Source organism: Pan paniscus, chromosome 23, assembly GCF_029289425.2.
Source record: "Pan paniscus chromosome 23, NHGRI_mPanPan1-v2.0_pri, whole genome shotgun sequence".
Classification (NCBI taxonomy): domain Eukaryota; kingdom Metazoa; phylum Chordata; class Mammalia; order Primates; family Hominidae; genus Pan; species Pan paniscus.
Genome location: NC_085927.1, coordinates 46,139,213 through 46,279,560, shown reverse-complemented (window position 1 = coordinate 46,279,560; position 140,348 = coordinate 46,139,213). Strand labels below are relative to the sequence as shown.

The 140,348-nt window shown below is 51.5% G+C and overlaps 2 protein-coding genes across 3 annotated transcripts in view; both read left to right on the top strand.

Annotated features, from left to right (window-relative positions):
- The window catches only part of LOC129395065 (small ribosomal subunit protein uS8-like), a 12,130-nt gene extending 9,996 nt beyond the window's left edge, over positions 1-2,134 (top strand). Inside the window, exon 3 of the mRNA XM_055105639.2 lies at positions 1,566-2,134. Within this exon, the coding sequence (XP_054961614.1) occupies positions 1,566-2,002 (437 nt within the window). The 3' untranslated portion in view covers positions 2,003-2,134. The remainder of the gene's footprint in view (positions 1-1,565) is intronic.
- A 32,496-nt stretch (positions 2,135-34,630) lies between these two features.
- On the top strand, positions 34,631-139,874 carry MYH9 (myosin heavy chain 9). 2 transcript variants are annotated; one of them, XM_034948846.3, is made up of 42 exons: positions 34,652-34,924; positions 73,414-73,765; positions 81,060-81,216; positions 95,102-95,129; positions 95,931-96,024; positions 100,071-100,163; positions 100,770-100,833; positions 101,695-101,793; positions 102,229-102,372; positions 102,958-103,053; positions 104,260-104,378; positions 105,914-106,066; positions 108,262-108,435; positions 110,348-110,521; positions 113,314-113,428; positions 113,840-113,902; positions 116,102-116,295; positions 116,657-116,778; positions 117,605-117,674; positions 118,552-118,712; positions 120,050-120,158; positions 121,062-121,193; positions 121,670-121,876; positions 122,463-122,600; positions 123,674-123,797; positions 125,701-125,872; positions 126,998-127,210; positions 127,647-127,791; positions 128,425-128,631; positions 128,860-128,964; positions 129,242-129,394; positions 130,492-130,740; positions 131,858-132,070; positions 132,216-132,428; positions 132,755-132,916; positions 134,320-134,448; positions 135,217-135,305; positions 135,389-135,512; positions 135,841-136,049; positions 136,659-136,767; positions 136,905-137,077; positions 138,371-139,874. In XM_034948846.3, exons 2-42 carry the CDS (start codon positions 73,433-73,435, stop codon positions 138,486-138,488), a joined length of 5,946 nt encoding a protein of 1,981 aa, XP_034804737.1. In that variant the 5' UTR covers positions 34,652-34,924; positions 73,414-73,432; the 3' UTR covers positions 138,489-139,874. The 2 variants fall into 2 exon arrangements, with proteins under 2 accessions (XP_034804739.1, XP_034804737.1); XM_034948848.3 differs by lacking the exon at positions 113,840-113,902 and having other exon boundaries at positions 34,631-34,924.
- Positions 139,875-140,348: the final 474 nt, after the last annotated feature.

Here is a 140,348-nt window from a genome sequence, read left to right as displayed (position 1 = left end):
TACAAAATTAGCTGGGTGTGCTGGCACATGCCTGTAATCCCACCTACTTGGGAGACTGAGGCAGGAGAATTGCCTGACTCCGGGAGGTGGAGGTTGCAGTGAGCCAAGATCGCAGCATTGCACTTCAGCCTGGGCAACAAGAGCAAAACTCCATCTCAATAAATAAATAAATAAATAAATAAATAAAAATAAACAAATAAATAATAAAGTAATCTATTGCTCAAGGCCCATGTGCAGGCCCACCTCTGGGGAAGGCCCCTGCACAGCTCAGCCCTCACTGACCCGCCTTGCACAGCTCAGCCCTCACTGACCCGCCTGCCTCCTGGGACCATAGCTGGTACTTGTTTTGCATTTGGGAATCCTAACTTGGTTTGAAGCAGAAGCAGATCAGAGACAAAAATTTGAGTACATGTGGTTGATTTGGACTGTGATCCCAAGCAACTTAGGTAAGGGAGTGGGAGAGTGAGACAGAGAAGGGAAGCAGGAGCTATCTACCAAGTGAACAGGACCTTCCAGTTATTTGCCCAAGCGTTGAGGGAGCACAGGCGAAGTTGAGAGCTGCTCCCAAAGGGCATTACGTCCTCAGCACTTGCAGCCTCCTGAGCTCGAGTCGAGCCCTTCAGCAAAGTGTCACAGGTGCTGGCAGATGTAAGTCCCACCGGGGTTCAAAATATTGGAGTCCTAACAGTGCTGGCTTCTAGCGTAAGATTTTTTTTTTGCACAAAGGGTTTCACTGTGAAACATACATGTTTGAAAACCTATGTTGTAAGGCAACAACACCCATTTCGCAGATGTGCTGGTAGAATCCTAGAGGTGACAAGGGATTTGCCTCAGGCTTGCCAGCAAGTTAAGAAAAGCATCAAGAGTAGAAGCCAGAAACTAGGTCTGCAGTCTGGGTGTCCAGCACTTTTTTATTTTTTATTATTTATTTATCTATTTATTTTTTGAGACAGAGTTTTGCTCTTGTTGCCCAGGCTGGAGTGCAGTGGCACGATCTCGGCTCGCTGCAACCTCCGCCTCCCAGATTCAAGCGATTCTCCTACCTCAGCCTCTCAAGTAGCTGGGATTACAGGCATGAGCCACCACGCCTGGCTAATTTTGTATTTTTAGAAGAGAAGGGGTTTCTGCATGTTGGTCAGGCTGGTCTTGAACTCCCAGCCTCAGGTGATCCGCCCACCTTGGCCTCCCAAAGTGCTGGGATTACAGGCGTGAGCCACTGCGCCCGGCCTATTTTTATTTTATTTTTATTTTTTTCAGCCTTGCTGAGGTTCTCTGCAAAGTGCTTTTTGGAGGAAAAAAAATTATTATTATTATTATTATTATTATTTTTTTTTTTTTTTTTTTTTAGATGGAATCTCGCTCTGTCGCCCAGGCTGGAGTGCAGTGGCACGATCTCAGCTCACTGCAAACTCCGCCTCCTGGGTTCACACCATTCTCCTGCCTCAGCCTCCCGAGTAGCTGGGACTACAGGCACCTGCCACCACGCCCAGCTAATTTTTTGTATTTTTAGTAGAGACGCGGTTTCATTGTGTTAGCCAGGATGGTCGCGATCTCCTGACCTTGTGATCCGCCTGCCTTGGCCTCCCAAAGTGCTGGGATTACAGGCGTGAGCCACTGCGCCTGGCCCCTGGCTGATGCCCTCAAGAGCATCAACAATGCCAAAAAGAGAGGCAAACGCCAGGTGCTTATTAGGCCATGCTCCAAAGTCATCGTCCGATTTCTCACTGTGATGATAAAGCATGATTACACTGGCGAATTTGAAATCATTGATGGTCACAGAGCTGGGAAAATTGTTGTGACTGTCACAGGCAGGCTAAACAAGTGTGGAGTGATCAGCCCCAGATTTGATGTGCAACTCAAAGATCTAGAAAAATGGCAGAATAATCTGCTTCCATCCCGCCAGTTTGGTTTCATTGTTCTGACAACCTCAGCTGGCATCATGGACCATGAAGAAGCAAGACAAAACCACACAGGAGGGAAAATCCTGCGATTCTTTTTCTAGGGATGTAATACACATATTTACAAATAAAATGCCTCATGGAAAAAAAATCTGTAGAGATAGGGTCTCATTATGTTTCTCAGGCTGGTCTCAAAATCCTGGTCTCAAGCAATCCTCCCACCTTGGCCTCCCAAAGCCCTGGCATTAGAGGCATGAGCCACCATGCCCAGCACTAAGCATTTCTCACAAACAACTTAAAGTCCTAGGAGGCAGGCACTATTATTTTCCCCACTTTACACATGAGGAAACTGAGGCTTCCAGCAGAAAATCGTCTTTCAGACACTTGACAGTTAGTGGTTCTGTGTAAGTCCCAACAGGAGATTTTGGTTAGAAGAATTCAAAGGTACATGGCTTCTGTTTTATCTCAAATTAAAAAATAATAACAGGCTGGGTGTGGTGGCTCATGCCTATAATTCCAGCACTTTGGGAGGCCGAGGCGGGTGGATCCCTTGAGGCCAGGAGCTTGAGACCTGCCTGGCCAACATGCTGAAACCCCGTCTCTGCTAAAAATACAAAAATTAGCCAGGTATGGTAGCTCACTCCTGTAATCCCAGCTACTCAGGAAGCTGAGGCAGGAGAATAGCTTGAACTCAGGAGGTGGAAGTTGCAGTGAACCAAGTTCTCACCACTGCACTATAGCCTGGGCAACAGAGCAAGACTCTCTCCAAATAAATAAATAAAAATAAAAATAATAACAACACGTGAGAAAGGTCTGTTCAGTCCAAACGCCCAGCAACAGCTGTTCTGTTCTCCTTTGTACTCATTCTAGTCTGTCTGGAGGATTCTGCCTGGTGGCTCCTGTCAGAGTCTTCCCTGATCTCAGCAGAGCCCATGTTTTCTAGAAGAACACAGACACCAGTCTCTGTAACCAAACGACTTTTCTTTGGCTTCTGGGAATGTCCACCCCTTCATGTTTCCTCAGCTGCTCCTGGGAGTCCCTAGAGAAATTCCTCCGGCCAGAGGCTTTGTGAGACTTTAGTGGAACAGCTATTCCTATGTTTGCTCAGTCACAGTGGCATCCCATCTTCCAGAAGTCAAACTCCAGCTCGAGAGGGCTGCTCACAAGAGTAACTCACTCATGGCTTTTTTTTTTTTTTGAGACGGAGTATCGCTCTGTTGCCCAGGCTGGAGTGCAATGGCGCTATCTCAGCTCACTGCAACCTCTGCCTCCCGGGTTCAAGCAATTCTCCTGCCCCAGACTCTCGAGTAGCTGGGATTATAGGCACCCACCACCACACCAGGCTAATTTCTTTTTTTTTTTTGAGGCGGAGTCTCATTCTATCTCCCTGGCTGGAGTGCAGTGGTGCGATCTCAGCTCAGCCTCCCGACTGGCTGGGACTACAGGCACCCGCCACCACGCCCAGCTAATTTTTTGTATTTTTAGTAGAGATGGGGTTTCACCATCTTGGCCAGGCTAGTCTCAAACTCCTGACCTCAGGTGATCCACCTGCCTCAGCCTCCCAAAGTGCTGGGATTATAGGCGTGAGCCACCGCACCTGGCCTGCTGGTCTCTGTTTAAAAAGTGAAAGAAAATAAAAGAAAGAAATTAGGCTGGGCACGGTGGCTCACGTGGCTGGGTGGGCTGCTCAGGCTGTCTGAGGTCCGGTTTGAGAGATCACAGACCCTAGGAGGTGACAGAGCCAGGGCACCAGAGGGGGCTCCCACGGAGCAGAGTCCTGGTCCTGCCTGCTGCCTTTTCTTGCCATTGCAGTTTGTGACATTCCAGAACACCCCCAGACATGTGGGTTTTGTATACAAGTCCTTGCGGTTAGCGTTTAGCAATGCACTTTCATCTCAGAGTAAACACATTTTCAGTTTTATTTTTGCTCCCACCTTATCTCCCTGACCCCCAGCTGAGGCCCTGAAAGGAGGGCAAAGGCTCTTCCCCAAACATTGGCCTTTTGTTAATGACTTCCATCCTGGTCACGTGGACTGAAGCAGCAGTCCTCCAGACATTTCTCTGGTCCTTTGGAAACAAGCAAGAGCCTGGGAAGGGAGGAGTACACACACCCAGCCCCAGTCCCTGGCTCCGGTTTAACAGAGGAAGAGAGGAATGGGTATGTGTGGGGTGCCCTTTCTCTTCTGTTCTTCCTTTTCTTTTTCTTTTTCTTTTCTTTTCTTTTTTTTTTTTTTTTTTTTGAGAGAGAGTCTCGCTCTGTCGCCCAGGCTGAAGTGCAGTGGTATGATCTTGGCTCACTGCAACCTCTGCCTCCCGAGTTCAAGCTATTCTCCTGCCTCAGCCTCCTGAGAGGCTGGGACTACAGGCACCCGCCACCATGCCTGGCTAATTTTTAAATTTTCAGTAGAGATGATGGTTCACCAGGTTGGCCAGGCTGGTCTCGAACTCCTGACCTCATGATCCACCCGCCTCAGCCTCCCAAAGTGCTGGGATTACAGGCTTGAGCCACAGCGCCCAGCCTAGCTAGTCCTTGATTTGGTTCAATGTGTGAGCCCCACCTCCAGAGTCGAGTCCCACCTCCTACATCAATCCCAGCGCTTTGGGAGACCGAGGAGTTTGAGACCAATGTAGGCAACATAGTGACACCCAGTCGCTATTTTTTTTTTTTTTTGAGATGGAGTCTCACTCTGTTGCCCAGGCTGGTGTGCAGTGGCGCGATCTCCGCCTCCCGGTTCACGCCATTCTCCTGCCTCAGCCTCCCGAATAGCTGGGACTACAGGTGCCTGCCACCACGCCCGGCTAATTTTTTTTGTATTTTTAGTAGAGACGGGGTTTCACCGTGTTGGCCAGGATGGTCTCCATCTCCTGACCTCATGATCCGCCTGCCTCAGCCTCCCAAAGTGCTGGGATTACAGGCGTGAGGCACCGCGCCCGGCCCCCCGTCGCTATTAAAAAATAAAAGTACCAGGCCGGGCGCGGTGGCTCACGCCTGTAATCCCAGCACTTTGGGAGGCTGAGGCGGGTGGATCACAAGGTCAAGAGATCGAGACCAGCCTGGCCAACACGGTGAAACCCCGTCTCTACTAAAAATACAAAAATTAGCCAGGCGTGGTGGCAGGCGCCTGTAGTACCAGCTAATCGGGAGGCTGAGGCAGGAGAATCGCTTGAACCCGGGAGGCAGAGGTTGCAGTGAGCCGAGATCGCGCCACTGCACTCCAGCCTGGTGACAGAGAGAGACTCCTTCTCAAAAATAAATAAATAAATAAAATAAAATAAAAGTACCAGCCTGGGCAACGTGGCAAAACCCCGTCTCTACAAGAAATACAAAAATTAGTGGGCATGGTGGTGCACACCCATGGTCCCAGCTACTCGGGAGGCTGAGGTGGGAGGATCACCTGAGCCTGGGAGGCCAAGGCTGCAGTGAGTCTTGATCATGACACTGTACTCCAGCCTGAGTGACAGAGTGAGACACTGTCTCAAAAAAAAATTAATTAATTAAAATTAGAAAATAAAACAGGTAAAGTGGCCAGGTGCGGTGGTTCATGCCTGAAATCCCAGCACTTTGGGAGGCTGAAGCGGGCAGATCACCTGAGGTCAGGAGTTTGAGACCAGCCTGGCCAACATGGTGAAACCCTGCCTCTACTAAAAATACAAAAATGAGTCGGGCGTGGTGGTGGGTGCCTGTAATTCCAGTTACTGGGGAGGCTGAGACAGCAGAACTGCTTGAATCCAGGAGGCAGAGGTAGCAGTGTGCCGAGATCGTGCCATTGTACTCCAGCCTGGGCAACAGAGTGAGACTCTGTCTCAAACAAAGAAAAAAACATGTAAAGTGCTTACGTGGTTCCCAGCACATGGCAAGCACTCAGCAGATATTGGCTGTGATTCCAGGCAGAACCCAGCCCCATGGGGAGTGGCCAAAGGAACACCAAGCGCCCTGGCTGAGACTTGAAAACACCTGGGCTAAACCTCAGCTCTGCCACTTCCTGTGTGGCCTTGGGCAAGTGACCTCATCTCTCTGAGCCATGGATTCCTCATCATTCCGAGATGATTATGCTTCCTCTGCTTATTTTTTGGGGAGGAGATCAAATGAGAGCCTGGATGTCTACGATGCTGCTCTAGAACACTGTCCTAGGCACCCCTTGCTGCCTGTGTCCCTGGCTTGTGAAAGGCAGAATCAGCATTTTGCACTCAACTTTTCCCCGCAGCCCCTCAATGGACACTTGGTGTCTGACGGTGCTGCTCTGAATCCTGGCACTCTGTCCCCAGCTGTTTGATGTTGCAAGGGCAGAACCCCAACATGGGGGAACTGAAAGGGAATTTATTGGTTGGCAATAAATAATAATAATAAATAAAAGTCCAGGTGGAGCTGGGTGCAGGAGTCCAGATGATACTGTCAGGACTCTGTCCCTCAGCCCTGCTCTCCTCTGTGCAGGATTTATTTTCAGGCAGTTTCTCCCAACATGATGGCAAAGACCACCAGCTGCTCCATCCAGGTTCACATCAGGCCAATTAGTAACCTTAGGGGAAAGAGAGCATCTGGCCAGGCGAGGTGGCTCACTCCTGTAATCCCAGTACTTTGGGAAGCCGAGGCGGGTGGATCACCTGTTCAAGACCAGGTGAGGAGTTCAAGACCAGCCTGGCCAACATGGTGAAACCCCATCTCTACAAAAATACAAAAATTAGCCGGGCATGATGGTGGGTGCCTGTAATCCCAGCTACTCCGTGCCAGGCTGAGATCGTGCCATTGCACTCCAGCCTGGGTGATAGAGCAAGGCTCCATCTCAAAAGAAAAAAAAGAAATCTTGGCCAGGCACAGTGGCTCACATCTGTAATCCCAGCACTTTGGGAGGCCGAGGTTAGCAAATCACGAGGTCAGGAGTTCAAGACCAGCCTGGCCAACATAGTGAAACCACATCTCTACTAAAAATACAAAAAATTAACTGGGTGTGGTGTTGGGCACCTGTAATCCCAGCTACTCCGGAGGCTGAGGCAGGAGAATCGCTTGAACCTGGGAGGCACAGGTTGCAGTGAGCCAAGATCGCGCCACTGCACTCCAGCCCAGGCAACAGTGTGAGACTGTATCAAAAAAAAAAAAAAAGAAAGAAAAGAAAAGAAAAAAAAAAGAAAAAAGACCGGGTGTGGTGGTTCACACCTATAGTCCTAGCACTTTGGGAGGCCGAGGAGGATGGATCACCTAAGGTCAGGAGCTTGAGACCAGCCTGACCAACATGGAGAAACCCTGTCTCTACTAAAAATACAAAATTAGCCAGGCGTGGTGGCGCATGCCTGTAAACCCGGTTACTCAGGAAGCTGAGGCAAGAGAATCGCTTGAACCCGGGAGGCGGAGGTTGCAGTGAGCAGAGATCGCACCATTGCACTCCAGCCTGGGCAACAAGAGTGAAACTCTGTCTCAAAAAAAAAAAAAAAAGAAAGAAAGAAAAAAAAAGAAAAGAAAAAAAGAAAGAAAGAGAGCTTCTTTCTCTAACTTGTTCCAGCAAGCAGCCTGGGGCTACTTCCATCTCTGGACTTGATCTCAAGACCATCCTGGAACATACTCCCGGGATCCTGATTGGTTAGGCCGAAGTCATGTGCCCACTCCAGACTTGAGAAAAAGGATGGGCCCAGCTTGACTCACGGGAGTTGAGTATGGGAGGCTGATGACTCCCTAAAGGGAAAGGGGACATGCTGTTGTCAGGAGACGGGTATGACACTGGGTGGGCAGAGGCAACAGGTGACAGCTACAGGTGTTATGAGCCCTGGCCAGGAAGCTGGGATTGTGATCCAAGCTCTATCATTTACTCTCTTCGTGGCCTTGAGGAAGTCACTGACCCTTTCTGAGCTTTGGTTTTCTCATCTGTAAAAGAGGGTTTGACTCTATCACTGGGTCCCAAACCAAGCTGTTGCTAAAATTGCCTGGTGAGCTTTTTAAAAATGTAAATTCGGCCAGGTGTGGTGGCTCACATCTGTAATCCTAGCACTCTGGGAGGCCCATGCAGGAGGATCCCTCAAGCCTAGGAGTTCAAGACCAGCCTCAGCAACATAGTGAGACCTCTCCTCTACGAAAAAAAAAAAAAAAAAAAAGTAAATTCTCTGGTCCCATCCTAGACATTTTGATTCAGCTGGGGTAGGACCAAGGACTCTGCATTTTTGACAACAACCCCAGAGGATTCTGATTGTTTGTTGTTGTGTTTTTCTTCTTTTCTTTTTTTTTTTTAAGATGACCACTCCGTCGCCCAAGCTGGAGTGCAGTGGTGCGATCTCGGCTCACTGCAACCTCCGCTTCCTGGACTCAAGCGATTATCCTGCCTCAGCCTCCCAAGTAGCTGGGATTACAGGCGCCTGCCACCATGCCTGGCTAATTTTTTGTATTTTTAGTAGAGACGGGGTTTCACCATGTTGGCCAGGGCTGGTCTCGAACTCCTGACCTCAGGTGATCTGCCCACCTCGGCCTCCCAAAGTGCTGGCATTACAGGCATAAGCCACAGTGCCCAGCCTGATGTGATTTTAATTTTGGAGTTCACTGGCTGAGATGGTTCCCAAGGTCCTTCCCACTCTAATGGCCTCTAATTCTGGAGTCAATTAATGTTGGCTGAAAGGCTGAGCAGAAAGATCCCGACTGTTGGCCGGGTGCGGTGGCCTGTAATCCCAGCACTTTGGGAGGCCGAGGCGGGTGGATCACTTGAGGTCACAAGTTTGAGACCAACTATGGCTATCATGGCAAAACCCTGTCTCTACTAAAAATAAAAAAATTCACCGGGCTTGATGGTACTTCCCTGTAATCCCAGCTACTTAGGAGGCTGAGACAAGAGGATCACTTAACTAAGGAGGTGGAGGTTGCAGTGAGCTGAGATCGAATCACTGCACTCCAGCCTGGGCGACAGAGTGAGATTCCATCTCGGAAAAAAAAAAAAGATCTCAACTGAGACAAGTAGACAACAGTGCTCACGAAATGCCCAGCCCTGCCCTGTATCCTTTCTTTTTTTTCTTTTTTTGAGGAGGAGTCTCGCTCTGTCCCCCACGCTGGAGTGCAGTGGCGCGATCTTGGTTCACTGCAAGCTCCGCCTCCCGGGTTCACGCCATTCTCCTGCCTCAGCCTCTCCAGTAGTAGCTGGGACTACAGGCGTCCGCCACCATACCCGGCTAATTTTTTGTATTTTTAGTAGAGATGGGGTTTCACTGTGTTAGCCAGGATAGTCTCGAACTCCTGACCTCGTGATCCGCCCGCCTCGGCCTCCCAAAGTGCTGGGATTACAGGCGTGAGCCACTGCGCCCAGCTTTTTTTTTTTTTGAGACAGAGTCTCACTCTGTCACCAGGCTGGAGTGGAATGGCATGATCTCCACTCACTGCAACCTCCCCTTCCCGGGTTCAAGCGATTCTCCTGCCTCAAACACCCAAGTAGCTGGGACTACAGGTGCCTGCAACCACCCCGGCTGATTTTTGTATATTTAGTAGAGATGGTTTTTTGCCATGTTGGCCAGGCTGGTTTTGAACTCCCGACCTCAGGTGATCCGCCAGCCTCTGCCTCCAAGAGTGCTGGCATTACAGGCATGAGGCACTGTGCCTGGCCCCTGTAGATCCTTTCATGGGTGGGCCTGTGGCTAGGTCTGGCTAATGATATGGCAGTGAAAGTGACATATGTCACTTCCAGGATGAGGTAGTTAAAAGCCTATACCCCAGATGTCAGTCTCTCTCTCACCTGCCTTGATGAATGATTTGTACAGCAGGCCCTGTACTGCAGGGGCACTTGCCACACACAGTGAAGACGTGACGGTGGGCACAGCAGAGAAAGTGGGCTTGGGCCTTGGCATTCTCCTACCCCTCCTTTCTCCAGCTGGATGAGAATCTGCAGTGAAGAATGGTGGGGGTCAGGATCAGACTGTGGGCCCCAGAGGAGGAAGAACAGGAAGGCTGTCCAAGGCCAGAGGCATCCTAGGACAGCTGGAGAAGTCTCACAGTGGATTGGCAGGATGGCCCGGGGCTACTCCATCCCCATGTAAGGCATTAAGGTGAGGGGAGAGCTATTGCTCCTTAATGAGGTGTTCGTCCTCATCAAGGTTGAAGGGCAAGTCCACTGGCGAGGAGTGACTCACCCAGCGTCCCTGGATACCTCTGATGCTGAGGGAACTCCAGCCCGAGGGCTTCCAAACCGAGGTCATTTCCCTCCATAGACCATGACTTCAGAGCGGCTTTGAGAATGCTGACAGCAATGAGTGGCCACTCCATTCAGAGGTGACCCTTGTTAGGGTTTGGACATTTTCCCCATTGATCTTAGGAAAAACCATGACTCTGGTTTTCCATGGTAAATTCTAGCATGTAGACAACAGGGTAAACTTCGCATTTGGGCTTCTCCTTACCCCAGGGGAGGAGGCCTCGACCTATGAAGTTGAAAAATAATTTCAGATTATATATTTTTATTACTTTTTTTTTTTGAGATGGAGTCTTCCTCTGTCGCCAGGCTGGAGTGTGGTGGCACGATCTCAGCTCACTGCAACCTCTGCCTTCTGGGTTCAAGCGATTCCCCTGCCTCATCCTCCCACGTAGTTGGGACTACAGGTGCACACCACCATGCCCGGCTAATTTTTGTATTTTTAGTAGAGATGGGGTTTCACCCTGTTGGCCAAGATGGTCTCGATCTCCTGACCGTGTGATCCGCCCACCTCGGCCTCCCAAAGTGCTGGGATTACAGGTATCAGCCACTGTGCCCAGCCTTTTTATTACTCATTATGTTTTAAATAATGTATTATATTTAAATTTAAATTTTATCTCTCTAAAAAGAATATATATGTACATATGTATGTATGTATGTGATGTGTGTGTGCATGTGTGTATATATATATGTATTTTGAGACAAGGTCTTACTCTCACTCAGACTGGTGTGCAGCCTGAGTGCACACTGCAGCCTCCAACTCCCAGGCTCAAGCGATCCTCCCACCTCAGCCTCCCAAGAAGCTGGGACTACAGGTGCATGCCACCATGCCCAGCTAATTTTTAAAAATTTTTTTGGTAGAGACAAGGTCTTGCTTTGTTGCCCAGGCTAGGTAAAAAAGAATATATTCTCATAATACCAATTCAGCAGGTGAAATCATCCGTCCAAGGTCACACAGTAAATAAAAGGCCCAGCCAGGGCCAAGGTCATGCTTTTTCCAGTGTGCTGGCTGCCTCACCATACCACTAACTAACATTGGTGTAATGTTTTTCTGTTTATAAACGTGTCATAAGTCATTTACAACTCATGACAATCCTATGTGGCAGGCAGGGCAAACAATATCGTATCCAGAAGACAGCTGATGAGATAAAACCAGGTTCCAGGAGGTGCCATGGTTCTGCTACCACACGTGGCCTGGCTTTGTGCCAAGTGCTTTGAAAACCTTAACTCAGGCTGGGCACAGTGGCTCACACTTGTAATCCCAGTACTTTGTGGGGCTCAGGTGGGAGGATTGCTCCAACCCAGGAGTTCAAGACCAGCCTGGGCAACACAGTAAGAACCCAATTTCTCTTTGTTTTTTGTTTTGTTTTGTTTTGTTTTGTTTTGTTTTGTTTTGAGATGGAGTCTTGCTCTGTCTCCCAGGCTGGAGTGCAGTGGTGCGATCTTGGCTCACTGCAAGCTCCGCCTCCCGGGTTCACGCCTTTCTCCTGCCTCAGCCTCCCCAGTAGCTGGGACTACAGGTGCCCACCACCACACCTGGCTAATTTTTTTTTTCTTTTTTTTGTATTTTTAGTAGAGACGGGGTTTCACTGTGTTAGCCAGGATAGTCTCAATCTCCTGACCTCGTGATCTGCCCGCCTCGGCCTCCCAAAGTGCTGGGAATTATAGGCGTGAGCCACTGCACCCAGCTAGTAAGACTCAATTTCTACAAAAATAAGAAAAAAATTAGCCAGGTGTGGTGGTGCATGCCTGTAGTTCCAGCTACTTGGGAGGCTGAGGCAGGAGGATCGCTTGAGCTTGGGAGGTTGAGGCTGCAGTGAGCTGTGTTTGTGCCACTGCACTCCAGCTTGGGTGACAGAGATCCTGTCTCAGTCAATAAACCTTAACTCATTTAATCCTAACAACAGCCCATGGAATTCTTTACAGTTGAAGAAAGTGAGAATCAGAGGATAAAGTAAGTGATTTGCTTAAGGTTGGAACACAAGTAACTGGGAAAAGCAGGATTTGAATTCAAATCTGTCTAACCCAAGTGATACTCTTAACCACCAAGCACAATGGTTTGCAAAGACCCTCGTGTTTTCCATTTGACTAGTCATTGGTCCTCTTATCGTAGCTGGGAGGGCAGTGTTATTATTCCTATTTTCCAGATGAGGAAAATGAGGCTTAGAAAGGTGACGCGGATTGCCCAAAGTCGCATAGCTAACAAGTGGTGGAGGCAGAACTTGAACTTGCCTCTTGTTCTCTGAGAGGCTCTGACCCCCAACAGCGAGGCCTTGGCTCTCCTGCGGACGCTGAGTCCTTAACTCAGAGAAGCGTGGCTACATCTGCAGTGATTTCTCTGCGTTCACCGAGACTACGTGGGCACTGGGCACCTGGAGCTTGGCAGGAATTACGCAGAGGGAGGGAAGGGGTCAGCCTGGGGATCAGGCGACATGGCCTCCAGCTTCCGTGAAGCCTGAGCTTGTGTGATTACAGGGCCGTAGGCCTCGCTTCAGCAGTCTTGATGGCGGCTTGTTTCTCCGGCTTCTGGAATTTCAGTTCTTCCTGCCACAGCAGAAACGTGGCAGAGCTCCCAGAGCATCCTGAGAACGGGCCTGGGCGACCTGCGGCGCCTCCGCAACCATTGGTTGTCGTGAGGCGCGGGGACGTGTGTCAATTTGCATAACGTATTCCATAGGCTAATGAAACGGAAGTGGGCGTGCCCTGGCGAACCCACCTGTCCTTGGGTGGAGCGCGCAGAACTTCCGGGCAGGAAGGGTGGAGGGGCTACCTGGCTGCGGCGAGTGGGGCTGAGCAGGGGCCTGAAACTTCTTCGCCGCCGCGCTCTCCGCTGCACCGCCCGTGTAACCTGAAACGGCGGGTGTGAGGGACTCGCTGTAAACATGAATCGGCTGGAGCAGGACACAAAACATAACTACGTTGGTTACTTCTCCGGGTGGGCAAATTTCCCTGGCGGGGGCCGTGAGAATACAAATGGAAAGGAGATTTTCATTGTAAAATCTTTTATGCCCCAACTGAATCGTGGGAGCCTATTAAAAGGCTATTATACATTAAAAGGCCGGGCGCGGTGGCCCACGCCTGTAATCCCAGCACTCTGGGAGGCCGAGGCTGGCGGATCACTTGAGGCCAGGAGTTCGAGACCAGCCTGGCCAACATGGCGAACCCCTGTCTCTACTAAAAAAAATTAGCCGGACATGGTGGTGCGCGCCTCTAATCCCAGCTGCTTGGGCGGCTGAGGCAAGAGAATCGCTTGAACCTGGGAGGCGGAGGTTGCAGTGAGCTGAGATTGCACCACTGCACTCCAGCCTGGGCAATAGAGTGATACCCTGTCTCAAATAAATAAACACACGTGTGTTTTTATTATGTGTATATGGATAGATATAGATATTGATGATATATAGATACAGATTGCTCTTCTTAGGACACTATCAGAGAGTTGTAAACTCCAAACAGCCTGGCATTCAAAGCCCTCTGCAACCTGCCCTAGCCTCCTCCTCACCTGCTTGTCAACCCTAAACCCAAAGCCACATGGATTGGTCTCCCTAACCCGGTTTTCTGCCCCTGGAAACAGCTTTGCCCTTGACTGCCCTTGCCATTCCTTCCACGTGAGATTCTCTCTCTCATTATAGTGCCACCTTTGAAGTTTCACCCAGCCTAAAGGGATCGCTCAGAGGCCTCCTCGTCCCTGCCCGGAGGTCAGAACTGATCTCTGCCTTCCCTGTACTTCCAGGACAATTAGTTTGTACTTGTGTAAGAGTACTTCTTAGAATGTCACCAAGACAGTCCCCTACAGTCCCAGATGGTTCATCAGCACAGCTTCACAGCCTTGGCTCAGTGTCATTTATTGATTCAATAAACATTTTTTGTTTTTAATTTTTAAATTATTATTTTTGTAATTTTTAGTAGAGACGGGGTTTCACTGTGTTAGCCAGGATGGTCTCGATCTCCTGACCTCGTGATCTGCCTGCCTGGGCTTCCCAAAGTGCTGGGATTACAGGCGTGAGCCACCGTGCCTGGCCCATCAACAAACATTTATTAAATGCAGGGCTGTTGTAGGCACTGGAGATAGGGCAGGGGACTAACCCTAAAAGTTCCTGCCCTCCTGGAGTTATGTTTTAGTGAAGACAAAGAGTAAATGGATAAAGCAACACAGTGTGCAATTTGTCAGGCCGTGGCAAGGACATGAAGAAAACTAAAGCAAGGGAAGGGGCTGGGTGCATTGGCTCACACATGTAATCCCAGCACTTTGGGACATGGAGGAGGCAGATCACCTGAGGTCAGGAGTTTGAGACCAGCCTGGCCAACATGGTGAAACCTTGTTTTTACTAAAATACAAAAATTAGCCAAACCTGGTGGCAGGCGCCTGTAATCCCAGCTACTCAGGAGGCTGAGCCAGGAGAATCGCCTGGACCCGGGAGGCAGAGGTTGCAGTGAGCCGAGATCTCGCCACTGCACTCTAGCCTGGGCAACAAGCGTGAGACTCCAACTGAAACAAAACAAAACAAAAACAACAACAACAACAACAAAAACAGGGAAAGAGGTCAGCTCTAGAGAGTGACGTTGGTTTTCATTTGGAGTAGGGCTTTAGCGATGGTGTCTTTGTGGAGGTGACATTTTAAGAGTGTCCTCAGTGAAATAAGGGAGGGTGCCATGTAGTATCTGGGGCAACTGCTCCTGCTTGAGGGAGAGCAGGAGGAATAGCCATGTGCCTACTCAGTGCCCAGAAAATGGACATGAAATTAAATTGGACAGTGGAGGAGGGGAGAGGAAGATGGTCACTGGTCCAGATGTCTTAGATTCTCTAGGAGCTGCCAGCCTGGCCTCTACCCAGGTGACTGAGCTGTAACCAGTTAGCAAAGGGTTTAGAAGCTACATCCAGTGAGCTAGAGTTCTCTAGGGAGGCAGCGGGGGATTTCAGGAAAGAGAACCTGGCTGTGGGTTCTGGTCCCGGTTTTGGTCCCTGTCATTGTAACTTTAGGAGCCACTTCATCTCCCTGAATCTCAGTTTCTACCCTTTTAGTAGGGTTATAAAGCCCAGCTTGCTGGTGTATTGTAGGGACAATGATATTAAGAGCCACCATTTCTTTCTTTCTTTCTTTCTTTTTTTTTTTTTTTTTGAGACAGAGTTTCACTCTTGTTGCCCATGCTGGAGTGCAGTGGTGCGATCTCAGCTCACTGTAACCTCCACCTCCCAGGTTCAAGCAATTCTCCTGCGTCAGCCTCTCAAGTAGCTGGGATTACAGGCATGCGCCACTATGCCCAGCTAATTTTTGTATTTTTAGTAGAGACGGGGTTTCACCATGTTTGTCAGGCTGGTCTCGAACTCCTGACCTCAGATGATCTGCCTGCCTCGGCCTCCCAAAGTGCTGGAATTATAGGCATGAGCCACTATGCCCAGCCTATTATTATTATTATTATTATTATTATTATTATTATTACTATTATTTGAGGCAGAGTCTCACTCTGTCACCCAGGCTGGAGTGCAGTGGCATGATCTCGGCTCACTGCAGCCTCTGCCTCCTCTAGGTTCAAGTGATTCTTGTGCCTCAACCTCCTGAGTAGCTGGAATTACAGGCACAGACTACCATGCCCAGCTAATTTTTGTATTTTTAGTAGAGACAGGGTTTCACCATGTTGGCCAGGCTGGTCTCAAACTCCTGACCTCAGGTGATCTGACTGCCTCAGCCTCTCAAATTGTTGGGATTACAGGTGTGTACCACCACGCCCGGCTAATTTTTGTATTTTTAGTAGAGATAGGGTTTTACCACATCTGCCAGGCTGGTCTCGAATTCCTGACCTCAAGTGATCTGCCAGCCTCAGCCTCCTAAAGTGCTGGGATTACAGGCTTGAGCCACCATGCCTGGCCAAAATGCTGTTTTTGATGCTGCTATGGGTAAAGTACCCACTACAGAGTCTGGCACGAGTGGTTTGCCCTGAGGGTTGCTATTGGAATGTAACTAATTAGGCCACACACATGGAATCGCTGGGTGGCCCTGAGCCCTCAGACCTCCAGTGCCCATGCTGGACTGACGCCATCAACAAGGACAGTTGGATTAGTAGTTCTTATGACTATTACTATTATTATTATTATTAAGATCCTAAAAACCACACCTATCCCTAATCCCTTTGCTACTTGGCTCTCAGGCCAGGCTCTGACCAGTCATCCCCATCTCAAGGCTAAAAAGCAGAGGAGTTGCCAAGAAAGTGGGTCCTGGGGGCTGGGTGCGGTGGCTCAGGCCTGTAATCCCAGCACTTTGGGAGGCCAAGGTGGGTGGATTACCTGTGGTCAGGAGTTCGGGACCAGCCTGGCCAACATAGTGAAACCTCATCTCTACTAAAAATACAAAAATTAGCCAGGTGTGGCGGTGGGCGCTTGTACTCTCAGCTACTTGGGAGGCTGAGGTGGGAGAATCATTTGAGCGCAGGAGGTGGAGGTTGCAGTGAGCGGAGATCGTGCACTTTAGCCTGGGCAACAGAGTGAGATTCCATTTCAAAAAAAAAAAAAAAGTGGGTCCTAGAGGCAGATGGCCTTGGCTTGAAGCCTAGCTCTGCCACTTACAAGCTCTGTGATCTTGTGCAAGTCACTCAGCCTCTCTGTGTGTCAGTGACCTCATTTGTAACATAGAGAATCTAAGTCCTACTTCATAGGGTTGTTGCAAGGATTACAGGAGTGAATAGATGGAAGTGTTTTCAGAAAGTGCCTGGGACATCCTATGTGCTATATAAATGTTAGCTGCTATTGTCCTTCTTGAAGACCATGGGAAGCCACTGAAGGGGGAAGGGACTGCAAGCACAGGAGGAACCCCTAGCCCCCTGGGAGCCACCTTAAACCTGGGCATCAGCAATGACAGTAGGGCTACCTCTATCCCCTGCATTTTGCCTCCAGCAGCATGACCCCTTTGCAGCCTGTTTACCAGGAGGCACTCAGCTGTGAGCCTCTTGCCCCACTTGCTGGCACCTCCCTGTCTTGCCCAACGGTGCTTTGTGGTTTTGTCTCCATTTCCTTTGGTTGAATGACTTCGAGGTGGAGGGGTTTCTCTTGGGCAAGAGCAGTGCTTCCTCAATCACTCTGACTGCTGGGGTCTTTGCCCCTCTGTTGGGAGCCTCAGCATTGCTCAGAGCCTTCTCTCATCTCCAGAATCTTGCAAGTCACTCTCTTTCCACGTTACCCAACATAACCGTGTAAGCCTCTCGAGTTTCTCTAGTGTTTTCCCCACACATTTTGCCAGATAAGCCTCATCAAACCAACCTTGTCAGTTAGATGGGGCCTATCACATTATTGTCTTTTGACAGACGAGGAAACAGGCCCAGAGTTGAGAAATGACTAGTTTAAGATCACACAGCAAGGAAACAGCAAAGCTGACACCCCAGTCCAGCCCTCTTTTCTACCCAACAATAAAACACCATCTAGCCTGAGCAACACAGGGAGACCCTGTCACTACAATGATAAAGTAAGCTGGGCGTGGTGACATGCACCTGTAGTCCCAGCTACTCAGGAAGCTGAGGTGGGAAGATTGCTTGAGCCCAGGAGGTTGAGGCTGCAATGAGCTGTGATCACACCACTTCACTCCAGCCTGGGCGACAGAGTGAGACCCCATTGCAAAACCAAAACACCAACCGAACAACCGCCCCCCCCCCCGCCCCAATAATATCCGTATGTACGGCACTGATTTTGTGCTAGGGTTTTTGTTTTGTTTTGTTTTGTTTTGTTTTTTGAGATGGAGTTTTGCCTTTGTTGCCCAGGGTAGAGTGCAGTGGCGCAATCTTGGCTCACTGCAACCTCCACCTCCCAGGTTCAAGCAATTCTCCTGCCTCAGCCTCCCAAGTAGCTGGGACTACAGGTGCGAGCCACCACACCTGGCTAATTTTTGTATTTTTAGTAGAGACGGGGTTTCATCATGTTGGCCAAGATGTTCTCCATCTCCTGACCTTATGATCCGCCCACCTCGGCCCCCCAAAGTGCTAGGATTACAGGCGTGAGCCACTGTGCCTGGCCACTGTGCTAGGTTTTAAAAGACATAACCTTATTTAATTTTCACTCAGCTAGTAGGTAGTGGAACTGAGATTCAAACCCAGGTGTTTGGGTACCAGACCCAGGATGCATACCCTTCTATCCCAACTGCTTTGCACTGGGGGTCAAATTGCATTTGCTCTAAATTGCTGAAATCCTGTGATGTCACCCTGATTCCATTAGCACCCAGCTGGGCTGGGCTGCTGAAACAGCTTTGGATGTTGGCTTCCCTATCTTGGAATGAATTTAACACCACATGGCCTGACCGCCCAGCAAGGCGTATATTATGACCGTAAAGTCCTTTGCCACACAGAAGTAATATAAGGCCAAATGTTAAAATGCAACCTTGAAGAGAAGAGTTTGAGAGACACTCCCACACCAAGTCAAACATGCCAAGCTTGGCTGCGGGTGCCGTGCTGGGCTACACTGAGATGAGGCTGTGCTCAGGCCGGGCACGGTGGCTCACGCCTGTAATCCCAGTACTTTGGGATGCTGAGGCGGGTGGATCACCTGAAGTCAGGAGTTTGAGACTAGCCTGGCCAACATGGTGAAACCCTGTCTCTACTAAAATTACAAAAATTAGCTGGACATGGTGGTGAGTGCCTGTAATCCCAGCTACTCATAAGGCTGAAGCAAGAGAATCCCTTGGACCCGGGAAGTGGAGGTTGCAGTGAGTTGAGATTGCACCACTGCACTCCAGCCTGGGCGACAGAGGGAGATTCCATCTCAAAAAATGATAATAATAATAATAATTAATTAATAAATAAATTGAATTATACAACACGTGGCCTTTTGTGGCTGACTTCTTCCACTTTTTTTTTTTTTTTGAGACAGTGTCCTACTCTGTTGCCTAGGCTGTAGTGCAGTGGTACGATCTCTGCTCACTGCAATCTCCGCCTCCCTGGTTCAAGCGCTGCTCAGCGCCTCAGCCTCCTGAGTAGCTGGAACTACAGGTGTGCACCACCACGCCTGGCTAATTTTTGTATTTATAGTAGAGACAGGATTTCACTGTGTTGGCCAGGGTGGTCTCGAACTCCTGACCTCAGGTGATCTGCCTGCCTTGGTCTCCCAAAGTGCTGGAATTACAGGCCCGAGCCACTGCACCCAGCCTGACTTCTTCCACTTAGCATGACGCTTTCAAGGTTCATGTGTGTATTACCATGTATAATCACTTCATTCTTTTTTATTATCAAATAATACTCCATTATATGTATATGACACATTTTATCATTTTATCCATTCTTCCGTTCATGGACATTGTTTTCCATGTTTTCACTATTATGAATAACACTGCTATGAACACTCATTCATATACATTTATATACAAGTTTTTTGTAGGCATATGGTTCCATCTCTCTTTGGCAGATTCTTCTACCTAGGAGTAGGAATTTCTAGGTGATAAGGCTGGGTGCGGTGGTTCATGCCTGTAATCCCAGCACTTTGGGAGGGTGAAGAGTTCGAGACCAGCCTGGCCAACATAGAGAAACCTCGTCTCTACAAAAAACGCACAAAAAATTAGCTGGGCGCTGCTGCGTGTGGTGGCTTATGCCTGTAATCCCACCACTTTGGGAGGCTGAGGTGGGAGGATCACAAGGTCAGGAGTTCGAGACCAGCCTGGCCAATATGGGGAAACCCCATCTCTACTAAAAATACAAACATTAGCCGGGCACGGCCAGGTGACGTGGTGGGTGCCTGTAGTCCCAGCTACTCTGGAGGCTGAGGCAGGAGAATGGCGTGAACCCTGGAGGCAGAGGTTGCAGTGAACCAAGATTGTACCACTGCACTCCAGCCTGAGCGACAGAGCCCACTCTGGCTCAAAAAAAAAAAAAAAAAGTCAGCGGGGCACAGTGGCTCATGCCTGTAATCCCAGCCCTTTGAGAGGCCAAGGTGGGTGGATCACCTGAGGTCAGTAGTTCGAGACCAGTCTGGCCAACACAGTGAAACCTTATCTCTACTAAAAATACAAAAAATTAGCTGGGCATAGTGGTGGGCGCTACTCGGGAGGCTGAGGCAGGAGAATCGCTTGAACCCAGGAGGCAGTGGTTGCAGTGAGCCGCACTCCAGCCTGGGCAACAAGAGTGAAACTCCATCTCAAAAAAAAAAAAATTCTAGGTAATAAGGTAACTCTATGTTTAAGGGTTTTTTGTGTGTGTGTTTATTTGTTTGTTTGTTTTTTAGATAGAGTCTTGCTCTGTTGCCCAGGCTGGAGTGTAGCAGCAGGATCTCAGCTCACTGCAACCTCCGTGACCTGGGTTCAGGTGATCCTCCCACCTCAGCCTCTCGAGTAGCTGAGGTTGCACCACCGTGCCTGGCTAATTTTTCTATTTTTAGTACAGACAGGGTTTCACAATGTTGGCCAGGCTAGTCTTGAACTCCTGACCTCAAGTGATCCACCCACCTCGGCCTCCCAAAGTGCTGGGACTATAGGTGTGAGCCACCATGCCCAGCTGGCCTCTATGTTTAATATTTTCAGGAACTGCCACAGTGTTTTCCAAAGTGGCTGCACTTTTTTACAATCCCACCAGCAATATATGAGTGTTCCAATATCTCCACCGTTTTGATTTACCCATTTCCTGTTAAAGCTTCCCAGTGGAAACTGAAACTCCCACTTGAGCAATGCAAGGTGAACAAAATATGCAATGATGGCTGGGTGCGGTGGCTCACGCCTGTAATCCCAGCACTTTGGGAGGCCAAGGCGGGAGGATCACGAGGTCAGGAGGTCGAGACCAGCCTGACCAACATGGTGAAACCCCCATCTCTACTAAAAATATAAAAATTGGCCAGGTGTGGCTGGGCGGGGTGACTCACGCCTGTAATCCCAGCACTTTGGGAGGCCGAGGCAGGCAGATCACCAGGTCAGGAGATCGAGACCATCCTGGTTAACACGGTGAAACCCGTCTCTACTAAAAATACAAAAAATTAGCCAGGTGTGGTGGTGGGAGCCTGTAGTCCCAGCTACTCGGGAGGCTGAGGCAGGAGAATGGCGTGAACCCGGGAGGCGGAGCTTGCAGTGAGCCGAGATGGCACCACTGCCCTCCAGCCTGGGCAACAGAGCGAGACTCCATCTAAAAAAAAAAAAAAAAATTAGCCAGGTGTGGTGGCATGCGCCTGTAATCCCAGCTACTCAGGAGGCTGAGGCAGTGAGGCAGGAGAATTGCTTGAACCCGGGAGGCAGAGGTTGCAGTGAGCCAAGAACACACCATTGCACTCCAGCCTGGGCAACAGAGCAAGACTCCATCTCAAAAAAAAAAAAAATGCAATGATGGTGATGTGTTGAAGCAAGTCTCTCCTTGGACCCTTGGAAACAGAGGCTGGCCCATCCCAAGTGTCCTTGGAAATCACTTAACCTCTCTGAGCCAGTTTTCTCTCGAGACCTAAAGTGAGATCTAATAATAGAGATCACAGGAGAGTAAAGTTTGAAAAGTTTTGGGCTCCTGGCCTCCTTTTCCTTTTTCTTCTTTTTTTCACTTCTAATGGTACTTGGACATTTCCTTTTTTTTGAGACGGAGTCTCACTCTGTTGCCCGGGCTGGAGTGCAGTGGTGTGATCTCAGCTCACTGCAAGCTCCACCTCCTGGGTTCAAGTGATTCTCCTGCCTTAGCCTCCTGAATAGCTGGGATTACAGGTGTGCACCACCATGCCCAGCTAATTTTTGTATTTTTAGTAGAGACGAGGTTTCACCATGTTGGCCAGGCTGGTCTCAAACTCCTGACCTCAGGTGATCCACCCGCCTCAGCCTCCCAACTTTCTGGGATCACAGGTGTGAGCCACAGCACCTGGCTTTATTTATTTATTTTTTTAAGTCATCTACTCCATCTCTTCTTGTCTGAGATGGCTTAGACTTGTAAACTTTGCCTTTCTGTGTCTTCAATTATTCTTCTATAAGAAGGAGATTAGACATCACATCATGGGGTTATTGTCACGATAAGATGGCAAACATGCAATAAATGGTAGATGTTATTATTATTATTATTATTTTGAGACAGAATCTCTCTCTGTTGCCCAGGCTGGAGTGCAGTGGCATGATTTCGGCTCACTGCAACCTCCACCTCCCAGGCTCAAGCAATTCTCTGCCTCAGCGTCCCAAGTAGCTGGGATTACAGGCACCTGCCAGCACGCCTGGCTAATTTTTGTATTTTTAGTAGAGACGGTGTTTCACCATCTTGGCCAGGCTGGTCCTGAACTCCTGACCTCGTAATCCACCTGCCTCGGCCTTACCAAAGTGCTGGGATTACAGGGGTGAGCCACCGCGCCTGGCCGTTACTATTATTATTATTTAATTTATTTATTTATTTTGAGATGGAGTCTCGCTGTGTCACCCAGGCTGGAGTGCAATGGCGTGATGTCGGCTCGCTGCAACCTCCACCTCCTGGGTTCAAGTGATTCTCCTGCCTCAGCCTCCCGAGTAGCTGGGATTACAGGCACCTGCCACCACGCCCAGCTGATTTTTGTATTTTTAGTAGAGACGGGGTTTCACCAGGTTGACCAGGCTGGTCTCGAACTCGTGACCTCAGGTCATCCACCCGCCTCGGCCTCCCAAAGTGCTGGGATTACAGGTGTGAGCCACTGTGCCCAACCGGTAGATGTTATTATTAAAATACAGGAAGATCTGTTCATTCCACCACTACTGACCAAGTTCCTACTAAGTGCCAGTTCCTGTGATACGAAGATGATTAAGACCCTTGAAGTTTGCGGCTCACAGGTTGGTGGAGCAGACATATAAAAAAATCATTGTGCCCCGGTATGGCAAGTGCCATAAAAGAAGTATGTTTAAAGTTCTCTGTGGTTGGAGAGGAAAGGGTGTGGCAAGAAGGGTCAAGCAGAAGGAAGTGGCGATGGCAAGAGCTGGGTGGCGCTGGGGCAGGTGGGAGAGGTCCCTTTTCTGCAGAGTGGATGGTGAGGTCTGATGGATTCCTGAGCTGTGGGGTTCCTCTTGGCTATACCCCACCTACCCACATCTGGGACCCAGAAGTGACCTGCATGCACTCAGGCTGGAAGGCTGAACTTTGGCCTAGAAATCCAGATCAGATAAGGGCTTGACACCCTGCCAGAGCACACCCCAAACCTCTGTGCATCCAAGTCCAGGTGGCCATAGGGCACTGTGGACACCATGAATAGTGGGTGTATGAGGGGAAAAGAGACATGTGCCATGAGTTGGATTGGGGAGGGAGGCAGAATGGCACAGAGAAAAGGGTTTCGAGTTATGACTCTGCTATTTAATAGCCTTGTGATCTCTGGCAAGTCACAACGGCTCACTCTGGCCTCAGTTCACTCATCTGCAAAATGGGGCTAAACACAACCCTCCTCAAACAGTAAACATCAAGATGAAGCGAGGTGGCATGAAAATGCTATTGCAAAAGCCAAATGCTGTACACCTGCGGGAAGGTTCGTTATTATCTGATGAATGAATCAATGAAATGTAGCTTATCCATACAATGAAATGGCGTTCGGCAATAGAAAGGAATGAAATACTGATAGATGCTACGACATGGATGAACCCTGAAATCATCATGCTAGATCAAAGAAGCCAGACACAAAAGACCACATATTGTATGATTCCATTTATACGGAATGTCCACAATAGGCAAATTATCTGTAGTGTCAGAAGGTAGATTAATGGTTGCCTAGTGCTGGGGGAGGAGGCTGAGGGAAAACAGGAAGTGACTGTTCATGGCTATGGAGTTTCTTTAGGGTGATGAAAATGTTCAGGAATTACTGGTCATGATTGCACAGCTCTGTGAATATACTAAAAACAACTGAGTTGTAAGGTGTGTGAATTTTATCCCAATAACGCTGTTTAAAAAAACAGAAGCATGGGCTGGGTGCGGTGGCTCCCACCTGTAATCCTGGCACTTTGGGAGGCCAAGGCAGGCGGATCACGAGGTCAGAGATCGAGACCATCCTGGCTAACACAGTGAAAGCCCGTCTCTACTAAAAAACACAAAAAATTAGCCGGGTGTGGTGGTGGGCACCTGTAGTCCCAGCTACTCGGGATCAAATGATCTGCCTGCCTAGGCCTCCCAAAGTGCTGGGATTGCAGGTGTGAGCCACCATGCCCAGCCCACATAGATTCTTATTTCAATTTAGTAGCTTATTTGTTTATTCATGCCATGGACATTTATTGAGGGTCTTGCAGAGTGCTAGGTTCCGTGCCATGTACTTGGGATATAAGCATAAAGCACTCGTCTGTCTTTAGGAAGCTCATGACCTCCTTGTCCAGAGGTAGACAAGCTGACAGCATGAGAATGCTATGACAGAAGCAACCCTAAGGCCAGGTGGGGTGGCCTTGACTCTAATCCAAGCACTTTTGGAGGCTGAGGCAGGAAGATTGTTTGAGGCTAAGAGTTTGAGATCAGCATGGGCCGTATAGAAAGACCCCATCTCTACGAAAAATAAATTAGCTGACTGTAGTAGCACCTGTCTATAGTCCCAGCTACCTGGGAGGCTGAGGCAGGAGGATCACTTGAACCTGTGAGGTTAAGGCTCCAGTGAGCCAAGATCACGTGACTACACTCCAGTCTGGGCAAGAGAGTGAGAGCGTGTCTCAAAAAAACATAAAACAGAAGCAACCCCAAGTACAATGGGACCACAGAGGAGAACATCCATGCCAGGCTGGAGGATCCAGAGAGGCCTCCAGAAGGAGTTACCACACTCAAAGACTCAAGGGGCAGTGGGGAAGTGTTAATGATATGCAAACCAGGGTGAGCCCTAGATGGACAGTGTTGTGAATCAGGCACGGGAACCATCACATCAGATTCCTGGAATGTTTGTTGAGTGCACGCTAGAGAGGGGGCCCTGAGCGCCGATCCAGGGAAGGAGGAGGTGTGGTCCTTCAGGTGGAGGGCACAGACCTGGTGCTCAGTGATCATTTGCTGAATGAATGGTATGAAATGTGGGTGTTCAGGACTCACCACCTGAGGTACTGGTTTAATTAAAATCTCCCTAGGTGGTTGGGCACGGTGGCTCATGTGTGTAATCCCAGCACTTTAGAGGCTGAGGGAGAGGGACTGCTTGAGCCCAGGAGTTTGAGACCAGACCAGGCAACAAAGCAAGACCCATTCTCTACAAAAATATAAAACAATGAGCTGGGTATGATGGCATGTGCCTGTAGTCTTAGCTTCCTGGGAGGCTGAGGTGGGAGGATTCCTTGAGCCCAGGAATTTAAGGTTGCAGTGCGCTATGACTGCGCCACTGCACTCCAACCTGGGCGACGGAGTGGGACCCTGCCTCTTAAAAAAAAAAAAAAAAAAAAGCCTCCCTAGAGATTCTGATGTCTGATGCATTAAAAACTCCTCAGCACAACCACAAGACACTTTCTGATTAAGCCAGTGCTTTGAACACTTTCATATGATGCCAGCCACCTGGGGGCTTGTTAACATGCAGATTCAGAATCAGTGGGTCTGGGCTGGATCTTCAGACTCTGCATTTGTTTTCTTTCTTTCTTTTTTTTTTTTGAGACTGTGCAGTGGCCTGATCATGGCTCACTGCAGCCTCAATCTCTCAGGCTCAGGTGATCCTTCCACCTCAGCTTTCTGAGTAGCTGGAACTATAGGCATGTGACACCACCATGCCTGGATAATTTTTTTTTTTTTTTTGAGACAGAGTCTCGCTCTGTTACCCAGGCTGGAGTGCACTGGCGCGATCTCGGCTCACTGCAAGCTCCGCCTGCCGGGTTCATTCCATTCTCCTGCCTCAGCCTCCCGAGTAGCTGGGACTACAGGTGCCCACCACCACACCCAGCTAGTTTTTTTGTATTTTTAGTAGAGACAGAGTTTCACCATATTGGCCAGGCTGGTCTCAAACTCCTGACCTCGTGATCTGCCTGCCTCGGCCTCCTAAAGTGCTGGGATTACAGGCATAAGCCACCATACCCAGCTGAGACTGCATTTCTAAAGGCTCCAGGTGAGGTTGCTGCTGTGATGCTGAGGGTCCCAGGACTGCATAGCTGCTGCAGGGCCTTGCCCCTTCCAACTCCTACTGCCTTCTTGACATTCCCTCCCCTTTCACTGAGCTTGTGCACAGACTGTCTTCTCCCCTCTGGGCTACGCACCCAGTTTTTCCTGTCTAGAATGAGTTGCTATTCCCCCTTACCCTACACACCCCATCTCCTCTTTCCCCAACAGCACCCTGTGCTGAAGCCTTCGCAGGATTTACCAGGCTGACCTGTTAGTACCTGCATGGATGTCTTCAGAGCAGAGACTGTGGATTGTCTATCACCAAGTTCCAGCACCTGGTACAGGATCTGGCAAATCACAAGCCCTCAGGAAATATTTGGGGAATGAAAAATGAACCTCTGAGAGGAGATAAGATAGAAAGATGCATAATCATCATGACATCATCATAGCAAATACCACTTGGCACTTACTCTGTGCTGGCCCTGTTGTTGGTGCCTGACATTTAGTTAAGTCATTTAATTCTCACAACAACCCAGTTTTGTAGGGATTATCATCAACCTTATTTTATTTTAATTAATTAATTAATTATTTGAGATGGAGTCTCTCACTCTGTTGCCCAGGCTGAAGTGCAGTGGCATGATCTCGGCTCATTGCAACCTCCGCCTCCTGAGGTCAGGAGTTCAAGATCAGCCTGGCCAACATGGCAAAACCCCGTCTCTACTAAAAATACAAAAGTTAGCCAGGTGTGGTGGCACGTGCTTGTAATCCCAGCTACTAGGTAGGAGAATCCCAGCTGAGGTAGAAGAATCGCTTGAACCCAGGAGGCAGAGGTTGCAGTGAGCTGAGATTGCATCACTGCACTCCAGCCTGGGCCATAGATCAAGACTCTATCTCAAATAATAATAATACTAATACAAATAAAAAAACCTCTGATTGTGGTTAAGAAAATGCCAAAACATTTTAATAACTACCTAGCATTTACATTCTACAGTGTATTAGGGATTATAAGTAATCTAGAGATGATTTAAAGTATATGGAAGGGTGGTTACGTAGGTTATTCAGCAAATACTGTGGTTTTATACAAGGAACTCGAGCATCTGTGAATTTTGGTATCCTCAGTGGAGGGCAGGGGCATCGTGAAACCAACACCCTGTGGATACTGAGGAAGGGTTTTAATAAGATAATGTATACGCCAAACCCTTAGCACCATGCCTGGGATATAAGAACTCCGTGGCCAGGGCCGGTGGCTCACGCCTGTAATCCCAGCACTTTGGGAGGCCGAGGTGGGTGGATCACCTGAGGGCAGGAGTTCGAGACCAGCCTGATCAACATGGAGAAACCCTGTCTCTACTAAAAATACAAAAATTAGCCGGGCGTGCTGGCTCATGCCCGTAATCCCAGCTACTTGGGAGGCTGAGGCAGGAGAATCGCTTGAACCCAGGAGGCAGAGGTTGCAGTGAGCCGAGATCACGCCATTGGACTCCAGCCTGGGTGACAAGAGCGAAACTCGTCTCAAAAAGCAAACAAAGGAACAAACAGAAAAACAACTCTGTAAGTCTGTGCCAAGCTGATGCTTACAGCTGGGCTTCAGAACCATTAACTGAGGATGCAGAAGATACAGGTGGCAGTCGGAAGAGACAGTGGGGGAGGGCCTTGTTGAGAAGCTAAGGTCATGGTGTGGAGGGGAGGAAAGGAGGGCAAGTATCAGAGTGGGACAGGAGTGCTGGGGAGCAGAGGATGGCTGGGTAAGATGGTGGGGAGGAGTGATGGGTCCTGGGAGCCAGGGAAGAGGGAGGAGAAGGACTGCGCATGAGTGTGGTTGACAGAGAGAGGCTGGAAACCTGAATAGAGCAGGAAGTCAGGCATGCAGACAGGTTTGGCAAGAACCAGGATGGTGGGAGCCGGGCTAGACACTGCGTGCTGGACTTAAGGAGAAGGCAGTTAAACAATAGGGAAACACGCCAAGAATCTTGAACTTGAGAGTAGAACTACAGGTAACAAAGGTGTTTTGTTATTCTTTTTTATGTTTTCTAACTTTTAAAATGAGCATGTATGCTTTTATATCTATATTTGAATTTATAGCATAATTTTTCACATTAAAAATGGATTTACTTTAATATGCAATACAGCCGGGCGTGGTGGCTTTACGCCTGTAATCCCCAGCATTTTGGAGGGCCGAGGTGGAAGGATGGCTTAAGCCCAGGAGTTGAAGACCAGCCTGGGCAAAAAAGTGAGACCTCCTCCCAGCTCTACAATCAAATACAAAAATTGGCCAGGTGCTACTCTGGGCACACTGCCTATAGGGTAGCCCTGCTCTGCAAGGCCGGTACTAGGGGGTAAAAAGAAAAAGAAAACAAAGGAACAAACAAAACAAGGAAAAAAAGAAAAAAAAAATGAGTGGGGCATGGTGGTGAGTCCCTGTAGTCTCAGCTACTCGAGATGCTGAGGTGGGAGACTGCTTGAGTCCAGGAGGTTGAGGCTGCAGTAACAGTGAGCCGTGATCAGGCCACTGCAGCTCCAGCCTGGGTGACACAGAGCTCACTGCAGCCTTCACCTCCTGGGCTCAAGTGATCCTTCTACCTCAGCCTCCTGAGTAGCTGGAACTACAGCTGTGCACCACTCCGCCTGGGCAATTTTTGTATTTTTTTGTAGAGACAGGATTTCGCCATGTTTCCTGGGCTGGTCTCCTGGACTCAAGTGATTCCCCCACCCCTGGCCTCCCAAAATGCTGGTATTACAGGCATGAGCCACCGCACCCTGCCCTTTTTTCTTTTTCTTCCTTTTTTTTTTTTTGAGACAGAGTCTCGCTCTGTAGCCCAGGCTGGAGTGTAGTGGCGAGATCTTGGCTCACTGCAACCTCTGCCTCCCGGGTTCAAGCGATTCTTCTGCCTCAGCCTCCCGAGTAGCTGGGATTACAGGCGCCCGCCACCACCCCGGCTAATTTTTTGTATTCTAGTAGAGATGGAGTTTCACCGTATTGCTCAGACTGGTCTCGAGCTCCTGAGCTCAGTCAATCCGCCCACCTCGGCCTCCCAAAGTGCTGGTATTACAGGCGTGAGCCACCACGGCTGGCCCCATTTTTCTTAATGTAGATGTTCTTGGTAACTTCTGGGTACATATTCTTTGTTAGATATATGTATTGTAAATATTTTCTACCAGTCTATGATTTGATTTTTCACTCTTTTAAATGTGTCTTTTGATGAACAGAAGTTATTAATAATAATGAGGTTCAATTTAATAATCATCCATCTCTTATGGCTTATACTTTGTGTGTCTTAAGAAATTTTGGTCTACTTCAAGGTCATGAAGATATTCTCCTATGCTTTTTTTTTTTTTTTTTTGAGACGGAATTTTGCTCTTGTTGCCCAGGCTGGAGTGCAATGGTGCAATCTCGGCTCACTACAACCTCTGCCTCCTGGGTTTAAGCGATTCTCCTGCCTCAGCCTCCCGAGTAGCTAGGATTACAGGCGCATGCCACCATGCCTGGCTAATTTTTGTATATTGGTAGAGACAGGGTTTCATCATATTGGTCAGGCTGGTCTTGAATCCCTGACCTCAGGTGATCCGCCCACCTCGGCCTCTCAAAGTGCTGGGATTACAGGCGTGAGCCACCACGCCCGGCCGATATTCTCCTATGCTTTCTTTTAGATGTTTTATTGTTTTTACATTTAGGTCTCTGATCCATCCTAAACTATGTTAATTTATGGTGTGGTCGGGTCACGATTCATGTTTCCCTATGTGGGTATGTAATTGACCTACTACCATTTATTCAAAAGACCATTCTACCCTGACTTGTTTGCAGTGACACTATTATAATAAGTCAGGTGACCATGTACATGTAGATCTCTCGATTTCATTTTATTTTATTATTTTTTTTTTGAGATGGAGTCTCACTCTGTCACCCAGGCTGGAGTGCAATGGGATGATCTTGGCTCACTGTAATCCCCGCCTCCTGGGTTGAAGTGATTCTCCTGCCTCAGCCTCCTGAGTAGCTGGGATTACTGGTGTGCGTCACCACGCCCGGCTAATTTTTGTATTTTTAGTAGAGACAGGGTTTCACCATGTTGGCCAGGCTGGTCTTGAACTCCTGACATCGTGATCCGCCGGCCTCAGCCTCCCAAAGTGCTGGGATTACAGGTGTGAGCCACTGTGCCCAGCCGTGTAAAGATTTGAAGGAAATAACAAGTTTTTTTTTTTTTTAAAGAGTCTTGCTCTGTTGCCCAGGCTGGAGTGCAGTGGCGTGATCTCGGCTCACTGCAACCTCCGCCTCCCGGGTTCAAGTGATTCTCTGGCCTCAGCCTCCCTAGTAGCTGGGATTACAGGCGCATGTCACCATGCCTGGCTAATTTTTCTATTTTTAGTAGAGAGGGGGTTTCGCCATGTTGGCCAGGCTGGTCTCGAACTCCTGACCTCAAGTGATCTGCCCGCCTCTGCCTCCCAAAGTACTGGGATTGTAGGCGTGAGCCACCGCGCCTGGCATAGGAGGTTTGTTAATAGTAGCTGTGATGGGGTTGTAAGCTTATGGGTGATTTTTCTTTTCTTTTTTTTTTTTTGGTATACTCCACACTGAACGTAGTATTAATACTCAGACAAAATGAAGAAATATTTTTCTTTTTTTTTTTTTGAGACAGAGTCTCGCTCTGTCGCCCAGGCTGGAGTGCGGTGGCGCGATCTCGGCTCACTGCAAGCTCCGCCTCCTGGGTTCACACCATCCTCCTGCCTCAGCCTCCCGAGTAGCTGGGACTACAGGCACCCGCCACCACGCCCGGCTAATTTTTTGTATTTTCTAGTAGAGATGGGGTTTCACCATGTTAGCCAGGATGGTCTCGATCTCCTGACCTTGTGATCCACCCGCCTCAGCCTCCCAAAGTGCTGGGATTACAGGTGTGAGCCACCACGCCCGGCCAGAAATGTTTTTCAAAATCTACAGGAGTAGAAACTATTAAGGGTGCAGGTTCTTAGAGGCTGGAAAAGGGGTTAGGCTTATGCAAGTGAGAGGGCTACCTTAGCTAAAGGACTCATGTAGCCTAGGGGATGGGGAGGAAAGAATTCAGGGCCTGCCTGATGGAGACCTTTTGTCTTATTAGTGACCTTAAGTTTTCCCTGGAGAGGGTGATGCTCAGAGGCCGGGGGCATGAGGAAAATGGAAATAATCATTACCAATAATGCTCTGTTGTATGTGTGCATTGCTTAGTGGTTTATAAAACACTTTCAGGTCCATAGTCTCCTCTGTTCCTCCCAACAGTCCTGTGGGCTGGGCCAGGCCCAGTGATCACATTCATTTTGCAGATAAGGAAACAGGCTCTCTGAGTCCTGCTTAAGCATTTACTAAAGGCCATTTTATGTCAGGCCTTATGGTAGTTCTGGGCCCAGAGAGACAAATAGGGCTCTGTCCCTGACTGTCCACAGGCAGCTTCCAGCCTGGGCGGAAAAAGCAGAAAGTGAATGAACGATTAAAACTCAGTGTGTAAATACAATGAGAGAATAAATACCAGAGAATGGAGTACAGAGGAGGAGTTCCTAACTGGTCTTGAGAGTCAGGAAAGATGTTTTAGAAGTGGTGACATCTGGCTGGGCGCGGTGGCTCACACCTGTAATCCCAGCACTTTGGGAGGTCGAGGCGGGTGGATCACAAGGTCAGGAGTTCGAGACCAGCCTGGCCAATATGGTGAAACCTCGTCTCTACTAAAAATACAAAAAAATTAGCCGGGCATGGTGGCACATGACTGTAATCCCAGCTACTTGGGAGGCTGAGGCAGGAGAATTGCTTGAATCCGGGAGGCAGAGGTTGCAGTGAGCCAAGATCGTGCCACTGCACTCCAGCCTGGGTGACAGAGCGAGATTCCGTCTCAGAAAAAAAGGAAGTGGTGACATCAACATGAGTCTTTTTATTTTTTAATTTTTCTTAGATGAAGTCTCACTCTGTTGCCTAGGCTGGAATACAGAGGTGTGATCTCAGCTCACTGCAACCTCCGCTTCCTGGGTTCAAGCGATTCTCCTGCCTCAGCCTCCTGAGTAGCTGGGATAACTGGTGCATGCCACCACGTCCAGCTAACTTTTGTATTTTTAGTAGAGATGGGGTTTCGCCATGTTGGCCAGGCTGGTCTCGAACTCCTGACCTCAGGTGATCCACCCGTCTCAGCCTCCCAAAGTGCTGGGATAACAGGTGTGAGCCACCACACCTGGAATGAAATGAGTCTTTCAATTTTTGTATTTTTTCTTTCTTCTTCTTTTTTATTTTTATTTTTCCAGAAACAGGGTCTTGCTTTGTTGACCAGGCTGGAGTGCAGTGGCATGCTCACAGCTCATTGCAGCCTCAAACTCCTGGGCTCAAGCAATCCTCCCACCTCAGCCTCCTGAGTAGCTAGGACTGCAGGCAAGTACTACCATGCCCAACTAAGTGTGTATGTATATTATAGGCGTGAGTGACCACACCAGGACAAAATCATGTTGTAACAGCATTCTATAAATTTGCTCTTCCTCACTTAGTAGATTTTCTTTTGCTTTTCTTTTTTGAGGCAAGGTCTTACTCTGTTGCCCAGGCTGGAGTGCAGTGGCACGATCAAGGCTTACTGTAGTCTCAACCTCCCAGGCTCAAGCAATGCTCCCAGCTAAGCCTCCTGGGTAGCTGGGAATACAGATGTGCGCCACCATGGCAGTCTAGTTTTTGTATTTTTTGTAGAGGTGGGATTTTGTGATGTTACCCAGGATGGTCTTGAACTCCTGGGCTCAAGCAATCCTCCCACCTCACCTCCCAAAGTGCTGGGACTACAGGCATGAGCCACTGCGTCTGGCCACTTAGTATATTTTCAATCAGCAAATACAAATCTACATAAAAATTTTAATGACTTTTTTTGTACTTTTTGACATACGACTATATCACAATGTATTCAATCTTGTAATATATTGTACATTTATTTCTAACATTTAGTGACTATAAACAATGTTGCAAAGAACTTTAAAGTTCATATCTGTGTACTTTTCTAATGTCTTTTAAGATGAATTCTCAGATAGAATTGATCAATTTACTTTCTCATCTGTATCTATAAACCTGACCAATATTGAGCATTTTTTTTAATTAGGTGAAAATGGCATTTTATGTTGTTTTGTTTGCATTTCTTATGGCTTTTTAAAAATAATTATTGGCCATTTATAATTCTTCTTTAAAATCACCTGTTCCTGTTTTTGGCCATTTTTATTTTGGAGTCTTTGAGGTTTTTCTTTTTCTTTTTCTTTGTTTTTTTTTTTGAGACGGAGTTATGCTCTTGTTGCCCAGGCTAGAGTGCAGTGGTATGATCTCTGCTCACTGCAACCTCCGCCTCCCGGGTTCAAGCGATTCTCCTGCCTCAGCCTCCTGAATAACTGGGATTACGAGCATGGGCCACCATGCGCGGCTAATTATTTTGTATTTTTAGTAGAGACGGGGTTTCTCCATGTTGGTCAGGCTGGCCTTGAACTCCCAACCTCAGGTGATCCGCCCGCCTCGGCCTCCCAAAATGTTGGGATTACAGGCATGAGCCACGCGCCCGGCCGAGGTTTTTCTTATCAACTGGGAAGAGATCTTTATATATTGCTGTAGTAATTTGTCACAGAGTTGCAAAATCTTTTTTTCCCAGCTTTCTTTTCCCTTTAGAACATAGTTTTTTTCTGAAGTTAATTTGGAAGAATAGTCATGATAGCAAGCACATTCCAGTAAGAAAGAGTAATGATGAGAAATTTGCCCTCATAGATATACAATGTATTATAAAGGTATCTTCATTAAAGCTTGGTGGGATTGGCACAGGTGCACACAGAGAGATCAATGTATACAAGTCAGAAATAGCTTCAAGTATAATAGTTCAATAGGCGATGAAGGTGCCAACTAAAATCAGTGGAGAAAATAGTGTTTGGACAAGTGGCTATTACAAAAATTATCTTAGGTTTCTTCCTTACCCCAAAAATAAATTCCAAATGGATCAAAAGATTTTTCATTTAAAAATGAAAACATTTTTTATCCTCTTGTAGTGGACAGTAACAAAAAAAAGTGCAATTTGTAACAAGTACCTGAAAGGATGTATGCGAGTTAATGGCATGGAGGTGAAGAGAGGCTCGGAAGGGTATTCCAGGTAGAGAGAACGGCCAGAACGAAGGTTTGGAGGCTGAAAGGCAGCAACGTGCGGACCCTAAAGAGGCAGGGTCAGGAATCGAACTTAAGACGCTCACAATGGAATCCAGGGCTGAGTCCATGCCCGCCCCCACAGGGATCATAATTATGTAAAATAGCATTTTTCCCATATATGGTACTTAATATCTGTCCTTCTGGTGGGATGACATGAGACTGAGAGCACAGCTCGCGGGGCGGGGTGTCAGAGTTCCAGACCTTCCCAGTCGGCTCCCGCCGGGCCTCGCCCCGGCCCAGGCAAGGCACCAAAACCCCGGCCCGGGGCTCTCCGCGCCCCGAGTCGCCGCCTCCTGATTGGATTCCCCCTGTGTCAATCCTTGTCCTAGAACCTGGCTGTCCGTTGGACCCGCCCTAGAGGGCGGGGCTCCCGCCTAGGAAGCGCGGGGGAAGGTGGAGCGGGTGGAGGTGGGGCGGAAAGAGGAGGTTGAATCCCCACCCATCTGGCCGCAGAGGCTCCGCCCACCCCCCTTTCCACAGGCCAATACGTCTGCCCATCAAGGCCAGGTGCGGCCTGCAGTGGGTGTAGCAGGAAGGGGGCGGGATTGTGCCCCAGGCTCCGCCCCGGAGCCGGCTCCCGGCTGGGAATGGGCCCGCGGCTCCGAGGGCGGGGCGGGAAGGCGGCGAGGAGCCGAGCTGGGTGCGGTGAGGCGCGCAGATCACCGCGGTTCCTGGGCAGGGCACGGAAGGCTAAGCAAGGCTGACCTGCTGCAGCTCCCGCCTCGTGCGCTCGCCCCACCCGGCCGCCGCCCGAGCGCTCGAGAAAGTCCTCTCGGGAGAAGCAGCGCCTGTTCCCGGGGCAGATCCAGGTTCAGGTGAGCGAGCCCCACCGCGGTCCCGCCCCGGGCAGGCGGCGGCGGGCGGGCGGGGGCGAGACGCGCTGCCGCCAGGCCGACTGGTGGTTCTTGGGCTCAGTGCGGCCCGCCACCCGCGCGGGCGGGCGCGAACGCCCGCGGCTCAGGGCCCGGCACAGCATCCTTCCCAGGGGGACCGGGACCCCCACGCGGGCGCTCGGGGAGGGCGCCGGCGGCAGCGAGGCCTCGGGGTGCAGGGGCGGCCTCGGGACCCGGCGCTCCCCGGCGCCCCCCGTGTCCCCCGGCGCGGTCCCAGGACTGGGCACTGGAGCCGACCTCCCCCAGCCGCTGGGGCACGCGCCCCGCCCTCGCCTCGCCCAGGCCCGACTCGGGCAAACTTTTTAACCCCTTCCGGGAGCCGCGGCCCCTGGGACGCAGCCTCACGGGTTGGGAGCCCGGGGCAGCCGCTCCCGTGGAAGTTTCTGGCGTCTGAGGCACGGAGGTAACGGGCAGCGGGCACCGTTTGGCAGCTGTCAGGGCGTCCTCCTGAGCCAGAGTCGGACCGTCCCGCTGCAGACCTTGCACCCGGCCCGGTTTCCGCCTCCGCGGCCGACTTCCTCATTCGCCCGCTGCCGTCCGACTGGTCGGGGAGGGCCCGGGGGAGGTGCGGCGGCTGCCCGGACAAAGGCGACCCGGCGGGGACCCGGGCGCGAGACAGGAAGGGCCACCCCCAGTCCCTGCTCCAGCCCTCGACCTCCGACTTCTGATCCTCGGGGGAGGGAGGCCCGGAATGCAGCAGCCGTCGGGGCCGCCCAGGCGTGCACCTGATTCCACCGCACCCAGGGGCCATCCCGTCTGGGCGGGGTGCGGGGGCAGCTAGCTCTGCCGTTATGAGCAGACCTGGGCGATTGCATCTTTCCTGTTTGAGCCAGATCGGAGTTTTCTATTCTCCACTCCCCGCACCCGCTTCCCTGTGCTGGGGTCCTCACCCCATCCTGTTCTGGGGCCACGCACAGGAGACAGGACTGCGGCACCCTCATTCTCCAGGGAAGCCCCGCTGTTTCAAACTGAGACTCTGCACCCCCAGCGCTAGCTTGCCGGCTGTCCTGTGGTGGGGGGCAGGGTGAGCGCACGGCCCCACCCAGCCGGTGTGGAGAGAAGACTCCTTGGGAAGTCCCAGGTCGTAGAGGCAGGCGTCTGTCTCCACCGGGCAGTTGAGAGGCCCAGCCACTTCTCGGTTCACTGCGCCCTTTTCTGGGTTTAACAGGATTTCAAAGTGACTGATGAGGAACTGTGGAAAGGGAAGAGAGCCTTAGCTCCTTCTCCGTGCAGCGCAGCACTGTGGCCATTCTAACTCCACTGTCTGGGCCAGTGTTTGGCTCACCTGATGGCTTAGGAGTCCCTTTTTGGTAAGGAGGGAGGCCTTTTGAGACAATCACTCAATTAATAATAGTCAGTTTATATACAAGGCTGCTTTGTGTGGGGGAAGGGGACACAGATGTGTAATTGAGCAAATATTTAACTGCCCTCTCTGTGCCAGGGACTCTGCCAGGTGGTGGGGGGGTGGGAGGTTGAGTAAGACCTGGCCCGTGCCCATGGGCACTTAGGGGAGAACTGAGACAAATCTGTAGATGAGTCTAACGTGAGGTAGAGATGACAGGGACCCCGGAAAGGTACTGTGAGTCATGGGGATTGGGAGAAGGGAGCCAGACTGCCCTGTGAAATCCCTGGGGCCCTGCCTCTGCCCTTGGGGAGTTTACAGTCCTCAAGGGGAAAGTGGCAGAACGAGTGAAATACAAAGGCAGCCTGTGATGTGTGTCCCAAGTATGCCATAGACAAAGGACTCAGGAATTTCAAGGCTGAGAGGGGCCACTTCTCTTGGGCAAGGAGGAGGCTGCTACAAGGGAGAAGCACATTGCAGGTTTGGCAAACTGAGGCAAGCATGCGGTGTTGGAAAGTGAGGAGCCACTTAGTGGGTAATTGGGGGGTAATTACAAACATGGAGAGATTGCTCAGTGTAATTTGAGAGCCACTGCGCTCTGGATGACTGTGGGGTGACACCAAAGAACTTCAGTCTCCACACTCAGCAAACCCTGGCAGCGCAGGTGGGCAGAGCCAGGTGTCTGGAGAGCCGGCATTGGCAGGCTCTGGGGAGCTCCCCAGCCCCGGAGAGAAGGGCAGCATTCGGTGAGGCTGTTCATCTGAAAGGTTCAGGAGGGTAGAGGAGAGGGAGGGCCCTGGCTTTCTTGCTTTTATTTTTAAACTTTTTAACCTAAGGGGTTGGAGATGGGACAACTTCTCTCTTGTAGGATGAAGGACGCATGTTAATCACAGCCTGCCTTTTGCCCGCTCTTGCTCCAGAAAAAACAAAACAAGGATCTGTTAGCTCTTTAAAAGAAGAAAAACACACTAAAAAAATGCAGCATTGTTGTGTAGCCTGGTAGGGTATTGCTAGAAACCAGGCTGGCTGTTCTTCCTTTACTTCCTCTTCTAGCTAATTCTTCAATAAAGTACTTAAGACAGCCCTTACCAGCTTGACATCTTTATTTCAAAAGGAGAGGAGGGGTTGGCTGTTGTTTTCCTCCGAGCCTGGCCCTACCCTTCTCTTGGAGGGGGAGAAAGAGAAACCCAAAGCAAAGGAAAAAGAGAGAGAGAGAAAAAAAAAAAACCCGTGCCTTGACAGCTTCCTCCCAAGCATCATGTTCCAAAAATATTTAGAATAACAAAATCTGTGTGTCGTCTTAATTAAACAAACGTCCTAATTTACTGAGCATAAAACAGCATCTCTGCCTGCTGGGGCAGGAAGTGCATTTCCCTTTGTGCAGCCCCAGAGAGTCACTGCCTCTCAGCCTTAACCCTTGGTGTGCTGAGACCCTGGGCTGGAGTCCTCTGCTGACAAAAGAATGGAGCCCTGGCAGTGCTGCTGCTATGGCTTACTGAATCCCACTCTTAGAGCTGGGAAGAGTGGGGTAGTGGAAAGAACGTGAGCTTTGGAAACAGGCTGAGTTCAAATCCTGACCATGCCACTTACTAGCTTTGTGACCTTAGGCAAGTCACATAGCCTCACAGCTTGGATGTGCTTATGTATAATATGGGAATCAAGATCCTACCCTGTGGGGTTAGATGCATGAACTGAAAGAAATAAGGTATGTACATGGCCTAATATGTAATGGCTGTATATATATATATATATATATATAATTTTTTTTTTTTTTGAGACAGAGTCTTGCTATGTCGCCCAGGCTAGAGTGCAATGGCGTGACCTCGGCTTGCTGCAACCTTTTCCTCCTGGGTTCAAGCAATTCTCCTGCCTCAGCCTCCCGAGTAGCTGGGATTACAGGTGCCCACCACCACACCCCACTAGTTTTTATATTTGTAGTTGAGATGAGGTTTCACCATGTTGGCCAGGCTGGTCTCGAACTCCTGACCTCAGGTGATCTGCCCATCTCAGCCTCCCACAGTGCTGAGATTACAGGTGTGAGCCACCGTGCCCGGCTTGTATATGGTTTTTGTTTGTTTGTTTGTTTGTTTTTGAGACGAGTCTCACTCTCGCCCAGGCTAGAGTGCACTGGCACAATCTCAGCTCACTGCAACCTCTGCCCCCAAGGTTTAAGCGATTCTTCTGCCTCAGTCTCCCGAGTAGCTGGGATTACAGGTGCCTGCCACCATACTTGGCTAATTTTTGTATTTTTAGTAGAGATGGGATTTTGCCATGTTGACCAGGCTGGTCTGGAACTTCTGACCTCAGGCGATCCACTGGCCTCGACCTCCCAGAGTGCTAGGATTACAGGCGTGAGCCACCACACCCAGCACCCCCTCGCCCACTTTTTTTTTTTTTTTTGAGACAGGGTCTCACTCTGTCACCCAGGCTGGAGTGCAGTGGCACTATCTTGTCTCACTGCAACCTCCGCCTCCTGGGTTCAAGCGGTTCTCATGCCTCAACCTCCCGAATAGCTGGGATTATAGGTGCCCGCCACCATGCGTGGCTAATTTTTTTGTATTTTTAGTAGACACAGGGTTTCACTATGTTGGCCAGGCTGGTCTCGAGCTCCTGACTTCAGGTGATCTACCCGCCTCAGCCTCCCAAAGTGTTAGGATTACAGGCGTGAGCCACCGCACCTGGCCCCCACCCCCCCCTTTTTTTTTTTTTTTTTAATATAAATGACCAGTCTTAACTCCCTAGGTTATCAGATTGAGGGGGTGGGGATGAGGCTGGGGGACAGATTGTTTTCCTGGCTTCTAGCTCAGTGTTCTTTCTGCCTCTGTGCACAACAACGTATGCGTGTATTGTGGTTGTGGACTGTGGTTGTGGACTGCCTATTCACAAGTGGCTATGAGGCCCATCTGCTGATGCTTTTGGATGCACTTGGCCATGAACTTGTGCTGAGTAACCTCTTCACAGGGCCCCGGCTGGGACAGAAGGTGTGCAGACTGTGGTTTTAGTTCAAACACATGGTTTCCTGTGGTCTGGGAGATAGCCAAAGGGTGATACAGGAAGAGCACTGGACTTGGGTGACTGGAGACCTTACTTCCAACTCTGGCTCTGGGTGAGGGGAGGTTTGATTTCCTTTTTGTTTTTTGATTTCGTTTTGAAGCAGGGTCTTGCTCTGTTGCCCAGGCTATAGTGCAGTAGCATGATCATAGCTCACTGCAGCCTCAAATTCCTGGGCTCAAGCAGTTCTCTGCCTCAGCCTCCTGAGTAGCCAGGATTACAAGTGCACACTGCTACACCTGGCTAATTTTTGTGTTTTTTTGTAGGGATGGGATCTTGCTGTATTGCCTAGGCTAGTCTCAAACCCCTGGGCTCAAGCAACCCTCCTGCCTCAGCCTCTCAGAGTGCTGGGGTTACAGGTGTGAAATACTGCACCTGGCCAGGTTTGATTTCCGAGGAGGTGCCGTATCTCCCTACAAAGATATCATACCAGTTTATGTGCCCACAAGTTATGTATGGGAGTGCCTGAAAAACTGAAAAATTAAGTAATTTTATTTATTTATTTATTTCTTTATTTGAGATGGGGTCTCCCTCTGTTGCCCAGGCTGGAGTACCGTGGCATGATCTTGGCTCACTGCAGCCTCTGCCTCCTGGGTTCAAGCAATATTCCCACCTCAGCCTACCGAGTAGCCAGGATTACAGGGGTGCACCACCACACCCGGCTAGTTTTTGCATTTTTAGTAGAGATGGGGTTTCACTACGTTGGCCAGGCTGGTCTCGAACTTCCTACCTCAGGCGATCCACCCGCCTTGGCCTCCCAAAGTGCTGGGATTATAGGCATGAGCCACCACACCCAGCAAAATCAAGTAATTTTAATTTCCTGGGCACTCTTTTTTTTGTTTTTTGAGACTGAGTCTCGCTCTGTTGCCCAGGCTGGAGTGCAGTGGTGCGATCTCGGCTCACTGCAACCTCCGCCTCCTGGGTTCAAGCGATTCTCCTGCCTCAGCTTCCCAAGTAGCTGGGATTACAGGCGCCTGCCACCACGCCCAGCTAATTTTTGCATTTTTAATAGAAACGGGGTTTCACCATGTTGGCCAGGCTGGTCTCAAACTGCTGACCTCAGGTGATCTGCCCGCCTTGGCCTCCCAGAGTGCTGGGATTACAGGCGTGAGCCACCGCACCTGGCCAGCACTCTGGTGCCTTATTGATGGGAGTGTATATTGTACAACCCTCTTTTTAGAAGGTCGTTTGGGGCTGGGCATGGTGCCTCACATCTGTAATCCCAGCACTTTGGGAGGCCAATGGGGGAGGATTGCTTGAGCCCAGGAGTTCGAGATCAGCCTGGGCAACACAGGGAGAGTCTGTCTCTGTTACATTAAACAACAACAACAACAAAAGAAAGTTGTTTGGCAGTATCTGTCAAAGCATACTCCTTCCGACTGTATTCTAGGAATTCATCTCACAGATAAACTCAGATGTGCTGAAGGAAATGTCTGAGAATCTTCATTGCGGCATTGACAGAGAAAATGACAGGAAACAAGTTGTGCTATTAAAAAGGTCAACTAAATCATGGTACAGCTGTACAGTGGAAGTCCTTGCATCCCTTTGAAAAATGAGGTCAATCCATATGTACTGATAGGGTGTGCTCTCCAAGCTACGTTGTAAGTGAAAAACACCAGACGCAAAGTAGTGTAAATGGTGCTTCGTTTTGTGTAAAACATGGTATGTAAACTCTGCTCTGTGCATGCAGTATTTCTGGAAAGATACTGAGACCCTGGTAATGGTGGTTGCCTAGGGTCTAGGCAACAGGAGCAGGGAGTGAGCAGTACATTTCACTCAATACTTTTTTTTTTTTTTTTTGAGATGGAGTCTCGCTCTGTTGCCCAGGCTGGAGTGGCATGATCGATCTCGGCTCACTGCAACCTCCACCTCCTGGGTTCATGTGATTCTTCTGCCTCAGCCTCCTGAGTAGCTGGGATTACAGGTGTGCACCACTACGCCCAGCTAATTTTTTTGTATTTTTAGTACAGACGGGGTTTCACCATGTTGCCCAGGTTGGTCCCCATCTCCTGACTTCAAGTGATCCACCTGCTTTTTCTTCCCAAAGTGCTGGGATTACAGGCATGAGCCAGTGTGCCCGGCCATATTGTCCCTAAAGAATCAAAAATTCAGCTATTTCTTATTTTTCTTAACTATAAAAATAAGGGGTCCAGCTGGCTAATCTGTAGGTCTCAACTTTAAAGTGCATTGCTTTAGGTTCCATATTGCATATTGAATGCCTACCTTGTACAAGGTAAGAGGGAAGGGTCTTTGTGCTTGAAACCTTTGGGTCCTGTTTTCTTCCCATGATGTCACATCACTAGAGTAACCCCTTAAACAGAAGTCCTTTCTGATCTACTTCCTCATATTCTGGGAAATGGTAGATGATTGATTTTTCTTTGCTGTATGAGAAGAGAAAGCCTGCATGTGTGTCTGGAAAGCGTTTTGGGATACCCTCTTGCAAGGTTTCCATAATTCGCTTGGCTCCAAATCATAAGCTGTCCTGTCCTGGGGAGCCCACCCCAACCTGAAGCCCAACCCAGGCCCTCACATACCTGGCTTTCTTTCTTTTCTTTTCTTTTCTTTTTTTGGAGACAGAGTCTCACTCTGTTGCCCAGGCTGGAGTGCAGTGGCATGATCTTAGCTCACTGCAACCTCCACCTCCCAGGTTCAAGCGATTCTCCTGCCTCAGCCTCCCGAGTAGCTGGGATTACAGGCACCTGTCACCACACCACGCCTGGCTAATTTTTATATTTTTAGTAGAGGCAGGGTTTCACCATGTTGGCCAGGCTGGTCTCGAACTCCTGACCTCAGGTGATCCACCTGGCTTGGCCTCCCGAAGTGGTGGGATTACAGGCGTGAGCCACCGCACCCGGCCACCTGGCCTTCTTTTTTAACTTGGGGTCATTGCATCCACTATTATGCCCCTTCCCACTCTGTCCCCAGTTTCCCCTAAGACATCTGGCCTGTGGTTTTTATGTATAACAACACTAGAAAAGCCCCAATTCTTGAGAAGATGTGATCAGAGGGGTGTTTTGAATCGGAGGGCCCTACCCCCCTTCTCAAGGATGGCTGTCTTTCGCTTTGGATGGTGTGGGCCCTGGGAGGAGCTGCCGGCGCTGCTGTTGTGCCCGATTGACTCCTTTCCTGAGTGAAGTCTGGAAGACCCCATCAGGGTCCTGAGGTCCTGCAAGGCAGCCTCCGGGCCTCCTGGGGGAATGGTGTGAGTCACACATGAGCACACACTATGAGACTGGCTCTAAAATGGGACCGCCACTGCATGGGCGGGCGGCCTGTATCTGTACCCAGCTCCCTGTCCCTTGTGCTTAGATGGCACCAAATATTTGGGAGGCAGGAGGGGAGCTGCCCACTCTGTCTGATGCGTGTCTCTTTAAAAAGTAACCTAGGTTTCTTTTGGAATTACTCAGGTTCCCATTCCCACGATTAGCTTCTCGAGCCTGAGATGATTCAGCACCCGGGCAGGTGTCCCCAGAGAAGGCCCTTAGCTGGCCTGCCAAGCGCTGGAGCAGCTGGGAGTCCCTCAGTGGCTGTCTGCATCTCTAGCCCGGGACCCTCCTGCTGTGGTTGGAAGGAGCCTTTACAGGGCCTTCCGGAAGGGTGTGGCTTCCTGCCGTGCAGGTTGGGCTAAGGCCTGTATTGGGGTTACAGGTAGCTGATCTTCCCCACCCTCGAGTCACTTCCTTGGTACCTCTCAGAGGCCCTTACCATCCTTATGGTATGTCCCAGAGGAGAAAAGGGGCTTCTCAGGGAGGTCCCTCTCTTGCCTTCTTAGGCCAAGATGATGTCTTTCTGTACAACTTTTTATTTTTCTGAGACGGAGTCTCGCTCTGTCACCCAGGCTGGAGTGCAGTGGCGCGATCTCAGCTCACTGCACGCTCCACCTCCCGGGTTCACGCCATTCTCCTGCCTCAGCCTCCCAAGTAGCTGGGACTACAGGCACCCGCCACCATGCCCGGCTAATTTTTTTTGTATTTTCAGTAGAGACGGGGTTTCACCGTGTTAGCCAGGATGGTCTCCATCTCCTGACCTCATGATCCGCCCGCCTCGGCCTCCCGAAGTGCTGGGATTACAGGCGTGAGCCACCGCACCTGGCCTCTCTGTACAATTTTTAATGTGTTGGGGGAGCTCGAAGCTAATCTCTGAGTAGGTTGCCACTCACCAAAAGGACGTGGGCCTTAGAAAGAAGAGCCTTTCTTCTTGCATTTTAACTCTAATTTGAAATGATCCCCTGCTTAAAAGAAAAATCAGCAACAACAATGAAAACCCTCCCTACTGGATTTAGAATTATAGAATGCCTGGCTGGAAGAGATGTTGGGAATAATTAAAATAACATTTCTTTTTTTTTTTCCTAATTAGAGAAAAAGCGATTTGCTCAAGCTCATTCTGTGAGTCAGTAGAAAACCTTGGCCCCTGGTTTCGCTCATACCCAGTGCCTTTCCAAATCAGGAGGCTTTATTTAAACGTGTTTTCTAAATGGTGACTCTCTTTTTTTTTGATGTTTATGCCCTGTTTAGCCAAGCAACACATACTTAGCTCCTTTAATCTTTCCTTAAGAGTCTATTCTTCTACTCCCTTCGTCTTTTTTGTTGTTTTTTGTTGGGGGGCACTAGGGTTAAGGAATGGGGTGGGAAGTGTTTTGGGTTTCTCTGAACTTCTTCCAGCTGGACGTGGCCACTTGGGCTGAAAGTTCCCACAGCTCGAAAAATCAATATTTCACATGGGGTGGTGCCAGGCAGCAGGGTGGGCCATTCAGAAAGCCACACCGCTGCCCACTGTCCTCAGCCAGCCCTGATTTCTAGTAACTTTAGGTCACTTAATGTCTCGGGTGATAATTTGTTGTATTTTCAACACAAAATGCACGGGAGAAGGAACAAAATAAAGTTTTGGGATCAGGCAGAGCTAGGAGCAGACCCCCCGCCTTTTCTCCTGCTGCTCGCCTTAGTTTTCCCATCTGCACCGTGGAGAAGCCTCTTTCTTAGCATTATAAATGGATGTGAAGTGGTCTGGTCCTCCTCTTCCTCCCCTTCATCTCTCTCCTTTTTTTATGAGACAGCGTCTTGCTCTGTTGCCCATGCTGGAATGTGGTGGCGCGATAGCAACTCACTACAGCCTCGGCCTCCGTCTCAAGCATTCCTCCCACCTCAGCCTCCTAAATAGCTGGGACCACAGGCATGCACCACCAGGCCTGGTTAGTTTTTTTTTTTTTTTTTTTTTTTTTGTAGAGACGGGGTTTTGCCATGTTGCCCAGGCTTGTCTCAAACTCCTGAGCTCAAGCGATCTACCTGCCTTGGCCTCCCAAAGTGCTAGGATTACAGGTGTGAGCCACCTCGCCCAGCTTCTCCTTTTCTTCATAGTAACAATAACATCATCTCTCCTCAGGTGGTAGGAAATACACGTTCAAGTTTTTTTTTGTTTTTTTGAGACGGAGTCTCGCTCTGTCGTCCAGGCTGGACTGCAGTGGCACCATCTCGGCTCATTGCAAGCTCCACCTCTCGGGTTCTTGCCATTCTTCTGCCTCAGCCTCCCGAGTAGCTGAGACTACAAGGTGCCCGCCACCGTGCCTGGCTAATTTTTTTGTATTTTTGGTAGAGACGGGGTTTCACCGCATTAGCCAGGCTGGTCTCCATCTCCTGACCTCATGATCCGCCCGCCTTGGCCTCCCAAAGTGCTGAGATTACAGGCGTGAGCCACCGCACCCGGCCAGGTTCAAGTTTTAGAGATTTCGTATTTATCCAACAAGCCTGTCCCTCGATAACAAGGTGCGGTGATTAAGATGACTGAGGAACCTGCTGGAACTCGCCCCCGGCATTGATGCTGGGGTTTCTGATGCCTGCAACTTTCGCATCCTTTTCCCATACAGTTCAGTTCATCTCATTACACTGATCTGAGCTGGTTTAAGTATTTTTTTTTTGGAAAGGCTGTTACAAAGCGATAGAGGCACCTTTATTTAGAGTTGTCTATGTTCAAAAGCCACTGCGTTTCCTGTGTTTCACATTAAGTCACTGAGCTAGAGAAGGCAGCTTCCTGTCAGATAAACATAAGAACGAGGCATTTGGGACAGTCTGGGTGACTTAATCTAACTGGGCCAGAATCGGGGAGAAGATTGAGAACTCGCTGTCCTGTGTGGATGAGGAGGTCAAAGGCGGGGTCTTCTTTCATTTCTGTTCCTAGGCTGTAATTCCGTGTTTGGGACAGAGTCAGCTCCTAGTCGTTACTGCACAAATGGGGTTCAGGTCTCATTGGTGTCTTCACTTTTTTTTTTTTTTTTTTGAGATAGGGTCTTGCTTTGTCGCCTAGGCTAGAGTGCAGTTGCACGATCTTGGTTCACTGCAACCTCCACCTCCCAGGTTCAAGCGATTCACCTGCCTCATCCTCCCAAGTAGCTGGGATTACAGGTGTGCACCACCACACCCAGCTAATTTTTGTATTTTTAGTAGAGACAGGGTTTCACCATGCTGGCTAGGCTGGTCTCAAACTCTAGACCTCAGGTGATCCCCTGCCTCAGCCTCCCAAAATGCTGGGATTACAGGCATGAGCCACAGCGCCCAGCCAGTGTCTTCAGTTCTAAGCCTGCGACAGGGAGGCCTAGATAGCCAAAAGCTTTTGAATGCCGGTTAGTGACCTCTTCATTTTACAGAACACTGATCGGGGAATCCCTGGGAGGAGAAAGGTGGCGGTAGGGGGCATTTTCAAGTTTTTATTTTTTATATTTAAGAAGCAAGTATTGGGTATAAGGGAGTTGCCCTTTGCCAAGTCAGTCCGCAGAGACTCCCTAAGCTCCAGCTATGTGGTCTGCACTGTGCTGGCTTGGTGGGGCTCAGCAGCGATGGAGGGCTGACAGCCTGTCCCTGTCACCAAGCAGCCTTATCCTCCAACAGGGAGTTGGGATACTGAGGCAAGCCCATGCTACCCTGAGTCAGGAGACATCTGAGCATCTTGAGCTAGGTTCCTGGAGGCTAGGATTGCCTGGGAGGAGGAGGGAGGATGGGAAGGTGGGCATGGAAGGGAGGAAGAGCTGCTCTCTGAGTCACATCACAGCCTTGTTATTAATTATAATTATTAAACTTTATTGGCCGGACGTGGTGGCTCACACCTGTAATCCCAGCATTTTGGGAGGCCCAGGTGGGTGGATCACCTGAGGTCAGGAGTTCGAGACCAGCCTGGCCAACATGGTGAAACCCCGTCTCTATTAAAAATACAAAATTAGCCGGGTGTGGTGGTACATGCCAGTAATCCCTGCTACTCGAGTGGCTGAGGCAGGAGAATTGCTTGAACCTGGGAGGCGGAGGTTGCAGTGAGCTGAGATTTCATCACTGCACTCTAGCCTGGGCAACAGGAGCAAAACTCCATCTCAAAAAAAAGAAATTATTGAGCACTTGTATGTACTAGGTACCATGCTGATGCTTTTTAAAAATTATCATCTTTTATTTAAAAAATTTTAACTTACATTTAAAAAAATGGAAATGGGGTCTCACTGTGTTGTCCAGGTTGGTCTCAAGCTTCTGGCCTCAGGTGATCCTCCCACCTTGGCCTCTCAATGTGCCGGGATTATAGGCGTGAGCCACCACTGCACCTACACCTGGCCATGCTAGGGCTTTTACATGGATTATCTCATTTAATTCTTCCCTTGTTTCCATAAGGTAGGAACTTATCCTCATTTTGCAGATGGGGAGACTGTGCAGGGATTCAAACTTGGGTGCTCCAGCTCCTGACTCTCTGTGGCCTTGGAGACGCCCTGCATTCCAGGACTTGTGTTTTCTCACTTGGCGGTGAGTGGTTGGGCTGGTCCTTGAGGCCTCCACCCTCACCAGTGGCTGAGCATTCATTCAATGGGCAGAGAGAACGTTGGGCTGCAGCAGAATGGGATCTCGCGTACAGCAGTTGGCAACCCACAGCGGGGTTGCCAGGTCAGCAGTGATGCCTTGGCTACTGACTTCACCTTTAACCCCACTGGCCATTTTTCAAATGAATGTGGTTGGTCCTAAGGGAGAGCAGGTGGAAAGACCCTGGCCCCAGCGTGAATCCAGGCACTGCTGTGCCTGTCTGAGTAGTGCCCTCTGGGGAACCAGCTAGCCAGGCAACCTGCCATCATGTTGCCTAGTGAGGTCTTGACATCAGCCAACTTGAAACCGTTGGGTTCCTTTCGTCCTTCATCTGTCCACCCATCAGATTCATAGTCATTCAGTAGTGACTCCTACTAGGAGGAACTGATTCTAGGTATAAGGCACTGGCTGGGTGCTAGGAATATGGAGGGAAAAGAAACATAGGCCCTTGTTTCTGGGAGCTGATGGTCTCACACCAGATACCGATGCTGGAAACCCAGGGAGAAGGCAGGGGGGAGTCTGAGAAGGCTTCCTGGAGGAGGCAGCCTTTGAGATTGTAAAGTAGAGACATGGTGTGGCAAGTCCAGGGAGCAGGGGTGGGACCTCGTTCAGTTGCCCAGACTCAGGCAGAGCTTTGTTCAGGGGTGATTCAGGTTGGTGAAGGCCCTGTGAGTCACCTGGGGCTGGTGAAACGTTTCCTCTCCTCCTTAGGCCACGACCCAGCCTCTGCATAGGCCAAGACGGCCCGTGAAGGCTTGTTTCCTTGCCCCATTTCCCAGGAAATGTGGGAGTGCAGGATTCCACTCCCAGGTCACTCACCTTGGGGGTGGATGCTGGGAACGCGGCCTGCGCCCTCTGGTTGTGTGGCCAGCATGTTTTTCTAGCCAAAGGACTTGGGATGAGATTTTTCATGGAATATTGAGAGAGACGTAATTGTTATTAGAATCAGTTCTTCTGTTTTTATTTATTATTATTATTTGAAACAGAGTCTCACTCTGTCGCCCAGGCTGGAGTGTACTGTCACAATCTTGCCTCACTGCAACCTCCGCCTCCCAGGTTCAAGCAATCCTCCTGCCTCAGCCTCCCGAGTAGCCGGGATTGCAGGCGCGTGCCACCATGCCCGGCTAATTTTTGTATTTTTAGTAGAGATGGGGTTTTGTCATGTTGGCCAGGCTGGTCTCAAAAACTCCTGACCTCAGGTGATCCGCCCACCTTGGCCTCCCAAAGTGCTGGGATTACAGGCTTGAGCTACCATACCTGGCTAATTTTTGTATTTTTAGTAGAGATGGGGTTTTGCCATGTTGGCTGGGCTGGTCTTGAACTCCTGATTTCAGGTGATCCACTTGCCTCGACCTCCCAAAGTGCTAGAATTACAGGTGTGAGCCACTGCGCCCAGCCAGTTCTTCTGTTTTTAAAGTAAAGAAAAAAATAAGGGGGGTGGGTGGTATTTATTGCACAAGCATTATTGCAACAAAGCTGGCAAGAAGCAGATTTGCCCCGCACCTCATCCACCGTTTTGCATTTTTCTGGGTTTTCTGTCCATATACACATGTATTTTACAAAATTGTAAGCAGAACGGAGACTGTGTGTGTTCTGAGTTACTTAGTACTATAATGCAAAGTTCCTATGTTGCATTGGTCGCCAGAATTCATATTTTAATGACCCTCTTATGTCCACTGAGGAGAGGGACCATTTTTCATGTTGCCAGAAAGTTCCATGAGTTTTATTGAGTCTTGGAAATTCATTCAGCAAATGTATCCAGTACATCTATTCTAGATCTAGGCCAGAAACTGCCCGCTGGTCAGGATGCAGATGAACGAGAGGTCCCAGGCCCTGTCCTGGAGGGGGCTCGCAGTGTAGACCTAGGAACATGCCACTTCACTCTGGTGTGGTTGTGATTGAGGGGGCTGAGGAGGTGGTGGCTGCTTGGATGCCCAATTCCAGTCAATTCCAGCCGATGGAAAACAGGTAAAACCGCTTTGTCAGTAGTGGTGAGAAGGCTTAGAAACAAGGGAGCTGGGAGATCTGTCTGGGCTTTTGGAGGAAGCTCTTCAACCTGTTCACCCCGCCTCCGCCGTTGTGTCACTTCCAAGGCCCCTGGCCAGAAAACCCACTGGGAGGAAGTGAGGGAGAGAAAAAGTCTCCAAGGGACCATGACAACAGGGAGGCTTGGGAAATAGCCCCCGGCCCTACTGAGAGAGACCCTACCGAGGGTGGCAGTGGAGCAGGGGCAGCTGAGGGCAGGGGCAGGGGGAGGATAGTGGGGTGGAGTGGTCTTCCAAAGTCGGAAGGCCATTGGCAGGAGACTTGGGCTCTGCTGAGGCCCCTGCCTTTTCCAGGATGGTGTGAGAATGGTAGCAACAAGTTGCAACAGTTTAGTTTTGTTGTAAAGAGGAAGTTTCAGAATCCTAGTGGCTACTTTTGAGCAGACAGATGTTTGTAAAAAGAGAGTATTTGGGGGTGGGCCTAAGGGGAGAGGATGGGTGGTCAAGGGGCTAGAAATTGGAATGCAAGAGCTGCCTTTGCTCCGGTATTTCCTTTCATTCCAGAGAAAGGCTTCCTCTGCCAGGTGTTGTGGCCGCCTCTTTCGGCCTCCAAGGCCCCTGTTCCCCAACCCCGGCTCCCCACTCAAGTCCCGCTGACCTGAATTCTGCTGTCTTCCTAGACAGCAGGAGAGAAGTCGTTTGCTTATGGGAAAGTTTCCAAAGTCTTGTTGCTCCCCACCCCACCGAGGGCACGAACAGGGCTGGGGGCCCAGGTGGTCACGGTGGCCACCGCTGCCCTTGTGTGTTGCAGATTTGCCGAGCTCCTTGCGTCCCCCCCTCCAGCCTGCTCTTGGGACCTGGATCAGCACCAGGCCTCTTGGGTTTGAGGTTTCACTGGGACAGCTCTGTCACAGTCCTTAATACCTCCCATGATTAAATACAAACTCAGCAAAAACACAACCTAAACCTTAACCTAACTTTTTTTTTATTACCTGTCAATTTTTTTTTTTTTTTTTTTTTTTTTTTTTGAGAAACAGGGTCTCACTCTTTCTTTTGCCCAGGCTGGAGTGCAGTGGCACAATCATAGCTTATTGCAGCCTCAACCTCCTGGGCTCAAGTGATCCTCCCACCTCAGCCTCCCAAGTAGCTGGGACTACAGGTGCACACCACCACACCTGGCTGATTTTAAAATTTTTTGGTAGAGATGGGGTCTTGCTATGTTACCCAGGCTGGTCTTGAACATCTGAGTTCAAGTGATCCTCCTGCCTTGACCTTCAAAAGTGCTGGGATTACAGATGTGAGCCACTGCACATGGTCTGAATTTATACTATTTAAAATTATTTAGTAGCTGTTATATTGGAGGAAGGAGAGTTGGATACAAGGAATAGAGAAAGCAACAGGAAGTGGGGTGTGGGGCAGGGAGTGGGTGACTTCAGAAGCAGCTGCTGGGTTTATATTTCATTTTCATTCAATTTATTTGTTCATTAAATACATATCAATTGCTAGAGACTGTTCTAGGTTCTGGGGACGCATCATTGATTAAGGCAACTGAAGTCCCTGCAGTTTACTCTCTAGTGGCGGAAACAGACAATAATCAAACATACTTACTAGGTAGGTCAAGACAGTAAGAGCTGTAGAGAGCCCAAGCAGGTGAGGGGGTATGTTGAGAGGTACTAAATTGCTCAGGCAGCTGGGTGTGGTGGCTCACGCCTGTAATCCCAGCACTTTGGGAGGCCGAGGCGGGCGGATCACCTGAGGTCAGGAGTTCGAGACCAGCCTGGCCAACATGGTGAAACCGTCTCTACTAAAAATACAAAATTAGCCAGGCGTGGTGGTGGGCACCTGCAATCCCAGCTACTTGGGAGGCTGAGGCAGGAAGAATCGCATGAACCTGGGAGGCAGAGGTTGCAGTGAGCCGAGATGGCGCCATTGCACTCCAGCCTGGGCAACAAGAGTGAAACCCTTTCTCAAAATAAAAATACGAATCAAAAAAAATTGCTCAGGCTGCTATGATGAAGTACGAGATTGTGTGGTTAAGCAGCAGACATTTATCCCCTCAGTTCTGGAGGCTGGAAATGCAAGATCAAGGTGTGGACAGGCTTGGTTTCCTTTGAGCCCTCTCTCCTTGGCTTATAGATGGCCGTCCCCCCACTGTGTCCTCACATGGTCTTCGCTCTGTGCACGCACACGCCTGGTGTCTCTTCCTTGTCTTATAAGGACACCAGCCATGGGATTAGGGCCTACCCGAAGGACCTCATTTTAACTTAATTACCTCTTCCAAGGCCCTGTCCTCAAATACCACAGTCACATTCTGCGGTACTGGGAGTTAGGGCTCCAACATAATGGATATTTTTGGGAGGGACACAATTCAATCTGTAACAGGGAAGAAGGGAGTAGGGGAGTGTGTTTGTGTCAGCAGAGGGTTCTCTGATCCAGGGACATTCTGTGGATGCCTTCAGATCCGGGGGAGGAGCCCTCCAGGACGGTGCTCTACCGGTTGTTTAATTGCTTTGAGCTCCAGTTTCTGTGTCTGTAAACTCTAGTTCATGGAACTATCTGTTAGTGTTCTCTGGGTAGCTAAAGTATGAAATGCTCTCAGCAGTGTCTAGTTCATGATGGACTCCCGATAAGTATCAATGCCCCTCCTGCCCTGCTTCCCACCCTCCACTGCCCACCCCTGGTTCACCAGCGCTTTTTCCTTTTGTCCCACTTTGCTCTCTGCTCTGGGCTTCTACTTCTGATCAAAACACTTGAGAACCGGGTGGGGGCTGCCCTGGCTGCTCCCAGCTCCCAGGCTGCCCTGCCTTCTGCCCAGTGCCTGTGAGCCAATTGTTCTTGGAGGTGGCTCCTCCCCTCTGTTAAGTCATAAGCACTTTTGACACCGGTAAGGAGGAACTGTTGTAGAAAGCTGGTGCAGGACTATAACCTAAACTCCCAGTTACTGGCCCGAGTGTTGGATGGCTGCGGTTCGAGCGTGCGTTGCCGAATGCTTTGCTTATGCCACTGTTCCCAGCGGACTGCTTCATGTCTTAGCAATTCTCTGTGCTGGCTTATGTGCTGGTCTCGCTTCCCCTTTTAGAGGCCTTGCCGCCAGGACCCTTGCATGGTGCCTTGCCCATGGTGAGCACTTGATACATGCTTGAGAAACAGGTGAGGATATTCATACTAGAATGTGGGTGGCACAGACCCTGATGTGCCCTGGGTAGATGGCTTTATTTCTTTGGCTTCTGAGCCTCACCAGCATGATGGGCGTGTGTCTGGTGCTTAGGTAAATAGGCAGGCACTCTGGACTCAGACCATCTGCCCTAATCTTGGTTCTCCCACCTGCAGGCCCTTTGACCTTGAGTGAGTCATACAGTCTTTCTGTGTGCCTCAGTTTTCCTTATCTGTGGAATGAGGAAAATAAATGCCACAGAGGGTTTTGATGCTAATAAAGTATAGCTTTATTGTTTATATGTTTTATCTGTCCACAATTTATCCGGCACAGTGCCAGGTGATATATTTTTATCTGTTTAAAAATTTCAGTCTATTTTTTATATCACGTTACAAAGGTTAAAGTCACTTTCAGGTTATTGCAACAAAAGTCTCTCAATCCCATGAAGGTGGCAGTATTAGTGTTCCTATTTTGTAGCTGGGAATGTTGAGAGTCCAAGAAAACCTACGTGACTAGCCCCAGGTAGCAAGTGAATGATCTAAAATCCTCTCCCAGCTCCTCATTTTCAGGCCAGTTATTTTCCATATCAACTTCCATCGCCTCTCCTGCCTTCTCATCCCACTTCAACCATTATGTGGACAATAGTTGTGAAATTGGGTTTTTGTAGACTTCCACGCATAGCCTCACAGTGCTGGTTGCTGGGTCGCGTTACCTAGTTGGCTTTATGGCACCAGCTGTAAATTACAGCCCTCCCTGTTCCATCCTAAGATACCTGTCGGGTAGACAGCAGGTGAAGGCTGGCAGGCTGGTGTGAGGTCTGGTTAGCCTGGTCCTTGTGGGGAACCTGGGTTTTTGCTGTCCTCCCTCTGAAGAATGGATACCGCCCCCTCGTACCTTCCTAGCCCACCAGCATGCTGTTCTCAGCCCGCCTCCTGCCCAGAGCCGGCCTGCCGCCCACTGTTTCCTGCCTTTGCCAGGGCGAGGGGGAGGTGGGTATATAATGCCAAGTGCTCACGAAAAATGCCTCATCATGAGATTAATTACTTGCTGCCGAGCACTGTGGATTTCACGAGTCTCCATCAGCACCTCAACGTCTTCCCCTGAACTCTACCTGGGGTTAGTTCTGTGGACTCTCTGGCTAGAACTTTAAACCTATGTTAGACAGAAAGAAAGAGATAACGGCCACCAGTACGATGCTGAAGATCAGTCTGGCAGAATCCCTCCTGCCATTGGCTAGCTGTGTGTCCTGGAGCCTTGATGTCCTCAAAGGGGGGACGCTAGGCTGAGGGCGCTTCCTGGTTGTGAGGCCCGGGTGTGCCGACCTGTGCAGTATCATACACCTTGGAGGACCAGCATGGTACAGAGGGGCTGCAGAGGGGTGGGACTCTTCCCTTTTAATACAGGTCACAGGCTTTAATGACCCTTAGATTGAAATTAGAGCCCCCCCACCCCCACCCCCTTGCCTTACTTCTGGCTTTTACACAAGAATCTGAAGAATGTGATGCTCTATCACGGACGGGGCAGGCTCTTCCGGGCTTTGCAGGGCAGCCTTTGTTGTGCTGCAGGACCTGGGGCATTCCGAATTGGTTGTGGTTGGGAGTCAGAGACAACTCCAGGCTCATTAAATTCCTGGCTGTTTAGGGTGATCTAGACAGCTGGGAGGGGTAAGGGTGGGGAGATAACACTCCTCCACCTCCCAGCACTGTTATCTTAGAGAAATTGGGTTAAAAGTGAGTCTGCTGGAGGGGATTGGTAGCAGACAGGAGGACAGATACTGGTGCTTTGGCCCTGGGCTACTGGAAAGCTTGCGGGTCCACCTCTGCGCTTCCCCTTCCTGATCACGGAGCAACTGCTGTTGACCAGGTCCTATGTGGAGCCTTGCCAGATGCTCTGTGTGCATTCGCTGTCTCATTGCACCCCTAGGGGCAGTGGAGCAGAGTGGTTAGGGATGGAAGACCTGGAGACCCAAGTGAGACCTGCAGGGTACAGACACCAGCAGCTAGTGCCTGTGTGTCCTTCAGCAAGTAAGCCTTCTGGCCTTGTTTCCCCATCTGCAAAACGGGATACCACTAGAATCTACCTCACAAGAGTGCCGTGTGCTAAAGTGAGATTCCTGGTGAAAAGCACTCAGAATAAAGTGCAAGTGGCCGTTATTTAATTACCAACAGGGTCCTGGGAGGTGGGCCTTTTCATTCCCATTGTACAGATGAAGAAAGGGAGGTTCAGGACATTTAAATAATTTGCCAGATATCCTGAACCAGTGAGGAGAATCCAGTGCTTACCTCCAGGCTGGCCTGACTTCGGCCATATCCCAGCATCCTCTGGGGTGCCTGTATGCAGGCACCTGTGTGTGTGTGTTTGTATATGTGCATGTCTGTTTGCACAGGTCTCTGTGTGCATGTCTCTGCACCTCTGTGTGCACAGATCTTTGCACGTGTCTGTGTGCATGCATATCTGTGTGTGTGCAAGTCTGTATGCACCCATCTTGGAGTGGGGAGGGGAGGAGGGGGCCTGGGGCTCTGTCCAGGGCAGGATGGCATTGGCCCAAATCTGGCAGCTCTCTAGAGCAGGGGCCGCTGCTGCTTCCTTCTTTCATGTGCAGCCACAGCTTTGGCCACTTTCAAACCAGCCTGTGGCCTGGGCAAAGGAGCGCTGCTTGGTGGGTGGTAAAGTAAGCGGTAGTCACGTTTCTGGGGAAGGACGTGGTAAGGTCATCCTGCCGGCCAGGCTGCCTGCTCAAGGACACTGGGGTTGGCCAGCCTTTCAGACAAGGGTGCTGCCGCAACCCAGTCTAGGAGCGGTAAGTTAATTTTTCTGTAAAGTGCAAAATAAGTGGATTTCATCCTCACTTGTATTTGATCATTTCCCCGGGGGAATGCAGGAAGCTCTGAGATGCTTCTCTGGAAAGCTTGGCACTGCCTGCCATACCTTCTGTATGCCCAGGGCTGGCTGTGTGCTTGCTCATTTGAGAACCGGACCAAGGGATGGAAATGTTGGGAGGAGAGACCGTTCACCCTTCAGTTTTGGGCTTCTTGTTCCTGGAGTCCAGGGCACCCTAGAGCAGTGCAGGAGAATCGGCCTCCCTCCCGTGCCACGTGGACTCTTGCTATTGGGTTATTCTGTCCACAGCTTTGCTTCCTCAGTGAGATCCTGCTTAACCCTCCGGAGGGTGACGAAGGAAGAGATCCTGCCTCAAGTCTTTGTTCATGTTGTCTCGGTAGAAAAGGAGGCCACACTAGTGCCCCATTACCTTTGAGCTTGTGACCAGGGGACTCCTAAAAGTCCATGGACCGCACTGCAGAGTCTCTGCGAGCCCCCTAACGTGGTATGCAAGGCGTTCACCACCTCTCACAAGTTCTCAAAGGGGTCCTTGACCACTGACCTAGACAAATAGAAGCTTTGGGTTTTCCATTTGTAGAGTGTGCACACGTGAGTGTCGCATAACGGATGCAGCCTGGGGGCCATTAGGATCAGGATGGGGGTTTGTTCTAGTCTAAGTTGTGCCACCCCAGGGGTGATCACTTTCCTGGGGCTCATCGCTGTAGCTCCAGCACAGTGGCCTTCCCCTCCCTGATGATGCTTCTTGTATTTAAGCCTTTAGAACACCGTCACTTCTGGGTATCTCTCCAGCGTGGGGCTGGGCCTGGAGATGGGAGGGGTGATGTTTCTGATGCCAGACTTGATCTCTCGTTACTTTGGATGCTGAGGAAGGTGGGCTCCTCTTTCGTTCTTGTGCTCTTGCCCCTGCACATCGGCAAGGATGTTGCCGGGAAGCCCTGTACCTAGGCAAGTCACTTAGCCTCCCTGAGCCTCTGAGGCTCTCTCCTTTTTTAGGGGGAGGGGCCGCGTGACCCTTCACTTTGCCAAGGCTGGCGGGATCAGATGATGTAAACACCACGAGATGAATGTGTCAGGTGATCGGGTTGCTACAGCTGAGTGTCACTTGCCTGGAGTGGGACACTCCCCCCGACCCCCCACCCCTCACTGAGTTTCCCTTTGGCTTTGGACTTGAGTTTCTGCTTGGCCTGGCTATGTGATCTTAGGCAGATCGTGCCTCTCCTTCCTAGCGTAGATAAGTCACGGTGGTGTTTTTCAAGAACTTTCAAGTGAGATTCATTGGTGGGTCATCAAGTGAGTGGCAACCAGTTTGTTTGTTTATTTATTTATTTATTTTTCAGATGGAGTCTCGCTCTGTCACCCAGGCTGGAGTGCAGTGGCAGGATCTTGGCTCACTGCAAATTCTGCCTCCCAGGTTCAAGTGATTCTTTTGCCTCAGCCTCCCGAATAGCTGGGATTACAGGTCACGCCTGGCTAATTTTTGTATTTTTAGTAGAAATGGGGTTTTGCCATGTTGGCCAGGCTGTCTTGAACTCCTGACCTCAGGTGATCTGTCCGCCTCAGCCTCCCAAAGCGCTGGGATTATAGGCGTGAGCCACCATGCCTGGCCGGCAACCAGTGTGTTTAGAAATGAAATAAAATAAACTTGAATTGAATGGAAAAGAATCAGAGTGAATAGCATGTGTATGTCACATTGTGACAGTTTTGTTAGACATGTTTGTATTTATGACAAAAAGTTTTTAAATTAAAATTTAAGAAAAGGCAGGGTGTGGTGGCTCATGCCTGTAATCCCAGCACTTTGGAAGGCTGAGGCGGGCAAATCACTTGAGGTCAGGGGTTTGAGACTAGCCTGGTCAACATGGTGAAACTCCGTCTCTGCTAAAAATACAAAAATTAGCTGGGTACGGTGGTGCATGCCTGTAATGCCAGCTACTTGGGAGGCTGAGGCAGGAGAATTGCTTGAACCCAGGAGATTGCAGCGAGCCAAGATTGTGCCACTGCACTCCAGCTTGGGCGACGGTGACACTCTGTCTCAAAAAAATAAAATAAAAAAATAAAAATTACAGCTTAAGATAAATGTTGGGGCCCCAAGGATGAGATGCCCTGGCGCCTCTGGCAGCCCTGACTTAGGGTGGTTCCTGCCTCCAGGCCCGAGCTGAGCTGCATGTTCAGCCAGGGCTGTAAAGGGAGCCCCTTGCCAGATCAGACTCTTTTACTAAAGGGCTTAACAAAATTCTGGGAAATGAGCTACATTCCTGGGGTGGAATAAATCATGTCGAGTTGGGTTAGGCAGGATGTGACTTCAAACCCTCGAAGTGGGCTGTGTGAGGGCAGCGTCTGTGACTGACTCATTATGAGCTCAGTGGCGACACAGGCTGTCTTGAGACGAGGCAAAGATCATGGGGGAGGGGCTGGTGTTCGGGGCTGCCCTGAGCCCAGCTCTGGGAGCTTATTTTGTCCTCACAGTGGCACGGTGAGTTAGACGATACTCCGATCCAATGCAGAAGAAGGGGCTGGTGGGGGTGGGGGTGGGGACTGTCAGCTAGACCCGCTGGGGCTCCTTGTAGCTGTCCATGGGGGTAGCTGGGATCAGTTCCATTTTACAGGTGGAGAAACTGAGGCTTGGGGCCCAAGTCAAGCTGGCAAAGTTTGTTGTTAGTTAAGTGGTGGCTCTGGCATTCCACAGGCAGCCTGTCTACCTCCTGGCTGTGGCTCGTCCTCAGATGTCTTCTGTGAAGGCTGTAAGTGAATAATCACCATGAGCAGGTCCCTCTCCTTTTGAAGCCCATGATCAGAGTCCACTGTAATGACCGCTTGATCAATGCAGGGAGATTGTTGCTGACCCCTGGCCAGTGATGTGCCTCTTGGAAACAAAATAAAAATTAGTGTACGGCAGATATAGTTATCAGTGAGGCAGGGGGTGGGGCGGAGGGTGAGGACCCTGGATGGCCACAGAGAAGCTATGGCCCATTGTGGGTGGCCCTTGCTGTCTGTCCTGCTAAGAGGAGACATGAGCCACACCATAGTCATGTGGACTTATTTGGACAATAAGATAGAAGATGATTGGGCTTAATATCAGGTACTTAAGAATGGGTGACTCAGATTTGACTGGAGTTGGTCCCTGGAGTCTGGACCTTTGGGAAGATGGGAACCTCTCCCATGACTTTAGTTCAGCACCTCCCATATGTGGGGCACTGGGGATGCAGTGGTGACCCAATCTCTGCCTTGGAGCCCTCAGCCCCGCAGGACTAGAGGTGAGATGGCTACTGGGGGAAAGTGGCTTCTCATTCATTCACTTTTTTTGTGTTATTTAAATAATCACTCAGAGGATAACAAGCTGCTGAAGGCTTGAAGGGTTCTAGGCTGAGCAACCTTCAAAAGTGATCTTCTGTTTCTGGTCTCTGGTTGCACTTCTCAGCAGTCATGATGTGGACTCAGAAAGCCCTCATGCTGCACTTTCCCACTGAGACAGTGGCCATATAATTACATCTTCTGAGTATGGTTATTTTTCTGCATTGGGTTTCAGCAAACTGTGCTCACGTGCTTGAGGAAAGAAAAACCATTCTATCAGCAGAAGCTAAGGGAAGGAATAACTTTGCTGCAGGAATCTGAAGGGTTCAAGTTCCCCCTCCTGGGGGTGTGGGAAGCCTCCAGCCAGCTGGGGAGTTACCATCTGCAGGGGGACATGCTTGGTGCGCTTGGTGAACCCAACCAAACCCTTCCCCTGTCAGCCGCTTCCAACCTGGGGGTGAGTCAAAGGGGATCATCTGCCCTTCACTATTTAGGAGGGGACGTCCCCACCATACCTGAAACAATTTGCTTTTCTTTGCAGTTTCTCCTGGGTGACTGAGAGAAAGCTTGTTATTGAGTAGGTAAGGCGCAGGTGTGATGTCACTGTGCAAATATTGAACCAATTAAAAGCAAAGGCAAGGGTCCAGTGTAGATGACTTATCTGCAGATCCAGCCCTAGGTCTGTCTGCCTGGCCTCTTAACATGGGGCAAAAGCTGCTTAACCTATTGTTTCCTCCTCTCCTTCCTTCCTTCCCTCGTTCCTCCCTCCCTCTGTCTCTCCCTCCAGCTACCCTTGGAGTGGTCATTCTCTTGGACTGCCAGGTTCCCAGAAAATACTTGCAAGCATTTTCAACAATTCAGTTATTTTCAACAAGCATTGATGCTCTCTCTGCAGCACCCTGGGCAAGAGCAAGAGGGTTGGGGAGACAGTTCCTGCCTCTAGAGAGTTCTAAGAGACAGCAGAGGACACATGCAATGAAGCCATGGTTCTGTATGAGGCAGATTGCGCTGGGCCTATTGGGGAGGAGGGAGAAGCGTGAGTAATTCATACTAGGGTAATTCATACTATGAGTAATTCATACTAGGAGAGGCTGCCTGGGGGCGATGGCATGTCCACTTGGTTTTGGGGACTCTCAGTCTGCGGAGAATTGGGGAGATGGGCCCTCCAGCTTGTCTCTGGGTGACAGCTGAAGCAAAGGCTGCTCTGGGGAGTGTGCTCTAGTGACTGGAATGGAGGGTTGTAGCAGGGGATAAGAGAGGTGTGGCTGGAAAGATGGTTGAGAGGCAGTGGTGGAAGGCATTGGGGTGGGGTTATAAAGGCTGTGGGGGACACACTTCTATCCATGCTGGGCGGGCTGTCATTCTGGGGTGATGGCAGGGCTGGCCTCAAACTTTTGCTGCTTTCTGCCCTGGCTCATTGGTTGATTGATTTATTCATTAAGAAATGGTTTCAGGCCGGGTGTAGTGGCTCATGCCTGTAATCCCAGCGCTTTGGAAGGCTGAGACAGGTGGATCACTTGAGGTCAGGAGTTCAAGACCATCCTGGCCAACATGGTGAAACCCCATCTCTACTAAAATACAAAAATTAGCCGAGCGTGCTGGCATGCACCTGTAGTCCCAGCTGAGGCGGGAAAATCACTTGAATCCAGGAGGCAGAGGTTGCAGTGAGCCAAGATCGTGCCACTGCACTCCAGCCCGGGCAACAGAGCGACTCAGAAATGGTTTCCGTGCTGAGGACCTAAAGCCATGTCTCTGTGGTCCTGAAGTTGGTATCTTAGTGGAGGACACCCCATTGGACACTTTATTGTGTAGTCTGTGTGACACATGCCACATGAGATCCGTGCCTAAGATGCTCTGGAAACACTGGCCCTGGAGCTCCTGGGATTGCTTGGTCACTTCTCACTGTGGTAGGACGGTGATTCCAGGACTCTTCTCGAGCCAGGCTCTATGGAGTAGGAGATCAGAGGGTAAAGTCTGCACTTGTCCCTCTCGTGTCATTTAATCACTCTCCACCTAGCCTGGTCAGGGAACTGTCTTTTCTTCTCTTAGATTGGAAGCTCCCTCCTTGCAAGTCCCCAGTATTTTCCAACCACTGACTTCTCATTGCCCCCTCCACGCAGGTAAGGGAGGATGATTTCTGTTTTTTTTTATTTTTGAGGCAGAGTCTCGCTCTGTCCCCCAGGCTGGAGTGCAGTGGTGCAATCTTGGCTCACTGCAACCTCTGCCTCCTGGATTCAAGCAGTTCTTGGCCTCAGCCTCCCGGGTAGCTGGGATTACAGGCGCACACCACCACGCCTGGCTAATTTTTGTATTTTTAGTAGAGATGGGGTTTCACCATGTTGGCCAGGCTGGTCTTGAACTCCTGACCTTGTGATCCACCTGCCTTGTCCTCCCAAAGTGTTGGGATTACAGGCGTGAGCCACCGTACACCCCCAGCCAATTACTTTAAAATACAAATCTGATGTCACCTCTGCTCCTCCCCAATTATTCCTAGAATAAAGTCCACATTCCTAAATGGCTGATAAGATCCTGGGTTAGCTGCCCCAGTTTATCTCCTCCAGCCTGTCCCAAGCTATTGCCCCCACCCCTTCCCACACAGGAGGAGGGACTCTATGTACCACATTCTGGTTTCTGGTGTCATTTTTTTTTTAAAGAAATTGTTCATTTAATTTTTAAGTTGACAAAAATTGTTTATATCCATTGTGTACAACATGATTTGAAATACGTACTGGTGTTGTTTTTGATAGCCTGAGTTTCCTTCGGTGCCAGGCAAAGTGAAAGTGACCACAGGCCCTCCCTTGGACAGGCAAATGCCATCATCTTTCATTGTTGCCTGGACTTTCAGCAGTCACCTGAGCCCCCCTCCATGCCCACTTCAAGGAGGCAAAGGCAGAACCTGCAGATGGGGCAGGCTCTGGGGCCCGGGCACTAAGTTCCTCTCTGGTTTTCTTATCTGCTAAGCATCAACACAGGCTTGGGTTGGAATACTGCTAATGGAAACAAGTTCCAGCTTCTTCTGTAAGCAAACAACATTCCTGAGGTGGAAAGGGAAGGGGGGCCCACCCGCAGTCTTCAGCTCCTACCTCCTGGGCACTGGCAGCTGGGAGGAGCCCCCCGCTCCTTGTTAGCCTGGGGAGAGTGAGGGCCTAGGTCGAGGCTGCTGTAGGTTATTAGCCCTGGGTGACAGAGGAGCCACTTTATTGACCCACCCTGTAGATAACTGCTCTGACAGCCCTGGTGTGTATTGCAGAGAGTGGCCTTGTGCATACCTGTGAGCAGATAGGACATTTTGCAGGTGGGAAAGCCGAGGCCTGGGTGGTGCCTGCAGGATTGCACAGCTGGTCAGCACCTCTCTGGACTCAAATCCAGCTCTTCTGCCACAGGCTTTGTGCCCATCTCACCAGACCAGCATTTCCCAGACCAGCATGGAGAGAGGTTTTTCCTGCAGGATATTCCTGGGATGGAGTTAAGCAGATTTCTTTTTTCTTTTTCTTTCTTTTTTTTTTTTTTTGAGATGGAGTCTCACACTGTTGCCCAGGCTAGAGTGCAGTGGTGCGATCTCGGCTCACTGCAAGCTCCCCCTCCCGGGTTCACGCCATTCTCCTGCCTCAGCCTCCAGAGTAGCTGGGACTACAGGCGCCCGCCACCATGCCCGGCTAATTTTTTGTATTTTTAGTAGAGACGGGGTTTCACCGTGTTAGCCAGGATGGTCTCGATCTCCTGACCTCATGATCCGCCCGCCTCGGCCTCTCAAAGTGCTGGGATTACAGGTGTGAGCCACAGTGCCCGGCCTAAGTTAAGCAGATTTCTTTTTGCAGGCTGCTTCCTACAACATTTTGTGCATATTGTGATTGCAAGAGGGCCATAGGGAGACGGCATTCCATCCTTACTCGGCCATGAAACCCTCTTCCCTCTGCAAATTGCTGTCTTTATAGTCACTGTCCCTGAGAACTGTCCTCTATGGATGGATATAACCTGCAGAAAGAGTCACTAGACTCCTGGTAACTGATTTTCAGAGGGCCCAGGTGTCATTCCTAGGAAGAATGGGGATTAAATAGCTCAGAATCACAAGATAGAGGAGTTGGGAGGGAAATTCCTTTCATGCCATTCTCCACTGGGAACTTGAGCTACAACTCTTCTGATGTTAGGTGGTGGTGGTGGTGGTGGTGGTGGTGTTTGTCCTCATTCTAAAGCTAGGAAATTGAGGTGCTAACAGCTTCAAGGTCACAGGAATTGTGAGCAGGGGACCTGGGACTCCAATCCAGGTCTGTCTGGCCCCAGAGCCATAAACTCCATCGTGGTACATTACAAGCAATTTATCTTGGGATTTGCAGAACCAGGACCTCACATGGCTGTGGTTTTTCCACTTCTGTCTGTTAGTTCTGAGTTGATACCAAAGGTTGATGTTGCCAGCACCTACTTGATAGATGAAGGCGTAGCATTCCAGGAGGGCACATGACCTTCTCATGGCATCCTAGCAAGAGCAGAGGCCATGCCAGCCAAGATTCTTTCTGGTATGTCAGACTGGTAGTAGGTGGTAGGTGCCTCTACACTGGTTAATCAGGGGGTGCTAGAAGGTTCTAGAAAACAGAGATGGTTGAATTATATGCAAAACCAGTAAATTATCTTCAGTCCTATTTCTCTTTGTAGATTGAAAGCCCCAGTATGCATTCTTTCCTTTTTTGTTTTGAGGATATAAAAATTAGTCCATAAATGGTTTGGTGTTTGTAACAAATTAGGTGGCTATAACCCTCATGCGTGTGTGGTTTCAACTTGGCTCTCCTGTTAACCTTCAGCTCTCCAGCCCTGTCCCTCTTTGCACAGCCACAGCCCAAGGGGATTTTCCAGCCTCTGGGGACCTTCCCCATTAAGTCTTTCTTCCTCATTTTGGCCTTGTTTCTCATTTATTCATTCAGGACACTTTAACTGAGCACCTGCTCTGGGCCAGGCATTGTGCCAGACATTTGGAATTGATGAATGAGACCCAATTCCTGTCCTCAAATAAAACTACAAATAATGAGTATTTAGCTGTTTGGTTACAGTGGAACAAGTACAGAGCACAGACGGGAGGGACATAGATATGAGACATCTTTTTGCTGCAAAAAGTCTTTAGAGAAGGGAGCGTTTGAGCTTTGATCTCAGAGAGGGTTCCTAATACAAAGGACACTTCTCTGCCTTCTTTGAAGGCCTGGAGGCCTGAGCAGAGTGTAGTGTGAATGGGGAATTGATTATATGCCGCTGGGAATGACTGTGGCAAAAGGAAGGGCAGGGGCAAGATGAATGGGTGGGGTCCTAGAGGGCTTGCTTAGTATGCAGATTTTATTCTGGAGAAGGTGTGGAGCTGTCGAACCATTTTGAACTGATCAAATAATATCAATAAAATAGGAAGTCATATAAATAGGAATTTGAATTTGTGAGTCATCAGAAAGGAGTTCTGTAGAAGTGGCAGGGGAGGCCAGGAGAGAGGCAGTTGGAGCAGTCCAGAAGGGAGGGCCTGTGGGCCTGGACTGGAACAGGGCACGGGCAGTGGTGTTGGTGGAGGGCTGGGGAGGAGTTTACGGTGACTGTCTTGGGTGGCCAGATGGATGGTGTCTCCCAGAGATGGACACCCAGAAGAGGGTATGGGTCTGGGGAGAGAAGGTGGGGGAGTTCAGGTGTGATGGTGCATCCACCAGGTGGAGATGGCTCGTTGGTAGGTGTTTAAATATATTTATTAATATATGAAGGGTGTGGGGGAGAGCTCTGGGCGGGAAATAATCCGGCTGTCCCAGTGGTGGAAGCCATGGATTTCCTGGGTCTAATCCAGATTGATTTGCCAAAACTATTCAATAAATAGCGTTTGGGCCTGGTGCGGTGGCTCACACCTATAATCCCACCACTTTGGGAGGCCGAGGCGGGCGGATTGCCTGAGCTCAGTAGTTCGAGACCAGCCTGGCCAATATGGCGAAACCCCATCTCTACTAAAATACAAAAAATTAGCTGGGTGTGGCGGTGTGCACCTGTAGTCCCAGCTACTCGGGAGGCTGAGGCAGGAGAATTGCTTGAACCCGGGAGGTGGAGGTTGCAGTGAGCCAAGATCACGCCACTGCGCTCCAGCCTGATGGGATTCCCAGGGTGGGGTGAGCTGGCACAGCTGTGTCAACAACTCCCACCCCCAACCTCCAAAATGTGGCTCCCGCTTGTCTTCCGTTAATCATCTGGACCCTTTGATGCTGGTGACTTTGCTTATGAGTCGCAGGCTGAGCTGCCGTGTTGGAGGTTCTGAAGGTGCTTCTTGCCTGCCTGGGGAGGCACATCAGTCTCTTCTGCCTGGTTGATTTGTTTACTTTTAAATTGGGTATTCAGGATCTTTAAAGCACAGTCCAGCAGGAGAATCTAGGTCAGATCTCTTAGAATACAGTATGTTACAAGGGGCTGTCATTCCTTGGTGACAATGCCATCCATAATGGCCATTTTTATGGGGTCCTGGGAATCCTTTTGCCCTGAGGATTTCTGTTTTGTTAAGGAGATTTGGCCCGTGCACTTCAGAGTTGGGGGAGGATGGCGACTGAGAGGTCTGGCTTCATGGTGCTGCGTTTGCTCATACTAACCCCTTCAATCAGGGGGCTCAACTGGGCGTGATTTGTCTTCCCCCGCAACCCCCAATTTCCACCTTTGGTGATGTCTGGAGACATATTTGGTTGTCACAACTGGGGACGGGGTGCGGCTGGCATCTAGTAGGTAGAGGCCAGGGGTGCTGCTTTGCTGCTAAATACCCCACATGGCACAGGACAGCCCCACCACAAAGGATTCTCTGGCCCCAGACAGCCATAGTGCCGTGGCATCGTTTTGTATGTGGTGATTGAGCGATCGTACCTTCTTCCTGTACGTTGGCTCTTGCTTTTCTCCCTCGGCCCGGGATACCTTTCCACCATCTCTTCCCTTCCCTGCCAATATTCTACCCATCTTCCAGGACCCAGTTTAAATGTCATATCCTCCATGACACTCTTCGCTTGAGTGTCCAAGGAAGCGTCCCTTTCTCTTTGTTCCCACGGCAAGTTGCATGTTCCTCTCCTCTTCTTCACTGAGTCTGTGGTGGAGCCGGTTGTTGAAGTGGGTCTTCCTCTCTGCATGAATGTTCCACTATGGTAGGTGTCCTGTCTCATCATTATGTGTATTTAAGGAATACATGCTGCATTAAGCAGCCCTGCGAGGCAGGGAAGGCAGCATAAAATATTATCTGCGTTTACAGTTGAGGCCAGAGAGGTGGCACCGGCCGAAGGCCACACAGCAAGGAGTTTCTGCATTCATCCACATGGCAGATCTGTCTAGCGGGTGCTTACTGCGTTTGGGTGTTGGATTCAGCAGTGAACAGGACAGAAGGAAGCCCAGGAGCTTGCTTTCTGTCTACTCTACCACATTGCCCAGGTGGACACTCCACCTAGTCACCTAGGTGCATGTCCGTCCTGCCGCGCGACCTCATTAGAAACCCCCTGGGATCTTTATGCCTTTGTCATGATTTTTTTGCATGTGGATTCTCTATGTATTAGTTGATTGAATAAGTGAATCAAATGAGCTTGAAAAATTCTACATTATTATAGCAGCTGCTTTCAAAGAATCTTTTTTTTTTTTTTTTTGAGATGGAGTCTCACTCTGTTGCCCAGGCTGGAGTGCAGTGGCACCATCTCAGCTCACTGCAACCTCTGCCTCCTGGGTTCAAGCGATTCTCGTGCCTCAGCCTCCCTAGTAGCTAGGATTACAGGCACGCGCCACCACGCCTGGCTAAGTTTTGTATTTTTAGTAGAGACAGGGTTTCACGGTTTTGGCCAGGCTGGTCTCAAACTCCTGACCTCAGGTGATCCACTTGCCTCAGCCTCCCAAAGTGCAGGGATTACAGGCGTGAGCCACCACGCCTGGCCCAAAGAATCTTTCTTAACAATGGAAGCCAGCTACGTTGATAGTTTTATTTAACTCAAAACCAACGGCTGCAAGTAGAAAGAGAAAGGACATGTTCACCTGTGTTCTCCAGGATGGGGGTGGGGATGGAAAAAAACAAACAGAGGGGCTGCTTGCATACATCAGTGGTGAGGCTGGAATAGGGCTTCCAGTGTCTGGGCTGAGGCCGCTGGGGTGTCTGAACTGAAGCCTTGGCGTGCCCAAGGCCATTGGAGATTGGTTAGGTCAACTCCTGGCAGACTGGGCACAGAGAACTCAAATGGCTCACCCAAGGTCACACTCCCACCTTCTTTCTTACTTTTAGCACCCAGCAATTTAGGTTGGAGGGATGGAGTCCCTTGTGCAAGCCAGCATGGGGAGACGGGGTTTACAGCTTTGAGGTGGCATTATCAATGTCTGCTTAATTAATAAAGGGGGGGTTCTCTGTTTGTTTGCTTCTTGTAGCCCCCTTGACCTCACCAGTAAGGCAGCTAAGGGGGAAACGGAGCAGGGCATTGAAGCCACACAGGGCTGAGTCTGACCCTAGGTTTTGTGCCTTGTCTGAGCCCCATTTCCCCCACCTGTAAAATGAGTATGTATGTGCCTCATGAAATTATTGCAAGGATTGAGTGAGAACATACAGCGCTTCCTAGCAGGCCCTTGGTCTATGCAGCTTTATGGTGAAGGTGATGACTTGGACACTCCCAGCCTAGAACTTGGCCCACGGAAAGGTTTACATCAGCCCTCGTTGTCTGGGAGTGGAAATGCTCTCAACGTTTCAACCAAAGATCTGAGAGTAGAATAAATTCTGTCTTTAAGGTGCTAGCTGTTCATTTTCCAGACAAACCCGCAAGTAAGTAAAAAGAGAAACGGAGGGAGGGAGGGAGAGTATTCTCTGGGAAAACAGGGAGAAATAAAAGATCCATATGGATGTTTGGGGGGAAGGGGAGAAGGCAAATAATTGAGGCATTACATTTTGGGTTGAAAGAAGATGTTTTTGGTCAACCTATTTACTTTCAGTTTCATCATTTCCTGAGAGTCCTAATTTAGCCTCTGGTTGTGTCCCGCTCGATTATGGCCTAAAAAGGCAACTGCTTGGGTTTCTTGGAGTTGGACTGGCACCCGCAGGAAGCCGGCGGGAAGGAAAGCGCTGGGGGACGGCCTCAGCCTGGTCCAATCTCATCTCCAGGGGCGAGAGCTGCTTGCTTCCTTCTGAACCCCTTGCTGGCCTGCCCATTCCCACAGGAGCTCGGGACTTTCTAAGCCACGGAGATCTTTCCTTTGTGTGTGTGTGTGTGTGTGTGTGTGTGTGTGTGTGTTGTTTTTTGTTTTTTTTGTTTTTTTAAGTGGTAGATGATGATGCTGGTTGGTTGCTTTCACATGTACATCCTGCTCAAATGGCAGTGCATGTCGATTCAGCCCTTTTGGAAAACAATTGGATGGGACATCCCAGGACTGTAGAAGTGTTTGTATGTTCTTTTCTCCCATAACACCACTTCCGGGAATGTATCTCAAGGTGGTGGTACACTACGGCCGGGTGTGGTGGCTCACGCCTGTAAGCCCAGCACTTTGGGAAGCCGAGGCAGGCAGATCACCTGAGGTCAGGAGTTTGAGACCAGCCTGGCCAACATGGTGAAACCCCATTTCTACTAAAACTACAAAAATTAGCTGGGCGTGATGGCGGATGCCTGTCATCCCAGCTACTCGGGAGGCTGCAGCGGAGAATCGCTTGGACCTGGGAAGCGGAGGTTGCAGTGAGCTGAGATCACGCCAGTGCACTCCAGCCTGGGTGATAGAGCGGGACTCCGTCTCAAAAAAAAATAAAGATGGTATACTAGATAAGAGGGTAAAAAAACCTTATAAGTGGTCCTTAAAAAAGAAAAAAACACTTGAGAATATTGAGAATATGGTGCAGCCATTAAATGATGGACAGTGAGGCCTTGGCGTCAGGAGTTCTGGGTTCAGGTCCTCATTCCCCAGCTTGTGTGACCGAGTAGAGTTACTTTCTCTCAGGGCCACCACTGCATCATCATCTATAAAATGAGTTGGATAAAATTGATTAACAGGCAAATCTGAGGCTGGGTGTGGTGGCTCACACCTGTAATCCCAGCACTTTGGGAGGCCAAGGCGGGCAGATCACATGAGGTCAGGAGTTTGAGACCAGCGAGGCCAACATGGTGAAACCCCGTCTCTACTAAAAATACAAAAAATTAGCCAGGCGGGGTGGCACACGCCTGTAGTCCCAGATACTCGGGAGGCTGAGGTGGGAGAATCGCTTGAACCCAGGAGGCGGAGGTTGCAGTGAGCCGAGATCGTGCCATTGCACTCTAGCCTGGGTGACAGAGCAAGACTTCATCTCAAAAAACAAAAACCAAGCAAATCCTAGCCCTACAGGAAAATAGTCATAGTAAGTAAGGAAAATACAAAATCTGAAACTCTGTCCTCTGCCTGATAGTTGAAAATCAAGTGTTTCCATGAGCCAGGTCCAGAAAGGACCACGAAAAGAAAGAGAAAACTGATTTTGCAAGGCGGGGAGAGGTGGTGGGGGGAGTTCAGGAATTTAGGGGATTATTTTTCTTTTATTTTCAAAAACTTTTATATTATGGGCAGTTTTAAAAAGTTTCATCCGGGCGCAGTGGCTCATGCCTGTAATCCCAGCACTTTGGGAGTCCAAGGCGGGCGGATCACCTGAGGTCAAGAGTTCAAGACCAGCCTGACCTAAAACCCCATCTCTACTAAAAATACAAAAATTAGCCGGCTGTGGTGGCGGGCGCCTGTAGTCCCAGCTACTCGGAAGCCTGAGACAGGAGAATTGCTTGAATCTGGGAGGTGGAGGTTGCAGCGAGCTGAGATCTTGCCATTGCACTCCAGCCTGGGCAACAGAGTGAGTCTCTGTCTCAAAAAAAAAGTTTCAAAGAGGCTGTTTAACAGCCCCAGGACAGAGTAGGAAGGAGTGGCTGCACGCTGGCTGCTGTGTTTGATAGACTGCCTCCCAGGTATCCTGCTGTCGTGCCCCTTATTGACTTTTTAGCAGCTCTTTACTATCCCCCATTCGTAAATGAGGCATATGGATTATAGATAAGGTGGTTTAACCCACATGCATCCTGGAGAGGTCTGAGTATTAACCTGACTGAACACACTTATACACACACATGAACACACACACACACGCCCCCAGAGGCACAGGATACAGGTGGAAACAGCAGCTCTGCTGCAGCCCTGTGGCCCCCCATCATTGAATGTGGCTAGTCCTGCCCAGGTGGGCGAGGGGGCTTTCATAGAAACTCCACTGTTTATCCTGACCTTTGCGGCTCTCCCTGCTGGTCTAACCCGTGTATTGATATTGGCGCTGCTGCTAACCCACGTCATTCTAGCAGAGTTGCTGAAACCAAATAGCCCTGTCCTTGGCCAGGCTGAGCAGAGCCCAGCCTTGCTTAATGAAAAGTTCTGGGAGGGAGGTGCCCAGGCAAGCGGGGGCTCTGACCTTCGGCTGGAGCCTTGGTCCTTGGAGGCGGGGGGTGTCCCTGGTGGGATGCATTCTCTCTTCCTCTTGCAAGAACTGTGGCTTGGTGGCCAGGCCTCTGCTAGTCTTCAAGTGGACACCACTGGCCTGTGACTGTCCCCTGCCCTCCCACCAAAGCCTGAAAGTCGGACAGGGTGAGGTTCTGAGGGCAGTTGGTTGGGTGGAATTCCTCCCCGCCAGCTGGTGTGATGTTTGTGACCCTCCAGAGCGGATTTCCAGGGCAGTCTGAGTGCCTGGGCCCTGCAGCCTGAGGGTGCCCATGGGCTGCCGAGAAGCCAGGCTACCAGATGGGTTCTTTGCTGTTAGGGTTGGCATTGCTGGGGCGAAGCAGCGTTTGAGGACGGTCAGAGCTCATTCTGCCATTGCTGATGGGCTGCAAGCTTGCGCCGACAGTAGCGGGCCGAGGGAGTAAATCTTGAGTTCTAACGTGCCTGCTTTTTGACGGGCCATGTGGTCCACACTGGGAAGGCTCACTCAGCCTTCCTGCCTACCTGATAACATCCGGCAAATATTTGTTGAACGCTCTGGAATGCATTCCTCTCCACTCCCCACATCACACTCAGCTCGTGGGGACAGTTAGGGCCCAGCTCCAGTGCCGGCCTGGCTTCTGAGGGACACCAGGCACAATTGTTCTGGGAGGAGGCCAGGCACAGGAGCCAGGCGTCCCTGGGTTAGCGTCCCACTCCATGCCTGGGCTGGGCAACTCTGGGCAAGTGACTTGCCCTTTCTGAGTCTGTTTCCTAGTTTATGAATTGGGGATGATGAGACAACTCTTTCCCAGGATGGTTGCCAGTTAGGTGAGGTGGTGAATAAACTGAGCGTGGTGCTGGGAGGTACTTAGTAACCATCCCCTGCCCCTTCTGCTCTCGGTAGGAGTCTCATGAGGGGCACCGATGTCCTCAGATGCCTTCATTGGCGGGGTCAGCAGCACACTTAGGGTTTGGGGGCATGGGGTTCAAGTGAGTCTCTCTGCTATTCATGGAGTTATCCTTTGTGGGTTTGAGGTCTGTGAAAAGGCTGAGAACCCGCAGCCTGAGACCTGTGTTCTGTGATTGCTGCAAGGTCTTGAGCAGGGCAGGGGCGCGATGGGGAGACTTTGGGGAGCCTGGGTGCTGGGACGCTAGGGGTGCCTGTTGACTAGTTAGTGGTTAGACACATGGTAGGGAGAAAGAACACTACCTGGCAGGGAGAAACCTTGGATTTGCTTGAATGGACTGGCCAGGGTGAAGTGCAGACAGCTGAAAATAAGCTGGTGGTGCCCTGGGGGCTGCTCCTGGTATAGACCCTAGACCTCAGACCCGCAGCAAAGACGAGGGGCGGCCAGGCAGTTCACAGCCACCGTTCCTGTCTTGTTTGCTCTGACTCATTCTGAGCCCGGCCTGCTCTCAGGGTGGTCCTTGCAGAGTGGATGTGCCCCCTGGCCCCCACAAGGGTCTGTGGGGTTTGCCTGTGTTGGGAAATGTCAACAGAGCCACCGGCCGGGGAAGCTGGTGACGCTGCCAAGCTCTGTTCCTGGGACTTGTGTCCCTCCTGGCGAAAGGGAGCCAGCAAAAAGGTTTTTTCCTGGAAAACCGCCCCTTCTGGAGTGAGTCCAGGGGAGCCCCTTGGCCTTGACTGAAAACCACTAATGAGCCCAGATGAAAAGTTCTGGTCAGCCTAGATTTTTCCCTTTGTTCTTTCCCTCCCATGCCCCCAGCCTCCTTGGGATCCAAGTCCCTCTTGGAATCTGGAAGCACAAAAGCCCATGGTGTTCCGTGTTTGGATCTGGGCACTTCCTGGATTGCAGGGGCCTGAGGGGAGGGGCTTGATCTCATAGAGGGAAAAAAAACCTTCCTGATCTTCCTTGATTTCCCAGCGGGAGCTGGGCAGTGAGCTTCTGGGCTGCCTCCTCTGGTGGCCACAAGCTGAGTCTGTTTTACACTAGGGTAGTCACCTCAGGTGATCCCAGCCTGCGCCTCTGAGCGGGAATAACGATGGTGTTAGTCATGGAAAGGCCACAGGACTGGATGACTATGGAGAAGCCCCTTACATCCAGGGAGCTTGTTTCCTCATCTGTAAATTGGTGGTAATAATATATACCTTACCTGGTTTACAGAGTTGTTACGACAAAGACCTTTCGAGATAGCGAAATATGTGTGAAAGCATTTCATAAACTATAAAACCATACAGATATATAAGGCATTGAGTGTTATTTTATGTCTTTTTTTTGAGACAGAGTTTTGCTCTTGTTGCCCAGGCTGGAGTGCCATGGCACAATCTCGGCTCACCACAACCCCCGCCTCCTGGGTTCAAGTGATTCTCCTGCCTCAGCCTCCTGAGCAGCTGGGATTACAGGCATGCGCCACCACGCCCTGCTAATTTTGTATTTTTAGTAGAGACGGGGTTTCTCCATGTTGGTCAGGCTGGTCTCAAACTCCCAACCTCAGGTGATCCGCCTGCCTCGGCCTCCCAAAGTGCTAGGATTACAGGCCTGAGCCAGTGTCCCCAGCCTATTTTATATCTTCATCTTGCAAATGAGTTTTGAAAAAAGCAAACACACATGAACTTAAGTTCTCTTGGCTCATGAATTGTGAGGGTCACTTTTGACCTTAGTGTCCCCAAAGGGAAGCACTCTTAGCATTCTCCATGTTTCTTGGAACCTGGCATCTTTTCTCTGTGCTTTTTTTGGGCCGTATTACCAAGATGGAATTAAAATCTGGTGGCAACATGTATTGATGTTTTATTTTCTTCTCTTGTCTTAGTTGACTTCATGAACTAATAACAAGTTTTTTAAACTGGAAACTTCCACTATGTGGGGTTGTAGTCAGTTGTGTTTTTTGGCTGATTAGAAACCTGTTTTTGTTGGAAATCCTCCCAAACTGTGTGGCTACTTTGCTACCTTTGTATCTGTAGCATAGCGACTTGAATTGCATCTGTCTTTGAGACTCTTGTTATGTTCATTTGGCACAATAGTTTTCTTGATTGTGGATTGACCCTAGGGCGATACACCTTACCATTAGTTGCTAACAAAATCCCTGCTATCACCTTGTTTTTCTGTTGCCCAGGCTGGAGTGCAGTGGTGTGAGCTGGCTTACTGCAACCTCCGCCTCCTGGTTTCAAGCGATTCTCCTGCCTCAGCCTCCCGAGTAGCTAGGATGACAGGTGTGCACCACCATGCCTGGTTAATTTTTGTATTTTTAGTAGAGATGGGTTTTCACCAGGTTGGCCAGGCTGGTCTTGAACTCCTGACCTCAGGTAATATGCCTACCTTGGCCTCCCAAAGTGCTGGGATTACAGGCATGAGCCACTGTCCTGGGCCCAACTTGTTTTTTCAGTGATGCACATCTTTATCCCAAAAGTGTGGAGCAAGAAAGTTGTGCAGCCTGGTTATATAGAGTTTTACTGTGTCTTAATCCTATACAGTCTGCAAAGAGAAGAGGTGTGAGCATGAGTGATGTTGTGTGGCTGACGTGGTTGTATGTAATGTGTTGTCTTTCTCCTCCCCCCTTAGGTCCTGGCTATAAGTCACCATGGCACAGCAAGCTGCCGATAAGTATCTCTATGTGGATAAAAACTTCATCAACAACCCACTGGCCCAGGCCGACTGGGCTGCCAAGAAGCTGGTATGGGTGCCTTCCGACAAAAGTGGCTTTGAGCCAGCCAGCCTCAAGGAGGAGGTGGGCGAAGAGGCCATCGTGGAGCTGGTGGAGAATGGGAAGAAGGTGAAGGTGAACAAGGATGACATCCAGAAGATGAACCCGCCCAAGTTCTCCAAGGTGGAGGACATGGCAGAGCTCACGTGCCTCAACGAAGCCTCGGTGCTGCACAACCTCAAGGAGCGTTACTACTCAGGGCTCATCTACGTAAGTGGCTGCCGTGGCACCCCGCAGGGTGGGTCTGAGGGCTCCGAGGTGGGGGCGGGCCGGGTCTTCCCATCACCCTCACGTGAAGGAGTGCTGGGGTGACATCCTTGAACTTTGACATCTGAACATCCTAGTGGGATGTTCTTATAGCATTATTCTTTTCCCTTTGCAGCCAAAAACAAAACAGGAAGCCTGTTTTAGAACATACGTAGGGAGAAGAATATGGCCCTGTCTGAGGGATGCCCACCCACTGGCCTTTGTTCTCAAGTTTTGGTGGAAATATGAAGGTTCAGGTCAATGTTGTAGATTCCTTCTTTTTTAATTTAATTTAATTTTTTTTTTTTTTTTTTGAGACGGAGTCTTGCTCTGTTGCCCACGCTGGAGTGCAATGGTGTGATCTTGGCTCACTGTAACCTCTGTCTCCTGGGTTCAAGCGATTTTCCTTCCTGAGCCTCCTGAGTAGCTGGGATTATAGGCACCTCCATAATGCCTGGCTAATTTTTGTATTTTTAGTAGAGACGGGGTTTCACCATGTTGGCGAGGCTGGTCTTGAATGCCTGACCTCAGGTGATCCACCTGCCTCGGTCTCCCAAAGTGCTGGCATTACAGGCGCAAGCCACCGCACCTGGCCTCTTTTTTTAAATTTTAATTATTTTTGATAATATCTTTAAAAAATCTTCTTTTTTAACATTTTATTTTTTAAATATCTTTAAAAAAATTTTTAATAAAATATCTTAATTATTTAAAATATTTTAAAAAATATCTTTTAAAATAAAATATTTTATTTTATTATATTATTAAAATAATAAAGTATTTTAAAAGATATTTTAAAAAATACCTTTATCTCTTTTGATTTCTTTCCAATAAGCCTTTTGCACTTTAAAAATGCAGTAGATTCCTTCTAAAGTAGGGAGTGCCAGTTCCTGGTTTCCTGCTTTGTTCCTCTTGCATCACTGGATCTCCTCTCCCTTCACCATTTGCCCCAAGCCCATTTTTGGTATCTCTGCCATCTTACTGTTTTTTTTTTTTTTTTTTTTTTGAGACAGAGTCTTTTTTAATTGGCCAGTCTGGTCTTGAACTCCTGACCTCATGATCCGCCCACCTCAGCCTCCCAAAGTAGCTCTGTTGCCCAGACTGGAGTGCAGTGGCATGATCACAGCTGACTGCAGCCTCAAACTCTTAGGCTTAAGCGGTCCTCCCACCTTAGCCTCTCTGGTGGCTGGGACTACAGGCCTGTGCCACCACGCCTGGCTAATTTTTAATATTTTTATTAGAGACAGGGTCTCATTATGTTGCCTAGGGCTGGCCTCGAACTCCTGAGTGCAAGTGATTCTCCTGCTTGGGCCTCCCAAAGTGCTTGGATTACAGGCGTGAGCCACTGTGCCCGGCCCATCTTGTTCTTTACGGATGCTTGTTGGTGTGGGTTACTTCCCTAGGGAGTGTGCTTTGAGCAGAGGTGAGCTACCAAGAGTAAGACTTGCTCTGGGACTCTGTCCAGCACTTTAGTGCTGGTCCGTTGCCAGGCTTGACCAAGGGGAAGTGTATTGAGAGTCCAGAGAGCAGCATGTGCAAAGGGCCAGCACATGGAGCAGATCAGGGGCGTCATTTTCTTTCTTCTGGCAAGAAAGAAAATGCAGAAACACAGCCCATCACCAAATTAGGAGACAGGGAGATGAGCATTTATGCATCCCGGAGGCAACGGGCTCTGGGGTCACAAAGTCCTGTCCAATATCAACCCCAAATTCCTCTGTTCAACTCAAAGATATTTCCTTCTGGTTTTGTCCCCAGTGGGAAAGAAATATCTGCTTGTTATTATTCCTAAAATAGCTCTTTATTTCTTTATGCTTCTCTAGCCACCTTGAACTTTGGGCTGAATAAAACAGTCCTCAAAATGTTTTTGACCTAGTGGAAAAAAGCCATGAAGAGGTTATTATAGGCCGGGCATGGTGGTGCATGCCTGCAATCCCAGGACCTTGGGAGGCCAAGAGGAGAGGATAGCTTGAGCTCAGGAGTTTGAGGCCAATCTGGGCAACATGGTGAAACCCCACCTCTACAAAAAATAAAAAAAATAGCTGGGCATAGTGTGGCGTGCCTGTAGTCCCAGCTCCTTGTTGGAGGCTGAGGTGGGAGGATCACTTGAGCCCCAGGGGGTCAAGGGTGCAGTCAGCCGAGATTGCACCACTGCACTCCAGCCTGGGCGACAGAGTGAGACCCTGTCTCAAATAAAAAAAAGAAAAAAGATTATTATGGCCTTCCCACTTTACAGATGGGAAGACCAATTTCAGACTGAGGGATTTTGCTCATGATCACATATGTAATAAAAGCAGGTGGTGGCAGGCTCATTCTGTTACAGAGACAGCAGCTCTCAAAGGGTCAGCTGTTTAATTTTCTGTATGACTTCAGACAGACTTAAGCACATTTCTACGAGGTAGACTCATGCTTCTGAGTGCCCTGCAATGTGCTAAAGCCTTCAGTGGGAGCCATGGGCCATTGTATTTGCCCGGAACTCCTGACTAGGACTGCATTTCCTTGTTGATTGCTAAATCGGTCTGTGACAATGAGGTCTTTGTTTTCTGCCATCGATGCCCACCCTTTGGGGATGAACCTGGCTCATCAAAGACCTGTCAACAAGTAGATATGTGGAACAGTCTCCTTTACAACCCAGCCTTCTTTTCTTTTTTTTTTTTTTGAGACGGAGTCTCACTTTGTTGCCCAGGTTGGAGTGCAGTGGTGTGGTGCCATCTTGGCTCATTGCAACCTCTGCCTCCCGGGTTCAAGCAATTCTCCTGCCTCAGCCTCCTGAGTAGCTGCGACTACAGGTGCCCACCAGCATGCCCGGCTAATGTTTGTATTTTTAGTAAAGACGGGGTTTCCCCATATTGGCCAGGCTGGTCTCGAACTCCTGACCTCATGATCCGCCCACCTCGTCCTCCCAAAGTGCTGGGATTACAGGCATGAGCCACCGCACCCGGCCCCAGCCCAGCCTTCTAACATGGCAGGTGGGAAGAATTGAGGCCCAGAGATAGCAAGGAACTTAAGCAGGGTCACACAGCCAGGTGTTGGCCAGGCTGAGGCTGGAACTTGGGTTCCTGATTTTCAGACCTATTGTGTCTCATCTGTTACTTGATAAGATTATCATGTGGACCAAATTAAAGGCCCCTGTCCCTAAGGAGTATTAACCACTGAAATTCAGAATTAGTGACTTGCAAATAAATGAATGGCAGACTGTGCTTTAAGGAAGCACAGTGTGTCTGTGGGGGTGACATGGGAGCTGCAGCCTCATTGTCTGGGATTGGGAGGCGCTCCTCTTGGCAGGCTTTATAGCTTATGTCACACCCACTCTGCTGTGCCACTAAGCTGAGATGGCCTCTGCTCAGTAAAGCAGAGCCCTTAAGTGCTATAGGTGGAGCCTCGAGGACCTGGTTCAAATCCCAGCTCTGCCCCTTACTGGCCGTGAGACATGGCTATGTGGAGTCTCACTTCCTCATCTGCGAGGATTCCATGGGAACTTTTTTTTTTTTTTTTGAGACGGAGTCTTGCCCTGTCGCCCAGGCTGGAGTGCAGTGGCATGATCTCGGCTCACTGCAACCTCTGCCTCCCGGGTTCACGCCATTCTCCTGCCTCAGCCTCCCGAGTAGCTGGGACTACAGGCACCCACTACCACACCCGGCTAATTTTTTGTATTTTTAGTGGAGACGGGGTTTCACCGTGTTAGCCAGGATGGCCTCGATCTCCTGACCTTGTGATCCTCCCGCCTTGGCCTCCCAAAGTGCTGGGATTACAGGCGTGAGCTACCACACCCGGCATCCATGGGAACTTTCTAAAGTACCCAGCCAGCACCTGGCTCGGGGCAAGGCCTGGGGGCCTGGACTCAGGCTGCTGATGTGTGTTACAAGTGAAAGTAACTCCTGTTTCTCTGCTTGGCTCTTTATTGGTGCCTTTTTAACTTGAGTCTCTTTTGGGATCTGCTGGATATAAATTGAAACAAGTGGAGCACCTGAGCCTGCCTGAGCTTGCACAGGGCCTCTCCCTCCCACGAAAGGGAACAGTCATTATTCAGATACACTCAGTGTTAGTGGCTGCGTCTTTCCATTGCAAGCCACACGCGGAGGTTTTACTGTGGGTGGGCGTGGTGGGTAGTGCCCACATCTTTTCTCTAGAACTCTTTGGCTGGAGGCATTAACTCTCATTTTTGCTTCCTTGCTGTCACCTCTGGTGTGCAGTTCCTCCTGCCTCTCACCAGCCTTCTTCTAAGCATCATCACTAAGAGGCCCATTGATGGCCTCTGCAGTCATTCTAGTGGAGACCCCAGCAGGTGCAGAGTTATTAGCATGTCAGCGCGCCTGGGCGGGGCCGCCTGGGTGGGGAGGTGCTGCCTCATTCATGGTCTATCTCTCCATCAAGCTTCCAAATCATGACCTCAGGAGCCTTCATGCAGCCTGTTTGCCCAGCATTGTGGGCGGCGTGGCTAATTCTGAGCCACAGCTGCTCTGTCTTTTTCTTCAGGGGGTGAGGCCCTGGGATGGGGGCGGATGGGCACAAAGAGCCTCTGTGGCCTGTGAATGGAGCAGCGCCGTGTTGTGGCCGCGCCGCGTGGGAGCAAAGCCGCTTGCTCGATGTCTTGCCTCCACGAGCATCCAGTGAATCTCCTTCCTCCCACCTGAGCCTCAGTGCTCATTCCGCAGGGCTTAGCTCCGTCATCACTGCTTTGACGGGATTAGCCCAGAGAACTTTGAGCTCCCGTAGACCACTCCATAGGACCATCTGCCCACCCAGCTGTCAGAAAGACTTGTCCTAATGACCCGTGGTCCCCTTCTGCTGTCAGCACCAGCTGTTTCCAAACATCTGGCTCCATGGCACTCCCTTAGTGTGCGACCACGTGTCCTTGGTTTTCCTGGGCTGGATTTCCTAGAGTGTGGGTTTTCTCAAAGTCCAGGAACAAAGCTTGATTGTTTCTGAGCTCCTGGGGTGACCTTGCTGCTCCCTGGCCTTCTCTCTTGTCCCCACTCAACATTCACGCAGAGGAAAAACCAGAACAGGCTCCCGTGTCTCTTCCTCCTGAAATGCCTGGGCCTGCAGGTTGCCAATACCGTGTTTACACTTCTTAAGAGCTTTCCTGGTCTCTTGTGAAAAGAGTAGTTGGAGGGAAAACAAGTGACTAATTATCCCAGGAAGAAAGGAAATCAAGGGCCCTGCATCTCCTTTTCCAAGCAGCCAAACACGCTTGTCCATTTCTAAGCTCAGCTGCTCTTTTTTTTTTTTTTTTTTTTTTAAGAGCAGGGTCTCCCTCTGTCACCCAGGCTGGAGCACAGTGTTGCCATCATGGCTTAGTGCAACCTCGAACTCCTGGCCTCAAGTGATCCTCCTATCTCAGCCTCTTGAGTAGCTGGGACTACAGGTGCATGCCACCACACGCAGCTAATTTTTATTTTAATTTTTTAATTTTTTGTAGTGATGGAAACTTGCTTTTTTGCCCAGGCTGGTCTCGAACTCCTAGCCTCAAGCGATCCTCTCACCCTGGCCTCCCCAAGTGCTGGAATTCCAGTGTGAGCCCCTGTGCGTGGCCTCAGCTGTTTTGAATGCATACCATTGTGTGGTTGTTGGGGCCCTCTGGGTTCTGCCTTTAGTCTAATTGCTGCTTGGAAATTCCCTGTGCCATAGCCTTTGGCCAGTGCCTGAGAAGAGCCTTCTCTTCATGACTGGTTCCTGTGTGGACCCTGTCTTTGGGTTCAGCCACAAGATCCATCCCCAGTTTTGGAGCGACTGGAGAGGGCACAGGTGGAGGGGGCTGGGTTGACTCTGTAGTGCATGCAGTCCCTCAGATGGTGGCTGCTTCATGAACGATGAAGGTGCAGGCCACTTGTGATGTAGAAAACAAAAGGTTGGAAGGAGCTCGGAGAACCGGCCTCCGTGACCAAGGAGGTTGGCATTGGAGACCCGAGTCTGCTCCCAGCTCTGCCCAGTGCCTTGTGACCTTCCATCATCACTTCACAGGGGCAGGGCCGTAGGTGATGTGGTGCGTGGAGCCCCAGCCTCACTTCGCCAGGCCCCTCAGGCCCATTTTCTTAGGAAGAGGGTACTTGGGTCACTCCAGTTGCTTAAAGAGGGTTGCGTTCCCCAACTGAACATCTGCCACCCTGGGTGGTCTTGGGAGTCTTGCGCAGCTTTTAGGAATCTTTTTTTTTTTTTTTGGTAGGGGAAAGGGATCTTGGGAGAAAAAGTAACAGGAAACTTATTAGAAAAAGAATTAGTAGTCACAAGGTAAAGTATATTTCCCTGAAGACACGGAGGTAGTCACAAGGTAAGGTGTATTTACCTGAAGATGAGGAAGGACAGATGTGTGTAAACTGTTGCTGTTGGAAATGGTTCTCCTCGCCTACCTGGAGCTACTCTCCAAGGCTATGCTGCGTGCTGTGCTATGTGCTTCATTTAATCCTCATAACCACCCAATGAGGTCTAGAGCTCTGCCTGTCCCCGTTTTTCACATCGAGAAATGGAGGGGGAGAGAGGTTAAGAACCTTACTCTTGCTGAGATTTGAACTCAGGACATCTGACTCTGGGGGTCTTATTTGAATTTGATCAAGTCACACTTGGAGTATTGGGTATATTTTAGGTACCTCACATTAAGGATGTTGATTAATTGGGTTCCCCTCCAGAGAGGAAGTCTTGGAGAAAGCTCACGGGGGACGTGAAATAGTCTTAAAGTGTTTGAGGGATTTGCATGTGAATGTCTCTAGAAGATTCCAGAGAAAGAGGTGTCTGTCAGGGACCCACTGTCCCACAAAAGATCTAATTGGTTTAGGACACAGTGCGTTTTTCCAGTGCTAGAAAGGTGTAAGCTTCACTATCTCTCAGCGTCCTTCAGTGTGGAATGATTTGTGTTTCTGCAGTTTGCTGCGCTGCAGCTGAGCCCTTTTCTGTTTGTGCCTCTCTCACGATGACAAAGACATCTCTCATTGTCCTCGGATCTGAGTTTTGTAACTGGACTTCTGCTGTCTGCTTGGCCGCGGACCTTGCCTGGTGGATACGCACACTCACTGACCTACGAGGCTGGAGCACTCCTGCAGTGGAGAGGGAGGATCTTCACTTACAGGGCAGAAGGAGGATGCCGGGGCTCCACACCTGCAGCAGGGCTGCGGGAGCTGGGCCACTGGGAGCAAGGGCCATCAGGGAGTGCCTTCACATCAGGCTGACTCAGGGGTCCTTTGAAGCCGCAGATATTTTGCTGCAAAGTTTGTACACTACTGAGAGTCAAACTTCCTAACCTGTTCCTATCTGCCGCTCTTTTCTTTAGACCTATTCAGGCCTGTTCTGTGTGGTCATCAATCCTTACAAGAACCTGCCCATCTACTCTGAAGAGATTGTGGAAATGTACAAGGGCAAGAAGAGGCACGAGATGCCCCCTCACATCTATGCCATCACAGACACCGCCTACAGGAGTATGATGCAAGGTGGGTGACGTAGTGTGTGCCCACCTGGGGCTGAATCTTCACCTGGGGCCTCATCGACACCTTTGCAGGTGCTAAGTCACATTTGGTGCCACATTGATCTAGTGGCTGGTGATGGGCAGTGCATCATGGAGGTCTGTAGACCTCTGTATGAAAGCCAGGGCCAATGGCTATCCAGAGGACATGGTTATATGTTGATAGAATGTTCTAGAAGCTTTAAAATATACATTTCCTAATTTTTCTCTCAATTTCTCATACTTTTCAAGAGCTCTTGTGCCTGTCCCCTCTGCTTTCTTTTAGGCCCCTTCTTCTTCCTGTTCTTCCCTTGCCTTTGTGTTTTTCCCTCTTCCTTTCTTGCTCCTTCCCCACAGTCTAGAAACACGTTCGAGTTCTTCCCATCTCTACACAAACAGATGCAGAGCCTCGGGTGGCTTCTGCCCCCCTGTCACTCTGGCTTCTGTGCCCCTTCTGTTCCATTGCAGTGAAGCTTTGTGGAGGAAGTGTCTGTGCTCACTGCCTCCATCCCCACCTCCTGGTCACTCTCCTCGCCCTGGCTGTCTGTCCCCACCCCTTCTCCAGACTGGCCAACAGAGGTCACCTATGTATGACCTGTGTGTTGCTAAGTCCACGGCTCTCAGGAGTTCCTACCTCACCTCTCCCCAGCATCGGACAGTCTCTACCACTCTCTTTCTTTCTTTGTTTTTTTTTTTTTGAGACGGAATCTCGTTCTGTCACCCAGGCTGGAGTGTGCAGTGGCATGATCTTGGCTCACTGCAACCTCCGCTTCCCAGGCTCAAGCGATTCTCTTGCCTCAGCCCCCCTAGTAGCTGGGATTACAGGCTCGTGCCACCATGCACGGCTAATTTTTGTATTTTTAGTAGAGACGGGGTTTTGCCATGTTGGCCCGGCTGGTCTCGAACTCCTGACCTCAGGTGATCCACCCACCTCGGCCTCCCAAAGTGCTGGGATTACAGGCGTGAGCCACCGTGCCCGGCCAACTTTACTCTTAATAGAGCCCCCTACCCTGTGCTTCCACCAGCTGGTCATCTTTCTGGGATGTAAATGTGATCAAATCACTTGATTTGAAATCTTGACAAATCATAGAAATGCTCCTCATTCCCCCAGAGCTATTAGGTTGCTGCAAAAGTAATCGCGGTCTTTGCCATTAAAAGTAATGGCAAAGACCGCGATTACATTTGCACTAGCCTAATAACACTGTGACTCTGTGTTAGTGTACAGTGCCCTTCAAAATTGGCCCCTTGCCTACCTTCCCACCTTCCTAGCTATGTGGAACTCCTTACATTTCCCTAATAGCTCTTTCTGCTTCAAAACACCCTACCTGCTCCATCTGCCTGCAATGCCTGGCAAATCCCTATTCTTTTTTTAAAAACATGACGGAAGCATTAGGGCCTCCAAGGAGAATATCTGGGCTAGATTTGCATCAGAGCCCTGGTAGTGCTTTATTTGACTGCAGTGTTTACACGTTTCTTTTTCTCTCCTAGACAAAGACAGGGCCCATGTTGCCTTTATATTCTCAGAGCTTAGCCAAGTACCTGGCATATGTAATCCTGACTCAAACCCAATTTTCAGGCAGGGCCGTATTCTCCTATCTTGTATGGATAGTGGTTTGTTATGTCCCATTACATATGGATCCTTTTTTCTTTAAACTTTGCAGTCTATCTAGACAGTGGTGGTAATGCATCTTGTTGGGTTAACCACTTTGTCCCTGGTTTAGTGGTTTACAGTGGCAGCTTGCAGCCTGTCCTCCACCACCCACGCTGTTCTGTGAAGGAGGCATTTTACTGTTGAGCTTGATGCATTATGTAGGATGCTCAAGTTTGGCCGAGTCTTTGGCTTATGTTCACGTCTATCAAAATATCTTGAGGAAGTCAGCCCTTCAGTTCTAAAGTAGAATGTCTGTTTCAAAATGCTAACTAGAACAGCCTGGTGGAAAAACATTCTGTGGGATTCCAGAAAAGTATGATTCTTTGTCTCTAGAGGTTATGAGTCAGTTTGCTCCCAGCTCTCTTAATTGGCCTAGTGCAAAAAGTGTACTCCGGAGTCATCTTGAGATCTGAGCTACTGAGTAAGGGCCTGTTCTCACACTTGGATCCTGGATTGGGATGGTTATCTAGCAACTGGGCATTTTTCCTTTTAGGCAAGACATTAAGACTGAGTAATGTATACTGATGAGGCAGGAGACAGTCTTCAGATCTGGACTTCAGACTGTCTTCAGTTAACATGTGGGACTCCTTCTCCAAGAGATTCATTCAATTTTTATTTGTTCAACAACAACAAAAATTTGGTGGTGGCCTGAAAGCTCCATACATTGAAAGTAATTGGGGGACAAAAAAAAGGATGCAGAGAACCAGAGCTTTCCTTTTTCTTGGCCATACCGCATGGCCTTCATAGGAACTTAGGGGCTGCCCTCGTACATCTGTGCAATTCAGGGTCTCTTCATGATTTGTCAAGATTCTGAATCAAGTGGTTTGATCAGATTTGCAAATTATGAGGGCAGGTAGGTGGGCGATTTCTGTTTTTTTTTTTTTTTTTTTTTTTGAGATGGAGTCTCACTCTGTCACCCAGGCTGGAGTGCAGTGGCACGATCTCGGCTCACCGCAGCCTCCGCCTCCTGGGTTCAAGCAATTCTCCTGCCTCAGCCTCCTGAGTAGCTAGGATTACAGGTGCATGCTACCACGCCTGGCTAATTTTTTTTGTATTTTTAGTAGAGACGGGGTTTCACCATGTTGGTCAGGCTGGTCTTGAACTCCTAACCTCATGATCCACCCGCCTCGGCCTCCCAAAGTGCTGGGATTATAGGCGTGAGCCACCGCACCCAGCCAGGTGGGCGATTTCATCTTTTGGAGACCAGGGATAGAAAATACATTTGTGAGCACGGGAAACTTGTATTGTTGATGCCTCCTTTAAAGCAGTCCGTGCAGGAATTGGGTCCATGTGTTTTCTAACCCTTAGTCTGAGAGGTTTTCACTTTGCCTTCTGCTAGCATTGGACTTGCTGCAGCTGTTGAGCTCCCACATTGACTGACGAAGGACGTCTCTAGGCTATTTTCCTTCTTCTTCGGCTGGGTGTGGTGGCTCACACCTGTAATCCCAGCACTTTGGGAGGCCGACGCAGGTGGATCACCTGAGGTCAGGAGTTCGAGCCTGGTCAACATGGCGAAACCCTGTCTCTACTAAAAAAACAAAAAAATTAGCCAGGCATTGTGGCGCACGCCTGTAGTCCCAACTACTCAGGAGGCTGAGGCATGAGAATTGCTTGAACCCGAGCGGCAGAGGTTGCAGTGAGCTGAGATCGTGTCATTGGACTCCAGCCTGGGCAACAGAGCGAGACTTGGTCTCAATTAAAAAAAAAGAAAAGAAAAGAAAGTTCCTTCTTTTTGTATATAGCTGACCTGCAAAGCAAATACTAATAGATTTCTTGCTTTTGGAGCAGGGAGGAAGTTAGTAACAGAAGTTGTCCATGTTATGACAAGCTGGTTCACTAGTAAAAGAAAAATATCCAGAGGAACCTTTGGTTCTTGCCCTGGGTCATGTGTCACCCGTGGAGCCTCGGGGTCTGCAGGCTGTTAAAATCTGCTCCTGTCTTTTGGAGTGAAATCTTAGTGCATGCTGCCCACCTGGCTTTGGGGGAAACAGATTTGTTCTCTGCCACTTACATCTTAAAAGGCACAGCCGGAAAGTTCCTTTTGTGCTTTTTCTTTAAACAAGAACGAGACAAAGATTTCCTTCCTGAGCTGGCTGTGCCTTATGACATACTAGCATTTATTCTGCCAAACAGGGCAGTTGGTGGCTCTGTCTGTGGACTTGTAGGAGAGGAGCTCTTTGACCCTTCCTGGGGACCTCCATCTGCCTTTATCTGTTCAGTGTACTGGTTTGCCTGTACAGTCCTGATTTATGCCTGTTGTTCCACAGTTATTATTAATAGCACTCTCTTTCACTTTCAGAAGCATCCCAGTTTGGAGGATAAATTATATGTCACTCACCTATTGTCAGACTAAGCCAGGGATTCTCACTCTTGGCACTAGTGATATTTGAGGCTGGATGATTCTCTGTTGGGGGTGGGGGATCTTCCTGAGCACTGTAGGATTTTTAGCAGCATCCTGGCCTCTATTCACTTGGTGCCAGCCACACCTTCCCTCTCCAGTTGTGACAACCAAAAATATTCTCAGACATTGCCATCAAGTTTCCGTGGGGGGCAAGATTATTCCCAGTTAAGAACTACTGGACTAAGCATTGCAGATTAGTTTTACTTTGAGTGTCATCTCCGATCGATCAGTAGTGGCTGCCTGGAGCCCTGTGCTGGCAAGGATTTGAGACTCGATGCAGGAATTCTGAGATGGATTAGTGCTGTCTGCCATGGGCACGGGTGGGGCGTGACAGCATGTAGTGCCTTGGATTAGGCCGTGGAGGTAGGTGACAGAAGGTGCCAGAATGCCAGGAGGTTTTGACATTATCCTGTTACTGGATGCCCTGGCGGTCCAGGTGGAGAGACGAGGCATGTTTATAGACAGAGATTTGTGGCCCTAGCTACAAAACAAGACATTTGGTGCCTACACCTGCGCCAGCACGACTGAGCCAATGTCAGGTGTCCTGGGAGTTTTGTCAGGTGTGGCGAGGTCGGATCTTGCAGAAAGGCGGTGGTGTGTGTCAGTCAGTAAGTAGTTACAGGGCATCCCAGACGTGCCCAGCATGGCCTTGGGTGACATGGTTGGTTCACCCTCCTGCCCCTGGCTTTCCCATGTTGTTAATTCGTTGTCATGGCCGTTCCTGGGTCTTCCTGCCTTGGGGATTGGACTGTTCCTCGGAACTCTGTGATGGCACCAAAGGCTTTGAACTGGCCAAGGCCAGGAGAGTGAGAGAGCATAAACGTTGTGTTGCTGGCCCTTGCCAGGCAGCGGGGGATGGGTGGGACTGTGTCCCGGGGCAGGCACAATGGTCTGCTGTAGAGTTCAGGTGGAAGCAGCTGTGGTCTGCAAAAGGTCTGCCTCGCCTAGGAAATGGTGCTTCTGGATCCTGGGCCAGACCCTCTGGGGTCTCCCCTGTGGGGAAAGGTGTGTATGTCTCTACAGGAGAACTCACTGGTTGAGGAATTTGACATGAGCCCAGTTATCTCCCCAGTGAGTAGAAAAAGCCCCTTCTATGTGAATTAGGTAGAATGCCAGGTTTGGTTCACTTTCAGTGACTTTATGGTATTAATATTTTAATGAGTTCCCAGCATTTTGAGGGAAGCAGATCTGCTTTCATTCTAGGCCTAAACTTGTCTGAGAGCAATTTAACCCTTTGCTCTGTGCCAGTCTCCCTTCCCACCCAATCCCTGGTTCCCAAGGGAAGCTGCACCAGAGGTGGTTGGTCACCCAGCAGCCGCTCAGAGTGCCAGTGAGTGTGCACATGCCCCTCGGTGTCTGACCTTTTTCTGTAAACAATGAGGGGTAGAATTTTTGTGTATCTTCACGTCTGAGCATGGCTCTTCGAATTCATACGTAAAGAGGCAGGCACAGATAATGTTAACTGGCTTGTCGAAAAGCCCGCAGAGTGCCAGCCCCAGAAAGCAGTCTCCTGATTTCCTGTCCTGGTGCCTGTTACCCTGGCACAGGCCCGTGGGGCATTGGTGCCCCTCATTTTCTCTGGCTGGTCTTGAAGGAATTCTTATCTCCAGCTCAGTGGTTGGGGGGCACTAGGGGAGGAGAGGCCCTCTCTTTCCTTCTCTCCACATTCTCCCTGCCCCGCTAGTTGTGTCTCCTGTGGAACTGTCTGCTTTCCAAGGACTTTCTGAGGAAAAGTGCCATGTTCGGCAGAGGCTCAGGAAAAAGCTTCAAGGGGCAGAAAAACTCTGTTTGAATCGACTCACCGGGACAGGCAGCTGAGGAAGGAGCGCCACGGAAGCCACAGATGGGATGACTCTGCTGAAGCAGGAATGCACCCAGCCGGGAGGCCGCCAGCCCTGCCAGCCGTCAGCACACAAAGGCACCGCTGTCTGCTGGGGAGGTCGGGAGCAGGCCCTGTGTGCCTAAATGTGCCTGTGGAGGCAGCGTGGGCTCTCCAAGATGGGGCGTGTTCTGTGTCTGCACCTGCTGGTCTCTCTGTGCTGGCTGAGCTGAGCACCTACTGTGTGTGTGCCGGGCACTCTGCAGAGTGTACAGACAGCAGGCTGGGGCCTGACTGGAGGAGGTGACTGTCTCGTGCTCGGAGACAGGCAAATCAGCTTCAAGATGAGAGCGAGAGACCAGCACAGAGGAGGGGTGCCCCACCGAGCCTCGAGAGCTTCTGGGGTGGGTACGGGCCTTTGACAGATGACACAGCACTTCTATAGGGCACCAAAAAGGGGCTGCTGGGCCTATCTCAGCCTTAGACTTGGGAAAAGTGCCGCGTATTGCCTTTGAGCAAGAGGAAGTGTGTCGTGGAGGAGAGACTGTGGGTTTTGGACTAGACAGAGCAGGAATCTGCCTCTTTTGCTTCCTAACTGCAACCTGGCTGGAGCAAGTCAACTCACTCTAATTGAGCCTTTGTCCTCTTGTCCTCCTCTTGGGCTTCATGACACTCCCGGGCAGGGCCATGGTAAGAAGTAAGACGCCGTGTGTGTGATGCCTGCGATAAGTACCTGTTAGAGCTGGCAGTAGGAGTCCAAACACTTCTTGACTGAACTGCCCCGCCTTCCACGGAGGCTTCAAATCGCTCATTCCTTCCGTCCACACTCCTGCTCGCTTAATGAAGGTGATGGCCAAATGCATCTTCCAGGCAGCCATTTGAATCTCCCCAAAAACACTCTCCCGAGAGTCCAGGTGCAGGAAGTGAGTTGTCACAGCCGCCCCTGCAGCGACTGCGCCACACACTGGAACGCGTTAGCAGACACGGTCTCTGGCTTATCTGGTCTGGTCCATGCAGAGCTGAGGCCTGGGGCTGATGTGGCCTCAGTGGAGCTTTAGGAGATGTGCTTGATCCAGAGTTGGTTCTTCTGCAGCCCTGAGACACTTTTCTGTTCCCTGGGATGCTGGTGGACCAGACAGGTGCTGTGGGAAGCAGGCCCTGGGCCACCACCCAACACCATGGCTGCAGCCGGGAGGCGCTGTCCTCGAGCTGATGCGAGCTGGCTGCTTTGTGCTGCTCCCCCAGGAAGGAAAGCCCGGCCCCAGCATGAGGCTGCTGAACTACCCATGGTCCTGCCTGTCAGTCTCATTTCTAGAACTTCTTCTTTCTAGAAGAGGAATCTGCGGTTAACGGGCCCTTTTCAAGGATTCAGCGTTAGGCTTACTTTTTTTTTTTTGTAAATCCAACCCAACAGGCCCACCATGCTTTGCTCTGGGCCCACTGAGCGGGAGATAAAAAGGAAGTGGCCTCTTAGAACCCGAAATTTTGGGTGGGGGTGTTTGGAAGCTTTGCCCAGTGTTTTTTGTTTCTGCTCCACATCCCCTGAAATAAACCAACAACAAAAACTCACATCAAATCCCTAATCACTAAGCCACTTTGTGCTTTTGGCCTCCCGTGACGAGTTCTCTTGCTGCCTGGTGAGTGTCACCTACCAGCCCGTTTTTCCTGTTCTCTCCAGCTCTGGCTTAGAGACTTCGGTTGAACTGTGTCCCAGTTTGTCAGGGCTGAACAACAGTGTGTTCAGAGAAAGGAGTTGCTTTCCTTTACATACCTGATTTCTGGAATGAAGTTATCAGTTGAGAACCAAAGTAATTCCCTACAACTAAAGAAAGATAAATGAACTGAAAATCTGCAGGTATAAAAGTTGGGATTCTGCAAGTGGCTTCTGTCAAATTTGTTTAGTCTTGACCAAGGCTGTCAGCCCCGTGTGGACCTTGATCATAAACTCCATAAACTCTTGAGACCCCAGGTTTTCTTTTGGCAAACAGACAGTACTGATGGGGGCTCAGGATGTCATTCCCACCTGGCTTTGGGATTCTTCCTGAAGATCTTGTCTCTTCCACATGAGCTGGTCCACAGATACAACAGGGCACAGGTCTAAGCTGAAAGGAGAGGAAGTGTGAGCCGTGCTCCAGGAGTGAATCCTAGCCTAACAGTCACCGACATGCCTTTCCTTCTACCGACCGCTCCTCCAAGGCAGCATGTTCATGCGCTGTTACTGTTCACCTCCTACCATTGATGTCCCTGGTGCTCTCAAGCACGTTTGACTCATCAAAAGGAGTTTCACAAAGCCGGTTGCTGTCTTTGCAGGCCTGTTTGTGCTCCAACAGGGAGCCGAGTTTGTCATGAGCAGTGCCTGGCTGTGTCTGCCATGCTCCCTGTGTGTGTCCCAGCTCCTTCCCTCTTATTCCCTGTTGATCCAGCCCTCTGCAGAAGTCAACAGGGGCCCCTCCTGCCTTGTCTTTCCTTTTCCCAAGGGAAATGTTAGGTAGGAGCAAGGCGGAACCGGACTGGGAGTGTCCCGGTGGCATGTGCTGTGGGTGGTCAGCACTCGTATGTGGCTTTTGAATTTCCCTCCAGTCTGACAAACCTGTTGGAGCTGCCTTGGCAACAACCCCAGAAGGAGAAGGTTCCCCCTCCTGGCCCCACCCACAGAAACAGCAGTGCTGTTTCTGGCAGATTTGCCTGTGTGCTGGGAACTTACCTGTGTTTTCCTAATGCATTTTGGCCAAGAGAAGGCTTGTTTGGGGCCTCGCTTAGTCTGACATAATGAAAGTTAAGAGCAATCCCTTGAGGTTTTTTTTTTTTTTTTTTTTTTAAATTATCCAGAGTGCCTGGAGGGGGAGGGCTACCCATTCTCTGCCTCCTATAAGTGGGGACTTGGGTCTCAGCAGGTTCAAACCAAGGTTCCACCTGGGAGATCACAGGGGCTATGGGCAGAGGCACTGGGCCGAGTCGAACTGGCTTCTGGTGTGGATGCTGCTGAGCTGGCATGTCCCTTGGTCTGGGCCTCCCATGGTGGCCTGGAGGGCACACTCGCCCATGACCACATTGTGTGCCTGGGAGCGACGGAAGGGGCTTCCTCCTTTGCTGGCAGATTGCTAGGCAGGCAGGCTGCCAGGAAGCTCCACCCCACTCGGCACAGATCTGCAGCCTCTGCTAATGTGAAGCATCATTTTGCACTTGCTTTTCTTCACCTCTCTGTTTGCCTCCCAAAGACTTGTAACCCAAGCTTGTGAATTGAGCTGGCTGTGGAGAAGCAGAGCTTCCCGTCATGAGAGTGTCGCGGCCCTTTCTTTGCAGCACTGATGCAGGCCTGCGGGAGGTGCCGAGTGCTGTGCTCACAGGGGTGTTCGATGGAGGGGAGTCCTGGGGTGGGTGAGGTTTCCAGAGACCTGAGTTCTCAGCCCCATTTGTGCAACTCTGATCAAGCCATCCTGGCAACGCAGGGCAGGGCTCACAGTGCCAACACATATAGCAGGCCACCCCCAGGGGCCACTCTGGAGTTTCCCTGAAAGCAGAAGACTCCCTGGTGGTGGAAAGTTTTGGTCCCATTTGTCTCAGATTATCCCATCAGTCTCACCCAACGTGGGCATGTTGTCCAACCTGAAACTGCCCTTTTTCCTGTCTTTCTTTCTTGGCCCATACCCATTTCTCAAGAAGCCCAGTGGAGCTGAAGATGGGGTCTTGCAGGGGCCTCTCCCAGGTGGAGCCCGAGATTGCTGCTCCATGCTGGAACCTCGGGAGGTGTGATCTTGGGAGTGGGGTGATGAGTCAGTCCCAGCAGTGGCTGCTGGTGAAGCAGGCCCCTTCCTCTGTACTTCCTGTTGGGCTGATGTCACCGCTCTGCAAGCCTCGTGGCCTTTTATGGACAAGAGTGAGCTGCAGCTCCTCTCACAGAGGAAGTGAGGCTTAAGCCCCCAGCAGAAGTCTGCACCTGGGATGAAATACCTGCGGTCAGGTTCCCCTTTCTCCCTCCTGGGCCCAGCCTGCTGAGCTGGCTGGAAACACCTGTCCACAGGTAGATGGCCACATCAGCTCAGATGCCCTCACTGCATGGGCTTGGCCTCAGGACATTTTAGGTTGAAAATGAAATCCAGGGAGAAAATGGCCTGGTTCCTGAATTTGTAAGTTTTATGAAAGACTTTCTCGTGGCGGTGCCAGGGAATTGCTCAGTTGGGAGCTCCGAGACAGCAGGCGGGTGAGGACGGCATGGCTGGGCGTCTGCCTCACACCGTGTACGACAGGAACACCCTTTCCTTCCATCCTCAGAGCAGTCCCTTCATTCCCAGAGAGGTCAAGGGGCCAAGTATTGCGTGGGGAAGAGCGGAACCCAGGGCCGCAGCGCTCTCGGCTGTGGCTTCCTCCTTTGCAGAACTGCTCCAGACACATGGACTAGTGGTTGTCAAACTGTGCTCTGAGGAACCCTGTCTCCACCACCCACTGTCCCTTGCTCAGGAATTTGGGAAGATTTTATCTGAGGAAGGACTGCCGCTGCTTTTTGAAAAGTCTGAAAACTACTGCAGAGTGACTCATAACCCCGTCTCTACCCCACCCTCACCAAGAGAGGGGCTGGGGCAGTGGGTTCAGGCACCTACCACGGCTAGACTTTCATCTGGCAGGGGGCTCGTGTCCCAGAAGAGGCTTGTCCCTGGTGGCCTCCTCCCGTTTAGAGGAAGGAAGGGCGTTTTCAAATAAGCCTTCAGTCCTTACAGGCCAAATAAGGACTCGAGCCAAAACAAGCGGATTGGGCCGGACTCTGAATGTGCTCATCCTGTGAGATGACAGTGCGGGGAAGGGTTGATGGGGTGGGCGCCAATGGCAGTCTCCACTAGAATGCATAGGGTGGGGAGGTGGGCTGCAGAGTAAACTGAGTAGGCCAAAGAGCCCACTGGTTGCTAAGAATTCTAACCACCCCACTGCCCAGAAGAGATGCCTCTGAGATCAGGAACAAATCTAGAAGAACTGCTGTGTGGAAAGATTGCAAAACAATGATGATAATACCTGCTTTGTACATTACAATACAATACCTTGTAAGGTTATTGGAGGCCACACAAGATAACAGACCAAAACCCTTCCTGAGCATTGGAAAGACCTTTTCGGTTGCATGGGGCCATGGTATGATTCGTGGTGCATAGGGCAGGTGGATTTAGGATACTAAGGAGCGCGGTAAGAGATGCAATGAGGAGGCCTCCCAGCAGTTTGCCTTGCAGAAAGCATTTGTCCAGATGAATGTTCCTGGCAGAACAAATCCAGATTTCTTTAAGGTATGGTTAGGCTGTGTTGACAGTGGTAAATTGGCTTCAGGAATTGGAGGGGGAAGGCTGGAGAAGTGGGAGAGCTAGGGATGCTCGGGTGGATGAAGAGGAGACACTGAATTTGGCTCTGGGGTTTCGGAATTTGAAGTGTGTGTGCCTGTGCATACATCCGTGTGTGTGCATGGCTATGTACATACATGTATGTTCACATTCACCTGTGAATACATGTGCCTTGCGTGCCTGTGTTTGCACTTGTGCTTGTGGATATGCATCTGTGAATGCGTGTACAGCTGTGTGCCTTGTGTGCGTCCATGTGTGGATCTATGTATATGGCTTTGCACACGTGTGTGCGCATGTATTTCTGTGCACAAGTACCTCTGTACACCTACCTCCATATGTGACTGTGTATGCACAGATGCTTGTGTGTCTATGTGTGTGTCCATGTCCTTGTGCGTGCGTGTGCCTGTGTGTGCATGCCCTCGAGTGTGTTTGGGGGCTCTGCTTCCTGTTGTTCAGCAGCAGAGCCTCTGACTCCTCCTCACACAATTAGAGGAATTCCAGCCATCCTAGGGACAGCCCTGGGAAAACGGTTCCTCTGGAAGGGTTGGGGAATGTTTCCTTTTATGGTAGCATTGGGCCGTTGCTGCTCACGACTTGCCAGCACTCGCAGGTACATTCTTGCCTGCTAGTAGAGCCGGTGACTAAACATGCCCACAGCTGGGGCAGACCACAGGGAGACGCAGTGGGGGAGGGCAAGGGGCTGGGATGACAAAAATGTTTGTTCCAAACCCTTATCAGTTGCCACACTGTCGTTAGGGGCCAGCGACGAAATTGCTCTGTCTTCCCCAGGCTGTCGTTCCTGCTGCCTCCCTCCCTTCTGTCTTCCCGTCTGTCTAGTCGAGGATTCAGGTCTCTAATCTCTGTCCTCGCTGTGCAGGCTTGAAGGACTCTGTGTTTTTTGAGAAAGGCAAGGGGGAGTAAGGCTTGCCTCCCCTAGAGCTTGCCTCCTGAGTAGTTTCCACATCAGAGAGCAGGGTGTGGGGTGTGTTTGTGAATGAGAGTGACCCAGCCCCTCTGCGCCCCCACCCCGTTGATGCTTAGGGGGCTGGGAGGAAGCTGTGGCCCAGGGCAAGGGCAGCTGTCATTGGTGTTGGGTGTGAGGTTTGTTTCTTCTTCTTTCTGTCTGGGCTTCCTTTTCCCTCCTGAATGACCAGTGGGCAGAAGAAGAGATTGGAGGCAGTGCCCAGCCCCACACGCTGCTGAGGTCAGGCACGCTAGAAAGCTCACCTCGGAAAAGGCAGGCAGCCTAGCTGGTCGGTGGCTACTGGTGTTGAACAGTTAAATGTGTCTCCTGAGGCCATGCACGTGGAAAGCCGTGAGTCATTCTCCCAGTGCCTAGTCACGCAGGGCCCTGACCAGGCGGTGCGAGCCACTCAGTGTGTCCTTCACACGTCGCTGAATCCGTGTTTCCACCCAGGGCCGATACTGTATCAACAGCCACGGATGCTCCCACTGCTCTGACAACGTCACTGCCACCCATCGTGGCGACGTCGCGATAGGGAAGTCGGTATAGACAGCAACCGTTTGTGGAGCTTACTGTCTTTACAGGGACTGCGGCAGGTCCATTTTATATGTTATTTCTATTTTTCAAACTAATCCTGCAAGGGAGTTAGTAGCAGATCTTACTTTGTGGATGTAGAAACTGAGACTCAGAATTAAATACCTCACTGCAGCTCAAATATTTGTAAGTAGCCTGATCCTGGATTCAGGCCAATTTGACTTCAAGGACGGTGAGGCTATTAGATGGGGCGGGATAAAACGGGAAAAAATGAGTTTGTATTTTCAGCTGTTGCTTGAATACCCAGTGCTGAACAGCCAGGATGCCTTAGTGTTTCTGGCAAACTTAGCTTTCAGAGTGTGGGCATTACTGCCCCTCCTGTACTGGGGGAGGGTGGGTATTTATAACCTTCCTTGCCGAGCAGTTCATAGAGCTGTTGATAGTTGCTGAAAGTTCCTGACACCCGGCTAGAGAACAGGTTGTCACAGAAACCCATCAGAAGCTGTCATTCTTTACAAGCTGCCTCTAAAGTGACATCATTGCACGCCTTCCACTTGCCAGACACCGTGCTGGTGTGTTCACATGTGTTGTGGACACAAGTACTGTTATCCCACGCTGCGGAGGAGGGAGCTGGGGCTCAAAGAAGCCTGCGCACCTGTCCCGGGTCTCAGGCTGTGAGGCAGCATCTTATCCCAGGGCTGTCCCGTTGCAAAGCCAGGCCTCATCACCCCTCCTTCCCCAGCCTCTTAAATGGTGCTCCTTCCTTCAGTGGGGATGGTATTTAGAGCACCTGCAGCAGGCTTCTTTCTAACAGATTCAGCCTCCCACCCCGTTATAAACACACAGGGCAGGTCCCACTCAGCTCCCAGGGAAGTCGACTCCTGGAGAGTTTTCCACACACTAGTTCCTCTAAGGTGGGAGACACAGAACTATTTCTGGTTTTCTGGTGGGGGCTGAACAGCGTGGGTGGACAGTCTGAGCTCCTGGGCGGCAGGAGCAGCTGCCCAGTGGCACTCTCCCCCGCAAATGCTCCTCCCAGCCAGGTGTGAGGGTGGACTGCGAGATCCCCACAAAGACAGCATCTGTGACACTGTGCTCCCTGTCTGGGAAACGGGCAACTCTTTGGGAGCAAGGCGGGGAGGCTTTTGTATCTGGCGGGAGTTAATCTGATGTCTCCTTTGTTTCAGACCGAGAAGATCAATCCATCTTGTGCACGTAAGTATTTCTCCGTCTGGGTAGCGGTTCGTTTCACCCCAATCTGTTCTCATTCTTGAGGTCTCCTACTGAAACCACAACTGGGGCTTACAGAGTCCCCCATTCCCAATTCAAGGCCCCTCCTCCACTTCTCCAAGGGATAGGACTTCAGTTTGTATGTTTGCTACTCAGTGGTCCCACTGCATGGATGAGCTCAATTTCAATCATCCTTCCTCAAGGAGCCAGTGGGAAGGAGGGTGGAGCTTATGGCAGAAAGGAAAAGCAAGATTTCTCCACAATCCAGCTGGGAACCAGCTCCTCCGTAACTTCTGGGCGGAAGGCATTCCTTCTTGCTCTGGATGGTGGCTTTTCTTTACCTGGATTGAAGTAGACACTGGGGCCTCTCAGCCTCTGAACTTAACAAGCCTCTGAACTTAAACCCCATTGCCAAGGGAGTTAATGGCATAGAACGTTCCTTTAAGTGACGTTTCAAAGGAACATGTACAAGTGCCTTTGACCCCTAAGTCCACAGCTGCCTAAAACTGATTTTTAAAACACTTGGATGTGAAGTCACTTGCCCTGCCAAGTGACCAGGACAGGCAGTGGATTTCAGTTTACTTCTGTCTGGCCCCTGGAGAGCCATGGGAAGTGAACTGCCTGAGGATTCCAGAGCGTTTATGTGGCAGTCCCGTTTTCTGCTACACGTTGGGTCCTTCACAGGCACCCAACAGAATGCGAGGCAGTGGAGCGTGCAGTGGGAAGGGACAGAGGTCAAGGACTTGGCCATGCCTAAGCCCGGGACTTCCTTGCCTCTCTTGGTAGTGGTGAATCAGGAGCTGGCAAGACGGAGAACACCAAGAAGGTCATCCAGTATCTGGCGTACGTGGCGTCCTCGCACAAGAGCAAGAAGGACCAGGTGAGTGCTGCGGCCCTTGTCCCCGTGGCCGCTTGCTTGGCCTTGGTGGGATGATGGAGGAAGAGCACTTAGTGGTCCTGGCTTCAGCTTTACAAGAGGATGCTTTGGGGAATGAAGCAGAGGCTGGGCCCATTTCCATTGAGGCGACGGCGTGGCCTGTCCTGGGAGTGGTCCAGTGGTAGCAAGCCCATTCCGTCCTTGGCCTCCTAGCCTTGTGAGTTGCTGTGGAAACTGGCGAGGTCCTGGAGTTTGCATGGCAGCCCTCTTGGCTTTTGCAGCTCATTGCTGTGTGTCCTCCCCTTCTGAGGCTGGAAGGCAGATTCCAAGACTTGGTCCTCAAGTTGATGGAGGCTTGAAAGGTCTCAGGCAGACCTGTATTTGATTCCATTTCTTTTCCCTGCTGTTGAAATGCCTCTGGGTGAACAGCCACCCACCCCCACCACCCCAGCGAAGAGAGAAAGGGCAATTGGAAAGTCATCTCACCTCCATTTTTTTCCTCTCCCTTTTGATGGATTATGGTTGAACCCAGCAGTGTCCTCGCTAGGTGAGCTGCACGTTTACTGCACGTTCTGCACTGGGAATGCGTGTTCTGCCCATCGTGTGCCCTTGAATTCTGTATTTTGTTCTAAGCAGCTTTTCACCCCACACTTGTCACTTTCTGCAGCTAGAACTCTTCTTTTAGGCTCAGCTCACTGACTGTCTTGGGAGGAGGGGCTGGGTGTGGCACACAGTGACCTCCTGTGCACTCTGAAATGACAGCTCCTGCAGAATGGGGACGGGCCTCACACCTAGTTGTTCTCAGAAACTCCAGTCATGCCCAGATTTCCCCACAGCGCACCATAGCTGTCATGTCCCATGCGGAACCTGACCCCGGCACGGTGGATGGGGACTCCGCTCTCACGGAGCCCTCCACGCTCTGTGGTCCAGACCAGATGCAGATGGCCGGCTGCCCTCACCTGCCACCGCCGTGCCAGTCAGAAGCAGTGCCGGGGAGTTCTCACGTTGGAGTTTTTCAGAGGTTGGGGTGATCAGACTTAAGCATGGCTGTGGGATGCTCTCTCTCAAGCACACACTCTTAACCTCCCCTGTGAAAGCTAAGTGCCAGTGGTGTTCCTTGAAGCCGTCAGGGGAGCTTGGCCGCTCCCGGTGGCTCCACCTTACTGGCGTGCCGTGTGCGGCCTTCGTAAGTAAGGAGGGGTGTGAGTCTGCATGCAGGTCTGGGGTGTGGCCTGCAGAATGGCCTAATGAGTACAGTCTTCTGGAACCGAACCAAAAGTAACTTTTCATGTGCCAAGCTTCTCAAGACGTTTGGAATCTTTTTCCATGGGGCGTCAGGAGTTATATTTAGAAACTAATAAAGTTTCTTTTCTTCTGTCTCCCTCTCTGTCTCTCTCTCTCTCCATCCCTCTCTCCCTCCCTACCCCCCATTTTCCATTCTTTTTAGGAGGCCTATTTTAAAAACAGAGCTGTGAGGTTAGGAGTTCTCTAGCTGTGCTTTTCCATCTCTGAATTTGCAGTAAAATCCATTTCCCAAGTATTTATTGACTGCCTAGTATGTGACTGGTTCTTGGGAGGGTGACATTGGAGTTCCTGTCCTGGAAGACAGGAGACAGGACACGGAGAGCAGTGAAATAGATCATATGCCTTACATCTGGGGTTCCTGTTGTAGAGGGGAAGGCAGCACTCAGCAAAGACAGCATGCTGGGGTTGGGGGTGACAGTGGGAGCCACGTTGTCAAAAAGCAGACTTTGGTAGGCACCCCGTCCCTGCCCTGAGCCCACTAGAGTGAGGGAGTAGGTTGCCCCAGTCTTCCAGTCATAGCTCAGGCTGTCAGCGTGAAAGGCCATTGGCCGGTTTGGTTGATTTCCTTGCCTGAAGCTGTGCTGTGATTTTCCACAGGCCGCCGGAGCACGGAACACCCTTGAATTGGTTTGGGAGCCAGCACTCTCTCACTTGCAGTGACCGAGTTGACCCTCCCAACACCAGCAGAGGGGTTGTTCCAGACCTCACCTTGCTGTGGGGGAGGCCAGGTTTGGCCGGGGCTGCAGGTTGGCAAAGCAGAGCTTGGTCCAAGGGGCTTTCCAGGCAGATGCCCGGAGCCTGAATGGTGACCTTTGACTCTCCCTGCTCTGTTATTTGTGTACGAGCTGGGGCCCACTGGCAGAAACACCACCCAGTGAAGCCCTTCAGAAACCGATGGGTAACCCCAAACCTTATACAGTACCGCATCATTTCATGTTACGCAGATTTCATTGAAAAATTAAAGTCTCTTCTGTGCCCAATTAGATGTCAGTAGATAAAAAGCCATAGGTTAGTCATCACTGTTGTCAGCAGGGAACACAGCTCTGGAATCTGAAGTGGCTGCTCCCGACTTGGCCCCGCGGCCCCACTTTCCACGGCAACAGCGTGTGGTCCCAAACAGAGGCCTCAGTTCGCCTCTCAGCCAGGGCGAGCACAGGCAATGGAGGGGCCGCGCTCCCTTCTGTCTGCGGGAATGGGGCGGTTCAGCCAGCCTGGCAGCCTGGCCTGTGCTCTGAGAGGAACGGCGTAGTGGGTGGGGGAGCCATTCTCATCCAAGTCTGGCTCCGTGGGCTGCCTCAGCCGACTTCCCAGGCCCGCCCGAGGCCTGTGGGTGGAAGCCCGGTGTCCAGTTACCACTGGTGCCCAGCGCACACGTAGAGCCTGCTCTGTGGGCTTGACCCCTGCCCTCTGACCTGGCCCTGCTGACCCTCCTTCAGGGGCGGGCACTAGAGCAATGCCCTCACTTGTCTGGATGGTTCACAAGCGGAAGGCTTCCTAGCCCTGGGTTGGGGGGTCCTGGCCTAGGAGGGCTGCCAGAGGAAGAGGCTCTGCTGTGTCCCTTGTGGTCTCAGGTGGGCTTCCAATCTGGCTCGGCTAGACTCCAGAGTGTCCCCGGTGCCCTGCAGATGGGTCTCGTCTGTGGCAGGTGTGCTTGTAAGGCCAGGGTCCATGGCTCTCCTGGGAGCTCCTACTCCTCCTAGTTTTCCTTGTCATCACTCACAGGCGGCTGCTGTTCCCGGAAAACCCTGGCTTGACTCCAGTCTTTAATAAATACAAAGCCTTGCCTGGCCCTTGTGTGATGTTCTTTCCCCCAGAGGGCACTCAGGCATTAAGGGGAACCAACTCCCTAGTTTCCTTAGCCAGCGTTAGTTAATCCCTGGTTGCATGGGCCTGCTGCACAGGTGCAAAGACAGGGCAGTGGCTGACAGGTTAGGTAGGGGACTGGAATTCTGCCACCCCGCTCTGCTGATTGATAGCTGGATGACCTTGAGCACCCCTCCCTTGGCCTCAGCTTCCTCTTCTGTGAAATGGGGCTGCTCTGTCCTGCCCCATGAGTATGGTGGGGATCCAGGGATAAGAAGGCACAAGGGTGCATTTTGTCTACCACAAAGCACCCTGGAGTTCAGAGTAGGATTTATTGACATTCTCAGTAAACAGCTTGGAGCCCAAAGTGGGCCTCATGGATCGCGTGCTCACTGCCTGTCATGGTGGTTTTGGACGCGGCAGTGGAGGGGCTGGTACAGAAAGTGAAGCATTTATCAGGACACAGATGAGATGAGTGTGTATATTTTCCAGATCCGATCCCCTCATTTGCTTTTCCTATGAAAAGGAATAAAAATGTGAGGATTAGAGGCAAGGAGGTAGAGGGAAGCTGGTGTATACAGGGTGGAGACACTGTCCCAGGGTGTCTGTGCCGCCGGCTCCCTAGTTTAAGTGCTGCTTTCACATGGGTCCTCCAGGGCCAGGTTCCTAGAGCTGAGGGAGCTTCCTGCCTGCCGTTTCCAGGGCCATGGAAGTAAGTTCAAACTGACCAAGGTTTCCAAAGCCTGGCGGGAAGGCCGCACTTGGATGATACCGGGGCCTGGCCTTGGTTGGAGTCGCACACTGGAGCCCACCCGGAAACCTCTGTTCCTGGCACGTTGGACATGCTGACACGGCTCTGCCATCGTCCCCCTTCCAGGCAGGGCAGGCTCGGCAGCCCAGGTCGCTGCCCGGCCTTCATTGCGTCCCTGGGTTCCTTGCAGGGCGAGCTGGAGCGGCAGCTGCTGCAGGCCAACCCCATCCTGGAGGCCTTCGGGAACGCCAAGACCGTGAAGAATGACAACTCCTCCCGCTTCGTGAGTAGCGCGGCGGCGCCCCGGCTCTGGGGACAGAGGGCCTTGCCCGGAGCTTTGGCTCATGGTGCCTTTTCCTGGGTGCCCTCCCCTCAAAACCGAGGACGGTTCAGACTCGGTGCTATCTGGCCTGTCGTGTGGACTAGGCCAGACCGAATGCCAGTTGGTGTGGACCTGCCCTGCACCTCTTAAGGACGAAGGCCACGAGTAGCTTCTTCAGCCTCTCTCATGAGAGGTGGAAAGGCCAGTGAGGGCGCTGCCTGCTGTGCCCCAGAGTGCTTAGCTGTCACCAGTAGCCAGTTAGTTCCCGGGTCAGGCAGAGAGGAACACTTCCAGATAACTGGTCTCTTTCCCCCTCTGCGGTGGAACCTGGGTGTGGGATCAGCTTGTCTCAGGCTCATGGCCTTAGGCAGTGTGGCGCCTGAGTCCTGAGGTCCCGTGTGGTGTGGGCGTAGGGGGCCCCGGCCTGGTACATGGGTCCTGTCCCTGAGTTTTCTCCCTCCAAGCTGTGCCCACTGGAGGTGGGGCGGGGGGCTGTGGTCTCCCCCTTGCTCTCTAGCTCCCCATGTCAGGGGCACCCCTGATCTCTTGCTATCCTTTCTTACTTAGGGCAAATTCATTCGCATCAACTTTGATGTCAATGGCTACATTGTTGGAGCCAACATTGAGACTTGTATCCTTGTGGTTCGTTGGGATAAGAGTTCTGGATCCGGAGGGGAGGCATGACCTCTGTAGAGAAGAAGCTGCCTCCTGATTCCAGCACTTTCCCCCTTATGGGCCCATCCTGACACCTTCTCTGTGGAGCTAGGGGACTGTCAGGATCAGCTAGTGCAAACCCAACACAGAGCTTAGGGCTTTCCTTATTTACAGGCAGGATAACCTGTGCTTTGAATGGCATGGAGCTGTTGAAAGCCGTCTAGTGTGGCTCCCAGAGGTAGGCGTTTGGGGGATGCCACTCTCCCGCGTGCCACCGTTTAGCCTTTGCTTGTGGGAATGTTCTTGTTCCCATTACCTGTAAGAATGAGACAAGGCTCCCGAAGGTGTGAGTTCCTCTTGGACATGCCGTGCCCCTTGAAGGTGAGAACCCAGGTAGTTTGCTTTTGCTGTGTTTTGCCATTTTGTGCCATTCTTCCTTCCTGGTGAAGTTCAGTTCCTTTGGACGAGAATAAGAGGACAATGGAAGGCTGGCCAGGCACAGTGGCTCACTCCTGTAATCCCAACACTTTGGGAGGCTAAGGTGGGTGGATCACCTGAGGTCAGGAGTTCAAGACCAGCCTGGCCAACATGGCGAAACTCTGTCTCTACTAAAAATTAGCTGGGTGTGGTGGTGGGCGCCTGTAATCCCAGCTACTTGGGAGGCTGAGGCAGGAGAATCGCTTGAATCCAGGAGGTGGAGGCTGCAGTGAGCCGAGATCACGCCACTGCACTCCAACCTGGGTGACAGAGCGAGACTCTGTCTCCAAAAAAAAAAAAATGAGGACAGTGGAGGGCTTGCCTTCTCCCCAGCTTGTGTTGCTCCTTAATATTTGCAAAGATCTTTTGGAGAAATCTCGTGCTATCCGCCAAGCCAAGGAAGAACGGACCTTCCACATCTTCTATTATCTCCTGTCTGGGGCTGGAGAGCACCTGAAGAGTGAGTAGTTGGCCTGCAGCCTGACACCGGGGCTGCCGGGCTCTGGGCCTCTTGCCAGAATTGGGCCGTAGACATCATTTGGGAAATGAAAACTTTTGGCCTTGGGTTTAACGGGGAGAAGTGAGAGTGACTCCTGTTCTCTGCGCCATCCTAAGGACTTGGTCTTCTGTTTCTGACCATGCCAGAGAAAAGCTAGGGTGGGTTGCACATGTAGCTGCAAATCACAGGACCCTGGCGCTCTCCTGGGCCAGGAGACGGGAGTGTCAGAGTCTCAGACACTGAGGAAAGCTGAACGTCGCTGGCTACTCTGCGGTTTCCAGGGCGCGTCAGGGCTCAGGGTCTGTCCCAGTCTCTCCAACCTTTGAGGTCACAGCGCTGAGGGAGCCTCTGCTTTCAGCACCTCACTGAGGCGCCCTTGCCCTCCACCCCTTACAGCTGATCTCCTGTTGGAGCCGTACAACAAATACCGCTTCCTGTCCAATGGACACGTCACCATCCCTGGGCAGCAGGACAAGGACATGTTCCAGGAGACCATGGAGGCCATGAGAATTATGGGCATCCCAGAAGAGGAGCAAATGGGTACAGGGCTGGCCCTCCTGTGGTCAAGTGTGGGGCAGAGGAAGGCTGGTACCCACAGCCTCAGGGGCATCAGGGTAGCCGATGGGCCTGGGGAGCCTGCTAGAGGCCAGGGGAAGGGGAAGGCCTTCAGTGTGTGGGAAAATGATTCCTCAGATTTGAGGTTCAAGGTTATTTGTTCCTGGTGGTACCACAGGCATTCAGAAAGGGTGCAAAGGACATGTTCTTAACTGCCCAGGGCTCGGGTCCACTGCACAGCCCTTGCCATTTGCTGAAAGTAGAATATTCACGTCCTGTCTCGGGGAGTGTGGAAGAAGCTGGGGATAGATGGGTGCTTTGTGCTGGTGAAGCCCAGCATGAATGGCGGTGCGGACAGGCCATGTCGGCCAGGAGGGGGTGAGCCCTCTAGGGTGGCTTGGCCCACCGCACACCGTTAGATGCAGACCTGGCGCCCCTGTGGCCCCAGGGAGTTGGGGGGTGTCCCTGCTTGGCTTGTCTGGCTTGAGGATCTCTAGATGAGTGGCCCCCACCCCCGGGAATCACCATGACCCATGTCTGCTTCTGAGCTGCCTCTGATTGCACCCAAAGGCCTGCTGCGGGTCATCTCAGGGGTTCTTCAGCTCGGCAACATCGTCTTCAAGAAGGAGCGGAACACTGACCAGGCGTCCATGCCCGACAACACAGGTAACACCCGGGGCCTCTCGCCGGAAATAATGGGGCAGGTGCTTGGCCATGGATTTGCTCAGGAGGGAAGGTCTTGCGGAAATTCCGGACACTGTTCTTTTTAATGTTAGGTGTGTTTATGGCCGTATATCTGTCGGTATTTTCTATACAGATGTAAAACACACGTAAACATGACCCTGCTTTTTTTTCTCACCAAGTAAGCATTTCAGAAAAACTTGTGATCATGTGGACCAGAGCTTCCCTTATTCATTCCTGAGACCAAACCATTTGTCAGGACACCAATGATTTCTGCCGTAGCTCCTCCTTAATGGGAGCCTTGCCCGTGACTATGTCGAGATCTTGAAATTATGTCCTTGCCACACCCGACTCAGCCCCTTTGTTAGGGTTGCTGCAAATGACCCCATGCAAGTTATTCAGTCTTAACGTGCCCTCCTTAGGGTCTCTCTAAGGATGTAACGCATGAGTGTGTAGATTGTAAAAGACACTCCTGACCGGGCGTGGTGGCTCACATCTGTAATCCCAGCAGTTTGGGAGGCTGAGGCGGGCAGATCACGAGGTCAGGAGTTCGAGACCAGCCTGGCCAACATTGTGAAACCCCATCTCTATTAAAAATACAAAAATTAGCCGGGCATGGTGGCGTGCGCCTGTAATCCCAGCTACTCGGGAGGCTGAGGCAGGAGAACTGCTTGAAGCCAGGAGGTAGGGGTTGCAGTGAGCCGAAGTTTCGCCACTGCACTCCAGCCTGGGCAACAAGAGCAAGACTCCGTCTCAAAAAAAAAAAAAAAAAAAGACATTCCTGTGGGATCCTGTGCTGTTCCGTGCCCCAGCACCAGGTTGGCCTGCTCCTCTCAGCCCCAGTGGTGGGTAGGGACCTGCTTTTACACTCTGAGGTGTGCGGCTGAGAGTGGACAGAGGAACCGCTGCTGCCGCTGGGGCCTCCAGTCAGGACGCCTTCCTCTCTGCCCCGTGGGGCTCGGGGGAGGTACAGCTGCCCTGCCCACTGACCTGCATGTGGCTGCTGAGTCTGGGGGGTGCTAGGTGTCTGTGGCCCTGCTAAAGAAGGGCCCAGATGTGGTTGTCCTGGTAATGATTGCTCATTCACCCCATAGCTTTCTTCCTCTCTGCTCCCAAGTCAAGCAGAGGGACTTACTCTCTTGGGTCTAATTAGGACTTTTTGTCCCTCTCTTATTCTCTGAAAAATCTTAGCTGCCCAAAAGGTGTCCCATCTCTTGGGTATCAATGTGACCGATTTCACCAGAGGAATCCTCACCCCGCGCATCAAGGTGGGAAGGGATTACGTCCAGAAGGCGCAGACTAAAGAGCAGGTATGTCCTCTGGGGCCAGGGCAGCTGGCTGCCTCCTGGGTGAATGTCCCTGCAGCAGCACAGTTGAGGCTGTTGTGGGCCATCCGGGGTGTCCGTGTCAGGCACTTTCACATGATTCCATGATGCAGTCCTCACAGCAACCCGGAGAGAGGTGGCATAACCCCATCTAGAGCACTGGAGAAACTTCATGGCACGCTCAAGGCTTCATGCCCAGGAAGTGCCATCCTGAGGCTGCATTGTGCCTCTTTACATTGAGATGGTATTTTGGCTGATTGGTCGTCAAGGATATAGGCATGTCCTGTCTGGTATAAAAGCAGGAACTTGATGCCACTGTAGCTCAACTCCTTCTGGTGCCAGGGTGGCGGCTCCCGCCATCCTCGAGCCTGTGCCAAGCGGCTATTTCTCTACCACCTGCTGCCTTGGGCTTGCCACGTGTGCTGAGAGACGAGCAGCAGTGCTTGCTCCTTCCTGCCAGACTGATGTGCCTGCCTGCCCCCGGAGTGGAGGTCCCGCCCAGTGCGGACCGCTTTCTGCCTCTCTCCGGGGTTTCTAGTTTCTTTTATGGTGCTGGCCATGGGGGTTTTTAGGGTGCCAAACCCATCTCTCAAAAATACTTGGAAGCTCATTTTTTAGTCTTTCTCCCATTCGCTGTACACTGACAGCTCACGGCTGTTTCTGTGCAGAAGCATTGCATGAAAGACAAGACCGTTGTTTTCAAAAGACATCGCGTATTATTATTGCCACCTGTTCGTTTCCCTGACCATTAAGGAGAAACCTCCATTTTCTATTACAAAAATACTACATGACTCTTAATACAGAAAAATCAAGAGAAGGAAAACAATTCCCAGTGATGAATATCGTTGGGCAGCTCTTTCCTACAAGACTTAAAAAAAAAAAAGAATTAAACTTATTTCTCGTTCTGGCTTTTAATTACAGAGCTTTTCAAATGTGCAAAACAAAGAAGAGGGGAGAGTGTAAAGAGCCCCACGTGCCCATCACGTAGGCGGCTTCAGCAGTTACTAACTCACGGCGAGTCTCGGCTCATCGTTTGTCTTATCTCCCCCTGCCCCTCTGCCCACTGCCTTATTTTGATGAGATCGGGTGCGTTTAGGGTGGTATGGCCGTAGACTGCTGCCTTATTTTGATGAGATCGGGCACGTTTAGGGTGGTATGGCCGTAGACTGCTGCCTTATTTTGATGAGATCGGGTGCATTTAGGGTGGTACGGCCATAGACCACTGCCTTATTTTGAAGCATCACTTTTTCTGTAAATCCTTTAGTGTGTCCCCATTTTATTTCAAAAGATCTAAGTTTATTGTCCCCATATTGTTAGATATTAGGTTGTTTCTACTTTTCATCATTTTAAATAACACCACAGTGAACATATTTGTGCACGAAGATTTTTTTTTCCCCCCCACATACTTAGGGCTGTTCCTCTAGGGGGAGGACTCTAAAAGTGAAATTACTGGGGCATAGGGTATGAGGGTTTTCAGATCCTTTGTATCTGACACCACTCTCCCCGGGTGTGCCCCACAGGCTGACTTTGCCATCGAGGCCTTGGCCAAGGCGACCTATGAGCGGATGTTCCGCTGGCTGGTGCTGCGCATCAACAAGGCTCTGGACAAGACCAAGAGGCAGGGCGCCTCCTTCATCGGGATCCTGGACATTGCCGGCTTCGAGATCTTTGATGTGAGCCTTGCCCTTCATTACCCACCCTGCTGCCTCCTTGGCCTGTTGGTTGCCTTATCCTTGGTTAAGAACCCTGCTTCTCATGGTCCCGCATCGATCTGAGTTGGCCATCTCCTTTGCATGAAGACTTTGGTTGGGTGTGGGGTTTTTTTTTTTTTTTTTCTTTTTTAAAAGACAGGGTCTCGGCTGGGCACAGTAGCTCATGCCTGTAATCCCAGCACTTTGGGAGGCCAAGGCCGGCAGATTGCTTGAGGTCGGGAGTTTGAGACCAGCCTGACCAACATGGAGAAACCCCGTCTCTACTAAAAATATATTAGCCGGGCGTGGTGGCGCATGCCTGTAATCCCAGCTACTCAGGAGGCTGAGGCAGGAGAATTGCTTGAACTCGGGAGGCGGAGGTTGTAGTGAGCCGAGATCACGCCATTGCACTCCAGCCTGGGCAACAAGTGTGAAACTCTGTCTCAAAAAAAAAAAAAAAAAGTCAGGGTCTCGCTTTGTCACTCAGGCTGGAGTACAGAGGTGCAGTCATAGCTCGCTGCAGCCTTTACCTCCTGGGCTTAACTGATCCTCCCACCTCAGCCCCCTAGTAGCTGGAACTATAGGCACACACCACCACTCCCAGCTAATTTTTACATTTTTTGTAGAGATGGGGCCTCAGGTGTGGCCCAGGCTCAGTTAGATGTGTTTTAAGCTAAACAGAAGGGCTCATTTTCAACCAGAAATGCTGGAGAAAATGAGACCTTTTGTTTGTTTATTATTTTTTTTTGAGGCAGGGTCTTGCTCTGTCACCCAGGCTGGAGTGCAGTGGTGTGAACATGGCTCACTGCAGCTTCGACCTCCCGGGCATAAGCCATTCTCCCACCTCAGCTTCCCGAGTAGCTGGTACTACAGGCATGTGGCATGACACCTGGCTAATTTTTGTATTTTTTGTACGGATGGGGTTTTGCCATGTTGTCCAGGCTGGGAGGATGGGACCTTTTAGGTCACATTCTTGGAGGCTTCCTGGGCAGGTGCTTCCTGTTTATTCTTCCAGCAAATATTCCCTGAGCATCAGGATAAGACATCTCCCTTGCCCATGACGACTTTGAGGTCTAGTAGGGAAACCGATACTTACAGTAGATTAGAGGTTCTTAACCTGGAGTCCACGGGAGGTTTGAGAGGAGCCATGAGCTGGGATGAGAAAATTACATCTTTATTTTTTACTAACCTCTCATTGAAATCATGTATTTTTTCCAGTTGCGAACTGAACAAACTATACAAACCACAGTTGTATTAGCAGTACTTGTGATCTGTCACCAATAGAAATCAGATGTTTTCGTGTTGCATTCCGGTTGTTGCAGAGATCTGGTAGTGTCATTTATGCATCGCTACCTCAAAATTTTGGAAGTTATTAAGCCCATGGCTAGTTCTTGTTAATAAGGAAGCACAGAGGCCGGGTGCAGTGGCTCACTCCTGTAATCCCAGCACTTTGGAAGGCTGAGGCAAGAGAATCATTTGAAGTCAGGAGTTTGAGACCAGCCTGGGCAACAAAGCAAGGCCCCATCTCTTCAATAAAAAAATAGAAGGGCCTGGTGCAGTGGCTCACACCTGTAGTCCCAGTACTTCGAGAGGCTGAGGCAGAAGAATTGCTTGAGCTCAGGGGTTCAAGACCAGCCTGAGCAACATGGTGAAACCCCATTTCTACAAAAAATACCAATATTAGCCATGTACCATAGTGTGTGCCTGGGGTCCCAGCTACTAGGGAGGCTAAGCTGGGAGGATCACTTGAGCCCAGGAAGCGGAGGCTGCAGTGAGCTGAGATTGCGCCATTGTACTCCAGCCTGGGTGACAGAATGAGACTCTGTCTCAAAAAATAAAAAATAAAAATAAAAAACAATGTATTACTGGATCACAATATTTTGATGATTATATTTCAAAATAACTACTTTCTTTGTAATCTATTGGATGCAATTTAAAGCACTATTCTGAAAAGGCTTTACCAGACTGCCCACGGTCCCTGGCTCCAAAGAGTAAATGTCGCCCACTGCTGGGTGGATAAAGGGAAGGCCAGGAGCATCCGGGCTCTAAAGGCAGCGGCATGGAGGTGCCCAAGGAGGCCCTTCCTGTATCCCTGCCCCACCCTCCTTCTCAAGGGGTGTCTGGGCCTCTTTAGTGCAGGGTTGGCGTCTCTCTGACATTGTTTTCTCTCCTTGCAGCTGAACTCGTTTGAGCAGCTGTGCATCAATTACACCAATGAGAAGCTGCAGCAGCTCTTCAACCACACCATGTTCATCCTGGAGCAGGAGGAGTACCAGCGCGAGGGCATCGAGTGGAACTTCATCGACTTTGGCCTCGACCTGCAGCCCTGCATCGACCTCATTGAGAAGCCAGTGAGTGCCAGGCTTGCTTTGACCTCACACCTGCCTCTGGCTTTTCCCTTCCGGGGCACCCGCTCCTCACCTCAGCTCTGTGTTGGTTGTGGAGGTGTCTTAACTCCCCTTCCTTTTGGTGCCACCCGGAGGACGAAGCCCCGAGGCTGAGATCCAGTGCCTGGGAGGCCTGGGTGGGTGCCTCCATTAGAGGAGATGCTCTGGGCGGCAGCTGTGGGCTGGGCTTTTCCCAGCTGCCGGACCAGGTGCAGATGTGGCGGGGGCCCTAGCATCCTGTTTTCAGTCCCAGAAGACCACCCAGCATCCTCCTGAAGGCTGGGCTCGATAAGCATTTCTTTGTCTTAAAGAAACAGCCATGCATGGATGTAGTAAGGCCCTATCGCGGGCTGCTTTCACTGTAGCATGGAACAGTGCAGACCCTGGGCGTTGAGTGCTCTGCCCAGGTGTACACGTACCAAAGCTCGGCTCATCCCCCCATAAAACCAGCAAGCAGCAGTGCTTTTATCGCCAGCATTAGCTGTGTGAAGATGGAAAAGAGGAACCCTTTCCAATGAGTTCATACTTAAACCTCTTGCCAGGTAGAGGTTGGGTCGCCTGTTTGTGTTTTAGGCTTGTTGGGGGTATGATCTGTAATGAAGCCTGAGCTGTTTCTGTGTCTGTGTTTTCTTCTTTTTTTTTTTTTGAGACGGAGTCTCGCTCTGTCGCCTAGGCTGGAGTGCAGTGGCCTGATCTTGGCTCACTGCAAGCTCCGCCTTCCGGGTTCATGCCATTCTCCTGCCTCAGCCTCCTGAGTAGCTTGGACTACAGGCGCCCGCCGCCACGCCCAGCTAATTTTTTTGTATTTTTAGTGGAGGTGGAGTTTCACCGTGGTCTCAATCTCCCGACCTCATGATTTGCCCTCCTCGGCCTCCCAAAGTACTGGGATTACAGGTGTGAGCCACCGTGCCTGGCCTGTCTCTGGGTTTTCTTTTGATTATGGTTAATTGATCAGAAGGCCTAGGACAAAGTTTTTTCAGTTTGAAAAAAATTTCCATTTTTTTTTTTGAGACAGAGTTTTGCTCTTGTCGCCCAGGCTGGAGTGCAATGGCGTGATCTTGGCTCACTGCAACCTTTGCCTCCCTGTTTGAAGCGATTCTCCTGCCTCAGCCTCCTGAGTGGCTGGGATTACAGGCTTATTTTTGTATTATTAGTAGAGACGGAGTTTCACCATGTTGGCCAGGCTGGTCTCGAGCTCCTGACCTTAGGTGATCCGCCCGCCTCGGCCTCCCAAAGTGCTGGGATTACAGGCGTGAGCCACCGCGCCTGGCCAAAAATTTACTTTTGTAATGAGCTTTTTTCTTTAATCAGTTGAATTTTCCAACTAATAGGAACCCACTGGGCTTCAAGTTTTGTCAGCCTCTCTGCAGTGTCCAAATCTGCTTTCTTGTCTTGTAAACTCAGTGTGCAGAAGGCTGCTGGGTCCCTGGGACTGTCTTCCTCAAGGGGCTCCTCCTACATATCCCATCTCATCATAGACATGCAGGCGCAAAGCATGTGGGGTGGCATCTCCCGTGGCAGGATCACAGGGTACTTGTTGAGGGCAGCCTCCTGGGCAGACCCCAGTGCACTGTGAAGTCAGACTCTGGCCCCCCGAGTCAGCAGATCTGCACTTTTCATCAAACCCACTGGGGGTTTCACTAATGCTGGAGAACCACCGTGATGGATCTTTGGGTAAAGGTGTCAGCCGCAGCCTGGGCCCCAGAGGTTTCTTTATAAACTAGAAATCTTCAACAGTGCTTTGCTTCTCCTGGGGAGTGTGTCGCCCACCCTCTGTGGGATTCAGGGGATTCTGATGTCCGGGCTTTGGCTTCTTGAAGGGTGGGGTGCCCCTCCCAGGGTGCGCTCACCTGTGCTGATGCTGCGCTTCCTCCAGGCAGGCCCCCCGGGCATTCTGGCCCTGCTGGACGAGGAATGCTGGTTCCCCAAAGCCACCGACAAGAGCTTCGTGGAGAAGGTGATGCAGGAGCAGGGCACCCACCCCAAGTTCCAGAAGCCCAAGCAGCTGAAGGACAAAGCTGATTTCTGCATTATCCACTATGCAGGCAAGGTGAGGAGCACTCACGGGGAGGTGCTGGCCAGATCTTCACAGGAGAGGTGGAGTCGAGGCTCTCTAGGACCAGGAGCCGGGTAGCTCCTGGGGACGCAGGGGTGTGACCTGAGTACGGTTCTTGCACAATGACTCACCCAGTAATGTGGCCGGTGACAGCATCATCATTTACACAGCTTACAGAGCCCCTTCACCTGCTCCATGCTGTTAGAAGCCTGCGACACTCCACCGCGGTGCCCAGGCTGGTTGTCATCATGCATTATCGTTGGGCCTGTCTGCCAGGTGCAGAGCTTGGCTAAAGGCATGGGCTCAGAGTTTGAATAGAGCTCTGCCACTCATAAGCTGTTTGACTTCGGGTCAGTTACTTAACCTCTCTGATCCTTGGTTTCCTCATCTGGAAAATGAGAATGACCACCCACCGTACAGGATTACGTGGATTAAACAAGCTCTTGAGGCCCAACATGTGGCATGGATCAGTGCTCCGGGGCAGGGCTCCTCAACCTCGGCATTCCTGGTATTGCGGGCTGGGTCATTCTTTATTGTGGGACCCTCCTGTGCATGCTAGGATGTTTAGCAGCATCCCTGGCTGCTACCCGCTAGAGTTAGGAGCACCGTCCTTAGTTGTGACAACCCAAAATGTCTCCAGACATCGCCAAACATGTCCTAGTTTCGGCGGGGGGAGGTGTGGGGAATTGCCACTGCTGTGGGTGACAGCTGCTGTTGCCAAGTCTGCCACAGTCAGTCAGTGGTGGACCTGCCCTCAACACTTACCTAGCAGACATCTTCCCAGTCGGCATGTGACTGGGGCTTAGACCCAACTTAGTCCATAGAGGTGCATGCTTAGACAAAAGCTGGTTTTTCTCAGCATATTGTGTGCTTCCTGCACAAAGACCCTAACAGTTAATTGCTGTGATTAGGCAGGGGCTGCGCCATCTCCTTGTTGGTGGTGACTAGTTGGTGGTGACTGGCGAGGAGATGTGGGAGCTTTCACAGGTCTGTTCCCAAGCCACAAGGAGTCCAGGCCCGGTTCTAGCACACCTGTGCCGGCCTCTTCTATTTAGCTTGGCTGGTTGCTGGGGCTGCGGAAGCAACTGTCTTAAACTACCCATGAAAAAAATAATAAAGCCAAAAAAGCGATTTACACCATTAACCAAGGAATGTTTCCCGAGCCTCCTTTCTCCACTCTCACCTTTGGGAAACGCACACACTCATCAGTGCAGAAGCTTCCAGGAAGGCTTTTGCTGTGGGATTATTTGTAATGCTGAATAATTAGGAACACCCTAAAGCCCACCAAGGGGCCTGCACGATGGCATCAACTGTGGTGCGTCTTTCCCTGGGCTGTGCTGTGGCTGCTAAAAGGACAAGGATGTTGGCCTGGGTGGGAGGGTCTGAGCCTGGGGAAAGGAAACTGGCATCACCTACCTCATGATAAACAGCAACATGCATTCACCTGCATACTGAGGGGAGCACCCCTGGGCTGCAGCAGGGTGCATTAGCCTGCATGCTGAGGGGAGCACCCCTGGGCTGCAGCAGCGTGCATTCGCCTGCATGCTGAGGGGAGCACCCCTGGGCTGCAGCAGCGTGCATTCGCCTGCATGCTGAGGGGAGCACCCCTGGGCTGCAGCAGCGTGCATTCGCTTGCATACTGAGGGGAGCACCCCTGGGCTGCAGTTTGTGTTGGGAAGAGGGAGGCCTAGGTCCCTGATGCTCTCTGGGTATTGTTCTGGGACCTTTTGCAATGAAGATGTCATGCTGTATTACTTGTTTTGTTAAGTATATATTTTAGCAGAGCACAGGGGCTCATGCCTGTAATCCCAACACTTGGGGAGGCCGAGGCAAGAAGACAGTTTGAGCCCAGAAGTTTGAGACCAGCTTGGGCAACATAGTGAGACCCTATCTCTATTTTTTTTTTTTTTTTTGAGACGGAGTCTTGTTCTGTTGCCCAGGCTAGAGTGCAGTGGCATGATCTCAGCTCACTGCAACCTCCGTCTCCTGGGTTCAAGCGGTCCTCCTGCCTCAGCCCCCCTAGGGGCTGAGATTACAGCCCTGTAGCTGGGATTACAGGCACGTGCCACCACGCCCGGCTAATTTTTGTATTTTTAATAGAGATGGGGTTTCGCCATGTTGGCCAGGCTGGTCTCGAACTCCTGACCTCAGGTGATCCGCCCGCCTTGGCCTCCCAAAGTGCTGGGATTACAGGCATGAGCCACCGCACCCAGCCCCTATCTCTATTTAAAATGAGAAAAAAGGAATCTATTTCTGGGAGTCTCTCTGAACCCTCTAGTTTAGGAGGCTGCCCAATTAAAAAAATATATTTAAAAACAGAATATATTTCCAAAAAGATGAAACTGACACATACTCAGAGAAAACGTGAACATTCTAAAAAGACAAAGAAAAAACAAAAATTACTTGTCTTATGACTAAAAAGAAATAGTAACATTTTGTTGTCCTTCCAGGATTGTTTTTCTTTGTTCATATTACCTAAAAATTTAAAAAAAGCTGAAACCCAGCACGGTACCATGTGGCCACCATGCCATGTCTAGAGCCAGGCTCCCGTTGTTGGCCATGCCTTGCTTTGAGGCTTTGGCTCTGCACGAGACGCCTCAGAGAACGTCTTGATGCCTCGCGCCCCTTATCCTCATCACTTCCTTCTTAGGGGTGGAAATGCTGGATCAAAGGGTCTTCACGTTTTCTGACTTTTCCACGCATGGGGTTAGCCTGTGCTCCGGAGACCCTGTGAGCACACGTGTCCCCAGCGCAGCTTGTGACTCCTGCCTCTCTGACCCCGCCAGGTGGATTACAAAGCTGACGAGTGGCTGATGAAGAACATGGATCCCCTGAATGACAACATCGCCACACTGCTCCACCAGTCCTCTGACAAGTTTGTCTCGGAGCTGTGGAAGGATGGTACGCCCTTTGCCCTTCGCCCCCTGCCTCCTCTTGGCTGCGGCTGGTCATCTTCCCACCTCCACAGTGGGCTGAGCCGCCAAACAAGGGGTACACATGTGCCCCCTGACATAGGCCAGGTGGTCTCTGCCCTCTGTAGCTCCCATGAGAGAGGGCTCCTCGGACCGAAACAGGAGGCCACGGCCCTTGCGCACACACCGTGGCCGGGTCCTCCTGGGCGGAGCGCTTTCCGTGTGTGGGAAAGTCAAGGGCAGCCCCGAGCCTCGCAGCCCAGGCTCCCAGCCCCGCGCCATGTCGCATTCCCGCCTCTACTCCTTGGTAGGCTGGTTGCTTTGAGTGGTTCTTTTTAATTCTTTCTGTTGGTTTCTCCTTTTCCTTTGCCTGGGTTTTGCTTTAACCTCTCTGTTGCAGAGATGCAGAGCACTCAGAGAGCCTATTTCTATCATCGCTTTCCTATTCTCCACCTAGAACCAGGTGACTGGCCGCCCGAGTGGTGTCTCTTGTGTGTGTGGTGCGTCCAAAGCTGTGCAAGAAATGCTTCTGCCTAGGTTTTCTCGCGCCCCCCCGCTTGCCTTGGCTTTTCCTGCCTGCTTACACCCCAGTTCCCTGATCTGCCCCTGGGCTTCTGGGCAGGTTCCCCGCACTGTGCCTGTCGCCGGCCTGTAGTAGCAAACTGGGCAAATGAGGGGCTGTGTCTGGAATTTGGAGACGTCACATTCAAATCTTAAAACACTGTAATCCCAGCAATCTGGGAGGCTGAGGCGGGAGGATTGCTTGAGTCCAGGAGTTTGAGACCATTCTGGGCAACACAGGGAGACCCTCATCTCTACAAAAAAATTAAAAAAAAAAATCAGCTGGGTGTGATAGTGCATGCCTGTAGTCCCAGCTGCTCAGGAGGCTGAGGCGGGAGGATCACTTGAGCACAGGAGGTCAAGGCTGCAGTGAGCTGTGATTGCACCACTGTACTCCAGCCTGGGTGACAGGGTGAGACCCTGCCTCAAAAAAAAAAAAATCTTAAAACAGCAAAAATTGTTTAAAAATGTGTATCCTCCTTAGAGCTTCATGCCTAAAGACAGTGTCTTAAACTGCTTGAGTGGCTGCGAGTGTCTTAGCATGAGGTTCAGGTATGCACACTGCTGTGTCTGTGCACCTGAAAGCTGAAGTGGCATCTGTGTGTTCATTCAACAGTTGCTCGGCAAGGTCTGCTCCATGGGGGTGGGGCCAGGATACACTCAGCTAAAAGGGCCAGTTACGATGAGGCCACATTAACCTTTCTCTGGACAACCTGAGTGGCTTTTGCAAGTTGCCACGCCCAGGAAACCTGTGGTAGCCAGGAATATTGGCCCTGTGGTGGGTACATAAGGTCAAAGATGACTCCCTTTTTTTTTTTTTTGAGACGGAGTTTTGTTCTTGTCACCCAGGCTGGAGTGCCATGGTGCAATCTCGGCTCACTGCAACCTCCGCCTCCTGGGTTCAAGCGATTCTCTTGCCTCAGCCTCCCAAGTAGCTAGGATTACAGGCACCCGCCACCACGCCCAGCTAACTTTTGTATTTTTAGTACAGATGGGATTTCACCATGTTAGCCTGGCTGGTCTCGAACTCCTGACTTCAGGTGATCCACCCGCCTCAGCCTCCCAAAGTGCTGGGATTACAGGCGCGAGCCACCATGCCCAGCCACCTCCCATTTTAATTGACTGGTTTGTAGGCTCCATCCACACTCCTGGCTTCTGTCTTAAGCAAGCATCCTTTTTGCTGTCTTCAAGTAAATAATAGTAATCTGGCCGTGAAGGAATACGAAACGGGCTTCGTCAGTATTCTTCACTTTTATATCCAGTAATAGAAGGCTTCACATTTAACATTAGCTCTTGCTTAAACTGATCTCAAATTGCTGGCCACTTTGGTTTGGCTTGTTTGTTTGTTTTTTACCTTGGAGGATGCAATTGGTTTAATTGCTGCTGGGCGTGAGTTCCAGTGCTAGGGGCTGCTTCCCTTGAGGGTCGGTTTACATGAGAAAGACCCGTGCACCAGGAGACAAAATGAAATACAAGTACGTGAAGAGATCCCTAAACTTTGGAGTATTTATGATCAAGAGCAGTTCTTTGGAGCTCTCTCTTCCTGAGATGTCTGCGTAGATATAGAGGGGACCCTGCCAGGTTCTGCAGACAGTGACAGGGTGGCCCCAAGCTCTGCCTCCTGACTCCCAGCCCAGTGCTCTTATGACAGGGTCAGTGAGAATTCAAGATACTGATTTTTTTTTTTCTAACTGTGACCATAGGACAGCAGGATTCCGTAAGCCAGGTTTTCACACCCCTCGTTAGAGCCAGGCTAGTAGAATTCTCACTATTCCAAAATACATGACTAGCTTCATTGAGTCTTTTTGGAAATAAGAGCTTCGAGAGTGGCTGAAGGTAGGTGACAGGAAGGTGAGGTGGCTGTGGCAGATGCATGGCTCCCCAAGAGACAAGCCCAGTGCCTTTGCATCCCCCTTGGCTTCCCGCTGTGTTTGGGGATGACCTTAGCACCCAGTGTAGGCTCCAATTGGAAAGGGTCCTGTTGTTTCATTCTGTCTCCTCTTTTCCTGTCCGACGTGTGCCTGTCTCTCTCTCCTACGTGCTCCCCCACCACCCGGCTGCAACTGTGTGGGCACTCACGTGTTCTCTGTGGTCTCCACAGTGGACCGCATCATTGGCCTGGACCAGGTGGCCGGCATGTCGGAGACCGCACTGCCCGGGGCCTTCAAGACGCGGAAGGGCATGTTCCGCACTGTGGGGCAGCTTTACAAGGAGCAGCTGGCCAAGCTGATGGCTACGCTGAGGAACACCAACCCCAACTTCGTCCGCTGCATCATCCCCAACCACGAGAAGAAGGTGCGGCCGCCTGGTGGGGTGGCCCGGGCAGGGCACTGTGGTGTGGGTGCTCAGCCCTTGTCTGTCTCCCCAGCAAAAGCACCCCTCCAGCCCCCCAGCATGCACAGAGCCTTCAGTCGTTTCTCTGCAGGGTGGGCTTTGGCTCGCTTAGGAGATACGCTACATTCACAGCCTGCACTTCCTCTTGGTGGCATCGGCCCCTCCCAGACCTGGATCCTTTGACTTCATTGTCCAAACCTGTGGGCTGCAGCGACCCCCTCCCTTAGGCTCTTGCCCTGTCAGGTTCATAGGGGTTCCCCGACTATTCTCCGACTGTTCTAGGCACGGAAGTGAGACCGCATGCGTGTGTTTTCTTCCCCAGGCCGGCAAGCTGGACCCGCATCTCGTGCTGGACCAGCTGCGCTGCAACGGCGTTCTCGAGGGCATCCGTATCTGCCGCCAGGGCTTCCCCAACAGGGTGGTCTTCCAGGAGTTTCGGCAGAGGTGAGCCAGGGCCCGGAGCCCGCTTCTCCTGGGCCCTGCTGTGTGTGCAGTGAGTCCCAGAGGTGGGCTGCTGCTCCCTGGCAGGATCCTGTCGTGAGGGAGCGACGTCCTCCATCCATGTAGAACTGAGTCTGGCCAGCTCTTCCCCACCTCCTTCTCTTTTCCACCCTTTGCAGGAAAGGAGACTTCCCCATTTTAATACCGAAATGCAGGTCATCATCATCCTGTTGACTTTTGCTCCTAGTAACTGCCGGCCCTGGTGCTATTTGCTACATTAGAGGAGCTATGAAAAGAAATGTAAAAGAATCAGCCAGAGACCTAGGATATTACAGGAACTTTGTGGAAATGAAACACGGCCGTGCGTTGCTGTGTGCGAAGACAGCGACACCTTCCTATTTCTCTAATGACTGTGCTGAGTGTCAGTTGCTGTCGGGACGCAGCCCTTTATTTCTTGGGCCATCTCTGTTTATTAGCAGCTCCCTGCAGCGTCCCAGGGAAGCTGTGTGAACATGGCTGTCCCTGGGTGACAGATGAGGATCCCAGGCAATTAGCACTTAGTCCAACCTGAAGCACGCCCTTGAGTGATTGAAACGGTCCTACACGAGTTTCCATTCACTTTCCAGAAAACACCAAGGCTTCCTTGTTTCATTCAGCCGAAGAAAAGAGTGGGGTGGGATTTGCCTGTGTCTTCTTTCCTTAGGAGAGTTTGTGTAAAGAATTCTGTGTCTGTTGCATTGTAGAAATGATGTTAATCTCTCGCCTATATTCCAGGCATGTGGAATCGAGGCAATGGGTAAAATGACCAGGCCTCTCTTTCCTTCCTCAGATATGAGATCCTGACTCCAAACTCCATTCCCAAGGGTTTCATGGACGGGAAGCAGGCGTGCGTGCTCATGGTGAGTTGAGCTGCTGTCCCTGCCTCTCTGGATGGGCAGCCCCTTGTCTGGGGAGTGCCCACATGGCCAGGGCCCGCCTTGCTATATCAGTGGTCGGTGGATGCCCAGGCTGTGTCCCTTCTGATGCTCCGCGTCTGACTCTGCCGGGCGCCCTTTGCAGCAGCCCCTGGGCCTCAGATAGCCAGGGATGGTGTTTGGCACCAGGGTTGTGTGGAGGAGACAAGAACTGTAGCCATGGCCGGGCTCTGATGTAAGATGATGGCCTCTTTGGTTTGGGGGACATTCTCCTGCTTTCTTGCTCACGGGCCTGACTCCACATCCAGTGTGGTGAGCAGGGCAGCTCGCAGCCAGGGCAGCAGGCCTGGTGCTCCGTGACCTGGGCTTCTCCTCCCTCCCTCCCCACTCCCAGCCCTAGTGCAGTGCTGGACAGGCCGTGCGCATGCTCTGAGTTCCGGTTGAATGAAAGCCCTGCGGTGACTCAGTGCCAAGCCAGGGCTGAATCCCACCCTGCTCCTTTTTTCCCCTTCCCAGCATCCTGTTGTTTCTGGCGTGTCCAGGTTAGCAGCTGCTACCTTTGGCCTCGTTTTACTTCACGTTCTTTCTAAAGAATCAGAAAGCTTTGGCTGCAGAGTAGGGAGTTGGTGGGAGGAAAAGAGAAGGAAAAATTCAACACCTACTGTGTGCACAGCCTGCGTTCGGTGACGGGGAGATGGGGAACAGGAAGAAGGAGGGAGAGGAGATGGCTTTCTGCTCTCCAGATGCTCGTCAGCCAGTGAGAAGAAGGGTGAAGGGCACACCTCCAGCTGTGCCTGGGCCACCCTTTCATGGAGCCGTGGCCAGTTGCTGGCCAGGTAAACGGCCTACTCCTCCCACCTAGATAAAAGCCCTGGAGCTCGACAGCAACCTGTACCGCATTGGCCAGAGCAAAGTCTTCTTCCGCGCCGGTGTGCTGGCCCACCTGGAGGAGGAGCGAGACCTGAAGATCACCGACGTCATCATAGGGTTCCAGGCCTGCTGCAGGGGCTACCTGGCCAGGAAGTGAGTCTCGGGAGATACTCCTGCCCCACACGCCAGGCCTTGCCACGCCCTTCTGTTGCCAAAGAGCACTTAGCAGGCCGTGGTCTAGGACACCCCACTGCAGCCAGTCACATGCCTGTCAGGGAGGCCCAGGTGGCTCTTCCTACCCCTGTTCCTGGGTTTCTACCTTTGAGGAGTAGAATCGGGCAGTTCTTTTTTTTTTCTTTTTTTTTTTTTTTTTTTTGAGATGGAGTCTCACTCTGTCGCCCAGGCTGGAGTGCTGTGGCACGTTCTCGGCTCACTGCAACCTCCACCTCCCACGTTCAAGTGATTCTCCTGCCTCAGCCTCACTAGTAGCTGAGGTTACAGGCGCACGCCACCACGCCCGGCTAATTTTTGTATTTTTAGTAGAGATGGAGTTTCATCATGTTGCCCAGGCTGGTTTCGAACTCCTGACCTCAAGTGATCCACCCACCTCAGCCTCCCAAAGTGCTGGGATTACAGGCGTGAGCCACTGCTCCTGGCTGAATCGGGCATTTCTGATTGGGGTTTAGAGTGATGGGTGGGAAGAGGCCGACTCTGCTTGGATTTGCCTGCCTGAAAGATCCTGCTTACCAGGACTCCTTACCGTGTGACCCTTGTGGGGACAGCACCCAGAGCCTGCCTGTCCCTAAAGAACCCTGTGATTCCAGGGGAGCAGGCCATCCTTGAGTCCAGACTCATCCTTGACTCCCTGGGGAATGACGGCTCCCCTGCTGCAGGACAGCGGGTGTGGGCACTGCACACTCGTCCCCTTGTGCTCGGGGATGAGGGTCCTAGCAGGAGCGCCGAGCTCTGGGAGACGAAGCTCGAGGGTGTGGCATTTGCACAGATGGAGGCTTGTTTATCCAAAAGCCCTCCAGCTGACACCTGCAGCCCACCTTCACAGTACATCAGCTTCTGACGTTCTCCCACCAAACAAAAGCTCAGATAGGGAACAGCACGAAGGGTGGGAAGCTGAAGTCCAGAGTCACCCAGGGCCAGTCGGCTTAATCACCAAGGGTCACGCTCAGTCCCCACACTGAGTAGGATCTGTGGTTACTTCACACGTGCCTTCACCCCCATGGGCACCTCAGTGGAGGGGTAGTCTGGTGACCTAGGTCCTTCGCCCACTGTAAGATCAGTGCCTCATGGAGTCACACAGCCTGTAAGTGGGAGAAACTTATCTCAACCCCAAGGCCAGACCCCTTCCCTGAATTTCTTTCTTGAGGTGCCCCAGGCAAGGGTAGACCCCCAGAAAAGCTTGAGGACAAGACCAGGACTGTTAGGTCGGGTCTGCTGTCCACTGCCCCGCGCTGACCATGTTCCTCACCACACAGAGCATTTGCCAAGCGGCAGCAGCAGCTTACTGCCATGAAGGTCCTCCAGCGGAACTGCGCTGCCTACCTGAAGCTGCGGAACTGGCAGTGGTGGCGGCTCTTCACCAAGGTGCGTGCTAGAAGGGCCTCCTGAGTAGCTGGGACTACAGGTGCACACCACCATACATACCTGGCTAATTGTTTGTATTTTTTGTAGAGGTATGGTCTCACTATGTCGCCCAGGTTGGTCACAAACTCTTGGGCTCCAGCAATCCTCCCACCTCAGCCTCCCAAAGTGCTGGAATTACAGGCATGAGCCACTGTGCCCGGCCCTTTTTGATTTTTAGTAGAGACAAGGTCTCGCTATCTTGCCTAGGCTGACCTTCCTGGCCTTTAAAAAAAAATGTCTTTATTTTTAAACTTGTCCGGGCTGCTTTTGTGTATAATACATAATTTATGGTAATGGCGAAAAACCAACTCACAAAAAGCCTAAAGAATTAAATAAAAATTCACACATAAACCCTTAGTCTAAACCAACAGCAGCAGCTGTTTTAGTGTTTAATCTCTCGCTCTTTTTCTCACTGCCTGTAAAACCTCAGCTATGTAAACAGTATACATTCTTCCATAGCTGAGTTTGACTCATACAAACAGTCTTGTAGTTTGTACGTTCCATTTATGATTCCTTCATAAGCATCGTTTTTTTAGAGGTAGTGTGCTGTTCCCTAGGGAACACATCATTATCTGGGTACTTTTTCAGAGATGGGTCCTTCCTCATTTTCTTGCTGTGATAAACAATGCCGAGGTGAACATCTTCACGCACACGCAGGGATAGTTTCCCTGGAATGTAGTTAGCGGGTCAGAAGCCTCTGGTACAGAGCGCCAGGAAGGATGTGCCTGCTTGCAGCCCCCACCACAGCGTGTCTTCTTGCCCCTCACTTTCATGTTTCCAGAGGTGAGGGAGAGGCCTCACACCTGTTGGCAGAGGCGGGCATCTTTCAGCCGAGCATGTCTCTACCTCTATCTCCTCTCCCAGGTCAAGCCGCTGCTGCAGGTGAGCCGGCAGGAGGAGGAGATGATGGCCAAGGAGGAAGAGCTGGTGAAGGTCAGAGAGAAGCAGCTGGCTGCAGAGAACAGGCTCACAGAGATGGAGACGCTGCAGTCTCAGGTGGGTGTCAGTGCAGGCTCAGTCCAGGTCGCACGACCTGCCCGGTGCTGCCACCTGCTGGCCATCGGTAGGCACGGCATGCTGGAAGCTTCTATTACTATAGGAGTTTTCTACAACTGAGTTTCCTATTGCTGTAAACAGTGACCAGTCTCTCTGCAGACCCCATTGGGTGTTAAGTGATGTAGGGAGGCCACTTAATAGAATGGAACGTTCACAAGTGTTGGGTTCAAACCTCAGCTCTACCACGTGACTTGAGCCCATTTTCTGGGACCTTGCTCTGGAGCTCATGGGGTAGTGAAAAATCAAGGACACGATGTCTGGAAGGTACCTGGAAGCTTCAGAGCTCTCCAGATGAAAGCTACTCTTGTCTGCATGTTCCTTTCCCTCTGGGATCCCGAGCCACGGTGTCTGTCCTTGAGGATGGAGTGGCTTGAGGGTGTTGCGAGGAGCTTGTGTTTTCCACTTGTTGTTTGCAGCTCATGGCAGAGAAATTGCAGCTGCAGGAGCAGCTCCAGGCAGAAACCGAGCTGTGTGCCGAGGCTGAGGAGCTCCGGGCCCGCCTGACCGCCAAGAAGCAGGAACTAGAAGAGATCTGCCATGACCTAGAGGCCAGGGTGGAGGAGGAGGAAGAGCGCTGCCAGCACCTGCAGGCGGAGAAGAAGAAGATGCAGCAGAACATCCAGGTTCCTGCCCGCCGCACCCGGGGAGGGGTGGCGCCGGAGGGGCAGGCCAGGGCGGAGAAGCAGGAACCAGGAGCTGGGAGAACATGGAATTAGGGTCCAAGGAGGCTGCTCCTCACGCAATCTGCTTGGGGCACTCAGTGAGAGGTGTTCCCTTTGGGCTGGTAGTTTGTGACATGTGCATCTGAGATCTCCATGAGCACTGCCTGGGTCAGCATCAAGGCCAATTTGATTTCCCTGCCATTAGCCCTGGCCCTGGCTAGCCGAAGGGGCACAGGGCCAGCACCTCTGCGTCCTGCCTGTTTCATGGGTGGGAGCTTGCTGCAGGAAACCCTTCAGAACATTGCACCGGTGTTCTGGCCCTGTGTCCCAGTTTGAAATCTGGAATCCTACAAATGGGGCTTGGGCCCTGCCTCGGCTGTGGCCCTGGGCTGGCGAACCTTGCCGTCCCCACCTCAGCCATGGCCCTGGGCTCACAGACCTTGCTATTTTCTCCTTGGCGTTTGGATCTGGCCTTCGGACCTTGCTGCCTTCACCTTGGCCATGCCTCTGGGCCTGCTGTCCTTACCGTGTCTCTGGCCCCCGGCAGGAGCTTGAGGAGCAGCTGGAGGAGGAGGAGAGCGCCCGGCAGAAGCTGCAGCTGGAGAAGGTGACCACCGAGGCGAAGCTGAAAAAGCTGGAGGAGGAGCAGATCATCCTGGAGGACCAGAACTGCAAGCTGGCCAAGGTGAGGCCCGTGGCTGCCGCCTGCCGCTGCTCCAGGGGCGCCGTGGATGGGAGAGTGTGGTCACCCTTGCAGGGCCTGGCTCCCCGCTGCTGCTGCTTCCTGTCTCTTCTGCCTGCAGCATGAGGGCTTCTGCTTAACTGCAAGTGCTCCCTGGAGGTCCCATGGGCCTTAGTTGAGGGATTTCCTCATAAGCAAAGGGGCCCTGGGGAAGGGTTTGTCCTTTCCCCTCTGGAAAGCTCTTCTTTGCCAGCCGTGAGACCCGAGCCTGTGTAAAGGTGGCCATCTGTGCAGCATTGCCAGTGTTGGTCACTGTGGGGTTGGGGACACCTTGGTGACTCTGTGTTGAGATACGGGGTGCTCTTCCTCCACTGTCCCTAGGTGGCAGCTGTTCCTCCTGAGAATGAGTTGGGTCCTGTCGGTGTCTGCCCAGGGAGCAGATAGCAGCCAGGGAACAAGTTAGAGGAGAAGGCAGCCTCCCCACCTTTCGGGGCTCCTCAGAACATGGGAGCCCCAAAGGCTGAGGAGGCTGAGGTGGCAGGACGCCCACCCGGGACTGGGATGAGGGGACTCAGGCGCTTGTGCCGAGCAGTGGCCGCTGGGCAGGGGTGTTGCGGGGGCCACACAGAGCAGAAAGCAAGGAGAGCAGCCTGGGGCACCGCAGGGCTGAAGAGCGGTAGGGGCTGTGGCCCACCTGGCAGGTGAGAGAGAGGCACGGAGAAGGTGGCCTGGTGGCGCAGGTGAGCGCCGTGTGGCAGCCTCTTGAAGGAGTGGAGCCATCTGTCCCTGCTGACACTAGCTGTCACCTGGAATCCTTTCTCACCCAAGCCCACAGGGGAAGGGGAAGGGCTTGGGCACCCACATTTTTCAGTTCTAAGGAAGCATACCTCGCTGTTTCAGGGGAGCTCGTGACCTTTCAAAATTGTCCTTTGATCCAGGAAAATCCTAATGAACTTGACCAAGCGTCTAAAGCCCTCTCCATTCAGCCCCAAATTTCCGGGCAAGTCATGCTTTGAGGCTAGCAAGTGTTCTGTGCTCAGCCAACACTAAATGCCAGCCTACTCCCCTCTCCCCAGGAAAAGAAACTGCTGGAAGACAGAATAGCTGAGTTCACCACCAACCTCACGGAAGAGGAGGAGAAATCTAAGAGCCTCGCCAAGCTCAAGAACAAGCATGAGGCAATGATCACTGACTTGGAAGGTGAGGGGGTGACGAGCAGGAGGTGATGGGCAGGGGCTGGCGGGCAAGGGCTGGCGGGCAGGGGCCGGCCTGTCTGACTGGAACACCGAGGCCGTCTCAGCTCACGGGTGAGCCTGGGTCACCCTACAGCACTGGCTGCTGCCCTTTAGACCTGAGGTCACCAGGTCGAGGGGAGCCGTGTCTGGTGCCTGCGGGAACCTGAGCCTCCAGGCCCCTGTTGCTCTGTGGCTAGATGCCCCCCTGCATGAAGCATGTTTAGAGAGCTTTGGCATTGCTCTGTTGTGTGCCGTGGGTTTTGGAAGCTTCTGAGACTTCCTAGGAGGCTCTGGGTTTGACCCACAGGACTCACTAGCTCTGTCACTGATTAGCTGGCTCATCTTGCACCTATGACTTAAGCTCTATGAGCTTTAGTTTTACCTAAAAAGCAGACACAGTGCTAGGGTGTCTGTGAGAATTTCATTAAATACATGTGAACACATATGTACCGTAAAGTCCTAGACGAATACTGCGGAAGCTCATTGCTTGACTTAGGGCAGGGTGACAAATCCTGCCTTGTCTCTGTGTGCCCTCGGGATCTGTGGCAGGGAGGGGGCGCTGGGGTAGAAGCACAGGTCCGTGGCTGTCTGAAGACCCCCGGCCCTGCCCCTTGAGAGGAGTGGACAGCTGGGGGAACAGGGGAACCCCGACTACTCTGGGAACTCTGAGCTCATACCCAGGGGAGGGAGACCAAAACCTGACCGCCGGGAGGATTATCCCCAGCTTAGTTTCACAGTCTTGTCCGGCCCCCTCACACCTGCAGGGGATGAGGTGAGTCAGGTCCAGCAGAAGAGAGGGCTGGACACAGAGAGATCTCTTCCCTCACAGACACCCTCCCTCACCTGGGAGGAGCCCGGAAGACTTGGTCATCTAGGAGGTCTAGGGGTTGCCTTGCACCCACCAGATGGACAGACATGAAAGGTTGACACTAATAAGGGCTAATGTAGACACGGAGCCGTCAGAGCACACACATGCTGCTGCTGGGACTGCAAACTGGTAGACGGCATTAGAGAACGATCCGGCAGTCCTAGTGAGGTTGAAACTTAGCATGCCGGTGACCCGGCCGTTCCATCCGTCACTCAGCCGTGTGCACTGAGAGTGAGCAGGATGCTTGCAGCAGCGTTGATCAGAGCGTGCGATGAACACAGCCGCATGCCCGCCAGCTGCAGGACGGGTACATAAGTAAGTTGTGGTGTATTCTCATAATGGAATCCTAGACAAATGTCCTTACACATCTATTCCAGCGAAACTTCACGGGCTACATCTCAAGATCATGAGATGGGGTGGCAAAGGCACGGCAGGGAATAACCATCACGAGGCAGGCACTGTTCTAGGTGCTTTTTAAGATAGTAAGTCATTGGTGCCTCACAGCATCCTAATGAAGTAGGCTGTCTCCTTTTGCTTATTATTCAGATGAGGTATAGAAAGTAGCTTTCCCAAGTGACATCACAGAGTTATAAAGCTAGACATAGAGCCCTGACCGTGCGATTCCAACTGTGGAATTCACACAAGGCAGTTCCATTATATAAGTTCAGATTCACACACAATTGAACATGTTTTTTAGAGATACAGACATGGTACAGCCTTCAAGGGAACCAAGGGAATTACGAACACCAGCTTTAGGAGAGTACTTAATTCCTGGCAGGGAAGGACAAGGGGTGAGTTGGAGAGAGACACGCCAGGGGCTAGCAGTTTGCGGTGATGTCCTCTTCCTGCATCCAGGAGTTGGGTGCGAGTGTCTCTGTGTTTGTGATGCTTTAAGCCTGACACACGTTTCATAACGAGTGCTCAGTATTTTGTATAAGTAATTGACACGGAGACAGAACCCATGGCACTGAGGGCTATGTGGGCTCCCCCCTCATTGCAGAGCGCCTCCGCAGGGAGGAGAAGCAGCGACAGGAGCTGGAGAAGACCCGCCGGAAGCTGGAGGGAGACTCCACAGACCTCAGTGACCAGATTGCCGAGCTCCAGGCCCAGATCGCGGAGCTCAAGATGCAGCTGGCCAAGAAAGAGGAGGAGCTCCAGGCCGCCCTGGCCAGGTGAGGACCCCGCCTGCCCGCTTGAGGCCAGGTGGCCTGGGCCAGCCCTTCCTGCTTGCTGCTGGCCCTAGTTCTCGGCACTAGTGAGCTGTGAGCATTCTTTCCACTGTTGTCTTAGAAGAGCCATTTATTTCATAGCAAAACAGTTCTTGTGCACTCAGGGCATGGTGAGGGGCCTCATTTGTCTTTTGTTTATTTGTTTATAATTTGAAAAAAAGTCATCCACAGCTCTATCACCCACCTACAATAGTCCTTTCCTGATTTCTTGCTATAGGCACACTTAAAAAAAAAAAAAAAAAAAAAGACTTGGCCAGGCACGTTGGCTCACGTCTGTGATCCCAGCACTTTGGGAGGCCAAGCTGGGTGGATCACTTGAGGTCAGGAGTTCGAGACCAGCCTGGCCAACATGGTGAAACCCCCATCCCTACCAAAAATATAAAAAATTCACCAGTGTGGTGGCACACGACTGTAATCTCACCTACTCAGGAGGCTGAGGCAGGAGAATCGCTTGAACCCAGGAGGCAGAGGTTGCAGTCAGCCAAGATCGTGCCATTGCACTCCAGCCTAGGTGACAGAGCGAGACTCTGTTTAAAAAAAAAGAAAGAGACTTTATTTTTTAGAGTAGTTTTAGATTCACAGAAGAGTCAGCAGAAGTTTCTCCACCTATCCGCTGCCCCACTCACGCACCGCCTCCCCTGCAGTCAACATCCCCCACCACAGCGGTGAGTCTGTTCTAATTGGTGAACCTACGTAGACCTGTCATAACCATCTAAAGTCCGTAGCACATTCGTATTTTTACTGAGTTGCAGTCGTCCTGTGGTGTAGCATTTTATTTCCTTTTCTTCCCATTTAACACATCATTTGACTTTTAAAAATATTTGAAGCAGTGAATCTTACTTTGGAAATTGAAATGATTCCTCTGTGAGGTTTTCTGCTTCTCAGAGGGGTGTTGCCCTTCGATCTGGTTGTCTCAGATGTTGTTTCTGCTGAGAGCCATCCTAAGTGCCATGATTGTGACCACAGGAGGCAGCTTTGGCTGCTGCACCTCTCTCAGGCCTGTCCTGCAAACTCTGCTCCTTGGAGGTGAAACTCTCCTTATACTGATGTTGCTGGTCGCTTTGGCAGAGTGGAAGAGGAAGCTGCCCAGAAGAACATGGCCCTCAAGAAGATCCGGGAGCTGGAATCTCAGATCTCTGAACTCCAGGAAGACCTGGAGTCTGAGCGTGCTTCCAGGAATAAAGCTGAGAAGCAGAAACGGGACCTTGGGGAAGAGCTAGAGGCGCTGAAAACAGAGTTGGAGGACACGCTGGATTCCACAGCTGCCCAGCAGGAGCTCAGGTGTGCCCTGGGACCAAGTCCCTGGGGATGGGGAGGGCAGCCGGGGGGGCCTTGGCTTGGAGACATGGACCCCGGGCCTCTGCACACACACACACACACACACACACACACCGTGGCCCTCTTAGGCACCAGCAGGCATGGAAGCTGCTGGTTCCTCAGCGGTTTCTCTCTACAGAGTAGAAAGTCTGTTGAAGGACCTGGCTCAAAGTTGGGGGTGAGGCAAGGCTGGACTTTAAAGCCGAAAGGCTACAGAAGCTCTCACAGGGCATCTTTGAGCCTGGGCTATGGGATAGATGGCTAGGAGGGGCCGGTGGGTAGAAAAGCTGCCTGGAGGGCCTGTGCCCTGGCCAGGCCTCTCTTTGGTCAGGGAAGAGCCCCAGGGACAGCCTCGCTCCAGCATCCCCGGCCTCCACTCTAAGGGGATTTCTCTGTCCAGGTCGAAACGTGAGCAGGAGGTGAACATCCTGAAGAAGACCCTGGAGGAGGAGGCCAAGACCCACGAGGCCCAGATCCAGGAGATGAGGCAGAAGCACTCACAGGCCGTGGAGGAGCTGGCGGAGCAGCTGGAGCAGACGAAGCGGGTGCGGAGCCTCCCTGAGACCGCAGGAGGAGGGCACGGTTCCCCGTGCTGGGCCCACAGAATCCAAACCAGTCCTGCAGAGCAGTTGCAGGGTCCTACCCAACTGCCTGGTTCTGAGGCCAGGCTCCCCCTCTAAGGGGCTTTGTGACTCGTGCCTCAGTTTCCCTGTTCATAAGGGAGGATTATGGTATGTCTGTCTCATGTGATTATTTGAGGGTGAAAACATTACATCGTTACTTTGAACATCAGACTTCAGACAGGCTTTACTGGAAGTCTAACTACAAACAATTATAGTTCCCCTCATTGCGTTATAAATATTGCTAACATCTGCAACACCAATGCCATGCCCTAGAACCTGGCCTCTACCCAGGGCAGAAGGCTGGGCAGGTATTATTTTAGAGATGGGGAAGCTGTGAGATGTCCTAAGCAGTGAAGACAGGAGCCAAGTCACCCACCAGCTAAGAGAGAAGAGCACAGGACAGATGAGGCCTGAGCCGTCTGAGTCCAAGACTCAGGCACACCGTCGTCAGGGCTGCAGAAGCAGCGACGTCTGGATCTAGGGTCCAGTGATGATAGACCAGCCAGCCTTGTGTCAGGAGGCCCCCACTCACGTCTTTGCTTTCTTCCCCGCTAGGTGAAAGCAAACCTCGAGAAGGCAAAGCAGACTCTGGAGAACGAGCGGGGGGAGCTGGCCAATGAGGTGAAGGTGCTGCTGCAGGGCAAAGGGGACTCAGAGCACAAGCGCAAGAAAGTGGAGGCGCAGCTGCAGGAGCTGCAGGTCAAGTTCAATGAGGGAGAGCGCGTGCGCACAGAGCTGGCTGACAAGGTCACCAAGCTGCAGGTGAGGCCTCCGCCAGGACCCCGGCGCGGGCAGTGGGCCCCAGCAGCAGTTGTGGCCCAGGTCCCCGGGTGCATGTGTGCTCTCTGTCTCTCTCTCTTCTCAAACCGGCTCCTCAGACCCTCACGGTTCAGCATGTGACTCAGGTCCAGCTTTATCTAAAGGAGATGAGGTGGGGCAGGAGCAGTGGGGGTGGGTCCATGGTCCTTTGTGTCTCCCCGCCCGGTGCAGGTGGAGCTGGACAACGTGACCGGGCTTCTCAGCCAGTCCGACAGCAAGTCCAGCAAGCTCACCAAGGACTTCTCCACGCTGGAGTCCCAGCTGCAGGACACTCAGGTAGGGGTGGCGCCAGGTTCCCAGAAGGTGGACTCCTCCAGAAAGGCCTCTGTGTCCACGCAACGTTAGCTTCAGAGCCCATCGGATTGCCCATCCTCTCCTTCATCTGCTTCATCCTGTGGGTGGGTCTCTGCGTCCTCCCAGCTCCCTCCAGGTCTTCACGTGGCCATCCCCTAAATCAGCAGGACCAGCTCCTCCCTTTCCTCAAGGGTGTGGGGTTCCTGGGTTTTGGACACCACCTTCCTAAGCACCCGCACCCCTCTCAACCCGCGAGTAGGAGCTGCTGCAGGAGGAGAACCGGCAGAAGCTGAGCCTGAGCACCAAGCTCAAGCAGGTGGAGGACGAGAAGAATTCCTTCCGGGAGCAGCTGGAGGAGGAGGAGGAGGCCAAGCACAACCTGGAGAAGCAGATCGCCACCCTCCATGCCCAGGTTTGGAGGCCTGGGGGACCGGCCGGACTCTGCAGGCTGGGGAGCTGCTGGCCGGGCACTGGCCTGGGCACTGCAGGACAGCCCTGCCCGCTGGGCCAGCCCATTGCTGCTCTCCCCCAGGGAAGCCGACCGTGCTCTCCCACATCAGTGCTCTCAAGGAGAGGAATCCAGGGATCTATGGACTTAGATGGGGGACACCACTATTTTCACTATTTTACACCTTTATTTTCACCAGTCTTTAGCTGAAATTCAGCATTGCTTCCATTATGGATGTAGGCAGCAAGCCATGGTGGTGGCAGTCCCTGTGCTGTCGTCATCTGTAGAAATGGCCAGTTACCCTGTCAGGGTTGTGGCCGAGCTCCTTGGCCTCGTGGGTCCCAGGCCTGCGCTGTTTGTTATCTGATGTGCTATCTAGCAGCACGTGGCTTCCTGAGCCATGGTTTTTTAGAATGTGTGACAACTGCATTTTTCTGTACTGGTTGCCCTGCTGATCCCATATGTTTATTTCATGCCTGTTGAAACATTGTCATGAGAAGGAGTCCCTAGGCCTCTCTAGACTGCGAAGGGGTCCGTAGCCTAATATGTATTTAGAGCCCCTGCTCTAGATCCTATCTTGGGCCTCCATGTGCCAGGCCAGAAGGCCTGAACCACCTCGGGATGGGCTGGGAGTCCATTCCACAGTCAGGGTAGGAGTAGTCCACGAGCGTGCCTGATTGTGGGTTTATCTCCAAGTGCAAGGATGGGGCTGGGTGATGGGGACCCCGTGGACACCCCTACAGGGCACGGGCCCTGCTCTCTGGGAGCGGTCTCCGTAGAGCAAGAGGCTTGGTGTGGATGTGGGCTGGGAGCCCCCACAGCGGGCCTGGGGGTCAGCCTCCCCCGGGCTTCACACAGTAGACAGATGCCCCTTTGCAGAAGCTCCATTTGTCTCGCCCCTGTGGAGAGGGAAGTGACTGGGGGAGGCGGTTTCATAACTGGGCAGATCCCCGGTGCCCCTTCCACGGTGTGGCAGGCAGGCTCCCAGCTGCCCCAGGGACGGGTGTGCCACCTGAGCAGGTGCCATCTCGGGCATCTGCTTACTGCTTGCTCCTGCCCAGGTGGCCGACATGAAAAAGAAGATGGAGGACAGTGTGGGGTGCCTGGAAACTGCTGAGGAGGTGAAGAGGAAGCTCCAGAAGGACTTGGAGGGCCTGAGCCAGCGGCACGAGGAGAAGGTGGCCGCCTACGACAAGCTGGAGAAGACCAAGACGCGGCTGCAGCAGGAGCTGGACGACCTGCTGGTGGACCTGGACCACCAGCGCCAGAGCGCGTGCAACCTGGAGAAGAAGCAGAAGAAGTTTGACCAGGTGTGTGGCCGTTGGCCCCATCCTTTGCATTTCCTCTCCTTTGAGCACTGAGTCCAAAGCAAAGGGCCCGTCAGAGAAAGCCTGGGCTCCCTCAGGGTCTTGCCCGGGAGGGGCCGTGCGGGGCCAGCACTTACAGGACCCTCAGTCACTGGCTTGTTGAGGGTCCCAGGGAGAAGGCCAGCGGAAGAGGGCGTCTTCATGCGATGGGTTGAGGAGTGACTTTTCCTTTCTGATTTTTTACATTTTTCAGATTTTCTCTAATGAACTGGTTTGACTGTCTTTTAAACGATTTATTTATGCGTTCATATCACTTCCTTATTCCAAAAGATCTGAGGGCAGCTGAGGGGGATGCGGACTCGGGGGCAGGATAGAACAGTAGAAGACATCGGGCAGCCAACTGTGGCAGCCGGATCCGGCCCCCTGCATTTTGTAGGGAAAGATAGACTGAACACAGCCACGCTCCATCGTTCTCATGTTGTCTCTGGTTGCTTTGTGCTGTGGTAGTGGGGTTGAGCCATGGCTGCAGAGACTGTAGGGCCTGCGTACTCTAAAGAATGCACTATCTGGCCCTTTAGGAAATGGTCAGCAACCCATGGGATAATTAAGGTTTGGGCCAAAAGGAAGGGAAGGTGGGGAAATAGGATAGAGCCAGGTGGGTGCACACAGAGAACAGATGCCAGGGGACAGAAGCTGTCATTAGAGAAGACCACAAATGGGGTTCAGGCTTCTTGGCAGCCAGCTTGGCATTCACTTCGTGAAAAGTGCCAACCAAATGCCAACTTTGGTTCAGGAGAACCAAAGCTCTTACAGGTTTGGAGGGCTCTCATGGAAGGGGCAGCGTGCCATAAAGGGTTGCGATTAGTAAGTGATGAAAATTAAACAGACGTTACAACATGGTGTTCGCAGTAGTGCCTGCTCCATTCGGCAGTCATCCCATCATGAGGATGCACGGGACTGTGTGTATTGTCCTGGGCACAGCCCTGGGCCTGTGCTTCCTAGGCCTGCTCCTCTCCGCCGTGGCCTCTGGGCTCCTCCTTCCCCAGGGAGCTTAGGCCCAGCTGCCCTGCCCTGCTGGGGGCCGTAGCTCTGAGCCTCATGGTGCCCACCTCTTTCCCAGCTCCTGGCGGAGGAGAAGACCATCTCTGCCAAGTACGCAGAGGAGCGCGACCGGGCTGAGGCGGAGGCCCGAGAGAAGGAGACCAAGGCGCTGTCGCTGGCCCGGGCCCTGGAGGAAGCCATGGAGCAGAAGGCGGAGCTGGAGCGGCTCAACAAGCAGTTCCGCACGGAGATGGAGGACCTTATGAGCTCCAAGGATGACGTGGGCAAGAGCGTGAGTGCTGGGCCTGGCAGCCAGGTCTTGGGAAGGGCCCGAGCGGGGTCATCACAGAGGGTCGGTGTGTGCACGGACTCCGGGTCGCGCAGACCCAGGTACCTGCCAGTCCCTTTGCTCCTGACTTGGGCTCTCTGGGGCTCAGGTCCACGAGCTGGAGAAGTCCAAGCGGGCCCTAGAGCAGCAGGTGGAGGAGATGAAGACGCAGCTGGAAGAGCTGGAGGACGAGCTGCAGGCCACCGAAGACGCCAAGCTGCGGTTGGAGGTCAACCTGCAGGCCATGAAGGCCCAGTTCGAGCGGGACCTGCAGGGCCGGGACGAGCAGAGCGAGGAGAAGAAGAAGCAGCTGGTCAGACAGGTGTGCATGGCCTCCTGCTACCCCGCGGGTGCCCAAGGCTGCCTTGGCTTCACGCAGGCTTCTGTTCTCTCCTTCCACCTGGATTGTGTTAGGGCCCCTTGACCACGACTCCCCTCCCATATCCCTTCTTTCTAGCCCCCTGTCTCGGGGTTCAGTGACTCACCTTCTTAGAGTTCTTACGGTCAGTAATCCCCACTGGCTTCCCGAGGCCCCATGGATCCTGCAGAACTGGCCTGAGGCTCCTGAGTTCAGAGCTAGGGCAGGGTCTCCGGGCAGGGTCTCCCAGTGGGTCCAGCTTCCCAAGTTGTTGATGTTCCTTCCCCCAGGTGCGGGAGATGGAGGCAGAGCTGGAGGACGAGAGGAAGCAGCGCTCGATGGCAGTGGCCGCCCGGAAGAAGCTGGAGATGGACCTGAAGGACCTGGAGGCGCACATCGACTCGGCCAACAAGAACCGGGACGAAGCCATCAAACAGCTGCGGAAGCTGCAGGTGAGGGTGGGCGGGGCCCAGGTGAGGGTGGGTGGCACCCGACTGAGCCAACTACATGTGAAGGTGCCAGGGCTCGGCCCGGGGCGGGAACCTGGCAGGGTGGCACCTCCTGGGAAGGTCCTGGGTGCTTCCGGCCCCATCTCACTGACAGAGACTCAGAGGCTCAGAGGTGAGTGGAAACATGATAGTCCAACAGCAAACTTGCAAAACGGTGTATGACTGGGTACATAAAACACAGAAGCAAACAAGTACAAGCCTAGACATGGGTGGAGTTCAAGAAGGTCTCACTTAATGCACACTTCCAGAATCACCCGGGTCCTGACACCCTTCAGCCTTCTGGGCTCTGGGGCGATGGTTCCAAGAAGCAGCCCTGAGTGTGGGACACATACTTGGAAATCTTCACCTCACTAATAATTAAAGAATAATTAACACATAAAAACAGCTCTGATACACCTATCATGTAACAAGAATAACCTTAGTTTAAAAATTTTTTTTTTTTTTTTTTTTTTGAGACAGAGTCTTGCTCTGTCGCTCAGGCTGGAGTGCAGTGATGTGATCTCGGCTCACTGCAAGCTCCGCCTCCCGGGTTCACGCCATTCTCCTGCCTCAGCCTCCCCAGCAGCTGGGACTACAGGTGCACGCCGCCACGCCCGGCTAATTTTTGTATTTTTAGTAGAGACGGGGTTTCACCATGTTAGCCAGGATGGTCTCAATCTCCTGACCTTGTGATCCACCCGCCTCGGCCTCCCAAAGTGCTGGGATTACAAGCATGAGCCACTTCGCCCGGCCAAAAAAAAAATTTTAAGTGTAAAAAAAAACCCACAAAAGCTTTAAAACTTCACTGTGGTCAAGGTTGTGGGCATAGATGCTCTGATTGCTGGTGGCATTTTTTTACTGGTGTGGTCGGGCTGCACACAGCCAGTCACTCTGTTTGATTTGGGGAATCTCAATTTCGGATTTATCTGCAAAAGGAAAAAAAGGCTATTTGACAAAGATCTTTAGTGTTAAAAGAAGTAACAGGAGAATAACAAAAGGAAAGGTGTTTCCTGCCTGTGGTGGGGACAGCCCGGCAGGCTGGGCACTGGTTTTGAGTGGCAGGTGCGCATTAGGGGTGGCACCATGGGCACTGGCTTCCGGCCCACAGGAGGGGACAGAAAGTAGAAAATGAAGCTCAGCTTGGGCTCACGTCCATGGTGACGAACACTGTCAAAGTGTGCATTAAGGGGTGGGATACACAGATGGTTGTCTTTAGTTGCCTTTTTGCCCTGTCACCACGGTTAGTTGGTTAAATACAGCATTGAGTGGAGCACCAGCCATGAGCCCTGTTGGTGAGGTGACCCATGAGGGTTGGGGTGGAGGGCCAAGGAGCTGGGTGGGGTGCCAAGCCTCTGTCCCTACCCCAGGCCCAGATGAAGGACTGCATGCGCGAGCTGGATGACACCCGCGCCTCTCGTGAGGAGATCCTGGCCCAGGCCAAAGAGAACGAGAAGAAGCTGAAGAGCATGGAGGCCGAGATGATCCAGTTGCAGGAGGTGGGTGGGGCTGCAATGGAGAGCGGCACTGCTGCCCTGCGGCCAGCAGGTGGCAGCGTGGGGCTTTCAGCTGAGGACAGGGCTGGAGTCCGACTGGGCTCCAGGAATTGGCTGGGGATGGCTCTCAGGTTACATAAGGATTCCCTCCAGGGTTCCGTTTCATAGCGGGGCTCCCTCGTATGATCAGAGTGTGTGTGTGTGTGTGTGAAACTGGCATCCCTCACATGAGATGAGGCTTTGTGGCCACCACCACCTCCTGCTGTGAATGCTGCCTGGTGAGAAGGGGTCTGAGCGTCCCCTCGGCCGCCCTGCCCGTCGCACCTGAGCCCGTCCTGAAGTGTTTCCCAGGTCTGGAGGGTGCCCTGCAGTGTGATGTGCCGGCTGCGAGTGCGTCCAGGGTGTAGCCATCTGCCTGTGGCCTCCAGAGCTGACTCCAAGCTCTGGCTCACCCAGAACAGGGAGGGGCCGCCCTGAGTGACTCTGTCCACGTGGTCTCCCTGGTTAGGCCAGGACACTTCTTACTTATCGCCATACCCTGGCACCTGGCTTGATTCCTAGCACTTAAATGTAAGAGTTTTATAAACATATGGTGTTTAAGCTATATCTTCAGGGGGGCACCAGCCCTGTGAGCTAGAGGGTTTCTGGAGGAAGGGCTTCGTGGGGAGGTGGGCCTGGGGAAGGGCTTGAGGGGAGGGTGCCTGGGGCTGGGAAGGATGGTCTTGTGGGGCTGTGGCTGCCTTCAGGTCACACTCTGGGTCTTTGTGGCAGGAACTGGCAGCTGCTGAGCGTGCCAAGCGCCAGGCCCAGCAGGAGCGGGATGAGCTGGCTGACGAGATCGCCAACAGCAGCGGCAAAGGGTGAGCTGAGTGAGGGGGCAGAGTTGGGGGGGACCAGGTGTGTCCCCAGGGTAGGCCCCTCACTTCTCCCGCCCACCCTGCAGAGCCCTGGCGTTAGAGGAGAAGCGGCGTCTGGAGGCCCGCATCGCCCAGCTGGAGGAGGAGCTGGAGGAGGAGCAGGGCAACACGGAGCTGATCAACGACCGGCTGAAGAAGGCCAACCTGCAGGTGGGTGCCAGGACTTCTCCCACCCTGGGCTCTGGCTGGAGCCACCACGGCAGAGCTGGCCTTGGACCCAGCCGGCAGAAGCACAGGCCAAGTGCCAGCTGCTCCCCAGGCGCTTAGGGGAAAATGTCCAGGCACCTGGACCTGAAAGGTCCCCCTCTGGCTTCTGTGTTGGGTGTTCAGAAGTTTCTAATCTTCCCTTTTCTGGGAGACCCAAGACTCTGGACCCCAAGGGTTTGGTGGGATCCTGCTGCCACCTTCCTCTGGCCCTGCTCATGCCCTCCAGCCAGGGCCCCAGCCCTCCCCAAGGTCACTGGCCCTTCTTCTGCAGATCGACCAGATCAACACCGACCTGAACCTGGAGCGCAGCCACGCCCAGAAGAACGAGAATGCTCGGCAGCAGCTGGAACGCCAGAACAAGGAGCTTAAGGTCAAGCTGCAGGAGATGGAGGGCACTGTCAAGTCCAAGTACAAGGCTTCCATCACCGCCCTCGAGGCCAAGATCGCACAGCTGGAGGAGCAGCTGGACAACGAGACCAAGTACGTGCCCCTGGCCCCGCCCAACCCCAGCTGTCCTGGAAAAAACTCTGGCCCCCCTGCAGTCCTGCCCAAATCTGGGCCACAACCAGCTCTCTGTCTCCTGAGCCTGGGGCTGTTTCCCTCCCTCCTGATGGGGCCCTCATCCCTTCCACAGGTTGGGTGGTTGGGGGAGCTTGTGGGGTTTGAACAGGATTCTCTGTTCCACCTCTAAAGCCAGGAGTTTTGGTGGCTGTGTCTGAGAGTGAATCAGAGCAGGAGGTACAGGGGGGTCCTGCCCACTGGGGCAGTTGTTCTATGGGCTCAGCAGGACTGAGACTTCCTTGGAGGGAATGGGGTTTACACGAGGCCCCCAAACCTCTTTTCCAGTTACATAGATGCTCTTTGAGGTGTGTCGCTTCCCTTACCTGAGCCCGTTTCCTCATCTGTAAATGGGGCTATTTGCAGTGCCCGTCGTAAGAAGCCAGGCACACATAGGTGTCTAGCAAAGGCCTCCCTACGTGATCCCTAGATGCCAGTGAGCCCTGGGGAATGGGTGGTCCAGGTTAGGGCTTGTTGGCCGGACCCTCTGACGGAGGGTGTTCCCTCTGAGCCACCTTGTCTGTCATGCAGGGAGCGCCAGGCAGCCTGCAAACAGGTGCGTCGGACCGAGAAGAAGCTGAAGGATGTGCTGCTGCAGGTGGATGACGAGCGGAGGAACGCCGAGCAGTACAAGGACCAGGTGTGGGCGCTGGTGGGGCAGTGAGAAGGGCAGCGGGGCTGGGCAGCAGATGGGGTGACAGGCAGGGCAGTGGGGCTGGCTGGCTGCACGCCCAGAGCCCCTAACCGGGGCCACGGGCCACACGTCCATCTCCGCAGGCCGACAAGGCATCTACCCGCCTGAAGCAGCTCAAGCGGCAGCTGGAGGAGGCCGAAGAGGAGGCCCAGCGGGCCAACGCCTCCCGCCGGAAACTGCAGCGCGAGCTGGAGGACGCCACCGAGACGGCCGATGCCATGAACCGCGAAGTCAGCTCCCTAAAGAACAAGCTCAGGTGAGCCGCCCTGCCCACCCGCCCCTTTGCCTCGGCACTTCTCTCAAAAGGTAGCTTGTTCCTCAACCAGAGCCCACAAGCAAGGCACGAATGTCACCAAGAAAGGACCGCACAAAGCAATCCCTGCCCCTTCTGGCTCCTTGCCTTTGAGGCTTTAGCTTAGTGTTTTGAACACACAGTAAACTCTAGGTAGTTTATTCCCAGCTGTCCTAAAAGTCTATTGCCTTTTGAATTGGAAGTTGCTTGAGGCCACCTGGCCCAGTCCTGGCACATGTTAGGTGCCTCAGTTAAATATCTGCAAAACGAATGTGAGCCTCATGAACAATGCCTACAGAGGTTAAAAACGCTCCTTTGTGTTTCTCAGGGAGTGTTAACACTCAAGAAGTAGTGAATGTTTGAAGCAGAGGATCTTATTCTCTGAGATTCTCATTTCTTATGTGTTTTTTGTGGGTTTTTTGAGATTCTCATTTTGTGTTTTTTGAGATTCTCATTTCTTACGTGTTTTTTTCTTATGTGTTTACGTGGTTTTTTTTTTTTTTTTGAGACGGACTTTCGCTCTTATTGCCCAGACTGGAGTGCAATGGTGCAATCTCGGCTTACTGCAGCCTCTGCCTCCCGGGTTCAAGCGATTCTCCTCCCTCAGCCTCTGGAGTAGCTGGGATTACAGGCATGCACCACTATGCCCGGCTAATTTTTGTATTTTTAGTAGAGACGGGGTTTTACCATGTTGGTCAGGCTGGTCTCAAACTCCTGACCTCAGGTGCTCCACCCGCCTCGGCCTCCCAGAGAGCTGAGATTACAAGCATGAGCCACCGTGCCAGGCCTTCATGGGGCTCTGTTTTTAAGCATAAGTAGTCAGTATTGTATATGAATTTTCTGCCATGTGGTAGAAGGAGGGTGCCTGTCTTTGTACTCTGTGTGAACAGGCACACCTGTTTACCTGTCTTGGTTTCACCGGTTTTATAGGAGTTGCAACAGAGGATGGCATTTTACACTTACTTTCGTGCCTTTCCTGTTGTAATTGGTCCTGTTTGCCTGAGCTGTTTTTGTGCTACTGTTGTGTGTGAAGATGTCCGACACCTAAACATTTTGCGGGAAGCTTTGCCTGCTTTCCTGAGAGTGGTCCTGTCTAGCTCAGCTGTGGCTCCCAAGACTCCACTTTGCTTCTTTCTGGTGGGAGCAGCCAGGCACCTGGTTTCCCTCTCGAATTCGCTTTGAGATGTGTGGGCTGTGCTGTGGCCGCCCCTGGCCTGGCCGGGCCCGCTGACCCTCTGCCTCTACCTCTGCCCCCAGGCGCGGGGACCTGCCGTTTGTCGTGCCCCGCCGAATGGCCCGGAAAGGCGCCGGGGATGGCTCCGACGAAGAGGTGGATGGCAAAGCGGATGGGGCTGAGGCCAAACCTGCCGAATAAGCCTCTTCTCCTGCAGCCTGAGATGGATGGACAGACAGACACCACAGCCTCCCCTTCCCAGACCCCGCAGCACGCCTCTCCCCACCTTCTTGGGACTGCTGTGAACGTGCCTCCTCCTGCCCTCCGCCCCGTGCCCCCATCCCGTTTCCCTCCAGGTGTTGTTGAGGGCATTTGGCTTCCTCTGCCGCATCCCCTTCCAGCTCCCTCCCCCGCTCAGAATCTGATACCAAAGAGACAGGGCCCGGGCCCAGGCAGAGAGCGACCAGCAGGCTCCTCAGCCCTCTCTTGCCAAAAAGCACAAGATGTTGAGGCGAGGAGGGCAGGCCCCCGGGGAGGGGCCAGAGTTTTCTATGAATCTATTTTTCTTCAGACTGAGGCCTTCTGGTAGTCGGACCCCCCGCAGTCGTCAGCCTCCCTGACCTCTGCCACCAGCGCCCCCACTCCCCCTCCTTTCTTTGCTGTTTGCAATCACACGTGGTGACCTCACACACCTCTGCCCCTTGGGCCTCCCACTCCCATGGCTCTGGGCGGTCCAGAAGGAGCAGGCCCTGGGCCTCCACCTCTGTGCAGGGCACAGAAGGCTGGGCTGGGGGGAGGAGTGGATTCCTCCCCACCCTGTCCCAGGCAGCGCCACTGTCCGCTGTCTCCCTCCTGATTCTAAAATGTCTCAAGTGCAATGCCCCCTCCCCTCCTTTACCGAGGACAGCCTGCCTCTGCCACAGCAAGGCTGTCGGGGTCAAGCTGGAAAGGCCAGCAGCCTTCCAGTGGCTTCTCCCAACACTCTTGGGGACCAAATATATTTAATGGTTAAGGGACTTGTCCCAAGTCTGACAGCCAGAGCGTTAGAGGGGCCAGCGGCCCTCCCAGGCGATCTTGTGTCTACTCTAGGACTGGGCCCGAGGGTAGTTTACCTGCACCGTTGACTCAGTATAGTTTAAAAATCTGCCACCTGCACAGGTATTTTTGAAAGCAAAATAAGGTTTTCTTTTTTCCCCTTTCTTGTAATAAATGATAAAATTCCGAGTCTTTCTCACTGCCTTTGTTTAGAAGAGAGTAGCTCGTCCTCACTGGTCTACACTGGTTGCCGAATTTACTTGTATTCCTAACTGTTTTGTATATGCTGCATTGAGACTTACGGCAAGAAGGCATTTTTTTTTTAAAGGAAACAAACTCTCAAATCATGAAGCAATATAAAAGCTGCGTATGCCTACAAAGCTCTGAATTCAGGTCCCAGTTGCTGTCACAAAGGAGTGAGTGAAACTCCCACCCTACCCCCTTTTTTATATAATAAAAGTGCCTTAGCATGTGTTGCAGCTGTCACCACTACAGTAAGCTGGTTTACAGATGTTTTCCACTGAGCATCACAATAAAGAGAACCATGTGCTACGAGCCGTGTCTGTAGCATTTGTCTGCGGCCAGGGGGCCCTGGACAGGACTAGGCCTGGCTTCTGCAGCCAATGCCGGCTCTGCATCGTCGGGAACCAGATTGGCTGAGGCGTAGGCTGGGCTAGCTGTGGGCGGTTGTGCAGAAAAGCTAAGATGGAAAGGTGGGCTAGGCCAGATCCAAGGAGGCTAAGAGCATCTTAGAAACCTTGGTTCAAGGCCGGGCATGGTGGCTCACGCCTGTAATCCCAGCACTTTGGAGGCTGAGGCAGGGGGATCACCTGAGGTCAGGAGTTCAAGACCAGCCTGGCCAACATCTCTACTAAAAATACAAAAAAAATTAGCCGGGCGTGGTGGTGTGTGCCTATAATCCCAGCTACTCAGGAGGCTGAGGCAGGAGAATCGCTTGAACCCGAGAGGCAGAGGTTGCAGTGAGCTGAGATTGTGCCACTGCACTCTAGCCTGGGCGAGAGTGAG

Excerpts from the sequence above, each read along its gene's own strand:
- MYH9 (XM_034948846.3), top strand. The coding sequence starts at position 73,433 with ATGGCACAGCAAGCTGCCGATAAGTATCTCTATGTGGATAAAAACTTC. Across the intron at positions 121,877-122,462 it reads AGATGCAGCAGAACATCCAG|GAGCTTGAGGAGCAGCTGGA; the intron begins GTTCCTGCCCGC and ends GGCCCCCGGCAG. Across the intron at positions 130,741-131,857 it reads AGCAGAAGAAGTTTGACCAG|CTCCTGGCGGAGGAGAAGAC; the intron begins GTGTGTGGCCGT and ends CCTCTTTCCCAG.